We start from the raw sequence: 132,625 nt of genomic DNA, 5'->3' as shown, positions 1-132,625 counted from the left end.
ATCACAGTAGCTTTTATTCAAATTACTGCCAATCACCACAACACACGTGGCCCCGCCCCCTTTTAAATCTACTTTAACATCAGTTGATGTCTAAGCTGGATGGACTTTGCATCTGTTTCTGAACAGGCGTAGAGGAGGTGGAGTCAGAGCCTTTTTGATTCGCTTCCACAGCGATTTCTTTTTCTTGGGGTTCTCTTCTTTACATGCTACGTCTTCAGAAACTGTCCCAACGATTGTCTCAGCTGGTTCAGGAGCAATCTGGGGGATGTCAGGTAGTTTTTCTGGATCAGGATTTGTTGGATCACTGATTGGGACCAAGTGTTGATTTGAATCCATCAGGTTTACAACAGTTTCCAGTTCCGTTTTTTCTTCAGAGACCTGCTGATCTTTAGAGATTTCTGTTTCTATTGTCCGAATATCATTTTTAACCAAGACTGTTTGATCCCCAGTTGTTTCTACAGTAGAAACTTCTTTCTCTATGTTCGCTCCAGAAATGTTTTCCATATATATATATATATATAGATGCCTCTCTCGTTGCTCAGATGCCTTTCTCGTTGCTGCCTTTCTCTCGATCGTACGATTAGATTCCTCTGAACAGCTTTTCTCGTCCTGGTGGTCTCCATTCTGTTGTGCCATGGAGACCGTTTCTTCTTCGATCACCTGCAGAATTTCACCGATGGCTGATCCATTCATGTGAATTTTGTTTTCGATGCTCTCTGTTTGGTCTCCAACTATTTCCGGTACTGAAACTTCTCTTTCAGTATTTTCACCAGAAATGTTTTCATCAATGACAGCTTTCAGCTCAGATGCTTCTCTCCTTGCTGCCTTTCTGATCCTGCGTTTAGATTTCTTTGAAAGTTTTTTCTCATCCTGTTTTTCTCCATTTTGCTGTGTCATGGAGACCGTTTCTTCATCTATCACCTGCAGTACTTCACAGACGGCAGTTTCACTTGTGAGAATCTCGTTTTCGATGCTCTCTGCTTGGTCTCCAACTATTTCCGGAACTGAAATGTCTCTTTCAGTGTCACCAGAAATGTTATCATTGACAGCTTTCAGCTCAGATGCATCTCTCCTTGCTGCCTTTCTGATCCTGCGTTTAGATTTCTTTGAAAGTTTTTTCTCATCCTGTTTTTCTCCATTCTGTTGTGTCGTGGAGACCCTTTCTTCTTCTATCACCTGCAGTAGTTCACCAATGGCTGTTTCATTTGTGTAATTGTGTTTTCGGTGCTCTCTGTCTGATATCCAACTATTTCCGGAACTGAAACTTCTTTTTCTATGTTGTCACCAGAAACGTTGTCCTTACGGAGGCTCTCCAGTTCTCCCGTCACCGGCTCTGATGTAAAACTAACAAGTTCCTGTTTGCAAATCTCAGTCTTAAGGGAATCCTCCTGATCACCTTCTTCTTCAGCCGGAGAAGAGTCCTCATTGATAAAGTTTTCAGTAATGGACTTAGAGGACTCTTCCTTCTCTGGTGTCTCTGGTGTCTCTGGTGTGTTGGAGATAGATTCCTGTTCTGTAACTGTAGAGGAATCGTCTTCCGTTCCAATACTTTCACCTGCAGTCCTTAGTTCAGTGGCGGCCTGTTTCTCCAACCAGATGTGAAAGGGAATCATTTTCGTCTTGTTACGCTTAGTCTTTGACCGTTTTTCCGCTGTCTGGTCGACTTTCTTCGGTGGTTCTGCGACAGATTTCTTTTCGGTCACTGGTTCTGATGTAAAACTAACAAGTTCATCTTTGCAAATCTCAGTCTTAAGGGAATCCTCCTGATCACCTTCTTCAGCCGGAGAAGAGTCCTCATTGATAACGTTTTCAGTAATGGACTTGGAGGACTCTTCCTTCTCTGGTGTCTCTGGTGTCTCTGGTGTCTCGGAGATCGATTCCTGTTCGGTAACTGTAGAGGAATCGTCTTCCGTTCCAATACTTTCACCTGCAGTCCTTAGTTCAGTGGCGGCCTGTTTCTCCAACCAAATGTGAAAGGGAATCATTTTCGTCTTGTTACGCTTAGTCTTTGAACGTTTTTCCCCTTTCTGGTCGACTTTCTTCGGTGTTTCTGCGACAGATTTCTTTTCGGTGACCGACTCTGATGTAAAACTAACAAGTTCATCTTTGCAAATCTCAGTCTTAAGGGATTCCTCCTGATCACCTTCTTCAGCCGGAGAAGAGTCCTCATTGATAAAGTTTTCAGTAATGGACTTAGAGGACTCTTCCTTCTCTGGTGTCTCTGGTGTCTCTGGTGTGTTGGAGATCGATTCCTGTTCGGTAACTGTAGGGGAATCGTCTTCCGTTCCAATACTTTCACCTGCAGTCCTTAGTTCAGTGGCGGCCTGTTTCTCCAACCAGATGTGAAAGGGAATCATTTTCGTCTTGTTACGCTTAGTCTTTGACCGTTTTTCCGCTGTCTGGTCGACTTTCTTCGGTGTTTCTGCGACAGATTTCTTTTCGGTGACCGACTCTGATGTAAAACTAACAAGTTCATCTTTGCAAATCTCAGTCTTAAGGGAATCCTCCTGATCACCTTCTTCAGCCGGAGAAGAGTCCTCATTGATAAAGTTTTCAGTAATGGACTTAGAGGACTCTTCCTTCTCTGGTGTCTCTGGTGTCTCGGAGATCGATTCCTGTTCGGTAACTGTAGAGGAATCGTCTTCCGTTCCAATACTTTCACCTGAAGTTCTTAGTTCAGTGGCGGCCTGTTTCTCCAACCAGATGTGAAAGGGAATCATTTTCGTCTTGTTACGCTTAGTCTTTGACCGTTTTTCCGCTGTCTGGTCGACTTTCTTCGGTGTTTCTGCGAAGGATTTCTTTTCGGTGACCGACTCTGATGTAAAACTAACAAGTTCATCTTTGCAAATCTCAGTCTTAAGGGATTCCTCCTGATCACCTTCTTCAGCCGGAGAAGAGTCCTCATTGATAACGTTTTCAGTAATGGACTTAGAGGACTCTTCCTTCTCTGGTGTCTCTGGTGTCTCTGGTGTGTTGGAGATCGATTCCTGTTCGGTAACTGTAGAGGAATCGTCTTCCGTTCCAATACTTTCACCTGCAGTCCTTAGTTCAGTGGCGGCCTGTTTCTCCAACCAGATGTGAAAGGGAATCATTTTCGTCTTGTTACGCTTAGTCTTTGACCGTTTTTCCGCTGTCTGGTCGACTTTCTTCGGTGGTTCTGCGACAGATTTCTTTTCGGTCACTGGTTCTGATGTAAAACTAACAAGTTCATCTTTGCAAATCTCAGTCTTAAGGGAATCCTCCTGATCACCTTCTTCAGCCGGAGAAGAGTCCTCATTGATAACGTTTTCAGTAATGGACTTAGAGGACTCTTCCTTCTCTGGTGTCTCTGGTGTCTCGGAGATCGATTCCTGTTCGGTAACTGTAGAGGAATCGTCTTCCGTTCCAATACTTTCACCTGAAGTTCTTAGTTCAGTGGCGGCCTGTTTCTCCAACCAGATGTGAAAGGGAATCATTTTCGTCTTGTTACGCTTAGTCTTTGACCGTTTTTCCGCTGTCTGGTCGACTTTCTTTGGTGTTTCTGCGATGGATTTCTTTTCGGTCACTGGTTCTGATGTAAAACTAACAAGTTCCTCTTTGCTGACCGGCTCTGTTTCAGGAATCGCAGTGTTCTTAGTAGAACTTTCCTTTTCAATGGATGCTACCTCATCACGTTCTGCAGCCGGCATCGAAACATTTTGGATCTCAATAGTCTGAGCAAAAAAACTGACGTCTATACAAGGTTCAGACTTTGGGAGCATTTTCCACAAGGACCTTTTGTCGCTTCTGGGCAAACCTGCTTGTTGACATTGATTTTCAGACAGAAGACCGTTGGTGTCACTGTTTTCACAAAAAAATCCAAGATCTATGCAGGCATCGGTCTCGGGGAAAGTTTTCCACAATAGTGGTGTCTTCTTGTTGCGCCTAGTTTTTGACTGTTTTTCCCGTTTCTGGTCGACTTTCTTTTGTATTTCTGTGACGGATTTCTTTTCGGTCACCGGCTCTGTTGCAGGAATCGCAGTGTTCTTAGCAGAACTTTCCTTTTCCATGGATGCTACCTCATCACGTTGTTCAGCTGGCATTGAAACATTTTGGGTCTCAATAGTCTGAGCAAAAAAACTGACGTCTATACAAGGTTCAGACTTTGGGAGCATTTTCCACAAGGACTTTTTGTCGCTTCTGGGCAAACCTGCCTGTTGACATTGATTTTCAGACAGAAGACCGTTGGTGTCACTGTTTTCACAAAAAAATGCAAGATCTATGCAGGCATCGGTCTCGGGGAAAGTTTTCCACAATAGTGGTGTCTTCTTGTTGCGCCTAGTTTTTGACTGTTTTTCCGCTTTCTGGTCGACTTTCTTTTGTGTCTTTGCGACGGATTTCTTTTCGGTGTCCTGACTGATAACGTTTTCAGTGCTTGACTTCTCTGGTGTCTCTGGTGTCTCTGGTGTCTCGGAGATCGATTCCTGTTCGGTAACTGTAGAGGAATCGTCTTCCGTTCCAATACTTTCACCTGAAGTTCTTAGTTCAGCAGCGGCCTGTTTCTCCAACCAGATGTGAAAGGGAATCATTTTCTTCTTGTTACGCCTCGTCTTTGGTGGTTGTTCCTCAGACTTGGCGGGCTGTTCTTTCTCTGCTGTGTCGACTTTCTCCTGCTCTCCAGCGATGGCCAGTGAATCCTCCTGCTTTTTGATATTTTCAGCAGAAATCTCTTGCTCAGTGGAGATGCCTTCCTCCGAACAGGTTTTAAATACTACCTGGTTGCTCTCGTTGGATTCTCTCTGAGGTTCCTGTCCATCCCCTTTTTGATCCACCTTTTGCAGCGCGTTGGCGCTCGATCCATTATCAGTCACCAATGAGGAGTCCTGATGTTCCATGTTTTCAGTTGACATCTTCAGCTCCTCAGATCCATGCAGCGCCCACCAGACTGCAAATGGCATCTTCTTCTTGCGCTTGGGTGGTTTGGGTGGCTGTACTTTTCTCTCGACGATGTTGTCGGATGCAGCTTCTTCAATTGTACGCTGGTTGGACTCCATTTTAACTTTTACTTGTGGTTCTAAGATAGATGACTTCTCTAGAAACTCAGTAATTTCAAAGTTGAAAATCCTACTATGTTCTGCTCAGTAACTTCTCACGAAAGACTATCGACAACGGCTGCTAAGAGGTCGCGATGAAGGTAGATGGATGTGACGAGCTTATATAAACCCTGGTGATGTCAGAATTCTGCCTTTGGAGTTATATTGTGATGTCACATTGTGACGTCACAGTTGTGTTTGATATTCAGAGTGGGCTTATCTGGCAGAGTTTTTTCATTAACACGACGGATGCGTGCGCCACCTGACTGCAGAAAGAGTAGGCGGGCTATTAAACTGTCACTGGTTGCCATAGTTACCCACCGTTTTTATTTTCTTTTGAAATCTGGGATATAGCTTCATCTTTAAGGAGTTTCACTCTCAGCATGTATTTGAACTTCTGTCTTATTTACTTCAACATAGCTCACAGTTTTTAACAAGTTTCATAGCATTCTGTGTACTTCTTAATCTGCTCCTTAGATGCACCTTTTTGGGCCTGCTACTGCCTCTAGTGGCGTGGGAGTGGTAGCACAACTACTTTAATTACTTCACTAAATGAGAATACCACAAAGTACTTATTATTTTATTATTAATTCTGGCAATACCTTTTGTTCAGCGCCCTTATGCATTGCATACAGTGCATACCCACTTTTTGTGCCACTTTTTACTTGAGTGGCTCTCAGTTTTATTGGTATGGAGGACTAAAACTGACATAATAAATAAAAGAATCAATATTAAAATAAAAGAATAAATATATATCCAACATAATAATAAATAAAAGAATCAATATTAAAATAAAAGTAGAAATATATAAATAAAAGAATAAATATATACTTTGTTTTGATTTTATTGCTTCTCCCTTTTCCGTTTTATGTATTTATTTCTGTATTGTTTTCTGTATTTATTTCTGTATTGTTTTCTGTATTTATTTCTGTATTTTTTCTGTATTGTTTTCTGTATTTATTTCTGTATTGTTTTCTGTATTTATTTCTGTATTGTTTTCTGTATTTATTTCTGTATTGTTTTCTGTATTTATTTCTGTATTTATTTCTGTATTGTTTTCTGTATTTATTTCTGTATCGTTTTCTCGCTGCATCGTTATGCTAATGAGGTGGGCTGCCTTCTACGTCCAGCTCTCTATTGGTCAATAAACAGGAAAGAGAACGATCCGTGTGCAGATCGATTGTTAATGCCTGCGCTGTGGTCGGAGAGGCTTATAGACCCTTTTCAAAAGACGTCAAACATCCGTTTAACATCCTAACATCCACTATCTATACATAATCTAAACTGGACAAATTCCTCGCTGACTGATTCCAGTTTGACTACGAAGGTTCGTGTTGTTTTTTTCTAGCTGTTAGTTGACATGCTAGGCTAGCAATAGTAATTTGTTAGCTGGCTAACATTTCGTAACCTTTCTGTTTTGGAAATAAAACGTATTTAGGCTCTAATCTTAATCAGATGTTTATAGTATAGACTGGTGTTGCCACCCGTCATGTAAAATGCGCGATCATATTAAACCCTCCTCATCTATGCTAGTTTCACCACCCGCTAAGTAGCGACATTACCTGAAGCCACAAGTCCAAAACTTGACAGTTATGCCAAACACCCGCTGCTCCACCACGTCATGAGAAGTTAAACTCTTTCTACGATCAAGACATGAGGAGGAAGACGCTGTTTTAGATAGATAGAGATATTAATGTTTCATTGGAGAAATGTGATTATCTCTCTCTCTCTCTTTATCTCTATATACAGGTCCTTCTAAAAAAATTAGCATATTGTGATAAAGTTCATTATTTTTCATAATGTAATGGTAAAAACTAAACTGTCGTATATTTTAGATTCATTGCACACCAACAGAAATATTTCAGGTCTTTTATTGTTTTAATACTGATGATTTTGGCAAACAGCTCATGAAAACCCAAAATCCCTGTCTCAAAAAATTAGCATATTTCATCCGACCAATAAAAGAAAAGTGTTTTAATACCAAAAAAGTCAACCTTCAAATAATTATGTACAGTTATGCATCAATACTTGGTCAGGAATCCTTTTGCAGCCTTCAATGCGGCATGGAGGCCATCAGCCTGTGGCTCTGCTGAGGTGTCATGGAGCCCAGGATGCTTCGATGGCCTTAAGCTCATCCAGAGTTTTGGGTCTTGGTCTCTCAACTTTCTCTTCACAACATCCCACAGATTCTCTATGGGGTTCAGGTCAGGAGAGTTGGCAGGCCAACAGTAGCACCATGGTCAGTATACCAGTGGTTTTGGCTCTGTGAGCAGGTTGTGCTGAAAAATGAAATCTTCATCTCCATAAAGCTTTTCAGCAGATGGAAGCATGAAGTGCTCCAAAACCTCCTGATAGCTGCTGCATTGACCTGCCCTTGATAAAACACAGTGGACCAACACCAGCAGCTGACATGGCTCCCCAGACCATCACTGACTGTGGGTACTGGACACTGGACTTCTGGCCTTTTGGCATTTCCTTCTTCCCAGTCTTCCTCCAGACTCTGGCACCTTGATTTCCCAATGACATGAAAAATTTGCTTTCATCCGAAACAAGTACACTGCTCAAAAAAATAAAGGGAACACTTAAACAACACAATATAACTCCAAGTAAATCAAACTTCTGTGAAATCAAACTGTCCACTTAGGAAGCAACACTGATTGACAATCAATTTCCCTGCTGTTGTGCAAATGGAATAGACAACAGATGGAAATTATTGGCAATTAGCAAGACACACTCAGTAAAGGAGTGGTTCTGCAGGTGGGGACCACAGACCACTTCTCAGTACCTATGCTGTCTGGCTGATGTTTTGGTCAGTTTTGAATGTTGGTGGTGCTTTCACACTCGTGGCAGCATGAGACGGACTCTACAACCCACACAAGTGGCTGAGGTAGTGCAGCTCATCCAGGATGGCACATCAATGCAAACTGTGGCAAGAAGGTTTGCTGTGTCTGTCAGCGTAGTGTCCAGAGGCTGGAGGCGCTACCAGGAGACAGGCCAGTACACCAGGAGACGTGGAGGAGGCTGTAGGAGGGCAACAACCCAGCAGCAGGACCGCTACCTCTGCCTTTGTGCAAGAAGGAACAGAAGGAGCACTGCCAGAGCCCTGCAAAATGACCTCCAGCAGGCCACAAATGTGCATGTGTCTGCACAAACGGTTAGAAACCGACTCCATGAGGATGGTATGAGGGCCCGACGTCCACAGATGGAGGTTGTGCTCACAGCCCAACACCGTGCAGGACGCTTGGCATTTGCCAGAGAACACCAGGATTGGCAAATTCGCCACTGGCGCCTTGTGCTCTTCACAGATGAAAGCAGGTTCACACTGAGCACATGTGACAGACGTGACAGAGTCTGGAGACGCCGTGGAGAGCGGTCTGCTGCCTGCAACATCCTTCAGCATGACCGGTTTGGCAGTGGGTCAGTAATGGTGTGGGGTGGCATTTCTTTGGAGGTGCCGCTCAGCCCTCCATGTGCTCACCAGAGGTAGCCTGACTGCCATTAGGTACCGAGATGAGATCCTCAGACCCCTTGTGAGACCATATGCTGGTGCGGTTGGCCCTGGGTTCCTCCTAATGCAGGACAATGCTAGACCTCATGTGGCTGGAGTGTGTCAGCAGTTCCTGCAAGATGAAGGCATTGAAGCTATGGACCGGCCCGCCCGTTCCCCAGACCTGAATCCGATTGAGCACATCTGGGACATCATGTCTCGCTCCATCCACCAACGTCACGTTGCACCACAGACTGTCCAGGAGTTGGCGGATGCTTTAGTCCAGGTCTGGGAGGAGATCCCTCAGGAGACCATCCGCCACCTCATCAGGAGCATGCCCAGGCGTTGTAGGGAGGTCATACAGGCACGTGGAGGCCACACACAATACTGAGCCTCATTTTGACTTGTTTTAAGGACATTACATTAAAGCTGGATCAGCCTGTAGCGTGTTTTTTCACTTTAATTTTGTGTGTGGCTCCAAATCCAGGCCTCCATTGGTTAATAAATTTGATTTCCATTGATGATTTTTGTGTGATTTTGTTGTCAGCACATTCAACTTTGTACAGAACAAAGTATTCAATGAGAATATTTCATTCATTCAGATCTAGGATGTGTTATTTGAGTGTTCCCTTTATTTTTTGAGCAGTATATATATATATATATAAGCTCATTAACTTTACATTTCTCCAATGAATATTTATCAAATGTTATGATTAGAAGGTTAAGTGTCTTATACTGTAGACTTGGCAGTAGAAAATTGATAACATAGGAATAATAACTTTATATCCCTTTTAACAGGTTACACTTGATTCTGCTGTGGAAACAAAGTGCATGAAGTTTGTGCTCAGCTGGGAAAACCCAGTGGATCACATGGTGGGACGTCTGCTTCAAACTGCTCACTACAGTATAGCATCGTCTGTCATCCACCAGTTCACTGCAGACTGGCACCAGTTCACTGCAGACTGGCACCAGTTTACTGCAGACTGGCACCAGTTCACTGCAGACTGGCACCAGTTCACTGCAGACTGGCACCAGTTCACTGCAGACTGGCTCCAGTTCACTGCAGACTGGCACCAGTTCACTGCAGACTGGCACCAGTTCACTGCAGACTGGCACCAGTTCACTGCAGACTGGCACCAGTTCACTGCAGACTGGCACCAGTTTACTGCAGACTGGCACCAGTTCACTGCAGACTGGCTCCAGTTTACTGCAGACTGGCACCAGTTCACTGCAGACTGGCACCAGTTCACTGCAGACTGGCTCCAGTTTACTGCAGACTGGCACCAGTTCACTGCAGACTGGCACCAGTTCACTGCAGACTGGCACCAGTTCACTGCAGACTGGCACCAGTTCACTGCAGACTGGCTCCAGTTCACTGCAGACTGGCTCCAGTTCACTGCAGACTGGCTCACACCAAGGACCCAACATGTTTGTCTTCTTAAGTTGTAAACCCTGAGTACATACTGTTAAAATAAAATTTATGTCTTTTGTAAATACATTTTCTCTATCAATGACTTAAATTATTAACTGTGGTAATTATGTACATGTAAAGTGTTTAATGTAATTATTAAATAGATGTTTTAAAGAAACAGCCTCAAACCTCATGTCTTTTCCACTTTAATTTTAGCATTTCTTCTCCTCCACATACTTTGTTGCCAGATGTGTAAAATTTACAAAAAGAAGCAATTTAAATGTAAAAGTTGCACATATGTAGAATTACTCAAGAGAAGCTAACAATAGTTTTTTACAGAACTTAACACAACATCAATTAATTTATTAATAGATACATATAGATATTAATTACAGAATAGATACACAAAGATTTCATTTCTAACAGCTGCTAGCAGTAGTGAGTGTTCATCCAAGAAGTGTGACTTGCAGGAGCAGAGAGGCTCTGAACTGGTTTGTCCTTTTAAATCAAGAGGCCCATGATACTTTGACTAGGCAGCAGATGTCCCACAGCTGATTGACTGAACCTGCCATGGACAGAGGAACAGGATCATCCCAGATATGGTGGGTTGTTCGGTCGGCTACTGTTGAGAAAGATGGACAACAAAAGGAGAAATTATGAATCACATCAGAATATGGAAATTATTAGGCAGATGGCGCTTAAGTCAATATTTAAAATGCTTTTCTAAACAGCTGTGTTGGAAGATGTCAGTGATTTTGGTGAAACCTAACAATACAGCACTGACAGACAGCGGTGTTTACGTTTCCTAACTGTGGCTAAAGCTGCTGCTAGCTGGTTTACTCTCCAATCGGAGGCTGTTTATTACAGACACAGTTAAGAGAATGGTGGGTTGACAATGACTGATGACGGCTAACACTTAAATGCTGTTGTTATTAACCTCACCTTTTATTATATCCTTAAGATAATTAGTATCCGTGAATTTTTCAGTCAGGTTTCCCGAGGCAAAATCACACCGGAAGTAAAGATACACCTCTTTGAGTTACGGCGGCCATTGTCTGACGTCACTGTGAAAAGGGTCTTCGGAAAAACTTCCGGTTCAAAAGTAAAACAAGCTGTAGTCCAATCAGCGATTTCTTAGGTCTCCCACAGGGACCTACCTTTTCCGTTTTGTTAATGTTGTTGTGTTTTTGTTAATGTTGTTGTGTTTTGTTAATGTTGTTGTGTTTTTGTTAATGTTGTTGTTTTTGTTAATGTTGTTGTTTTTGTTAATGTTGTTGTTGTTTTTGTTAATGTTGTTGTGTTTTTGTTAATGTTGTTGTTGTTTTTGTTAATGTTGTTGTTTTTGTTAATGTTGTGTTTTTGTTAATGTTGTTGTTGTTTTCGTTAATGTTGTTGTGATTTTGTAATTTGTAATTGTGCTTCGTTAAAGTTGTAGTGCTTTGCACCTCAGGGCCACCGTAATACGTCATTCACTGGCAGTGTAATAACCCCAATTACCAATTACCAATTACCACCCCCTCGCCACTAGAGGCAGTAGCACTGCAGGCCCGAAAAGATGTGAAAAAGAAGCAGATTTAGAATACAGAAAGCTACGGAATTTGCTAAAAGCTGTGAGCTGCGCTGAAGTAAATAAAAAAGAGAAGTTGAAATATATGCTGAGAGTGAAACTCCTTCCTACAGATGAAGTTATATCACAGATTTCAAAAGAAAATTTAAACGGAAGAACGGGGATAATATAGGAAATAGCGCCCCCTTCACTTCCGGATTGCAATGATCCCATTTCCAAATAAGGTAAGAGACTGACAGTGGTCCGTCCCGCCCCTTCCTGTTTGCTGCAGCGAGGTGTACTTGAATCTGGGAGCTTCCCCGAAGCTTAAAATGAGTCTCAAAAATAGTTGTGCACTCGTAACCGGATTTGTGTGTAAATGCAGTTTTGTGTGTGTGTACCAGGTGATTTGTGTGTACTGTTTCAACATGTATAGGCAATAGGAGAAGGTTTATTTTATTTTTAAGTTTTACAAATCGAGTATTGCACACACATAGATATTTTTACACACGCACAAATCATCTTACACACACACACAAATCTTTTTACACACGCACAGATATTTTGAGACTATTTTCACTCCATAGTAAGCGGCAGATAGTCAGAAGCTCCTCCTCTCCTCTCCCCAGTCAGGCTCAGGTCAGCAGTTGATCTGAACACCAGTTTGTGTTAAACACCAGGCCTGAAAGTCTGCAGCTCCTCTGAAACATGATCCTGCAGTAAAATGAGGGGCCGCTGCAGGATTTCAGAGCGGAAACACCAGCAGCAGGTAGGAGAAGTTTCCTTTTTGGATGCATTCATGTCTCATAACCGCGGGCAGCGATCCTGACGCGTTCACACCTCCAGACATTCACTTCCGCTTCACCTGCGTCTTTCTCACCAGGAGGAAACATTTTGTTGTCGTGTTTTTCACAACACTTCTCCACCCGCTTCATTTGCATATTGACGTTAGAATGAAACAAAGAGCATGAACTGCAGAGCCGATGGTTTATCTAGTTTCATTTTCTGGTTTCTTCCGGGTTCATCGTTTTTGTTGTTTTATTTTAACTCTGAACATCAGAAAGAGAAAATAAATCAACATTTGAGCTTAATGTTGGGATTTATTGATAATGTTTTGCTTTATTTTATTGTTTTACTTTTGTTTAGTTTTATTTGTTTCCCATGATGCAACACCAGGAAGGAGAGAGATGGAGGCTTAAAACTCAAATCCTTCCATCCTTTGCTAAAAGAACCTTACATTCTCTCTTTACTGATATTTGAACATTTATTTGACCGTTTTCATCCCTCAGTTTTAAATTTTCTCCTGGTTTTTGGTCGTTTCCTCACCTGAGCAGGTGGAGTTGATGGCGTCCCTGGTGGAGCTGCTGCTGGTCACTCTGGGTGAGCTGAGTCCCAGGGAGCTGGTGACCTTCAGCGACCTCCTGCGGAGATGGTGCTGTCTGAGGGCTGGTGAGGAGCAGCAGGCGCTGCAGGCGGTTGTGTATTCGGTGGTTCTGATCGGCGGCAGGCGGTCCGTGGAACTGACCCAGCAGGTTCTAAAGTCCATGAACAGGACGGATCTGGTCGACGCCATGCAGGACGGCAGCTCCACGGCCAAAAGTAAGACGACTCAACATTTACAGGATAAAACGACGAGATGTCAACTTTAAAACGTGTCATAGATATTTTGTTTTTAAACTTTACTTTGGCCACATCAGATCTTTTCTTTCCTCTTTTCTCTCCAGAAAAGCGGTTTGATGATCTTCAGTCTGCAGAAATCCACAGGGTGAGTGACGTCGCATCTTTGTGATGCTGCAGATAAAACCCTCATAATCATCACAGTCAGGTGGCGACATAATTATTTTATCATGATATATTTATGATAGAGGTGTGCCGATCGATCGGCCACCGATCATAATCGGCCGATTTTCGTGAAAAAGTGTATGATCGGTGATCGGCGATCATTGGCTCTTGTTGCCGATACCGATCACCTGCATCTCATTTCGCAGCCTGCCTGTGCAGCTGGTCTCCTGTTTCCTTCACACTGCGCAAACGCGCAGCAACAAATCCTAAGTGATGTGGAACTATAACGCACTGAGTGACTGAGAACGTTTGCGTGTTGCGGCGGAAAATTGAAGCAGGTCAAAATGCATCAACACAACGAAGCTAATACGACATAAAAACAATGCCATACTTGACGGAGTTTGGCTACATCAAGGCTTCTGCTCCACCTGGTAGTGACTCTCACACCGAACCTCTGCTTAAAGCTGCAGCATCTAACCTAAAAAAAATTCATTTTACATGCATATTAAAACTTTCGCTGTCCTAACATGAAGCAGATAATCTCTAAAAAATAATCGATCTCCTCCCTGCTCTGCATAATTACTCTGCTCAGTCAGAAACAGCCAATCAGAACTAGCAGTAATCAGCTAGCCGCCATGCTAACAGGAAGTTTTCATTCAGTAACTCTGGATTATTTATTGTAATGGATCCTGTATTTGCCTTTGAATGTTTTATACTTGAATTTCTTTGGCAATGTTGAGAGGTTTTATTTTGGCTCTTTGCATTATTTAGCCTCTTCAGAGCCTCCATATGTTATCAGTCTGTTAAAGATAGTTTTATTGATAGCAGGACAATTTGCACAATGCCTGTTTTGTTGAGTTTTCTTCTTGGAAAAAGTTATTAAAAACAAGTTTTTGTCTAAATTAAGGTGAATTCATGGTTCCTTTTTCCACATAATGTAACCGGTAGTGTTTATGATAAAAAAAATAAAATAATAATTATGTGATCAGTATCGGTGATCGGTATCGGTGATCGGCCCTCATGGGTGATCGGTATCGGCAGCAAAAAACCTGATCAGCACATCTCTATGCAGTACTATTATTATAACAATAGAAATGATAAACTATTTCTTAGTTATTAGATAACTGTAAAGTGCCTCACACATAAATGGAAAAACCTTCCTGTTACCTTTTTCAGAACGCCTCTCACTGAAAGAAAATGATTAATATCACTAACTGCACCAAGAGAATTAATTTAATTATTTTTCACATTTATTGAGATTTATTGATCCTCTCATGGAAAAGAACAGGTAAAATAGTAAAATTCACATTTTAGTTATTTTTTTACATTGAAAAATGTAAATAAACGCTCATCCCTACATCACAATGCTTTTTTAGATTGGAAGTCCACAGGAAGTCAGGTTGATCAGAAACTAATGAAATGATCATTTATCTGATCTGAAGGTTTGTTTGACATTTTTCCAGAAAACTAGACGTATAAAGTTAGTTTAATCTCATCTGTAGTTTTTGATCTTTAATTTAACAGATTTTATTCTCAGAAAACATTTTATAACCATTTTTTAAGTTTTGATGTTTTGGGACGTTTCATGTGGCGTTTACTGGATCTTACATAATAATCTAGAGAAATGCTTTTCCAACTAACTTTTAGTTTGCTGCTTTAAAAATCACATGTGGGATTCTTATTAATATTACTGCTTTGGTTTGGTGATTGTTCATTAAAGGCTTAGTTGTTGGTTTATATATATATATATATATATATACTCACAAAATATATTTCATATATAAAATATTCTATTTTGGGCTGCACAGTGGCGCAGTTGGTAGAGCTGTTGCCTTGCAGCAAGAAGGTTCTGGGTTCGATTCCCGGTCTTTCTGCATGGAGTCTCCATGTTCTCCCTGTGCATGGTGGGTTTTCTCCGGGTACTCCGGTTTCCTCCCACAGTCCAAAATCATGACTGTCAGGTTAATTGGTCTGTCTAAATTGTCCCTAGGTGTGAGTGTGTGTGTGCATGGTTGTGTGTCTTTGTGTTGCCCTGCGACAGACTGGTGACCTGTCCAGGTGACCTGTCCAGGTGACCCCGCCTCTCATCCGGAACGTTAGCTGGAGAGGCAGCAGCACCTCCTGACCCCACTGAGGGACAAGGGTGTAAGAAAATGGATGGATGGAATATTCTATTTTATCATTTTAAAATGTATAAATATATTTTTATACGTCAAAATTATATCTAAAAGGAGAATGATTTTTGTTTTCAATCATTCGTGTTTTGAGGTTTGAAGGTTTGATTAAATTTGAGGATAAATAATCTTAGAAATAACCCAAACCTATAGCGTGTGATTTGTTTGTAAACTTAAATATTTGATTTCTCTAGTTATGTTTATGATCAGTTTGGATCCAGTCGATGTTCACACACACAGAATTGCTCAGGACAAAGAGTCAGTTTTATAAATAAGAGTATCGTCCTTCTAAGTCCAAATGAACTGACCAATAAACACAAACACCCAGAGGTCACGACCTTGACTAGTTGGAGCTGATGTGACATTTCAGGTGTCGGCTGTGGCCGTCATGAAGGACCTGCTGTTGGAAATCCTGACGGACCTGAAAGAAGTCGAGTTCTGGAAGTTCAAATGGTTCCTGCAGCTGACGCAGTTCCAGCAGGCTCTGCCTCAGGTCCCATGGAGCGCCCTGCAGTTTGCAAACCGCACACAGTTAGTCGGCATGATGTGGGCCTCCTGCGGTGAGCGGTGCCTGGCGCTGGCTGAGGAGGTTCTGATGGACCTGGACAGGTCGGACCTGGTAGAGAAGCTTCCTCTGGTCAGTTCCAGCGCTAAAGGTAACCAAAAATATTTATAAGTCATTTACAGAACAGCATTGGGGTTTTTATAAAGATATATTTTGAAAATGAATTATTATTATTATTTTTTAACCAAATAAAACAAAATAAGAGGGAAATTAAGCGGTTTTATTTTAACTGTCTTTGATTCTGGACTCCAGATCTGCTCAGTTGTTATATTTAAATATTTTCAGTAATTTTGTTCCAATATTCAAATGTACAGTTGGATGTTTTTATTTTTTTAACTAATTATTAGCCAAATAAATATTTAGCTTCTTTGCTAAATATTTACCTCCAAATTAAATATTTATTTTGCTAAATAAGTTAAATAAATATTTATATTCAGAACTAAGCATTTAATTTTCAAATGTTTATTTTACAAACTAAATATTTAGTTTTATTCTTAAATAGGTAGCTAAATAATAACATATTTAGCAAGTCAGCTAAATATTTAGTTGCCTAAATAACTATTTATTTTGGAGCAAAAATGTATTTAGTAAACTAAATAAATGTTAGTTTAATGATACTAAATCAGAACCTTTGACAGAATTCTTTATTTTTGCAACATTTTTAGTTTCAAAAGCTGAACTTTCACTCCAGCATGAATTTAAAAGGCAGATGTTGTTTCATTTCCTTTACAATCTAAATATAAACCTTTAGACCGTAAATGTTTAAATCTGAGGCCTAAATGACTGGATCTGACTTACAGGGAAACGTTGTTTGTCGGATTTGTGGCCTGACCTGAAGCAGAAAGTGAGTAACTGGTTACCTCCATCAGCCGGTTGTGGTTTCCATCATGCCGGCTGCTGCTTGAATTGTTTTATCAGGTTAAAGACGTGGAGTCTGTCATAAAGCTGCTGCTGGAGGAGTTGGAGGATGTGACCGTCCAGGATGTGACGGATATCAGGAACGCCCTCAGCTGGGATTCGTTTCACTGTCCTTATTTAAGCCTCTGCTGGAGGCTGCTGGGCATGAATGCAGACCTGCAGGAAACCGTGTTGCTGCTGGTGCAGACGTTCAGCCAGCGTCCTGTGGACAAGATGGAGGAGCTGCTGTCCAGAATGCAGAGGCCGGATCTGGTGTTCGCTCTGATCAGATCCACAGAAAGTGAGACAATAAAGTACAATAATAATATTCAAGCATGTTACAGTCAATATTTCATGACTTTAGTGTTTTTCTGCTTCATCCGTTAGAGAAACATGTTGTGGGAAAACGGAAATCCGCTCTGATGCAGAAGGTGAGAAATAATCCAGATCAGATCAGAGATCCACATTTATCATTTAATTCACAAGATAAAAGTTCATTTTCAAATATTTAATTTGAAAGTTGAATATTTAGCTTTAAATAAAACTAAATAGTTTACAAACTAAATATTTAACTGCCAGTTAAATATTTAGCAACACATTTAGGATTATTACATTGACTGCAACTGAGCGTGTCGTAACGTCATAAACTGAACTTATTATGAACGTCTGGGCTCAGCTCTTCCAGGGAGATATTAGTTATAAGGAGGATGTGGAAAGAAAGAACTGTCTGGACTTTCAAAATAAAGCTCAAGATACTTTTCAAATTAAGACCAACTTAGTCAGAGGTTAGATAAAAATGAAGCTAAAATTCAGTAACGCTGGTTCAGCTGCTGGCCTTAAAGGACGAAGAAGAGAAATGTTGTTGATTCTAAACGTATCTGGATGATTGTTAAAAATTCACATTAAAATCAACAATTTGATCAAATCTATGATGCAGATTCTCAAATAAATGGACTTAAAAGACCTCAGCTGCTTCAGAAGTTAACACATCCAGTCATTCCTTTTTTAAAAACAATCAGATTTTCTGTGAATAATGACTTCTTTGTTATTCCATAGGTGGATTCAGCTGCTGCAAACGTCTCATAATCCTCCTGAATGTTCCAGGTGGCTACAATGGCTGCTGTTAAGAGTCTTCTCCTGGAAACCTTCAACCGGCTGAACCGGAGCGAGTTCCAGCAGTTCAAACGGTTCCTTCAGCCGACGGTCAGCCCGGAGGAGTTCCCTCACACCAGAACCTGGAGTCCGGCAGAGATCCAGAACAGAACCGACCTGGTGACGGTCCTGGTGGAGGAGGAGGGAGCCGGGTCGGTGGAGAGAACCAGGAGGATCTTCAGGGTCATGAACAGAGCAGATCTGCTGCAGATGCTGCCAGGGAGCAGCACCTGGAGGAAAGGTGACCACCGCTGGGTTCTACTGGGTTCTGTTGGGTTCTACTAGGTTCTGCAGCTGCTGTGGCTCTTCATAACTTTGACCAAACGCTACTGCAGGCTGGAGGAGCATTTTAAAATGTAAATTGATTATTTGTCCTTGATCTAATCATACATGCAAAACTTTAATTACAGGAAAAGGCAGGAATACTGTCATAAATTCTCCATCCATCCATTTTCTTTCACCCTTGTCCCTCAGTGGGTCAGGAGGTGCTGCTGCCTCTCCAGCTAACGTTCTGGGCGAGAGGCGGGGTCACCTGGACAGGTGGCCAGTCTGTCAGGGCAACACAACCATGCACACACACACTCACACCTAGGGGCAATTTAGAGAGGCCAATTAACCTGACAGTCATGTTTCTGGACTGTGGGAGGAAACCGGAGTACCTGGAGAAAACCCACCATGCACAGGGAGAACATGGAGACTCCATGCAGAAAGACCGGGAATCGAACCCAGAACCTTCTTGCTGCAAGGCAACAGCTCTACCAACTGCACCACTGTGCAGCCCTAAGTATACTTTTATTTAATAAAATGTTTGGCCATAGTTTGCAGCCATTCCATAAAAAATTCAGCGTCCCATTGAAGGACATGTATTAAAAATGGTAAATATTCTAGTTAAAGCATCATAAAATCATCTGTTTTGTTTGGAACAGTCGTGTTGATCTGCTCAGATTTAGCTTTGCTGATCTGGAGAACAAACTGATCTGAGGCTGCAGAACTTCACAGCAGCCACTACGTTCACTGTTCTGGATGTTTGAGACTGTGGGTTCAAGATGATGGTGGTTTGAATGAAACCATTTCTCATACCTGGAGAAGGTCCAGGTATGAGACCAGAAACCAGATTAGTTGATCCTCCTTCCAGCCTGGATGATGGTTTCTGTTAACCTGCAGAGATTAGAAACCCAGATGCTGACAGATTACAGGGAGATAAACCAGAGATGTGATTTATCAGCAGATTAGGGGATTTTCTGGACAGTTCTGGATTAAACCTACATTCTGGGACTTGGTTCTGGTTCAGGATGTCTGAACTTTGATACCCAGCCGGACATCGAGCCATGTGGTACACCACAACAAGCATAAAGGATGGAAACTGATGATGAAGGTTATGTTTTGATGGGAAAACCCAAGAAGATGATATCCAACATTTAATAACTTTATAAAGTGAGAACTGTGAATGTTCTGGTCCGGTTCTGGATTTTAACTCTGCTGCTTCAACGTGTTTCCAGCAGCAACTTCAACAGAGGTGGATCCTTCAGGTTCTGGAAGTGTGGAGGTAACCCATGTATCTTATAGCCCTGACCTTTGACCCTGTGTTTAATCTACGTAACATGTGGGATGATGTTGTGCAGCAGGACTCCAGCAGCTGGACCAAAGTGGACCCTGAGCTGGACGGGACGTCTCCAGACCAAGATCCAACTTACAGGTAAAAGCTCAGAGCCTGGAGGTCAGCAGGTCAAACTGTGACATCAGCAGCTCAAACTTCCTCTTCCTGTCTGGTTCCAGCCTCCAGTCTGCAGCGGGCCACTTTGAGTGCAGCGTCTCTGGGCTGCGTTGGGTCTGCAGGGAGAAGGTGGGCTTCAGGTACCGGTTCTGCTCCTGGGACGGACACATGGAGAGGATGGAGAGCAGAGGCTTCCGGCCTGCTGGTCCTTTACTGGACATCTCTGTCCTTACTGGGAGGGTGATGGAGGTGCAGCTGCCACACTGGGTCTGCACCGGTAGGAGAACCTCATGGGAACATTAGTTATGTTTCCAGAACCGACCCAGAAGTTTCTCACCGAGTTTCTCTTCCTGCTGCGTTTCAGACGATGTTCCTGAGTTACTGAAGAACTTTGCTGTCCTCCATGTTAACGACTCTGGAGATGTTCTGGAGAAAGCGACCCGGGTCACAGAGACCCATGTCGGGTTAGCAGAACCGGTTTTTTCTCTGCTGGGGGATGTGATAAAATACTTCTTTAATCCAAGAATCTCCTGCAACACATTAATGTACTATCAGCCCAAAACGTCCTACCTGAAGATGCGAGTCTACCTGATTCCACCGGATCCTGCTCTGAAACAGGTGATCATTGATTCACTGATTTATTTTATAATATCCTTTATTTATCCACATTATGTCATTTTTAGATTAAAGTCTCTGTTTTAGACAAACAGCTTGACATGGAAGAGATTGAACCTGCTGATATGGAGCATAATAATTTAATGTCACTATTTTCTTGTAATAACATTTTATATCATTAGAGATGTTTAAACATGTTTTAATACAATAAATAAAAACAATCACAGATTAATCCAGTTACACGTCTTCCTGTTTAAATCCTGTTTTCCAAATGATTTTCTGTTTCTGCAGCTTAAACTTAAAGTTTTAAATAAAAACATTTTATAAGCAGGAAGTGTTATGAAAACTTTCCAGTCTGTAGTTTTTGTCCCAGAGATCAGAGATGCTTTAGACCAGGGGCCCCAAACCTTTTCCTCTGAGGGCCACATAACTTTTCCCTTCTCTGGTCGGGGGCCGGAGTCAGTTTGTAACAGAAAAAGTGTTGCACGTTTATCACCTGGGCTGCCAGAAAAGTGAAACGGTCACTGGGACTGACTAGTATATCTTCCACTGAGGGAAAGTAACTTTAACATTATTTCCTCATATGTCAACATAAAGGCTCGTTTTGAAGTATAAGCTGCAGGTATTGCTTCGAAAATGCGGCGTTCATAACAAACACTGTGTTCATCTGCTCTACCGCTAGCAAACAACCGAACTGATTACATAGCATAAAAGTCAAGCAGTTCCCTAAAAGTCCAACAGATGGCAGCAATGCGCCATGCAAAACAAAACACCCACAGTTTACAGGACACACTTCCTGCTACAGAGCCCCCTGGTGGTTGAAGAAAAATCCACATATAAACCGGAAAATACAATATATGAAAAAAAATCTGAATGCTCTCTGGTATTGTTCAGGGGGCCGGACCAAATGTGGAGGCGGGCCGGATCCAGCCCACGGGCCATAGTTTGGGGACCACTGCTTTAGAGTTTTAACTCCACTGTTCTTAACGATGAACTGATTTAACGTTTAGCAGCACCAACATCAGCTGAACGCTCAGTTTAGATATTATTAATGATATTTACTGTGCAGGAATGAAAGGGTGAAACTCCAGAATGAAATAAATGCAGACATCATTTCTTCATCCTTATTTTCAGGTGAACTTTTATTTCAGCGGCCCCATGATGCTGTGGGCCAGAACATTTCAATATTAATTATCTTTTTTACTTTAATTACCGTCGTCATTATGGAACTATATAAATATATTTTATTTACTTTAGATGCAACATGGCAGCAGGTTGATGGTTTCACTTCCTGGGAGAGAGGACTGTCTTCTGATTGGTCGTCGGTGTGAACCACTGACTGTAGTTTAAGCTCTTTGGGTTCCTCTGCATCAGATCAAGAGTTTTACAAACATTTTGTTGCCTCAGTGTTTCTGTCTTCAGTTAAACTCTTGGTCAAACATCTGGTCTGGTTTCTGTCCTGACAGTCGGTCCACAGCAGAGAATCCTCCAAGGGATACGAAGAAATCGTGAAGCCCCGACCAGACAAGCCTCTGAAGATGGGCTGTGGCTTCAGCCTCCAGGCCACCGTAGAGACGGCCAGAATCCAGCCACCGGTACCGTTTGGACTTGAAGCCCCACATACTCAGGCGCTCATCACTCTGTAGAGATTCACACGGATCGAAGCAGACACTGACCCGATAGTTGGCGCTAAGATCCGTTTCTGTGATCTTTCTGTGTGTCACAGTAAACGTCTCTGCAGGAAGCCGTGTTCACATCCAACTGGGTCGGATCCGACACCGAGCGGATCCGGTTGGCACAAACGGCCTCAGAGACGCTTAGCGTGACTCTGACTGATGGCTCAGCATCCAACCAGCATCAGATTTACTGGCATCCATTCAGATTGTAGGAAATCATGAGAAACGTGGGCGATGTGTACGATCAGCTAAATCTGAGCCGTTCACAGCCAGACTGGGTCACAGAACACCTGAGGATGTGGGAACCTTTAGCTCGAGAAACTCACTTTTCATTTGAGTCCACTTTGGTTCTGATGACGGTATTTAAAAGCAGAACCGCCCAGAGTGAATCTGGTGTTATGATCATTAAGCTGCAGGCTGTTTGCTTCACAGGAAATCACTCTGAGGCACGAGAGCCAGGACCCGAACTTCTACGAGGTTTTTATTGAGAATCCGGGAGAAAACTTCAACCTGGAGCTGCTGCAGACTCATTCAGAGAAAGTTTGGTTCTGTGAGATTAGGAAAGGTCAGTTTATGTTCTGTAAACCTTCAGTCTGAACTTCCCATCATTCAGCTCGTTAACTCGGCTTCATGTTTCACATTGAGATTGTTTCTGTTTATTTCTAGATGATCATCCTAAATCTGGTTCCACTGAAGGTGAGACGCTTCATTTATTTACAACAAACCTGCACTGAAGGATTTTTATGATTAAAATCACATTTTGTGAAGATATTATCATCTGAGCTAGTTGTAAACAGACAGAGTTCAGTTTGATGGGATGAGTTGAGCTGCTGGTTGTATCTTCATCAGAACTGATTTATCTTTAATATTTCTGTGTTTTTGTCTGTCAGCTGGATGTTCAACAGAAACTGTTACTGTGAAGAAAGAAGGTATGAAATCAGAAACCATCATTCTGCATGTGAATATTAGACACAACTGACAAATACAGTTTTCTATATTAATAAATTAATAACATGCTTTTACATTCAGGCCATGTAACGTAAAGAAATCAGTTTATTTTTTCTCTTTTTCATCAGAGGAACATTTTGTGGACAAACACAGAGAGACACTGATCCAGAGAGTGAGGAACATCGGACCCGTCTTAGATGGACTTTTACAGAAGAAGGTTCTGCTGGAGGAAACCTACAACCAGATCCGATCTCTGCCGACCTCCGAGTCTCAGCTGAGGGAGATCTTCTCCTGCCTGAGAGCTGCTGATGGCTGCAAAGACATTTTCCTCTCCATTCTTCAGGAAAAAGAGTCGTACCTGATCGCCGACCTGCAGAGCAAATGCTGAGCAGGAACCAGGGGCGGATCTACTGCGGGTTCTGGTTCCTGCTGGCATGATGTTGCTTTTTAATGAGTAAAACTGAAACATTTGACCTTTTTAAAGGTTTTCATCAGCTGCATGTGCAATTATCTTGTTTTTATTTCACATTAAATGAAGCATTTTAATGAAACTAAATATTGAAGATGATTGAATAAACTTGAACTCATTTGGGTTTCCTTTGGTAACAAATATAACAATAACATTATTATTGTTGTAATTTGTGAAATGTTTTCATCTAAACCAGGTTGTTGAAGTGGAACCGTGATGAAAGGTGTTGGCCGGGTCCAGACTGAAGTTCTGACCGACTTCCTGTCTCCAGGATTTGAACAAGTCATCAGCCAATCACGTTCCACCAACTAAGGAAATGTTTTTAGATCAGTTTGGTGATATTTTATCAAAATCTTAATTCTTAACGTAAAATGACAAAATCTCAAGACAGTTTCAGATTTTAAAGGTTAAAACTGGATCATTCCAAACACACAGAGTGAGATAAACGGAACACCGGTTACAGCACAGAGAGGCTAAAATAGATCTACCTGCGCGGAGGTAGATCTGTGCAGGTAGATCTGTGCAGGTAGATCTGTGCAGGTAGATCTCCCTGGAGTTTCATTTTCTGTGTCAGTTGACTCCAAACGGGACCGTGAAGGATTTACTGGATCTTTATTTAATAAGTGGATCATTTGAAACGAGCAACAGAAGGTAAAAGTTTTGTTATGAGATTTTAATTTGCCTTTAAGTTTATAATCAAGCAGACATGGCAGATATTACAGTTTATTTATTACAACATTTGTTCAGCTTTGATGACTGAACTTCGCCCTGGGAGGAGCGAAGCTCTGAGTTTACGGTAAATAAAAATAATAATAAAATGTTCTGCTTGTTTCCTAACAGCTCCGTCAGCATCCAGATATTCATGAGCTTTTTTAGGACATATTCCATTCAGATTTCTAAAGAAATATTGAAATATTAAAAAGGTAGATTATGTCGGATTTATAGGAGATCTGCTGAGTAAGCAGTATGTGACGTAGCATCGATGTGCGCATGCGCATTACCATAAAATATGCTGGTTTTACAGGTATGTCAGAACACCTGTTCAAAATCTGCAGGTGGTTCTGCTTCAGGCGTCAATGTCTGATAAAATGCTGCCTTCTTATCAGAACAGTTCGCTGTTATAAATCACTTTAGTATATTTCTAATATCACCCGTGAAGATTATGTTTCAGATCACTAATGTCTACAGAGCCGTGCGCTCCGGAACACGACCGTTGAAAAGAACAGATCAGTTAGAGACGCATCAGGTCACCAGGATGAATCCACTGAAACTCCCAGGTTGCATGAATACGAAATGTTAACTAAACAAGTCAGTTTGTGCTTTTAGTGACTACATGAACATAAATATTTGAACTGTTTTCACGGTGAACCAGTTTTTCTGCAGGGTCACTTTAAGGCAGGATGTTGTTATTTCAGCAGGACTTTATTTGACTGCAGGTCAGTTTTGTTTGTGTTCAGTTGCCTCCTGCTGAGTTTGGCTCAAATCTGTTATTGATTCTTTGACTTATTTTGCGTTGAATTTCGATGCTTTGTTAAATATTTGTGTAATTATTAAATTGAAGTTTTTGTCTCATTTTTGAAGGCCTTTGTCCTGGTTCAAGTCTGGTTCCTTACAGTAACCCTGAGGTTCCAATACAGTTGATTTGCTCCACACCTTCCCCTATAGCGCTTGGGAGTAACGATGACTTTGTGGCTTAACATTCTCTTGGTCTTGTCTACATTTACCTGCAGTTGTTTCTCTTTGCACCTCGTCACAAAATGATCCACCAGATTGCTGAACTCCTCCCGTGCCCCTCCATTCTCCATGTAGCCGTTTTATCTGAGAGTTTTTTGTCGATGACAGCCTGGAACTCAAACTGTCAGTCAACTCTGGCTATCAGTTTATGAATGATAATGAATTATGTGTCCACATCCATTTCGTCCAGCTTCTCCTTTGGTAATCTAGGCTGCCTGGTGTTAAAGGTATCAGGTCTGTCCAGTAGGAACAGGCCCTTCACATCATCCTCTCCTACATGGGGCTGGGATGCAAACTGCAGAGGGTCCTGGGCTACACACACCTGTGTCCTCAGGTACATCTGACCCCTGACCTTCATAATGTCAGAGCCGTCGGTCTGTTTTCATCCAGGACTGTAAGAAATACTTTGCTTGGCACTGAAACCATAGAAAGGATTTTCCATCCATCCATCCAGTTTCTTGACACCCTTGTCCCTCAGTGGGGTCAGGAGGGTTGCTGCTGCCTCTCCAGCTAACGTTCCGGGCGAGAGGCGGGGTCACCCTGTACAAGTCGCCAGTCTGTCGCAGGGCAACACAGAGACACATCCATGCACACTCACACCTAGGGACAATTTCGACAGACCAATTAACCTGACAGTCATTTTTTTGGACTGTGGGAGGAAACCGGAGTACCCGGAAAAAACCCACCATGCACAGGGAGAACATGCAAACTCCATGCAGAAAGACGAGGGCCGGGAATCGAACCCAGAACCTTCTTGCTGCAAGGCAACAGCTCTACCAACTGCGCCACTGTGCAGCCCAGAAAGGATTTTAACATAATTTATTAGTTAAAATGTAAAATAATTTATATTCTAAATGCTCCCACTTGTATATTAGAAGTGGTTGAATTTAAAATAACTTTTGATTCTGTGTCACAGAAACTGTTGTTGTCCAGGTTGGAACGATGGAGACGATGGAGCTTCTGGTTGAAACCCTGCAGCAGCTGAGCCTGGAAGACTTTGCAGAGTTCAGGACTTTGGCTGAAGCAGAGCCGAGCTTGGTGACCTCCAGCAGCCTGGAAGCAGCAAACGTTCAGGATGTTGTGGATCTGATGGTGAAGAGCAGCAGTGGAGAATGTGTGGAGGCCGTCAGAACCGTTCTGATGAAGATGGACCGCTTGGATCTGGTGCAGAGATTGTCAGCTGCTGACTCAGGAGCAAAAGGTGAAGCAGAGCAGAGAGAGAGATGTTTCAGGAAACCTTGTTAGGAAATGTAACTTATTCTGATCAGTGAAAGTTGCCTAGATAAATGAAAACATGTTGGAAAAGTTTTGTTGCTGTTGTGAAACTTTGTGGTTAAAATTTTACAGTCCAGATGATAAAACTTCATCTAATCAGAATGTTTCTATTTTTCTTATCAGATGAATTTTCTGCTGATGAAGAACCGTCTTTACTGGACCAGCGGGTAAGTTAGGCTGCAGGATGTGACTGCAGAGGTCAGCTGGTACTCAGATGATGTGAAATTATCCTAGACACAAATTTATTAAACATTCAAACAAATTATATGTAAAACTCCAGTTGCTTGGTTCAGGTTTGGTTGCATTAGATGTTGAGGGAAATTTTGTTTTCTCAGAAAAGTTCAAAGAAACCAAATAAAATCCAGATAAATGTTTCTTAGCAATATGCAACGTTAAATAGAAAACGGTCCCTTATATAATCAGGATTTACATCATGCACTTTTCATCCATGTTTGTCTAGAAACATATAGGTAAATATTGTTTATTTTTCTCTGACTCTCACAGATAGTGAGGCTGAGCAGTGATATTAACCTGATGTTGGAAACACTGAACGATCTGAATGACGAAGAGTTCAGGGACTTTAAAAGACACATGAGTCCCTTCAGCAACTTCAGGTCCACCTTCAGTCATCAGGAGATCCATCTGGACTCGGCAGACCGGCAGAATTCAGTGATTTTCATTGTTGAAAGTTCTGGAAAAGAGTCTTTAATGGTGACCAGAGATGTTTTAGAGAAAATCAGGAGGAAGGATTTGGTCCAGAAGCTAAGCAGCAGCTCAGCCTCCAGAGGTAAACTGATCAAACCTGGAGGTTTAGAAATCAGTCTCACACGGTTCTTAACATGTTCCATGTGTTTATTTTTTGCTTTAACAAAGTGAGATCAGCAGTGTGGTCACAGTTAGGAAGGTGAGCTAATGAATGAACCAGCATGTTGGGCTTCATCACGTCAGACAGCAGAGTAAGTGGCAGCTGCTGCAGCCAGGGGCGCTGCCAGCAATCTTGGGTCCCCTGACAAACAATTAAATTGGGCCCCCCTCACACAGCTGCTGTTACAATTTCTTGAGTCTATCTGTCTCATCAAAAGCATCACAATTTCAAAGGCTTGCATCTGCCTTGCTTTCTTTGGTCCAATACTGATAACTAGTACAATATTTACTGCTGATGGATTTAACATCCAACAGTCCACATCAGGTATGCAAGTAGGTTGCTTAAATTTTTCTATTAGTTTTAGATACTGAAATGTCTCTCCATGAGCAACAGTCACAGGCAACATGCAACAACACATAAAGCAATTCAGACTTCTCAAAAAATGCTCTGTAGCTGCATTTTATCCAAGCTGCAGAATATAACTTTTATAAAAAAATATGTTTTCTCCATATTTGTTAAAGCTGTCGTAGCAGTTTGTTATGAGACAGATAATCTGTGAAAACAATCAATCTCCTTCACCTCCAACCTGAATTGCTATTACTGGGTAAAGTCATGCAACGTTCTGACCAAAACAACCAATCAGAACTAGTAGGAGGGTCTTAGTGCTGTCAATCAACCTCATTTACTCACTGCTAAACATGCTAATGGGGGAGAAACAACTTATCATTACAAGAAACCATTTATCTGCCATCATTGGTAGCTATGCTAACTAAACTGAGGATTCACAACAGGCTATGCTAGCTACAGCATAGCACAGAGTGAGGGGAGGAAGGATGAGCAGCACCACATGAGATTGTGATTGACAGCACCAAACCTCTCCTGCCACAGACTGGTTGTTTCTAGCACTGTGAGAAGGCAGAGGAAATTGATTTTTCACAGATTACCTCTCATACCGTACTGTCACAACATGACAGTTTTAATAAATATGTGGAAAAAATATTTATATGAAAGTGTCATACTGCAGCTTTAATTTCACTCAGGAGGGACGTGGGTTAGAGCTGCTGCTGACTGACTCACCTGCTGTTAAGTGGTAAAAGGTACAAAGGACAAGGTAAATATATGAATATGTTGGTCACTTTTTTTCATTAATTCATTAAATGCTAGTGAAAGGGAGGCAAACAGTAGTTTGTAGCTAAGCTAACATAAAATTTTTACTGCTAAAAACAATCTTCTAAAATACAATATGATTAATTTTGTAATTGATAGGGCCCCGATTTTTTATTTTATTTCTATGAACAAAAAATAAATGAATAAATTGTGGAGGGCCCCCTGTTGGTCAGGGCCCCTATGTCATCACTTTTCCCCCCTATACCGTGCCCCTGGCTGCAGCTATGAGAGAAACAGAGTTAAACCAAAAAGACAGACAGATGGATCATCTATAGCAGTGGTCCCCAACCTTTTTATTACCGCGGACCGGTCAAGACTTGGAAATTTTTGCTGTGGCCTGGGGGGGTGGAGGGGAGATGAACCGTCAGATAAGGCTTCTGCATGTTGGTGTTCCCGCTAAAGCCTGAATATGTCAAAGTTTGTTGTCTTGGCCTTTTTATCGCAGCCTGTACGGTTTTCCCTGTCTGGGAACGAGAATAAAACCTGTTGAATGTGACAGGTAGCCAATCAGAAAGCACGGTGACGTCAGAACAGAGGGGAATCCCAAACAGCTGACATATAAGCAACTGAGAGTCAGGTGGATATCGGAGATATGTGGAAATCTTTATTATTATTTGTAAAGGTCATTATTATATATTATTGTCTTTATTCAGTTAAAAATGTTAACTAAGAAAAAACAGTCACAGAGGTTTGGAGAATCAGCCGACAATTCTTAAATCTTGCCATCTAAACCAGATTTCAGACTCACAAGCTCTACTCATCTCCTCTTGACCACTGCCCAAACGCTCTCCGACTCTGGTCGCTATGGTAAAGTTTACATATCTCTTCAAAATAAGATACAAATGCGCCACAAAAACGAACATTTTACTTTCATGAAAATTTTAACTTACTATAATGACTAACAGGAGCCCGGAGCTTGTTTCTCTGCAACAAGACGGTCCCATCTGGGAGTGATTGGAGACAATAACACCCGAAGTGTTGCTTATATCCACAGGCTGCTTGGTCTCTACGTGGCGAAGCAGCTTGAAGCTTCATTGCCTCATTAGCAGCCGGTCGCCGCATGTTACGCAGAGCGGCTTGTAATGTGGGACTCACCTACCGGTCCGGGATAAATCCATTCTCCTGTTTCTTCTCTGGGCCTTTTCCCCTTTGCAAAGAAACTTTCCAAAGACATCTGATCTTTTTCTTACTCATTTTGCTTGTGGACTCAGTGTTGGCGTGCAAGTAACCGAGAGAATCCGGTTAAAGGATTTTCAAAATAAAAGATCCTCCAGACTCAAATAATACATAAAACGGAAATATTTAATTATTTCTTGGCGGCCCGGTACCAATTGGACCGCGGACCAGTACCGGTCCGTGGACCGGGGATTGGGGGTCACTGATCTATAGCAAAGGTCACCAACTTTCCTGAACGTGATCTTGAATAAGAGCAAAATCTATCTGTTGATATTTAATGCTCATATTTTCATTTGTTTTTCTCAGAGATGCTGTTGGGGAAGCAATTTGACTGGATCCATAAAGTGAGTAAATCCAGATGTTCCAGATCAGTGGACAGCAGAGATAATTATTATGATTATTATTCTCGTCTCTCTGTGAAGAAACATCCCTTAAAATGTTCTTGAATCTCCAAGGTGGCGACCATGGCAGCTGTTAACGACGTTCTTCTGGAAACTCTGGAGGATTTAAATGAACCTGAATTCATTGAGTTAAAACTGTTACTGCAGTTCACAAAATTCCAGAGAAATCTTCCACTAATCCGATGGGATGAACTGGATGATACAAACAGAACCAGAGTGGTGGATCTTCTGGTCAGTGCATGTGGTAAACAATCTGTGGAGGTGATCAGGGAGGTTCTGTTGGACCTGAACAGAACTGATCTGGCGCTGAGGCTGCCTGAGACCAGCTCAGCATCTAAAGGTACCAGATGGTTGGATCTGTAACATCTGATGAAACTCAAACATCAATCAGAGCTTCAATCTGGATCAGTTAGTCTCTGTTTTCTAACTGATCCAGAATAAAATGATTTGAAACCAGAATCTGTGAAAACTGATCAATGTTTCATCTTTTCTCCTCAGAGAAACTTTCTATGAATCTGAGCTCTGCTTGGCTCCAGAAAGTGAGTTTTTATTACGTGATCTTTATCCTGAGGAGTTTGTTTCTTCTAGAGCTGAATCAGCTTCTGGTTGCTGCTCATGAAGAAGAAATTCCTGGTTTAATGAAACCTGATGTGTTTCAGAGAGATGATGAGTTTTTATTCACCAGGTGGAAAAGTTGGAGTTTGTGACGGAGCTGCTGCTGGAGACACTGGATGAGCTTGATGAGGGAGAGATTGAAAAGTTTCAGACAATTACTCAGAATAAAATTGACCATCAGAGCGAATATATACCGATTTGGGAAACCAGATTAATAAATGTGCGATACATTGTGGTGGTTTTTGTTCTGACTTTCTTCCACCAGTCAGTGGAGGCGACCATGGATGTCTTAAAGCAGATGAAGAAGGATGATCTGGTAGAGAAGCTGTCAGGCAGAAGCTCAGGACCTAAAGGTTCAACATCTCAGACTAAAACATCTCAAACCGGCTGATAACAGTGTTGTGATGTTTCTCTGCATGTTTTGATCACATCGTATTATGTTGCACAAAGAAGCGATGGTCAGATGTGAAACTTTTCTTCTCCTTCCTGTTTTCTCCTCAGAGAAACCTTCTGCAGGTCAGCATCGTTCTGCTCTGATCCACAAAGTGAGTAAAGAGACGTCAGGAGTTTATTTCATGTCCTTCAGCTGAAAGAGTTTAAAACAAAGATCATTATAACCTCTAGGATTTAATGTCAGTTTGGCTCTGAGGAAATAAGCTGCAGTTTACTAATGTGATGAATTTTAGCCTCCATGTTTGTGATTTTCCCCTGAATGAAGCAGCTTTTTATGTAATGAACTGAATGTTTCAGGTGGCGACGATGGCAGCTGTTAGACAGCAACTCCTGGAAACTCTGGGCAAATTAACCCAGGAGGAATATGTAAAGTTTAGAGGAAGTTCAAAGTTTTCAACAAGATTGGTGTTCATGACACATAGAGAAGGAGTTATTGATGAGATGATGGAGACGTTTGGCCAGCAGTCTGTGGAGATGATCAAAGATCTTCTGATTGAAATTAACAGAAAAGATTTGGCTGAGGATCTTCAAGAAACTGGTGAGAAACATTAAATCTGTCATAAGTCTAGTCATGTTTTTTTTTTTTTTAACGACGCTAGCATTGTATTTTGACCAAAATCTAATCTAATTTAATATACATACCTATGCACACACATGCACACACACACGTTTGCGTTGCCACAATTCACACCTTAGCTCTAAATCTAAGCCCTGATCCAAAAACAGCGTTTCCCCTTGTGGGGCCAGGTTTCGGGCCCACAAGGAGCAGTGGGTCCCCATAATGTTGTATGTGTCAGGAAAATGGTCCCTATACAGTATTAGAAACGGGCGCGCACATACACACGCGTGCGCGTTTGTGTCACTTTCTTTGTGGGGACTTTCCATTGATCAATCAATCAATCAAATTTTATTTGTATAGCACATTTCAGCAGCAAGGCATTTCAAAGTGCTTCACATAATTAAAATAAAAACAGCATGTGACAGTGCATAAACAGAAAGACAAAGAGATTTTAAAAAAGAGGTAAAAAAAGAGAAACATTAAAACCCGCATCCCTTGACATCAGTTAAACATCTCACACCTCAGAGTTTTAGTTAAAACGCCATTTAACAAGGATTCTCACACCTCAGAGTTTTAGTTAAAACGCCATTTAACAAGGATTCTCACACCTCAGAGTTTTAGTTAAAACGCCATTTAACAAGGATTCTCACACCTCAGAGTTTTAGTTAAAAAGCCATTTAACAAGGATTCTCACACCTCAGAGTTTTAGTTAAATCGCCATTTAACAAGGATTATCACACCTCAGAGTTTTAGTTAAAACGCCATTTAACAAGGATTATCACACCTCGGAGTTTTAGTTGAAACGCCATTTAACAAGGATTCTCACACCTCAGAGTTTTAGTTAAAATGCCATTTAACAAGGATTCTCACACCCCTAGAAATAGATTCATTTAACTGGGACGTTTTCCTTTACATAGACAGTGTTACATAGACAGTGTGAAAGAGAAATAAAAAGAAGTTAATAACTAGATGAAAAGTAAAGATTAAAAACATCAGAGATGTAAGAAAACTCTGAGGTGTAAGAATCCTTGTTGACTTCCATTCTTTTCTACATCCTAACCCTAACCAAACCTCAATTCACATCTTAGTCCTAAAGCTAACCCTTAACCCCAAAACAGCATTTCTCCTTGTGGGGAGCATCCTTTGGTCCCCACAAGGAGCTGTGAGTCCTCACAACATAATATGTGTCAAGACAACGGTCCCCCACTGTACAGCGCCTGCAGCTGTATGGCTATATGCCATACAGCTGCATACCCTGCATACCCTGCATACCCTGCGTACCCTGAGATTTTCCTTTGAGTAGAATATATATAATAATTGTACTTTTTTTGTTTTTCCCTTTGCTATTCACAAAATTGTGTAAAAAAATTAAGATTGTTTTTGTGTCTAAATATTCTGCATGTAGCCCACATCTGCGTGCATCTGTGGGGGTGGGTACATGTCCATCCTAATCCTAAATGTTACTTTACTTTTATTTGGCAGCTTGGCTCTCTTTCTGTAAGCTAAATGTGACTATGAAGTAAAGCTAGCTAAAAAAGAATAAACAGACTTTTCATCCTCCTCCTCCCATGGATCACATGGTTAGACTTTACTTTTCCATCTATTTTTTTGTGTAATTTGTCAAAAAACAAATAAAAATTGGGTCTGCAGGCATAAGTGTGTATCTGCATGTGTGTGGCATGGACCTTACCAAGCTCCACCCAGAAACACCCCTCGAAAGTCCCACGTGACTTCATGTCTCACATTAACAGCTTAGCTCCAATGTCTAAACATGGCATTTTTTAGTTCATTTTTGAGTATTTCTGAGTCAATTAGTTTAGCATTTCTGTCGGATTTTCACAAAATATCAGTCACGACAATGGACAAGGGAACCAACAAGTTCATGTCATCTTTTTTGGACGACATCAAGATGTTTTAGCCATGCGATGCCTCCAACATTGTGCGCGTCACAGCTAAATGCTACCGGTCGATGAGGAAAAACAGCAGATTCTCACAGCCTCAGCATAAATATAGCTGTGGACAAGATCACTGACGCCTATTGTTCTTGCAAGGCTGGGTAAGTCGGGCATTCATGGTTTTGAGGGTTCGAATGTGCCTAGGCCTGATACACGGTACTCGGTGCTAGCGTGGCTAACACGATTACAGTTTAGTAAAAGCTAGCGTGGCTAACACGATGACAGTTTAGTAAAAAGCCTTTTCAGGTGAAATAAAATCACAAAAATGTATGTCAGATATGGTACACATTGCATATTGATCTGTTCAGCTAACATAAGGCTGTAACAGACAGGCTTCAGGATGTAGAAGTTGTATCGGTACTGCCATTGTGCTGTACTTGGCTAAAATGTTTTCATAATGGATGTGTTTATTATTTACTTTAATTTTTTCATTCACTAAACACAAAGAAAGCAAAGCAATAATACACCAGCAGACACTCCTTTGTTCTTATTGATCCTACTACGGTTGAGCTGCAAATGCGGTCGTGTACAAGCTTTGATCCAAGCAAGGCTTTCCATTTCAGATTTTGGGAATTTGAATTTTAGTTCCACACACACGATCAGGATACCTGACATTGCCTGTACAGATACCCCCACTGACGGAGAACCAATTTTTTTCGAGTCCTGATGCAAAAACTTTGTCAGTCTGGTAGTCCACAATGTACATTAGCATGAGTTTATGAGACGGTAAGGCACGTGATAGCTGCGCTGTGATGTAAAATGGGCATTAGCCAATGAAATGCGGCCCCTGTGGTAAAGTCCATTGTGTGGGACACATTGGGATATGTGTGGATCAGATGTGATATTCATGCACATCTCGTTCCTGTATCATATTTGTGTCGATTAGGTTTGTGCAGTTGATAAGTGTTGGAGATGCGGCTGCGTTCGTATGGATTAGGTGCAATGATAGTTTTGTGGGTACCCTAAGATATTATCTTACCTTACCCATGAGGCATCCAATTCATGGGGCACACACACACACACGCATACTTGTTTTCTATACACTGTGAGGACTTTATTTAGCCAGTAATTAGGTGGACACACGTGGGGACACAATTTTCTAAATGAGCTAAAGGTTTGGTTTTAGATTTGGATTTTTTTTTTTTTGAGTGACCCTGAAACATGAAATACCATCTTTAATATAAAAATTAATGAAATTTAGAAAATTGAAAATCTGTCAAGTTTTTGGATGCACTTTTGTGTGTGTCCATCACCAACTACCACCAGGTGGCACTTTTTAAGTTTAGAGAACACTGAGATTCATATCAGGATGTCAAATATGAGTAATAATAGTCCTTTTAAGTCAATAAACTGCATTATATTAGATTTTTTTTTTGTTTAAAATTATTTAGTTTAAAGTACCTGGCAACCTGTTTACTGCCAATCATCAATACTGGACTTCACTTTCTGGATGTATCTGAAAAATTTTATTGCACCAAAAAAATCTACATACAAGATAACATATATGTGTACATAAATAAAATATTCATCAATACATATCCAATTGCATATACATGCAGTACGTAAATGTACTTGCACAACAAAACTTGACTGCAGCTGTCCCATTTCCATTTCATCAGTGCATAAAATGTCTTTGTCCAAGTTTCAATATATGTGTCTTGTTTAACAGTTGTCAGGTTTCAGCCTTCCTTTCCCTGGCCATGTCTCTGAGCACCGAATATCTTTTACTTCTGGACTCTCTAGGTAGGTTGCAGTTCTGCAATATGATGGTAATGGAAGATAACGAGTTCCTGGTAGCTTCACATTTGGTTTTTCTTCAATTTTTGGCAAATAATTTATGTCTTTATTTTTCAACACGTTTCTTGCGACCCTGTTGACTATTTGATTGTTCTGTGATCAAGCCCCAGTACCTTAGCAATTTCAAGAGTGACGTATCCTTCTGAAAAATTTTTTCTAATTTTGGACTTTTTTAGACTCACTTAATTTTTGGCCAATTTTGCCTGAGTTAAAGAAGCTACCCAATAATGATGGACACTCTTATATAGAGTGTGGATCTTCTTAGGCCCCACCCTCCTTCATTAAGTAAATACACATCAGCTGATATGTTTATTTTCAATAAGCATTCAGGTTTATACAGCTTGGAGTTGAAAAATATACATAAAAATTATGATATGGTCAAAACTAACACTTGCCTAATTGTGCACACAGTGAAGAACCAGACATTATAAATGACTTTAGTGCTGCTCAGCTGAAATATGTGGAATTTAGAGCCAAATGAATGGCAATGGCTTGTCACGCTGTGGTGGCATGGCAATGGTCTTGGATATGCCCCTTTAACATGCACAACTTGAGATTTTGAAAATTATTACTCTCCAATGCCTTAAATCATCCCAATGAGGAGTTCATTAAAGTTCGACATGTATGAAAAGTAAAAAATGCCTAGAAATTACCCTTTGATCTTGTATACCTCCAAGAGGCTATTTTTCTTGTTTCTGTTGGTTCTGTAGCAAATTTCAGCTCTCTACAATTTGCCAATTGGCCTATCTCATGTTAGGGAGCAATGTAGAGCCATTTGACCATGCTCACTTTTGATTCTATTAAAAGACAAAAACTTGACTTGGAGGATCATTTTTTGCAAAGTTTTTGAGTTTTCAAACATATTTATTCCTCCATCTTGGTACCTATTTGGAGGAGAATTACAATAATAAACCAGGAAATTTGAAGCACCTAAGCTTCACAGCACTTAGGTGGTTAGGCCTGATTGCAATGATTTTTAATAAAAATGAAAAAGTAAATACTGATAAATTTCAGCTTCATCCATCCATTTTATGTGCACCCTTGTCCCTTAGTGGGGTCGGGAGGGTTGCTGCCTCTCCAGCTAACGTTCCGGGCGAGAGGCGGGGTCACCCTGGACAGGTCGCCAGTCTGTCGCAGGGCAACACAGAGACACAGGACACACAACCATGCACACACACACTCACACCTAGGGGCAATTTGGAGAGGCCAATTAACCTAACAGTCATGTTTTTGGACTCTGGGAGGAAACCGGAGAACCGGGAGAAAACCCACCATGCACAGGGAGAACATGGAGACTCCATGCAGAAAGACCGGGGCCGGGAATCGAACAAGGCAAGGCAACAGCTCTACCAACTGTGCCATTGTGCAGCCCAATTTCAGCTTTAATTAAAATTAAATAAATTAAATTAAAAATTCTCTATTGATCCCACACTGCAAGAAATCTAATTAAAAAGCTAGATTAGTTAAAGTTAAATTGGGGATTAAATTGTAATTCTCCTTCTGACCAATACTGGATGCTAGAGTGAGCAGGCAGTGAGCAGGCAGACACTCTTCCAGAACAGTACACCTAAAGTGGACTGCAATACACACGTGCTGGTCTCCACCTTTTCAGAGGACAGGGCTATGGGGTCACTGAGAAGCTCCAGAGGGACATGGGCTGCAACCAGCACTTGGACACACTTTGTGAGTCCATGGAACTGTGGAACTGCAAGAGACAGGAGGACACAGGACTCTGTCTCTCTGTCTCATACAGATGCTTTCTGATTTCCCAGAAAGACCATGATTCATGCTTATGCTGTCTGTTGCTGCTGTTTTGGGGTTTAACCTGCACAATAAGGAAATACTGAGCAGATTCATAGCATAATTAATGGAGCAACTGAGAAAATATTGGGAATCTAATCAGCTTTCTTCTACTAGAGTAGGAAGGTGTAAAATCATAAAAATGATCAGCAGTCAGTCGTAATAAATTATTCTGGTACGGTTCAGGATTTTAACTCTGCTGCTTCAATGTTTTTCCAGCAGCAACTTCAACAAGTTTGGATTCTGTGGATTGTGGAAGTGTGGAGGTAACCCATGTATTTTATAGCCCTGACCTTTGACCCTGTGTTTAATCTACGTAACATGTGGGATGATGTTGTGCAGCAGGACTCCAGCAGCTGGACCAAAGTGGACCCTGAGCTGGACGGGACGTCTCCAGACCAAGATCCAACTTACAGGTAAAAGCTCAGAGCCTGGAGGTCAGCAGGTCAAACTGTGACATCAGCAGCTCAAACTTCCTCTTCCTGTCTGGGTCCAGCCTCCAGTCTGCAGCGGGCCACTTTGAGTGCAGCGTCTCTGGTCTGCGTTGGGTCTGCAGGGAGAAGGTGGGCTTCAGGTACCGGTTCTGCTCCTGGGACGGACACATGGAGAGGATGGAGAGCAGAGGATTCCGGCCTGCTGGTCCTTTACTGGACATCTCTGTCCTTACTGGGAGGGTGATGGAGGTGCAGCTGCCACACTGGGTCTGCACCGGTAGGAGAACCTCATGGAAACATTAGTTATGTTTCCAGAACCGACCCAGAAGTTTCTCACTGAGTTTCTCTTCCTGCTGCGTTTCAGACGATGTTCCTGAGTTACTGAAGAACTTTGCTGTCCTCCATGTTAACGACTCTGGAGATGTTCTGGAGAAAGCGACCCGGGTCACAAAGACCCATGTCGGGTTAGCAGAACCAGTTTTCTCTCTGCTGGGGGCTCTGATAGATTACTTATGTTCTACAAGAATCTCCTGCAACACATTAATGTACTATCAGCCCAAAACGTCCTACCTGAAGATGCGAGTCTACCTGATTCCACTGGATCCTGCTCTGAAACAGGTGATTATTGATTTATGTCATAATGTCTTTAACTTATCCACATTTGTCATTTTTAAATTAAAATCTCGCTTTTCAACAGACAGCTCAACAAGAAGGTAGAACCTGATGATATTGAGTATAAATTAAACTTAAATGATCACAGATGTTTAAGACTATTGTTTTCGTGCTCTAAAGTGGTGATTTAGAGCATTTAACATTTAAAAACTCTAAGTCGGCGTGTTTTTTGCAGTATTCATAGATTGTGTTGTAGCCATTTGCACGTGGTGCAGAATGTCCTCTTTGAATGAGGCGTTTGCTAATGCTAATGCATTTCATTTAAATAAATATGAGACCTGGTACAGCACAGTAAAAACACTTGAAGATAAACCAAAATACTTCAATACTTCCAACCTGCAGCTCAAAATCAGCAGTAGGATATTTTTATTTTACATTCTATTTTTATTTTATATTCATTTGTGTTAGTAGAGTGGTGAGGTGGACGCATTAGACCCAGTTTATGGAGAGGAAATGGAGATTTAATGATGGAAATGCAGAGATCCAGAGTGAGCAGAGCTAGTAGCTCATCTCTGGTAGCAACTGGTCAGAAATAATCAACTGACAAGACAGCTAGACTAGAACCCAACCAGGAACACAGGTGGGTTTAAATACACAAGGGAAACGAAGAGCAGGTGTAGCTAATCAAGGGGTAGATGGGACAAGGCGCAGAAACCCAAATCCCTACATATTCTTTAAATATTTGACAACCAGCGTCTTCCCTCGTCGTATCCATGCCTCCTTCTCAGCGCCTCTGATATTTTGCAGCTGCTTTTCAAATGTGCCAAAGTCTAAAACAACAATCTGGTGTCAGAACCAGAACCAGGTGGTGTCAGAACCAGAACCAGGTCCGGATGGTGTCAGCCTGACCCAACTGAAGGCTCCGCTGTTGTGGAAAACATCCTGCCTGGTTCTGGTACCAAACTAAACTCACATCGGTCATCAGTGACTATAGACCCGTTGCCATGACAACCAGACTCCTGTTGGCTCAGACCGTCTGCATTTTGCTCATCGCCGTGGAGACGGAGTTGAACATCATACACATCATTCATTCGTCCTCGTTCTGGTGTTAACTTTCACGTCTTCAATCCCATGATGCCGTGGGGCAGAGAAACATTTCAGTGTTTCCTTTTCTTCCTGATTCCCTCATTGAGGAATCCAACCACTGCATGTAAATATATTTTAAAACCCACCTGTTGCTTTTGAACCGTAATAAATTGGAATATTGACCAACATGTTTGATGTATTGATGATTTTAACGACGGTACTTGACAAAATGCAACATGTTCCTGGCTTTCACTACATGATGTGTTTATTAAACATTTTATGTTGTAACACATTTGAACTGCCTTGTTGCTGAAATTTGCTGTCTGAATAAACTTGAATGACTGATGATGGCAGGATTTTAGTTTCATTCTGTCAGACTCTTATGATCGGTTCTTTTATTCAGTGTTTGTGTTGGTGAACGTCTCAGTTGGTTTCTGTCCTGACAGTCGATCCACAGAGAAGAATCCTCCACTGGCTATGAGGTGATCAAGAAGCCCCGACCTGACAAGCCTCTGCAACTGGGCCAGGGATTCAGCCTCAAAGCTACTGAAGAGACCGCCAGAATTCAGCCGCTGGTTTGGACTTACTTTCTCAAATTGGGTTTTCAGTTTTTGGTCCACTTTGGTTCTGATGACGGTATTTAAAAGCAGAACCGCCCAGAGTGAATCTGGTGTTATGATCATTAAGCTGCAGGCTGTTTGCTTCACAGGAAATCACTCTGAGGCACGACAGCCAGGACCCGAACTTCTACGAGGTTTTTATTGAGAATCCGGGAGAAAACTTCAACCTGGAGCTGCTGCAGACTCATTCAGAGAAAGTTTGGTTCTGTGAGATTAGGAAAGGTCAGTTTATGTTCTGTAAACCTTCAGTCTGAACTTCCCATCACTCAGCTCGTTAACTCGGCTTCATGTTTCACATTGAGATTGTTTCTGTTTATTTCTAGATGATCATCCTAGATCTGGTTCCACTGAAGGTGAGACGCTTCATTTATTTACCATAAATCTACATATCTGGATTCTGATGATTAGAAATATATTTTATTACATATTTTATAAATATATTATTCAATGATCAGTTTTTATGTCATTTTCTAAACTGAGTGAGACGTTGATCATGTTCACATTAAGATGAGAAGCTTTTGGTTGGATCCAGCTGTTTACTTCAGTCATGATGAAGATGCATCAAACCGTTTCATGAATAATTTTTCTGTTTCACTTTGTGTCAGTCGGAGAGTCAACAGAAACTGATACCGTTGTGACAGAAGGTATGAAAACTACTGGAAACCATCATGTTAACAATAGACCAATTCAGCTTGTTGTATTAATAAATAAAGAACATGAATTTACATTCAAGAAATTACTGTGAGAAACAAAACATTTAAAATAAACGGAGCACTATAAAGTAATCTCCTGAAAGTTGCTGCTTCATCCTGAACTGAAGTCTGCAGCTGCCTGCACAGAGGAGACAAATACTTCCTGATGAAAAGTCTGACGGTCAGACAAGAGGAGTGCTGACCTGTTTATCCTCTGGGACAAGAGCCTCACCTTCCTGAAATGATGCTTTTAAATCCGTCTTTTTCACAAATAAATCATTCACGTCTGGTCTATTTAAAGTAAAACTGCAGCGCTTTGGTCTGAATTCCTCGTTGTATTTACATAGTTTGATAGCAGTGATACGAGTGGAGAAACGTTTTATTCCCAAGTTTAGTAAAGATGTCAGGATGGAAGGCTTGTCCCAGAGCAGGAGAACGAACACGACCAGAACCAGCATGTGAATGAATCACAATGGTTTTATCCATCCATCCATCCATAACATGGAGCATAGTTAAATATTAATGCTACCACAACGGTAAATGACAGGAGTTTGATGGAATTATTCATTATATTTTAACAAATAGTGAGACACTGTTTCATGATCAGATAAAGATTCATCTTCGAATATAAAGTATTTTTATTTGAATGCAGCCATTGTTTGAAGGCTCTGCCTCCAATGTGTGCAGTTCAGCCCAGCATAGACCTGAAATTAGCTCTTGGTTCTCATTCTGACATACATGCAAACCAAAGGAACGGCCTTCAACCAGGATAATCCTGTTTCTTCACATTTGGCCAATTTATTTTTAATGCCCCGTTTTCTCTTTCCACCGCCCCTCCAGATTGTGGATGGTAAGCAGAATGATTTTTTAATTTGAAACCAAACAGTTGGTTGATTTCTTGTAACCATGAAATATGTGCCATTGCCTCTAGAAACAACATCCAAAGTTTCATCAAGGAATTATTTAAGTGAACTTTGACAGCTGAACTACTATCTGCACGTTTCTGCCATCAGCAGATAACCAGCCCTGCTGGTCATCATATGTGCACTTGCCTGTTTCCAGATGTGGTTTTCTGTTACAAAAGATTGTGCTTTAATGGGTGTTATGTCACTAGGAGGCAGCACAGAAAGATGAGTCAGGGAAACAGGAAGGTCTCTTCAGGGCGCAGGAATCTGTAGAGGCGTTATGTTGGGAAACAGCGTCTGATGTGTGCTGCACATTTAACCACTGCTGTTGTTTTTGGCAGAAGTGTTGCATCTGTTTTGAATTTAAAATAGGTTTTCTGTCTGATTTTTAAAAGGAGCCATGTTTCCACAAAGCCCCAAAATCATCAACAACCAAAAATGCAAGTGAGAGACATAATCTGAAAAAAAAAAACAAGTCCAGAAATCACAATGCATGATTTATGTGATATAAAAAAAAAAATTAAAATAAATTCCCTTCTCACCCTCCGCGGGTGGTCTGTTTCATCCTCTGAGCTCGGGTCCTCTACCAGAGGCCTGGGAGCTTGAGGGTTCTGCGCAGAATCTTGGCTGTGCCTAGAACTGCACATTTCTGGACTGAGATGTCTGATGTTGTTCCTGGGATCTGTTTGAGCCACTGCTCCAGTTTGGGGGTGACTGTCTGCCCCGAGGGCCCCGATGACCACAGGCACCACTGTGGTCTTCACCTTCCAGGTCTTTTCCAGTTCCTCCCTGAGGCCCTGGTATTTCTCCAGTTTCTCCTTCTTCCTGATGTTGTAGTCACTTGGTATTGCTACATCCACCACAACGGCTTTCCTCTGTTCTTTATCCACCACCACAATGTCCGGTTGGTTCTCCATCACCATCTTGTCTGTCTGGATCTGGAAGTCCCACAGGATCTTAGCTCGGTCATTCTCCACCACTTTTGGGGGTGTTCCCCACTTTGATCTCGGGGCTTCCAGTCCATATTCTGCACAGATGTTCCTGTACACTATGCCCGCCACTTGGTTATGTCGTTCCATGTACGCTTTCCCTGCCAGCATCTTGCACCCTGCTATTATGTGCTGGACTGTCTCAGGGGCCTCCTTGCACAACCTACACCTTGGGTCTTGTCTGGTGTGGTAGATCTGAGCCTCTATTGCTCTGGTGTTTAGGGCCTGTTCCTGGGCGGCCAGGATGAGAGCCTCTGTGCTGTCCTTGAGTCCAGCTTTCTCCAGCCATTGGTAGGTTTTCCTGACATCAGCCACTTCAGTTATTTGTCGGTGGTACATCCCATGTAGGGGCTTGTCCTCCATGATGGTATATATACATATATATATACATACATACACACACACACACACACACTTATTACCCTGAATTAGAAGCACCAGCTTCAGGTCGTTATCTGCATAAAGGCTCCTGTCCACCAAACACAACCAATCAGAAGGGGAAGGAGGTTGTTCCTCTAAATCTCACAACATGGCCCTGGTCATCCTCTCCTGTCATGTGCAGAAAAACACCCCCAAAGCATGATGCTTCCACCCCCATGCTTCACAGTAGGGATGGTGTTTTTGGGATGGTTCTCATCAACCTTCGTCCTCCAAATACAACGAGTGGAATTAAGAACAAAACGTTTTATTTTGGTCTCATCTGACCACATTACTTTCTCCCATGACTCCTCTGGATCATCCAAATGGTCCTGGGCAAACTTGAGACGGGCCTGGACGTGCGCTGATTTAAGCAGGAGAACTGTCTTAATGTATTACTACCCACAGTAACCTTGGGAACGGTGGTGCCAGCTCTCTTCAGGTCATTGACCAGCTCCTCCCGTCTGGTTCTGGTTCAGCTGATTCCTCACCTCAGTTAGAGCGTTGAAGATGGGTCGTGGTTGGGTCTTCAATCATGACAATGAGCTCCGTAAGAAGCTTATCGAGGTTCTGGAGTGGCCTCACCAGTCTCCAGACCGAAACCCTGTAGAGAAACTTTGGAGGAGCTCTAACTCCGTTTCTCAGCGACAGCCCAGAAACCTGGCTGATCGAGAGAAGATCTGTGAGGAGGAATGGGCTGAAATCCCTGCTGCAGTGTTGGCAAACCTAGTGAAAACTGTACCAAATATTCATAAATATAATATCTGGTGTGCAACTTTTATCTGATCATCCAAATGAGTTGGAAACGTAGCAGAGTGTGATTTGCTGGATCTTCATCAAAGCTGAATTAAAACCATTTCATTCATGTTTTTGTGTTTGTTTTGATTTCAGTTGGAGAGTTTTCAACAGAAGCTGCTGTTCTGGAGGCAAAAGGTGTGAAAATGACTGAAAGTCATTGAAACCATCAATCTGCATGTAAACAGTAGAGATGCATAACTGGAAAATGCAGCCATAATATCTGTCAGATCTTTCTTTATTAGTTATTAATAGTGAATAACTAAATCCTGCATTCTAACTCTTCAATATCCGTCCTGGTTTCGGTTCGGGTTCGGTTCCAGCAGCTTCATCTTCCACAGAAATGCCTCGCAGCATTAAGCAGCTTCTGGCTGAAACCCTGGAGGATCTGAGCCAGAAGAACCTGGACAAGTTTGTCTTCCAGCTGCTGGACCGCAGCGGGGAGCCGCGGGTCAGACGCTGCAGGGTGGAGGGGAAGAGCCGCCTGGACATCGTGGATGTTCTGGTCTCCACCTTCACGGAGGACAAGGCTGTGGATGTCACCGTGGAGATCCTGGGGACCATCGGCTGCAACCATCAGGCGGAGACACTCGGTGAGTTCAGCCGGAGCTGAAGAGACGAGTTTGTCTCTGCGGCCGACGAGTTTCAGGGTTTAGAAATAAAACGAGTTGAAGCTCAGAGGAAACAAGGAAACTGCTCATTTATTAATTTTTAAAAAATGCAAATTTGTTCAATTTAATTTTAGTTCATTTGTTACCTGCAAATCTAAATTGAACTATTTTACCTGCAGAAGTTTTAGACAAAACTGCATTTTAGCCTTTATCATCAGAAACGCCCCCTTAGGTCCCAATTTAGTTACTGGATCATGAATTTAGTAATGACAAAATAAAGTATGCACTGATTAAATACTGGAGTTTTGCATATCAGGCCACAGTAAAGATGTTTTTATAATTATTTGAATCTGACTTCAAGTAAAACAAACAAAACACATCTACTCTTAGCCGTAGTGAACTTGTCATCAAGTTAGCTGATTTAAACATGGGGTTAAATAAACGATTTGGTTTTAATACATTTTGTCGTTGTGTTAATACAACAACAAAATGGACAAACATCAGCAACGAGTTCAGAGAAGCAACTGGTGCTGTGAAGCTCAGAGAAATGACCAGGAACCAAAGGGCTCCATCTCAGACGCTACAGCAGGTTCAAGGTTAAAGGTCATGAAGGGACAGTTAGAAAGAGACTGAATGTTTATGGGAAGCAGAAAGTCTTTTCTTCCTAAAACAAAATGTCAGCAGAACTTTAACTGTCTGCTTGATATTTGCTGGATTTCTTTTCACAAGGAACAAACTTTAAAACTTTGTAAAAATGTCACTGATTTGTGGCGACAGATTTTTGTTTCTGATCTGTTTAACAGTGAAGGAGAAGCATGGAGGATGACAGGCAGCTCGTCTTTACGGTGAGTAACTATGAAATGTTTCATTCACAACATAATGTCAGCATTTAAACATTTAGAGAGCAAAACGGTTCTACAGAAACGTGATGTTTGTGTTGCAGGAAACCTGAAGAGCAGCAGATGAAGGAGAGATGACCTCAAAGTCCAGCTGCAGAATGGAAACTACTCATATTATCAACTTAAATAATATTTTTGTATCATGTTCTTATCCTACAATCCACTGCAGATAAATAAATGTTTTTATATCTGGGATGATGTGTTTTTGTCGTACGTTTCAGTTTAAATGAAAATACATTCATAAAAATGTGTGTTCGTTTTTGAAAGTTATATTTTCACCATGTTATTCCAACAATGATAAATGTCTGAGTTCCAAACTAAATATTTAATTCAATGACTAAATATCTAAACTGTTTTAATTCCTACATTTAAAATAAACCAAAAACAAATGCAAAGAAAATTCAAAGTAATAAAATCAAAGAATAAATAGCTCTGACAAATTATTTTCTATTTTTCATTAAAGTGGTACCGATGGGTAAAAGCATGTGCTGATTATGCAAACAGGTTTTTACAAAATATGAGGAAGAATATCAAGTTCCACACCTAAAACTAGGAAAATGGAAAAAAATACCATCTAAAATAAACAGTATACAGTTAAAGAGGTTACACCAGAAAACTAGTTGCTCATAATACTTGTTTATTATCAAATTAGACTAGAAACTGTAAATTAATTTGCCTTTTTTTGAAATGCAAGTCACAGCGTTTCCATGTGTGGCTGTAATTCCCTGACCTGACGGCAGGGGGCGGTGGAAAGTCTCAGCGGCGGAGAGGCGCAGGAAGAGGAAGAAGCTACATAACAACACAGCGGACTCTCAGTGGAGATCCTGTGGCTCCCGGAGCCTGGATGCGGCTTCCCGCCCGGACTGAGAGCAGGTCTGGGCCGCAGCTTCCTGTCACATTTCTCGGTGTTTTTCTCTGTAAATCCGCCGTTAGTTTGACTCTTTTAGCCAAACACTGACGCTGTTATTGAACCGGCTGCTCAACGTGACATCAGAAGAATCTCCACAGAGTTGGTTTGACGTCTAGAGCTGCTTCAAGAAACTTCCGGAGACAGTTAGCGCTTTGAACGGGTGTCACGAAGAGAAATACCTGCAGGTGTTATTCAGGCTGAAGTTGGTGTCTGCTTGGAATTAAAGGGCTAGTACACTCTTTATTGTTCTGGACGTAATTAAATATGTGGTAATAAATCAGAAACGGTTGGACTTGTGTCACCCGGCGAGTTTATCACACATTAGTCATTAGCATCAATGTCAGATTATTTTGGGCTTTTTTTGTGGTTTACCTGAGATGATTTTGCATAAGTAGAAAACAGAACTAAGGATCATAAAAGAAAGTTTGGGGAAAAACGCGGATTTATTGATAGTGTCTTTTAAATCACATCAAATCAAATTAGGCTGAAGAATATCCATAAACACCCGGTAATATTTGGTTTGTCAAGAAGCTCCTGCCATCATTTTTGGCAGTTTGTAAAAACTAGTTTCTCAGCTCAGATCCAGCAGGTTTGCAAAGAAGCAATAATTAAACTTTTACTGCTTCAGATGCTCTGAAGGCATCAATGAGTCCAAATAAGGGCCTGAAAAGTTGCTAAATTTAGCAGAAGAGTTAAGTTGGCAACAATGATTTCCCTCGTTTTGACCTCCTCCGCTCACCCTGGTTTGGCCACGCCCCTCAGTGCCACTTGGCTCCGCCCAGGAAATATCAGAGAAATGTTTTTGATGCAGATTAATTTTCCTGATTCTGAACTTTTTCTTTAAGATCTGCAGACGGTCCCAGAGATGAACAGCCGTCTCCTGCTGTTGCCGTGGCGCCGGGGTTTCCGTCATGGCCGCCGCCTCCTCCTGTCCTCCCGGCGGTCCGGAGCGTCCAGGTGGTCCAGCTCGGACGGTCGGATCAGCCGCAGCCTCCAGGAGAGCTACAGGGTGCTGCAGCTGCCCGCCGAGGGCCGCAGCAGCCCCGCGGAGGTGAGGGCCGCCTACCTGCGCCTCGCCAAGCTCTACCACCCGGACTGCGGCGAGCCCACCGCCGACGCCGGGCTGTTCGCTCGGGTCGAGGAGGCGTACCGGGCCGTCCTGGCCCATCAGAGTAAAACCCGACAGCCGGACGGAGCGACGGAGGACGACGACGAGGACAAGACCCGAGGAGCCGCTCTGCAGCACCGACACTACCTGAGCTTCGAGGGCGTGGGCTCGGGCACCCCCAGCCAGCGGGAGCGGCAGTACCGGCAGGTCCGTGTGGACCGGGCCACCGAGCAGGTCCTCAGCTACCGCCAGAGGGAGCACGAGCGCGCGGCGGCGGCGGACGGGGCGCTGGCAGAGCGGGACGCCCGTCAGCGCAGCCACAAGATCAAGATCACGCAGGCGGTGGAGCGGCTGGTGGAGGACCTGATCCAGGAGTCCATGGCCCGCGGAGACTTCCGGAACCTGAGCGGCGCCGGGAAGCCGCTCAGCAAGTTCCAGCACAACCCGTACGCCGACCCCATGACCCACAACCTCAACCGCATCCTGATCGACAACGGCTACCAGCCGCCCTGGGTGGTGACGCAGCGCGACATCCGGGAGGGCGCCGCCCGGGTCCGGAGCCGGCTGCTGGAGGGCCGGGCGCGGCTCGGTGACCCCATGACCCCAGCGGAGCAGCGCCACTGGGAGCGGCTCTGCGGCGCCGCGGAGGAGGAGCTGGCGAAGCTCAACAAGATGGTGGACGACTACAACCTGATCGTCCCCATGCTGGGCATGCAGATGGTCCACTTCAGCCTGGCCCGGGAGGCGGCGCGGGCCCACAGGGTTGCCGAGCAACGGAGGGCGGAGCTTCTGCAGGTCCGGCAGGAAGAGAGGGAGCGGAGGAAGGAGGAGAAGAAGAGAGCCAACTCTGCAGGCAGGACTCCAGCTAAGAGGCGAGGGCTGGTGTCCTGGATGCAGAGTCTGCTCGGATACTAACCCTGCATAGCAACGGGCAAAAGACTCCGACCAGCCACTGCTTTACTCACCTTTAAAAGGAAAATTAAACTAAAACACAAGAGGGAAAACAAAGAATAATTTTTATCATCAACCCAGGGTGTTGGTATTGTTCCTGTATGGAAAGCTCTTATTGAATTTAATGTGACGATCATTAAAATGATCCGTTCTAATGATGGTTTGCACACAGACTGAAGGACTCTGGCACCGAGCGTTGGGTCGTCATCAGCTTTGTTTCCATCCAATGAATTTAGTGCAAACTTTTAAACGGTGGCAAAAAAGATCAAAGTGAATTAGCCTGTTTCCACCTACTGGTTTAGAGTGGATCAACCAGGGCACAAACACATAACTTTGTCACATGTTGACGTTACGCTTGGCTGTAGCAAACAGGAAGTAGATGTTGCTAACTCTGAATAACGTGGAGAAAACCTGGTCTGTGCCTTACCAGAGGCACGAAACCCAGGAGAAACTCTGCAGAAGCTCAGGAAGCGTCCAAATCTTCAGTGTGGGTTTCCTCTACGTCCTGTTCCTGTTCATCGCCTGGTTGATTCGCTCCAAACCAGTAGATGGAAACATGCAGAATTCACTTCTTTTTTTTTTCAACTTTTTAAAGGTTCACTCATAATTTGGGTGGCACTGTAAACGTAGCGAATGAGGTGAGAAGATGGAAAAAACAGACAAACACTAATGTTTGGTTACTGTGAGACATTAAAGATTATTTATTTAAAATCTTCTGGATATCTCACTTTGTGACATACAGTGCCACGCATGGTGGTGGCACCATCATGCTGAGGGGCTGTTTTACTGTAGCAGGGTGGCAGTGTTAGCAGATCATCCTCAGATGATCCTCCAGGTCTGGAGAATCGTCGTTTTACTGTGGCAGCGGCTGAAGAGCCACAGGGTTGCAGAGGACCACCGGGTCCTGGGCCCCCCGCTGCAGGGCCTCGGCTACGGCCCTGGGCGGCCCCGCCACGGCGCTCCAGTCGTGGGCGATGTACTGGTGGTACGGGTCCTGGGAGCCCTCCAGCTTCTTGGAGCGGATGTAGCTCAGCATGATGCCGAAGGTGAAGAAGCTGAAGAGGCCGACCACCAGCAGGATGAACATCAGCTCGTCAGGCTGAGGGCGACCTCTGGCGGAGGCCACCGCCTGCTGCAAAGCATCATGGGTAGTGTGGTTCCCGGGCCGCTGGAGGCCGCTGCTGTTGAGGCAGTGCTGCAGGACGGAGAGCAGGAGAGACTGCAGCTCGGTGCTGTTGAAGCGGAGCATCACTGCCCTCTGCTGGCCACTCGGTGCACTGCAACCAGAAAGGAAGAAACCTAGCATGCTTAGTTTTATTTTATATATAGTTCATATTTAAATTATGCATATAAAGGTTTATAAAAAAATTATAATAATATGCAGGAATTTCAAATATTTAAAGCATTTTAAACATTTCCAAAAGTATTTGGGTTGCACTGGAGGATAAATCTGATCATGTGAATTAAGAAAAGCCTCCATGAGAATAAACTAAACTCCTGAGTAATAATTAATCTTTAATGTGACTTTGACGATACATTTAGCTTTTATATCAGCAAAATCCGTCTTTTTATCTTTAAAAATCCTCATAATGACGAATATTTAACCCTAATCAAACCTCAGAGGACTTTTTTCTAGCCAACAAACTTCAGATTTTAATCCTGGACATCTTTATCTTTCCTGGCCGACCTTTTCAGAGCCAGTTTGTCTGGTCTGCAGGATGATAAGATCCAGTTTAAAGCCTCGTTTGGACCTACCTGGTGCAGCTGGGCTTCAGGAACATCTCCAGCTCTGCAGCAGGAAGCCGAACCCGTCCGCCCGTCGAGGTCACGCTCCACGTAGAGACCGCACGTCAACACGTCTAATGAAACGGGAGGTCGCAGGGAAAGGTTAACGGATCCCTGCAGAGGCTCCTCCAGCTGCTCAGGAGAAGAACCACGGGTCCGACCGGTCGGTTCTGTTGGATCTGTGTGAGTCTGGATCAGAAAGCTAAGGTTCTGTCACATGCGGTGGTTCTGTTTGGCTCTTACAGGGTCAGTGTGACGCTGACCTGCAGCCAGAGAACAAAGCTGCTTTCAGGCTGAAAACCTGCAGCGGAGCAGAGATTCAGTTACAGCAGATCCACCTCCAAACGTCCTCTGGCTGAAAATATTCTAGATTATTTTAATGTCATTTCCCACTGACGTAAACATGAATTTGTTCAGCAAGGCAGATGATTCTGGTAAAGTTCTGGTCCAGTTGTTCTTTCCAAGGAGACAAACTTAAAATTCTCCAGGTTTTCTGAACATTTCTTCTCCGAAGATGACCCTGGATTGACCTCCAGAAAGCCCAGAGAACCACTGGTGAAGGTCCATTTGAACACTACAGGAAGGTTCGGTTCTTGGAAAGGAAAGTTAAAAACTGCAGGTGATCAAATTCAGCAGAAATCAAACATGTTCAATAAAAACCCGATTAATGAGGTTCAGTTGTTCTGCTGAGGCACGGCGGTGGCAGCATCATGACTGAGGAGTGGGCCAAAATTATGAACTCAAAAAAATGATTTTTATTAAATCACTAAAAATGATGTGCATTTTCTTAGCTGATCAATAATAAACTAAACATGAACTATTTCATTTTTCTTTGTAGGAACAGGATGTTAAAACATAAATTCAAGAGTTTATCATGAATGCTTTAGTATGAAAGGTTAAATCATTTTAAATTGTCTATTCTCATCAATAAAAACTGGAACTACGTCAGACTTCATTTAAAAACACTTCCTGTTTTAGTAAAAACAGATGTAGCTGCACCATGGTGAACTTTAGAGAATAAATCAATGGACATGTGCTCATTTTCTATTACCATGAATTTAAAATTAACTGTTTGCAAATAACCTGGAGGAAAAATGATGAAAAGGAAAATTTAATGGAAGAAACAGAAAAAAACGAGCAAGAAGAAAACAGGAGGATCTGACAAAGTGACCGTGGGAAACATAAATCTATGGGATCATGAAGCAAAACAACTGAAAACAAAACAGATCAGGATCAATTAAATAAACACAAGATGGGAATCCAACAGAGAGGAGACAGGAAGACATGCAGTGATGAACAAACACCTGGAAATATATAATACTGATAAATATCGGTTATTAATATCGGCCCAAGTTTTCACATCCGTTCATCCCTACAAATAAGAAACCAGAGAAATGATCGACAGACAGACAAGAAGAAGAAAGGAAATATTTTTTCTGCTTGGCGAATCAGGCGGTTTCCCATGGCGACAGACAGGATGTGACATCAGAGTCCTTCATGTTGTCTCAGTTTAAGCTGAAGTGATAAAGCTGTCAGAACCACCTGAGAGGTTCTGGTGGTCCAGGTCAGATGTTTCCATCAGGGATAAACCTCATGATCATTCAAAGCCTTTCAGAGACGATGAACTGCTGAAGGATCCAGAATAAATCTGCAATCCGTCTGTCTGGGTGTTAATTCACTTCTTAAAACTGATATGAGTAACTTTTATGAACAATGTGGGTTTTTTAATATATTTATCAAACCTGTCACTATTAGTAAGAGAAACAGTCCGTGAAAAGATTGATCTGCTGCCTGAAGAAATGCTCCGAAAACAACCAATCAGAGCCAGGAGGCGGGGCTTAGCGCTGTCAATCACTCCGCCTGCACGCCGTCACAGGGATCCTTGGACTCCAGGAGTCTGGAAACATCAGAAGAGACGTGTGAGAATCAGCTGACCGGAAACACAGAAACAGGAAGTGGAGACTCACGATCCCTCCGCTTCCAGCGCTTTCTTCGCCTCTCGCGCTTCGTGTTCGTCCCAGATCTTCCTGTAGCAGTAGACCATGACCAGGATGAGCCACAGCTGCAGAACCACGATCAGGACGTACATCACGATCTCAGAGATCACCGCCGTCAGCTCCCGGTTGGCTGCAGGAAACCAGCCAATCACGTGTCAGAAAGCTGGACAGGTGTTATGCCCAGAAAAGCCCCCCTGCCCAAATTTGCATCCCCTGTCGCGGGAGCGCGCATCGCTCTAAGCTCTCGCATATTGACGAGGAAACGGATAAAAATATGACCGAAGAGGAAATTTTTAAGATATTTGTAACATTATCACGTTTCCTAACCATGTAATCCCTAATACGGTGGGTTTTATTTCGCAAATTATTTGAAATAAATACGGTTTTTACACTTTTATTGACACATATGAGTCGAACTTTTTTTCAGTCCGTGTCTGTTGTAAACGTTTCCGCAAATGGTTTGAAATTCTCTGCTTTGTCTTTTGATATCATAATAGCTCAAAAGCATTACAACAGAGAGCCATTATGTAGAACATTTTATATCATGCTTCACTTCTAGTCTGTTAATGTAGGAGGAAATGCAACTTAATTTATGAGCCTGAAAATATTGGCATCCGTCTTGTTGATATGAAACTTATAGCATTAGCTCAGAGAACAAGTGTAATTACGTAGAAGAGATTAAATCATTTCAACTCTTTATTTCCCCCAATTAGCACAGGGATGCATGTTTTGGCAATATAGATTTTGAGCCTGCCACAATATGCATCCCTTCTTTATTCCCCACAAATATTATCCTATCGATATAAAACATGTACCAGCAGTTCTTGGAACTACTCAGATTATGTAGAAAAAGTTATTTCACTATTAACTCTTGAATTCTTTAAATTAGCACAGGGATGCATTTTTGGACAATATGGATTTCCAGCCTGCCAAAATATGCATCCCATATCTATTCCCCTCAAATATTATCCAATTGATTTAAAACTTATACCAGCATTTCTTGGAGCTACTCTCATTATGTAGAAATAGTTATTTCATTCTTAACTCTTTATTTCTCAAAGTTAGCACAGGGATGCATTTTTGGGCAATATGGATTTCCAGCCTGCCAAAATATGCACCCCTCTCTATTCCCTTCAAATATTATCCTATTGATTTAAAACTTATACCAGCATTTCTTGGAGCTACTCTCATTATGTAGAAATAGTTATTTCATTCTTAACTCTTTAATTCTTCAAATTAGCACAGGGGTGCGTTTTTGGGCAATATCTCCAGCCTGCCAAAATATGCACCCCTCTCTATTCCCTTCAAATATTATCCTATTGATTTAAAACTTATACCAGCATTTCTTGGAGCTACTCTCATTATGTAGAAATAGTTATTTCATTCTTAACTCTTTAATTCTTCAAATTAGCACAGGGGTGCGTTTTTGGGCAAATTTCCAGCCTGCCAAAATATGCACCCCTCTCTATTCCCTTCAAATATTATCCTATTGATTTAAAACTTATACCAGCATTTCTTGGAGTACTCTCATTATGTAGAAATATTTATTTCATTCTTAACTCTTTAATTCTTCAAATTAGCACAGGGGTGCGTTTTTGGGCAATATCTCCAGCCTGCCAAAATATGCACCCCTCTCTATTCCCTTCAAATATTATCCTATTGATTTAAAACTTATACCAGCATTTCTTGGAGCTACTCTCATTATGTAGAAATAGTTATTTCATTCTTAACTCTTTAATTCTTCAAATTAGCACAGGGGTGCGTTTTTGGGCAAATTTCCAGCCTGCCAAAATATGCACCCCTCTCTATTCCCTTCAAATATTATCCTATTGATTTAAAACTTATACCAGCATTTCTTGGAGCTACTCTCATTATGTAGAAATATTTATTTCATTCTTAACTCTTTAATTCTTCAAATTAGCACAGGGATGCATTTTTGGGCAATATGGATTTCCAGCCTGCCAAAATATGCACCCCTCTCTATTCCCTTCAAATATTATCCTATTGATTTAAAACTTATACCAGCATTTCTTGGAGCTACCCTCTGCAGCACAGACGAAGAGCGCAGAGAGAAAAAAAAGCGACAGAGCGGCGAATCAGAGGGAAAAAAAAGAAATTACAAAAAAACGTCATATTTTGGCAGGCTGGAAATCCATATTGCCCAAAAATGCATACCTGTGCCAACTTTGAGAAATAAAGAGTTAAGAATGAAATAACTATTTCTACATAATGAGAGTAGCTCCAAGAACTGCTGTTATAAGTTTTAAATCAATTGGATAATATTTGAGGGGAATAGATAAGGGATGCATATTTTGGCAGGCTGGAAATCCATATTGCCCAAAAATGCATCCCTGTGCCAACTTTGAGAAATAAAGAGTTAAGAATGAAATAACTATTTCTACATAATGAGAGTAGCTCCAAGAACTGCTGTTATAAGTTTTAAATCAATAGGATAATATTTGAGGGGAATAGATAAGGGATGCATATTTTGGCAGGCTGGAAATTTGCCCAAAAACGCACCCCTGTGCTAATTTGAAGAATTAGAGAGTTAAGAGTGAAATAACTTTTTATATATAATGAGGGTAGCTCCAAGAACTGCTGTTATAAGTTTTAAATCAATAGGATAATATTTGAAGGGAATAGAGAGGGGTGCATATTTTGGCAGGCTGGAAATTTGCCCAAAAACGCACCCCTGTGCTAATTTGAAGAATTAAAGATTTAAGAATGAAATAAATATTTCTACATAATGAGAGTAGCTCCAAGAAATGCTGGTATAAGTTTTAAATCAATAGGATAATATTTGAAGGGAATAGAGAGGGGTGCATATTTTGGCAGGCTGGAAATCCATATTGCCCAAAAATGCATCCCTGTGCTAACTTTGAGAAATAAAGAGTTAAGAATGAAATAACTATTTCTACATAATGAGAGTAGCTCCAAGAAATGCTGGTATAAGTTTTAAATCAATTGGATAATATTTGAGGGGAATAGATATGGGATGCATATTTTGGCAGGCTGGAAATCCATATTGTCCAAAAATGCATCCCTGTGCTAATTTAAAGAATTCAAGAGTTAATAGTGAAATAACTTTTTCTACATAATCTGAGTAGTTCCAAGAACTGCTGGTACATGTTTTATATCGATAGGATAATATTTGTGGGGAATAAAGAAGGGATGCATATTGTGGCAGGCTCAAAATCTATATTGCCAAAACATGCATCCCTGTGCTAATTGGGGGAAATAAAGAGTTGAAATGATTTAATCTCTTCTACGTAATTACACTTGTTCTCTGAGCTAATGCTATAAGTTTCATATCAACAAGACGGATGCCAATATTTTCAGGCTCATAAATTAAGTTGCATTTCCTCCTACATTAACAGACTAGAAGTGAAGCATGATATAAAATGTTCTACATAATGGGTCTCTGTTGTAATGCTTTTGAGCTATTATGATATCAAAAGACAAAGCAGAGAATTTCAAACCATTTGCGGAGAACGTTTACAACAGACACGGACTGAAAAAAAGTTCGACTCATATGTGTCAATAAAAGTGTAAAAACCGTATTTATTTCAAATAATTTGCGAAATAAAACCCACCGTATTAGGGATTACATGGTTAGGAAACGTGATAATGTTACAAATATCTTAAAAATTTCCTCTTCGGTCATATTTTTATCCGTTTCCTCGTCAATATGCGAGAGCTTAGAGCGATGCGCGCTCCCGCGACAGGGGATGCAAATTTGGGCAGGGGGGCTTTTCTGGGCATAACACCGGTCTGGGCTGGCCCCGCCCCCCAGCGCCTCTCACCTGCGGCCACCACGGTGAGCTCCACCTCCTTCTCCACCACCACGTTCTCGGGCTGCCGCGGCAGGAAGAGGGTGCGGCGGAAGGTGCAGCGGTACGTCCCGCTGTCGTTGAAGGTGACGTTCTGGACGTAAACGGCGCCGATCTGGACGTCGTCGTTCAGCGTCCCCTGCCACTGCAGCCGGTCGCTGAAGTCTTCATGGAGGACGTTTGCGTTGGGGTGATCATAGTGGAAGATCTGGGGGGAGGACGACAGCGCAGGGATGATTCAGGTCAGCTAGCTGATCAATCAATCAAATTTTATTTGTATATTTCAGCAGCAAAGCATTTCAAAGTGCTTAACATCATTAAAAACAAAAACACAGTCATGTAACATTGAATAAACTTTTTTTTTTAAATCATTAAAACTCTTCTATTCCCCAGGACTTTAGTTAAAACGTTGTTTAACTGGGACTCTAACCCTAGTTTAGCCATAAGCAACTCTAACCAGGTGGGTTTTAAGTTGAGATTTAAAGGCTCTCAGTGTTTCAGCTGTTTTACAGTTTTCTGGAAGTTTGCTCCATATTTGTGGTGCATAGAAGCTGAATGCTGCGACAGACTGGCGACCTGTCCAGGGTGACCCTGCCTCTCGCCTGAAACGTTGGCTGGAGATGGGCACCAGCACCCCTCCCGACCCCACTGAGGGAAAAAGGGTGCAAGAAAATGGATGGATGGATAGAAGCTGAATGCTGCTTCTCCTCGTTTGGTTCTGGTTCTGGGGATGCAGAGCAGAACCTGAGGGGTCTAGACAGTTGGTACAGCAGCAACAGATCTTTATGTGGTGCTAAACCGTTCAGTGATTCAGAAGCTAACATCAGTATTTTATAGTTTTTCTCTGAGCTACAGGAAGCGACTGGCCACAGTGGCTTCCTGCAGCTGATCAGGACAGAAACCTCTGGACACGATGCGCAAAGACGGATTCCTCATAAAATGAAGAACAGTACAGAAAGTGCATTCAGTCAGAGGCTTCAATGCTGTCACTGTAGTACTGACTGCTACAGGAGTTCCTTCCTGACCACAGCCATCAGCAAGTACGACTCTATAATGAGTTAAAACAACATTTAATTTCCATTTGGGATTAATAAAGTAGTTTTGAATTGAACCCAATTAAATGTATTATTTATTGATATTAATTGAAAATATTTTGCTGATAAGCGAATCCCACATATTATCAGGAAACCCTCCCACTCACCAAACAAGCCATAAAAATTAGAAGAAGTATAAATTAAAGTAACTTGCATGTGATTTACCTCATTTTAAATTATATAATTGCTAAAATAAACGATATTTTATTTAGGTCTGAACAGTAGCACATTAATATCTAAAGTAATTTATTTTTAGATAAAAAATGAATTGTTATGACTTGTGAAATAATTAAATAATTTGCTAAAGTTTCAATTTGAAATGGCTGTTTTATCCGTTGAATGGATATGTTTTGAGAAACAGGATATTATGGCTAGAAAAAAGACAGAAATACATAATCATGTCATCTCTGCTCTGATTGGCTGATCAGGCCCTCCTGTCGCCTCCTCCCCCAGACACACAGGCTGCTAATTACCTTTTTTTTTTTTTTTTTAAAAGCAGTTTCTGATTGCGTGACCTTGTTTTTTTTTTGTTTGTTTGTTTTTTAAGCAGTTGCTTATTTCCCGATAGTTCTGACTCACATGTGTAAACTCGTGGTTCTCGGGCCGTTTGAAGTGCCAGTCCACCGTGGCTCGGGCCGACACTTCCTCTCTCTTCTTACAGGAAATGCAGCCGAGCAGGAATCCTTCTCCGGCCACGGCTTCGGTCATGGAGTCCACCTCCGCACAGCCTGCGTGGCACCAGGGCACTTCGCCGGAGAGCCGACCAGTTAGACAACAAACATTATCAGTCAGTCTGGAGATCAGATGATAAAGAAATGAAACTAGAAATGTGATCCTGTTAGTTTTGTGGTTTTTGTCTTTGAAGGGAGAAATATAGAAATCTCTTCCTCTGAGGAACTTTGTCTTCCATCAGTTCAATGATTTTTGTATTTTTTGTTGCCGTACATGAGTTCAGACCTGGAATCTGATCAGAGACCAAATCAGGATTTAAGTTTTAAAGTAACACTTTGAGCTGCAGATGTCTGAGCCGTTCTGATTTCTTCTTCTTCTGTTCTTTAGTTCATCTTTTCTCTGGACGCATCGTTTCCGTTTGGACAGTTTCTCCCTCTGGTTCTGGATGCTGGCCACCTGGCATGATTTCCAGTTGCTACATTGTGTAACCGTGGCAACAAGATATTGTTTTTCCAACAGAGCAGGTGATTAGCATCTCAGAACCTCAAATAACACCTGAACTTTGACCCCATGTCCCAGAGGCTTCATGGAAGCAGAGAGGAGATGGAAGGAGTTCAAAGGTCAACGTCTCTCCAACCAAACAGCCTGACAGATTTAAAGAGGAGCAAAAGCAAAGGAGGCGGATTAGCACAGCCAGCTAGCAATTGATGATGTCATCCAGGACTTGTTACTGTGTAATATCAGATATTGAGCTGTTAGCAACAGTCTTCAGTCAGAGGCCTCTTCAGACACGCTGCAAGACTGACTGCTACTGGACTCGACTGTTTGAAGGTGTTTGGAGGATCTGAGTCACAAAAACATTTAATTGATTCACCTGCAGGATGAATAAAGGAGTTTTGAACTGAGCTGAATGTAAACATCTATTTTTTAAACTGACTTGGTTTCAGTGATTTCTCATTTTGTGGTTCTTTAAGCTTCTTCAACCAGCATGAACCCGATTCGTGTCCCTTCTGGCTGGTTCCGGCTGAAAGCTCAGTGCATTTTCATGCTGGACTCACCAAGAAGGCTGAAGGCGACTAAAAACGTCCAGCAGCTCATCGTTCTGCAGGGGAAATATTCAAACAGCTGCTGCAGAACAGGCCCGACATTCCCAGATCCAGGAAAGTTCCTGCACACTGGAGTTACTCTGGACTCCGGACCGGCACCATGCTCTTCCTGCAGGTCCGCTCCACACTAATCCATCAGAACTTCAGATATGAATCATCAGACATTCAGAGCCTCTGAGGTTTTACGGTAAGCTGTCCCTCTGCTGTCTCATCTGACTTTAAGGCGGCTAAATTTAGAGTGAGAATCCGGCGCTGGGCGTGTTGGGAGGCAGCAGAAACCTGAGATGATGAGACGTTCTCCGTGGCAACGTGACCGTCCACGCTCAGCTACACTGGGACGCTTTGGAGGGTTTCCTTCAGGAAAAAGATCATTTGAGTTTAAAATCTGTTTCTTCTTCTTCTCTGATGTCCTTCGTGTAAAATCACCTCGCTGCGTTTTGTTAGACAAATATGTGAAGAGCAAGCAAACCCTGAGGTGAAAGTAAATATTGTCACGTGCAGCAGGAGGGTTTCATGTTGTCTGTAAATACAGATCATGTCCAGCAGGTCAGAGGTCACGGCTCAGGCTGGACGGGACTCAGTGTTAGGATCAGGGACGTCCCAGCAGGACAAACACTCTTCTGTCAGCAGTTTGATTTGTTGCTGCTATAAAAACGCTCCATTTATTTTGTATTTTCACAGATTTGAATCTGAATCTTTATTTGATTTTCGTTCTGAAATACAAACATTTTCTGTTTGATGGTCAGAAACAAATGATTTGCTTTTCATATTAAAAGTAATAAAAATAACATTTATAGTAAATAAAACTGAACTAGTTTTTGTCAACAGGCCTCTGATTCTGGTGACTGTTTTTAGTCTGTCGTTTCTCATGTTTTCACCACAAAAAATAACTTAACATATAAAATACAAACTTCTGAAGCATCCATGACTGAGGATGAAACGTCTGTGGAAAGTTTCCAGCTGTTTGCTTTGCCTGATAGAACCAGAACTCAACTCTTTGCTAAAAGACGTCATGATTTATGGCATCAGATGTTGCTGACTTGCTAACAAAAAGTGCAGCAAAGCAGGTTTTAACACCCAGACTGTCGCCTGCAGAGGGAGCAGCGACGTGCTGCATCTACAACTTCTGGAAGGAAATAAAACAATGTTTCTCTAAGCTTCACATTATGCTATTGGCATCAGATCTCCTCTATAGAACATGCTTCAATTTTTATTTTTTTTAGTTTTACCATAATTGAGACATAATCCACAGATTTGAGTGAATCTGTGTGAGCTGGTACCAGGCAGCGGCCCGGTCCATCTGGAGTCCAGGCTCATGAAGCAGATGCCGGCCCGGCCGCTGACGTGATGAATGACCTCTGACCCCGCCGGGTCAGACTGAACACCATGTGGTCATCTGGGTGTTTGTCTTGCTGCAGCGAAGCGTCCCTGCCCCTTCGACCTCAAACAAGAACAGAAATCAGACAGAGCAGCAGAATAAACAGCGAAGCAGCAGAGGGGGGGGGGGGGGGGGGGGGGCTTCAAGGAAATGTTGACATATGAAAACCCTGCATGCATCTGTAGTCTGACCAGAACAGGGAGAGCCTGCTCCTCTCTCTCTCTCTCTGCTGCTGCTGCTGGCGTTTCTTTTATTTTTAGCTCAGATCGAGTTTCCAGCCGTCGCTTCAGCTGCTGCAGGCTGAGCGTCTCCCAGCCAGCCGGACACAAGCTGTTCGCTGCACAGGCTGCAGCATGTGAGCTGACCACTGCAGGAGGCGACAAACCGGAGGCTGAGGGACGCAGCATGGGACGTCTGGAAACTGCAGAGTCACTGTGATGCTCCGAAGCGGGAAGGTAAAAACGCTCTTTTACTCTTTACGCTTAGAGCCGTGAACTGCTCCGATGGAGAGTCAGGTTGGAGCCGGAAAACGTTTCCTCTAGTCTGGGTTTTAACGCAGAACAATGAAACTCTGTGAATATCTTAGGAGTTCTGTGTTTGAAACAGTTGATACAGTCATAAAAGATATAAAAGACACATAAAATATTGTAATAAATACGATGAAATCTGCATATTTCTTCTGTTTCTGGGACTAAAAAAATCAGGTACAAGTGACAACAAATCTACTGCAGAGCTGTTTCATAAATTATCTAATAATTCACAAAGTGAGTTTTTCAATCTGTCAGGTTTATTTGTACAGTTCAGCAACAAGGCAGTTCAAAAAGATTTACACAATAAAAACACAAAAATAAAAGTCATAAAAACAGCAGGCTGTCACCAAACATCACATCGTGTCTACAGCCATAATCATCAATACACATCATGTATTTTCATATGCTTTGATCACATGCAATCAATAATGCAATCTTTATAACGTTGCTGGATGGAATAAATATTCATCTCAAATAATTATCAGCTGCACTTTTAACCTGGTGTAAACCGAAAGCTTTTTTTATTGGCTTCTATCTTTGAATTTTAATAAGTTCCTTTTTATTTTTCATCTTTGTGACTGTGAGAATATTTATTCTTTTCTGTATTTCAGTTCAGCGTGGTTCACCAAGTGACAAAACGCTTCAAAACTTTCTTTTTAAAGCTTGAAAGACGTTGAGTCAGATAAATATCCTGCAGATTTCTTTTGTTCGCATTATGACATTTACCAGAAGACTTTCATCATTGATATTGATGAAAGAAATTCCAACTTAAACTATTTAAAAATGTTTTGCTCTGGACCCAAACATGTATAAAAGTAAATTGTTTGTTTTTCCATAATGAGGGACGAAGCAAACAATGCAGCTCCTCCTGAATCCGAGGCTCAGATATCCGTCCGTCCAACAATATGATTTGTAAATATGGTGAAATGAGTTTGAGATAATCCAATAAATGAACCAAACTGCTCTTTCTGAAGCTACACAGAGATTTAAAATAACAAGACAAGCTGATGAAAAGTGAAAACCTCTTCACTCAGAGTGTCTGCATGTTTCCTTCTTTCCGTTGTTTTTATTTTCAGCTGCAGTCAAGGTGACCTCCTCCCATCCGCCCCTTTCTGTGGATGACATCTGATCTCCTTCTGGTGGGATCAGATGAAGTGATGCCGCTACAGGAAGCAGGTGGGACCTCACTGTGCTTCACACACCCACTCCTAAATATCGACCCCTTTATTACTAATCATTTCAGAGAGTTTGCTCTGAATATGTCTTCATTAAACACGTGAAACAGAGTTCAGGTTAAAAAATGGATGCACAGACTCTGATCGGACACCAGATGTCGCTTTGACACTGTGAATTCTTCCAGTTTGTATTTTTTCCTCCCTTTAAATGACCTTTAAAGTTCAGAAAGTTGTGGGATTTTTTCTGTATTTGCTGTTGTCCGTTTCGTATCTGAATCTGTCATTGTGGTTTTCTTGTGGACGTACAAAAAGGACCGTTATTTAGGCGAGGTGTGTTTTTATTAATAAAACTGCCTCAGCATCGGTCCAACTGAATGCTTCGTTATTTAAATCATAAAGTTGATGAATCGCTTATTTTAATCTGCTCGCTGTGCTTTGTGTGGTGTAAACACTCCTTCCTCTCGCCACATCTTTGGGTACAGTTATTTTTCCCGGAATGTACCAAAAAGTTTTCAGGCGGGGTGTGTTGGCGTGTTTAACTTCAAACTTATCGGCAGTTTAAGTAAGTATTTAGACTTTTTATCTATGACATGTGAAACGGCTCAATAGAAAATATAATTTTAGCTGTAATAATTTCTACAGTATGCCCGGTTATGTTTCTGTAGCTCCGGCGGGGTTCGGTGTCCTCCCCTGTCCTTTGACCCAGTCTGCCGGTTAACTCACTTCGTTCTTTTTCACTTTCCGACAAAAACCGCTTTTGTTCGGCTCTTTAACCCGAGACGGTTCGGCTCTCTTGCCAAGCGTACTTCAAAAATTAATCTGATAAAAGTGACTAACAGACTGGAGATGGACGGCGTTGTGTCTGCTGGAGGCTGAACCCTGCTGGTGATCGGTTTTCGGGCCTCTGGGGGTCCGCGGGGAGCAGCCGTTAGCCGGCTAGGAGCCGTTAGCTGCGGCCGGTAGATGCCTCCTCCTCCTCCTCCTCCACCACCCTCGCCTCCCGCTGCCGCTCCTCCTGCTCCGTTTCTCGTCTGAGAATGTTGATGTGTTCCTGTGAGAAAGTGGATTTCAGCATCGGCTCCCGAACCGTGGCCCGGCTCGTTTTCGAGGCCGAACAAGACGGCAGAACCGCAGGAAACTCTTCCAATGGGAGGTAGGAGCTCCAAGTTTGGGCGTAAAGTTTCTCAGATCCGGCGCTGAAGCGGATAAAGGGCTGTTTCACATATTTACATCACCTTTAGTTAAACATCTGAAACACTTAGTCCGGTCTGATCCGAACTGGGTCACGTTACGCTGCTCAGATGTTTCTGGAATGCAGTTTAAATGTTGTTCAGTGTGGAAACTGCAATGCTGTGACCTTTACATCTCCTTCAATGGAGCAAGTCCAACTTGGACTGGACAGATAAAATATGGGGATTTTAAGGCTCATTTCACCGTTCAGAGCAGTTTAAGGAGGTTAACCATGAAAACAAAAATACTGAAACAATTTTATGGCTAAATTATTCATGTAAATCGATCTTTTTGGCATATAGAACACCCTGAACAGGTTTGAAAACTTTACTCTGAAGTATTCAGTATAAAACAGGATGGCACAATATGAACATTCAGGCCGATAACTGATATTTACCATTACTACAATAAACCACCAGGTTTTCCTGAATTTAACCCCAAATTACTTGTTGAAAAATCGCTATTTTACTATTGTTTTTCTTCTGTAAAATGTTCGACAGAAAACCCAGCATGGGAAGCTGAAATACGTGTACCGGGATACTTGGCACCGATTGGCTGGCATTTGCAAAGCAGCCAATCCAGGAGCGCCATTTTTACCCCATTGGTGCTGATTGGCTGCCTGGATGTTAGCATCTGCTTTAGCGCCAAAACGACCTGGATACTTTAACATTTATGAAGGTATATCTGGTGTTTGACCTGATATTGTGGGTTTTGGAGGGAGTCTGAAGCTGATGTTTGTCTGCTTCAGTTTAACATCTCAGTCCTGCTGCTTCAATGTCTCTGTCACATGACCAAACAAATGCCACATGACCAACTTCCCCCATCAATATCTGTAATCATTGTGTTTTAAATATTAATGCCTTCATATTTCAGTTTGCGGTTGAACTCTCATCGGCTGCAGTTCTCCCGCTGGAGCCCATCTGCCGTGACCTTTGACCCTGAAATAAACATGTTGAATTTGTCCTTTTCGAGTGTTTTCACACCTGGACTAAAGGTGGCATAATTCAGCTGAGCTTTGACTGGTCCAGGTGTTTCAGATGTTGAACTGCAGCTGTCGGCCTGGATCGTTTGAAAGCAGTGGAATAGCCCTTTAATCAGTCCGACTCTAAAGCTCCTCTTTCCTCTCTCCGCTCGGCTCGGCTCGGCTCGGTTCTGGTCGGTCCAGGAAGTTGTCGGCTCATCGTGTTGTCTTTGATCGCTCAGATTGTTTGGAGGATCAGGCTGTGCGGCTGCTGAGATTACGGTGGATTACTGAGGACAAACAAGCCGCTGCCCAGATTGTTCCTGTTCAAACAGATCGCTGCGATAGCGCTGGACGGGATCCGGATCGTTTCCCTGGAAGTTTCTGCTTTGAGCACAAACAATGGAGCGGAGCAGCCGGCTGCAGGGCTGCTGCATGGTTGCCGCCGGCCTTGGTTTGGGCCGGATCCGGGTCTGCGGATGTTGGGTTCTGTCTTCTCTCTGTTCTGGTCGTTGGCTCACAGCGGATACAACTTTCTGCAACTTTTCAGTTCTTACTAAGGGAGTTTCCTCACAGTTTTTAAATATCTCCTCTCATACATTCACTAATGTCTTAAACGGTGCGTTGCTTGTTATATTATTCACCACTGGCTCATTTATGGAAGATGATTAGTGCCAGTGAAAAAAATGCCAATTCTAAATTTGTTTTACATAAATTAGAGGGAAATTTTCAAAATTCTCATTTTGTTTTACGGAAAATGGAGGAAAAAATGTAACAATTAAAAATATTATCACAGATATTTGAGGAAAAAAAATCTGAGAGCTGAGAAAAAAAAAGTAAATTCTTTATAATCTGTTACAATGTTGATTAAAAATGGCGACTTTTGAGAAAAAGTTGTTTTTATCAGTTGTCTTCTGTAAGCTCATCAAATCAGTCGGTTTCTTGACTCTGGGATTTTCCGTGATGGTTGAACTCGTCAGTCGCCATCATGAGGCAAAGTGCTTCCTGTCTGATGGCGCTGATGGCGCTGATGGCGCTGATGGCGCTGATGCCGCTGATGGCGCTGATGCCGCTGATGCCGCTGATGGCGCTGATGGCGCTGATGGCGCTGATGGCGCTGATGCCGCTGATGGCGCTGATGCCGCAGACCAGAACCAGAAAAACATTCACTTACATTGACAGTTTTTTCCTTAACATAATAACTTCCTGGTTTTCATGCTGGTCTTTAGATTAAAGTGGCAGAATCTAGTTTAATGCTGCAACCAAAACGATCAGAACTTCATCCAGAGATGAAGGTCTGTGTGTTGAGTGAAGCGTATTGATCAGATCTGTTCTGCAACACGAGCTAATAATCAACCGTGTGGTCACATGACCCAGAGCGGCGGCGGCGGCGTCCGGCTGAACATCAGCTCTCTGCTCTCTCCACTCCTCAGGCAGACTCAGGTCAGGGTGGCGAGCCGCCGCCGCACCGCGCCTACGCTCGCCTGACACTCTGATGCTGGCGCCGTCTGGCGGGAAGTTTTGGGCCAGAGGTCCAGAGGCTGCAGCTGGTTCTGGTTCTGGTCGGCTGTTGGAGTGAAGGAACGTCTGCGAAGCCGTTCTGAAACTGTTCTGTCTTCCACCAAACTTTCCTCAGCGTCACAGGGGTCGTGACCTGAGCCCCTCTGTCCGGCGCCAGCAGCATCATGGCGGAGACCGGGTCGGACCCGGCCGTGGCCGTGCAGCAGTGACCCGATGATGAGCTCGTCGTCCCCACTCAGAGTGGAGCCCGTCTCCGTCCCCACCCTCACCGTCCTGCCGCCGTCCTCAGACACAGAGTCCTGGTCCCGCCCCCCCAGCCCCAGACCGCCGGGCCGGTCCCACCGCAGCAGGACCAGAACCAAGCGGCGCTGCGAGGGCCCGGCGGGCCTGCATGGCGGTGCCGCGCGGCCGGGATGGGGCGAGACGCCGCAGATTGTGGTGGAGGATGGCGAGCGGCGCCGCAGCCCGTCTCCCTCGGCGGAGCGGCGGCACGAGGACGGCCCGTCACATGACCTGCTGCTGCCGCCGCCCCGGTCCTGGTCCAGAAGCCCCTCCCCCGGCCGGCGCTCCCGCTGGTCCCTCAGGAGCCTGCTGAGCAGAGACTCAGACGTGGACGGCTGTAGGTTAGTGAGCAGTCAGTCGGCACTGGACCGGACCGGACCGGTCTGCAGTTCTCCTTCAGCTCATCCACATTCAGGTCCAGAGAGGCGGTACCAGATTACCAGGCCTCAGTAATCAGATTAGGGACGTTTTTGTCAGAATTTCAGAACCGCGGAACGGATCAGAACCTTCAGATGATTCATGGTTCTGTCTGATGTGAGCTGGCCTGTTTCTGACCCGGTCAGAACAATCTGGCTCCATAACCTGCATGGAACCTGCAGGTTACCCGGGTTCTAATCCCAGCAGGAATGATGTAAACAAACAGGGAGAAGCTGCTGAGGAGGCGGGATCACCTCACCGTGATGACATCATCTCCAGCCAATGGGAGCAGGCTCTGGCTCTGATGATGTCATGTGAATCCAATCAGATCAGACGTGCATCACTGCAGTGGGCGCATGAGCAGCTGCTGCATGTTGACCATGCTGAATCATCTGCTGCATGTTGGGTAGAAATAAACACATTCTGCTTCAAGTTTAGTTCAAATAATTCATGTATTTAATTTAATCCAGACCTTCAGATTTTCTTTGATACATTTATTATTCTCTCCAAACGTTTGTCATAATTTGCCCAGGTCGTGGATTATTCTGAGTATTCATGTCGGTGTGTGATGGGTATTTTCTTAAACCTGAGAGAACCACAGACGACGTACGTGAGTTTTCCACCAAACCTCTGCAGAAGGAGACGCAGTGAACTGCTCCTCCAAGCCGCTCACCGTGTGCTCTGAAAACCTTCAGTCTGTTTGTCTCATTTATTAGCAGGGGAGAAAAAGGTGTGAACAGGAATGGAGGGGGTGAAACCCACATCCTATCTTCACAGCAGGATGTGGATTCAGACGGAGGGGAGACAGAAACTGAATTAACACACAGACGGGTTTTACAGCTCAGGACTAAACCAGGAGGATCCAAGTCACCATCTGTACAAACAGGCTTGAAGATTTAATTCTGTCTCCCCAGTTTTAACAAATTTGAACACTAAACCTCTAAATAAAAACTAGTAACATAAAATTACAAATGTAAGAATAACAAACATAATAATTCTAACAGTGTGTTGCCGTTGGAAACCAGTTTTCCTTATCAGCACTCAGACATGAAGCAACAGGAAGAGGAAAGAGAGCACATTTAATTTTTAATCAGATAAAAATCATGACACTAGCTAGATGTTTAATCCTCCATTAACATGCCAGAGCCAAACCACAAACCAGATGAGATTATCTGCTGCAATAATCTGTGAAACTAACACCAGTCAGTCTCCGCTGTGAGAACTTGTTCATCACAGCATCACAACCTGTCAGCTCTTCCATAGAAGTCACTTTTCCTACACCAGCTTCCTCTGTGTCACTTCCTTTGGGGAAAGTGGATGGAGGCAGCTAGAAATCCCACGTTTCTACATGTTCATATTATAACGAACCTCCGGTATTCTCAGGGTCAGAGTTCACAGCTAAAGTCCATTGTTTGTAAGATCTTCTCTAAAATTCACTTCAAATTCAGAAATACTTTATTAATCCCCAGAGAAAAATGTAAGATTGTTTAACTCGTATTTGAAGTTTCTTCAGAATGTAATGTAAATGTATGTTAGTGGTGGGACTCCATTAAAATATTACATGGAGTTGATTTCACAATCTCCAATTACCTGCAGACCCTGAATGCAACATTTTTAATTCTTCATATTTTAATCTACCACATGCATCAATACACACGGAGATTAGGCTGGAGGAGACTAGGCTGGAGGAGACTAGGCTGGAGGAGACTAGGCTGGAGGAGACTAGGCTGAAGGAGGAGACTAGGCTGGAGGAGACTAGGCTGTAGGAGGAGACTAGGCTGTAGGAGGAGACTAGGCTGTAGGAGGAGACTAGGCTGTAGGAGGAGACTAGGCTGGAGGAGACTAGGCTGAAGGAGGAGACTAGGCTGGAGGAGACTAGGCTGGAGGAGACTAGGCTGTAGGAGGAGACTAGGGTGGAGGAGACTAGGCTGGAGGAGACAAGGCTGTAGGAGGAGACTAGGGTGGAGGAGACTCCAGCTGTGTCAGCAGGATGTTCTCCTGCTGGACCCTGGGATCCTGCCAGACGTTACAGCTGGAGCTGAGCTGGGTTCACAGTCTCGGTTTCACTCTGCAGGTATAAAACTGTTGACTGTAAACATTGACGGTGAGGAGCAACATGGCTGCTGGTTCTGGATGGTTCTTGACCTCCAGCTCGTCCTGGTTCCGTTGGGTTTGCTGTTTGATCATTGGAGCCGTTTTCTTCCTGTCATCTCTGACTCTTGAGTTTTTAACCTGATGTGAACGCAAACAGGAAGCTGATGTTACATCCTGAACCTCCATCTTCAGACCTCTGCTTTCACCCACTTCCTCTCCACGCTGTCGGCTCGTTTCATCTCTGTTCTCTTTGGCTCGGGTTCGGACCGCTCCTCATCGTCTGCAGATTACACTGAGGGACGGCCATGCATGCGGGCCTGGCTCAGGCCAGCCTGGATTATCATCTGGACTCTAATCCGAGAGATGGACGCAGGTGGGGGTTAAGGGATTGGGTGGGCTCTGCTCCAGTCAGGCCAGATATTCTGCTCAGATGAAGCCAGATTAAATAATCTGTGTTTTACATGTAGAACGGTCTGGTGGTGAACGTGAGGCTGCAGTTTGTCCTTCAGCTCAAACCTTCAGTTTTCCTCTGCCTGGTCATCCTTATCTGAGCAGCAAGGCCTGCTCTTCCTCCTCCTCCTCCTCTTCCTCTGCCTCCTCCTCTTACTCCTCCTCCTCGGCTGCAGAGGGATTAGGGGTCGGCTGACAGACGGCAGCCCGTTACCGGCTCTTGTGTTCGGGCTAGTGGGTTGGCTCGGTCCGGTACCGGGGAGCTCCGCCCGCGGGACGCCGCCGCTTTCCGATCCGAGGCAGAGCGACTGAAAGGCGGCCGAGCGGCGGTCGGTGATCCGGCCCCCTATCCGGATCCCCGGGCTTTCTGAGTGAGCTCACCGGGGGAACAGGCAGCCAGCGGCCGGCCGGTCGGTCGGCGGTTCTGGTCGGGTTTCATCTGGACCTCTGCCGCCTCATGACATGTTTGAGTAAGTGTTGCTTAGCGGGGCCGCGCTGCGCTGCCAGCCGGCTCTCTGCGCTCCTAGCCCGGCTTATCTCCGGGGAAATGAACCGTATCCTGCAGATTAGAGCGCAGCGCCGGTAAACAGAGATCTGACTGAACGGCTCGCTGCTGCGGGGCTCCTCCATCCCGCACGGAGCGCGAACAGCGCGGCCCCGCATGGCGCTGCTGCTGCTGCTCGGCCTCCGGACCGATGCTGTGCTGATGCTGCTGCTGCAGGCTGCAGGGCTGCTGCTGCAGTCTGAGCAGCAGCCCTGCAGCCTCTACGGATGATTTACTGACGGGTTTAATGTGATGAAGGCAGAAGAAGTGAAGCCGGTTTACCGTCCTGACCTGTTGATCTGATCCTGGTTAGCCTCCATCTTTAACCAGCATGGACTGGTTTCCAGTATGAGGGAGAACTGAGGTTTTAGCAGTTGTGGTTTTGCCTGCTGAACATCATGAATTAAAATCATTTCCGTTCTGATGTTCTTTACAGAAACATCATAATCCATTTTATTTTTGGTTTTAGTTGTTTTGTTTTGGATATTTAAAATGTCTTCCAGCTACAAGTTCTTTACAAAATGAAACTTTATTGGTCTTTGCATGATGACGTTATCAATAAATTACTTGAAAATTGTCTCACTACATCATGATTATTGTTTATCGTCTGATAATGTGTGACGGGAAGAGTTGTGGTTTCAAACTGCTCAAAATTCCCCTCAAAGTTTTAGTATAGAAATGATCTTTATCGTCCCACAGAGAGGAAATGACACGTCTAGTTTTAACGCAGCGCTATGCTGTGCATTGCTGCTCAGCTGGCTGAATGCAGGAGAAATGTAGATTCTGCATAATGAGGAAGATCTCTGGAGTAACTAACGTGTTTATTTCTGGAATAGTTGGAATATTTGTTGCTTTTTGTTAGACTTTGACCATGTTTTATATTTTTTGGTGGTATTTTCCTCAGGTTTGCTGTCAGACTGGTGAACCATTTGCTCTGTACATTATCGGCTTCCTCTGCTTGTTGGAGCTTTCAGGCACATTAACGGTTTCCTATCGGGGGAATCAAAATGTTTGAGGGATTTTTCATGATCAATCCATTAAAGACGTCAGTTTGTTTAGCTGGCGGCTCAGTTGGACATCAGACCATCTGATGCCTCTTAAACCGTCATAAAACTACCAATCATTGCTAAAGATGTGAAACAAAAGCACCATGATTCTGTTCTGAGCAACATGCAGAGGAAACTGGATGTTGCTCATAGTTCCTGTATCAACTTTACAAGCAAAGGTCACATTAGTGGTGAAATCTAAAAGATAAATGGAGTTGGTTTGACCCTGATGTTCCTCCTGCTGGTGAACCGGAGCAGACGGTCAGTTCAGACCCACTGCTGGGGACAGCAGAGGACGTGTGATGCTCTGGGCCTGTTTCTGGTTGCGGATAAATGAATCGGCTTCGTTTGCGTGGATCCAGCAGCAGAGCGAAGCGTTTCAGAGCCTGTGAAGTCCCGCAGCTTCCTGCTTCGGTTGAAGTGTTTCCTCTGGACGGTTTGACTGTCCTGCTGAGCAGGAAGCTGAAGCATCGCTGTGATGATTGTAGGGAAGCTGTTACACATAAAGAGTGGAGACTGAATCCATCAGTAATAATCAGAGTTCATAAGACTGAAGTCCATCTGCAGTTTACTGATGAATAATTACAGGATTTCAGTTTGTTGGTTTTACTCAGTGTGTGTGTGTGTGTGTGTGTGTGTGTGTGTGTGTGTGTGTGTCTCTGCAGCACGGCCAGTAACTCTCCACGCAGCACGCCTGGCAGCTCCCCCTCCCTGCGGCGGAGGGTTCTGGGGGGGGGCAAGGCCAGCGAGGGTGAGGCAGGGGGGGGCGGCGCCGACAGCCCTCTGCCCTCCGTGCCCTCCGCCTCCTCCCTGTCCTCCGCCTACCCCCTGGCCTCCCGCCACTTCAGCCGTAACGCCAAGGTAAGGACGGCTCTGAAGGCCCGACTAGCTGGACCCTGAAGGGAAGCTAAATGTTGCCGTAGCTCTGATCATCCATGTGACTCCAGTAGCAGTCAGTGTTACAACCAATCTGGAAACGCCTCTGACTGAAGACAGTTAGCATGTGATGATAAAGTGAGAACTAGAACTGTCCGCTGAGCGCCGATGTCCAACAAAATAAAAATAAGTCTGTACAGACGTTTAGGACAGCAGACGCAGATTCAAAGAATCGGAGTGAGATTATTGCTTATGTCAGGATTTAAAAATGAATAAAATGTCTTTAAATATTTGTGCAACAACATACTGTTAATAGTGTTTAAACTAATACCAGCGGGGTGTGAATACTTAGTGTGACAGCAGCGTCCATCAGGGGCGTGATTTTACCCAGAATCCCTCTGGCTCGGTGCTCCGGGGACAGAGCAGCTCTTTCTCATGACTTTATCTCCCTGCTTCCTCTCAGCTGCTGCCGCTTCTGAATCTTCAGTCAGTTTTAGGTGTTTTGTCTCTGCAGCTTTAAAACAGGGAAGCTGAAGGGTTGCAGCAACCTGCTGTGGAAACTCTGCAGGTTGCAGCAACCTGCTGTGGAAACTCTGCAGGTTGCTAAAGCCCAGCGACTCTCTGCTGGTGTGAAATCAGTTTCTGTGGCGACCTTATCTGGCTGCAGAGCTTAGTGACTGTGTTGTTTCTCTTTGCAGAAAATGCAGAGCTGGTACAACGTGAGTACTCATTAACGCTGTCGCTGAACTTTGGCTTCATCTGGAGCCTCTGGCGTCTGAAGCCATGTCTGCCTTCCTCTCCCAGGTCCTCAGTCCCACGTACAAACAGCGCAACGAGGACTTCCGAAAAATCTTCAAGAAGCTCCCCGACTCCGAGCGGCTCATAGTGGGTGAGTTCAGGATGCTTACGGGTCGTTCTGGGATCAGAGTTCAGACAGGCGCCCGGTTCTTCAGCCCGGCGGGAATGAAATGAGGAAGAGGAGTTTGGGTGATTTAGTTAGAAGAGCATCGGCTGAAAGGAGAAGTGAAGTAAGAATGAATCGCTGCTGTTTGTCAGCCACACGCTTTGCCCTGGAGGAACATCTAACGACCATCACACAGTTTCACTCTCTCTCACACACACACACACTTAGATCAGCCTCAGAACAAAGCAGAACTGGTCAGAACTGGTCAGAACTAGAGCTGCGGTTACCATGACGCTAAAAACCCACACCGCACCAGGATGGGATGTTAAAAATGTGCATTCTCTCTGCATGCGCTGCCTGAGCAGCAGGTTGGCGTTTCGTCTCCGTGCAGAGCTCAGGAGGGCGGAGCGTTGGGAACGCCGCAGTCAGAGAGAAGGAATGAGTTTGGAAAATGTGGAACAATCAGAGCTGATATCGGTGCTGCGCTCTGTTCACACACAGCGTCTTAAAGGGGCGGAAGTATGTGTTTTCTAGGCACGCAGTGATGTTTTATAGCACAATCAACTGTTACCTTCAGTTGGTATAAAAATAACTTTAAAGTAATTTGATTTCACATCAAAGCATCACAACACCTGATGCCTTGAAATTGGAGTCTGTCTCTTTAAGAAGCTCCCACTGTTTCCAATGCGCCGCTTTCAGCACGTCATCACAACAGTGCTCCTCCATGATGCCGTTCACAGCCATTCTACGATGAGCTATGGGTCCAGCAGCTGTTTGCTAATTGCTGCTGCCGCTAGTCTGGAGGAGTGTGAGGTTCTCTGAGGCGGAGTCTTAACTCTCTGGGCGGTTTGTGGTTCTGGCTTCTAGTTGTTGAGTTTTGCTAACTCTGTGGCTAATTTAGCCTGATTGACGGCAGTGGGGCTTCAGTCGGAACGCAGCAGGACGTCAGCAGACTTTAAACTGTTTACTGTAGAAAAAATGAGCTTATAGGAAGCTCAGTGCATTGAAGGTGTTTAAGGTTAGTAAAATTGTTGCGCTAAAAGTAGCTTCACTGCTACATTATCAGGTGTGTGCACTACTGGATATAAGCCACATGAAAACAAGATGCATGCTTCAGAGAAAGATTAATGTTGTGCATGACCTGAGGAAGAACCTCTGGGTTATTTTACTGTTGTAGACAAAAAACGTAGCAAAGCTTCGTTTTCCAGGCAGAGACGCCACAAAGCAGTGGTGTTGTCTGATATCATGGAGGATAACGCTGATCTGATGGTCTCTGCAGACTGAATCCGTTTAGATCCGTCTGAACCACAGCGCTGATCCCAGCGGCTGAAAGAAACAGAGTTGGTTTCACAACAAGCTGCAGATCCTGGAAAGTCAGAAAGTTTCAGAGGAAATCCTCAGGATCCACACGGTTCACCAATCAGAACCTGACCTGACCTGAACCTGCGCTGAGGTTTGCTTTAAAGGTCAGACCAATATCTGCCTGGAGACCAAACACAAGAGTGTCTGATTGGCTGATGTGTCTAAAGGGCAGAAAACACTGAAACAAGTTGGATTTGTACAGTTATTCTTTCACCAGTCCTGATTATTCTAGTTATGAAGCTCTTCAGCTCTTCTCTGGATCATCAGTGAGACTTGGTTTAATCCCTCCGGAGGATGGAGGAGCGTTTAAACGGTTTAATCGCCACTTTCAGCCCGGCGTCTGGAGAGTGTGTGTGTGTGTGTGTGTGTGTGTGTGTGTGTGTGTGTTTGTCAGCTGACCTGCTCTCTGCTCTGTTTTCACCAGACTACTCCTGCGCTCTGCAGAAGGACATCCTGCTTCAGGGACGCCTCTATCTGTCAGAGAACTGGCTCTGCTTCTACAGCAACATCTTCCGCTGGGAAACCACTGTACGTCTCACACACACACACACACAGAGACACACATGTTTGCGTGGCTGTGTTTGTGGGGACTTTCCATTGACTTCCATTCATAACCAAAACTCAATTCACACCTTAGTCCTAAATCTGACCCCTGACCCAAAAACAGTGTTTCCCCTTGTGGGGCCCAGGCTTCGGTCCCCACAAGGTATTACAAACACGCACACACACCTCACTGCAGACGTCTACTTCCTGGTCAAACTCTGCTGTTTGGAGGTTAAATGATTTCATTTCACCATCTGAGGTTTTACTTATTATTAAGGTTTAAATGCTGATGTCTTTATTTCCACCACAGTAAGTTATAAACGGCTATAAACAGTTAAAACTGGTTTAGTGTAATCAGGGTGTCTGCATCCTTAAAAAGCCTGAAAATATCTGGACCTCACTTTAAAAACCAAGTTGACCTTTAATACGTTAAACAAGCTAACATTTCGTCTGGACAGGATTATTTCATATAAAGGTTTTAATTTCCTTTCAGAAGTGTCTTAAAAAGGTTTTAAATGTGAGTTGTTTAAATCTGCAGAGAGCCTGCTGCAGCAGTAAATCATCTCCGTCTTCATCACCAAGAGCTGCAGCTGTAATAAACTGCTGATACTGTAAAACCTCTTGTCATGAAATTAACCTCAGTTTGTCACAAATCATGAGTTAAAGTTTAAGCTGCTGGTTGAGTTTTTAGGATGTTCAGTTTTTTCCTGGATGAAATCAGATCTGTGGTTTAGTGAACTGAGCAGGTGGTCATAATGTTCTGCTGGGTTTCTAACCGGTCCCGGACCTTCAGCAGCTGTAAACACAGAGGGGTTGTGAAGCGGACCGGTACCGTCGCTCCTCTCGGTTCCAGTTGAAACGGTTCAGTGTTGCTCTGGAGGTTCTGGTAGAACCCGGTCCGGTCCGGTCCGGTCCGGTTCTTCCCTCTGACTCATGTTGTTAGAACCTCAGACTGGTCCGATCAGAACGGTGGTGGGTCCCACTGACTGGGCCTTTGACCCAGAAGAACCAGGAGGAATATCAGGGCAGCAGCCAGCGATTATTTTAGTCAAATATTTAATTAGCTTAAAAGCAACTGGCAGATTTTATACAGGATTAAAAACAAACTAAAAGGTGAAAATACATAAATAATTACATTTTTATATCAGAATATAAACATTTTGCGATATGCGCGGCGTTCCCGCGGCAGCGTTCCCGCAGCGGCGTTCCCGCAGCGGCGTTCCCGCAGCGGCGATAGGCGCGGCGTTCCCGCAGCGGCGATAGGCGCGGCGTTCCCGCAGTGGCGATAGGCGCGGCGTTCCCGCAGCGGCGATACGAACCAGATTAATTTTCAGATTTATCCATTAATAACTGCATGTAAAATATTCTTTAATAGGAAATTTATTGTTTTGTCCTAAATGGAAAGTGTTTATATTTGTTGTTCAGTTTTGGCTTAATTACATCTGACTGTTGTAAAAATGGCCTTTTTACACTCCAGTTATTGATTTATTGATTCTGAACTGGTTGATTATTTCATCTCTGCTCTCAGCTGATCTGTTTTCACTCTTTGTGGGACCAGAAGCGCCGTCTGTCTGGACCTCTGGTCGGTTCAGTCGCTGGAAGGGAGGGAATCTTTACGCCGTCTCTTATTTTACCTTTCAGATTTTTACTTGTCATTAATTTGTAGAATCAGTTTCACTTTGACATTAGAAGGATTTTCGTTGTTGATCAAGATAAATTTATAAAAGGATAAAACAACCAAGGGAGCAAATACTTTTCATCCTGTTGATGACTAAATATAGTGTAACCTGCAGGCTTTGTGTGTTTTTATTTCTTTATCGATGAATGAAGCTGATGTCGTTTCTCAGATCACCATCCAGCTGAAAGACGTGACGTCAATGACGAAGGAGAAGACGGCCAAGCTGATCCCCAACGCCATCCAGATCAGCACCGACAGCGAGAAGGTACGCCGCCCGCCGCGCTTCCTGCTGCTGCTGCAGCAGGACGGAACCGGCTGACTCGGCTGGATCTCCTCACGCCGACGAAGCGAACGCAGGAAGTCCGTCCTGCTGTCTCTCTGTTCTCACGCCTTTTGTCTCTGCTTCCTGTTTCCTGCCTCAGCATTTCTTCACGTCGTTCGGCGCCAGGGAGCGCAGCTTCATGATGATCTTCCGCCTGTGGCAGAACGCGCTGTTGGACAAGGTACGGCCTCCCGCCCACGTCGCCACGGTTACCGTCTCCGAGTGGATGACAGTCGGGAAGGAGCTGTGAAAACCGAACCACAGGCCCGAGGGAGCGGATCCAACTACTGTTCTCTAGAAACAGAACCGCCTGCTGCTGATTGGACTCTGAACCTCAGAACAGTTTTTATTTGTCAGTAACATCAGACCCAGATTAAACCTTTCCAGGCTGCATAAATCCTGAATCTGGAAAAACCTGGAAAACCTTAGAATTTAAAGCGGCAGTATCAGGTTAGATCAACGTCTTTGAGCTCTAAGTCATGTTTGTATGTTATTCCCTCATCCTTTAGTCTCCATGGCAACCATTCAGCTGTGAAAGACAGCTGAATGTCTTTCACAGCTGAAAGACATTTGTCCTTGAAGGCGCTAGCCCCGCCTTCAAGGACAAAGCTCCTCCCCAGAGCTTCCAAGCTTTTTCCTCCACAGAGCAGCCGTCACACTCTCGGCTCCTTCAGACTAGCCAGCAGCAATTAGCAAACACCTGCTGAGCTCATTATAGGAGCTGCATCTCAGAGCAGTGCTGGTAAAAACTCTGAAGGTTGACACAGGAGCCATGTTGGGATGAGTTCCTGAAGGCGCAGCTTCAGAACGAGGTTTTAGAGACGGGGGCCCAATTTAAACCACTAAAATTTATTTATAAATAATTATAAATCCTTTTTAATACAACTGAAGGCAACATATTTTCCATTTTAGAGCAAAATCAAGTATCCTAGAAACGCATGATGCTGCTCCTTTAAGATCTGGATTAAACCTCTGAAAAGCTTCGTCTTTAGAGACCAGGAGCCATTTCTCCTGCTGACCTCACATGATTGGTTTGGTGCATTTACCCAGAATGCCCTGCGCCGTCGGCCACTTCCTGGTTTTGAGTAGAAAACTGAAGTCATGTCATTCTTGGATTTTTGTCTTAAACCAGTCGTTACCAATCATTAGGGTTAAAATGGCTGCAGAGGTTAAACCTGATGCAGGATTTAATTTTATCGTGTGATTTATTTTGGTTTTAGCCAAAATGAAACCTGTTCTATCAGCGCAGCCTTTTGGCAGTAATCCATGCTGGATTATTTTAGGTTTTTGATTCATCTGCAGGTTGTACAAACTGCTGCAGCGTGTGTTTTAACTGGCACAGAAAGTCTTTAATGAGTTCTGTTTGGATCAGAAACGAAGCCCTGACCAGAGCTTTTAAAACATCCTGATGGGATTATAATCTGGAATTACCTCCTCCAGTGTTGGCTCAGGGCATTTTTCCCTTCAGTACCAATAAAAACGGATAAACTGGATTAAAACCTGAAGGCTGAGTCCCTGAAACGTTAATCATTGAATGAATTGTGAAAAACTGATTAAAGTTGCATGTTAATCACCTGATCAGAATTATTTTAGTAACGAGTCGCTGTTTGTTTCGGACGGTCCGGTCTGAACATGGTGAGCTGGACTCTGAGTCTCGGTTCTGTTTGCTTTCAGTCTCTGTCCCCCAAAGAGCTGTGGCACATCGTGCACCAGTGCTACGGCACCGAGCTGGGCCTGACCAGCGAGGACGACGACTACGTCTCTCCCACCAGCGAACACATCAACGGCCTGCTGTGAGTGTTTCCATGGAAACCAACCTTTCTTTCCGCTGGACTTTATAAAACTGAAGTTCCTCTGTTGCGTCTGTTCCTCAAAAGCACAGCCAGTGAACATGCAAATGCTTTCGTTTGCATACTCTAACCAACATTTCTATTGTCTGACTGCTTTACATTAACCGCCTGCCTCCTCAGGCCGGGAGAGGAGTCGGTGTCGGTGACGGACCTGTTGGACCTGAGCACGGTGTCGGCGCCGTCCGCCGGCAGCTCCCCGCCTCCCGTCCCGGTCCACTGCGGTCTGACCAGCCCGGCGTCCGCCCCCGTCCTCAGCGGCGCCTTCCCGCCCCCCTCCGCCGCCGCCTGCCTGCCCATTGAGGTGCCGTCCTCTTCAGGAAGTAGACCCGGCCCAGAACCCATGGAGCCCAGCCCGCCCAGCTGCCACGGCTCGCTGCTGGCCCTCGCCCCCCCCATCACCGCCTCAGTCTCTGCAGCCGCTTCGTTCGTAAGTGATCGCAGCATCAACGCTCACAAACGGCTCTTATCTCTGCAGCCCGGCTGAGAAACTGCAACTGAAACATAAACTGCAGCAAATAGAGAAACTTACAAAACAGATTAACTCTTTAACCTCTAAAGTTGCTTTTTTAACACATCCAGGATTTAAAATTTAAAAAATTTGATGCTTTTTGTTCCGTTCTCTGAAATGAATGTTCACCTCCAGATTCTGCTGCTTTTTCTGCACATTTTCTAATTTTCAAAATCAATTTAAGGATTAACAGAAAATATGTTGTAATATGTCAAGTTGTTAATTTATAGCTGACGGCATAAACGACTCTATTTTGCACAAATACGTCGCTAGAATAGCGACGTTTAAAAAGATGTGCTAACGGTGTGAAATGAGATCAAATAGGTTTAGCTCATGTAACTAACCTAAACTAAAATAAGCTCAAGGATTTTTAAAAATAAAAAAAATGGAGCCGCAGCCCGTTTCTCACCCGACACATGACGCTGGGCCGTGTGCCCCCCTCACCCCCCTCTGCTCCAGACCCTGGAGGAAGGAGGCGACAGTCAGCCCGAGTCGACCAATCACCTGCCGCCCCCACCGGCCGCCAGCCTGGGAAACCTCTCCTCACTGGACATCACCAACGACGAGGAGCTGCCCACCGACCCCAGCAACTCGTCCGACACGCAGGAGGAGAGTAAGTCTGACCCGTTTCCTAACTGGTTAAAAGTGGCTGAACTCTGGAAAACGTTTCTGCTGAAGCAGTCAGAGGGAAGTTCAAACCTCCAAGACTCTTAATTAATGTCCGCCTGGAAGCACCACGAGGCCGGTGAAGTTCAAAATTAAAGTAATTAAAGTGACTGTGTGTGTGTGTGTGTGTGTGTGTGTGTGTGTGTGTGTGTGTGTGTGTGTGTGTGTGTGTGTGTGTGTGTGTGTGTGTGTGTGTGTGTGTGTGTTGCAGCCTGATCTGCACACTCGCTCTAAAGCAAACGGGTATCGTCTCCAAGCTCATATTAATGATAAATATCTCGATTATTTGATTCAGACAAGCTGTGCTTAGTTCAAGTTCATCATGCAAAAACCAGCGTCCTTAGGAAGACGGTTGATGCAGAACCAGAACCAGACTGTAACTGGACCTCAGGTTGCTGACCTGTTGGACTCTGAGTTCAGCCGGGTTGAAGGTTTCTGTCTTCAGCTCATCTTTCCTTCCAGTTCAAACTTTAAATTGTTTCTTTCTGGGTCACTGTGGGTTTTTTAACCCAGCAGTGTCTGCAGAACCTGTTTGGTTCTGCCTGGGTGAATCCGGCCTGAAGGAGAACCTGCAGGTCTCTCTGAACTGACCCTTGACCTCACCTGGCCTCCAGCTTACAGGGACGGTTTGTCTGTAAATACCCAGGAAACGGTTTTCAGCTGCTGTTAAGCGGTTCTGGGTCTGTGTGGAGGTTCTGCTGCAGAGCCGTCTGGGTCGGCTCTGCAGCAGAACCGTCTGGGTCGGCTCTGCAGCAGAACCTCAGACGGGTTTCAGTGGAGATCTGTGACCCCACAGAGGTTGAAGGAGCTTCACCTTTAAATCACTTTATACCAAAACAGGATTTATTTACAGCTGCAAACTTTCCTCAGATATGGAAAAAACGTTAAATCGGCCGAACCAGATTCATGTTCTAGTTTTCAGAAAGATTCATTTTATTTGCATTAAAACATTTGTTTTAAAATGAAGCAATAATTTTCTCAAACGTTCCTGTGGATCATGGAAAGTTTCTCCAGGTGTAGAGCCAGAGCAACCAGATCAGCTCCAACCTTCAGGTTCGGGATGTTTCCACCTGGAGGAGGAATAGCAGACGGTTTACTTTAACTATTCACTTACTGCCTCCATTCGGACCGTTTCTGATCATCTGGATTTATAAATAAAATCTGCTTAGCATTTTATTTCCCTTTGGGTGGAACTAAGTATTTTTAATTTAATTAGTAAAGTTTCAAACTAAATATTAAGTTATATTTAACTTGAATTTAAATATTTAGTTTAGTTTTTGTTGTCTTGGAGCTAAACATTTAGTCTGATGCTAAACATTTAGCATTGAACTAAATGCATATCTTGTAGTTAGATATTTAGTTCAACTACATTTTTTGCATAATAATCTTAATATTTAATTTAGAACCTGAATATTAAGTTGGCAACAATTTATGTAGTTTAACTAAATATTTAACTTCAAGATATGCATTTAGGCCATTAACTAAATGTATAGTTTGAAGCTAAACGTTTGGCTTTATTCTAAGTACTTGGTTTACAAGCTAATACATGTAAATACAGAAACATGTAAATGGACGGGAATTGTTGTGAAATCAGTTGGGAATGACAGGATGTTGTTGGTTTCATCTGTTTTCTGGCTCCTTGTTTCTCTGAGGCTGAAGCAGCTTTAGCTCCCGGTTCTCAGCTGCTGCAGCAGCAGTCGGATGTTTCTGTGAGTGTTTGCTGGGACGTCAGCTTCCCGCCTCTGTGTGTTGCAGCGTCGGGCGAGGTGGAGGCGTTCTGCTCGGACCTCGGCGGCCGCCTCAACATCAACACGGCGGTCCGGATGAGCGTGGACAAGCTGCACGACCTGCTGTTCTCCGCAGACACGCACTTCCTCCAGCACCTGTTCTCCCAGAGGCACTTCACCGGTACGTCAGCCCCTCCCCGGGCCCTGGTTCCGGGTCCGGTCCCGGCCCACTGCCCCGTCTCTGCCTCCGCCTCCCCGGCGGTTCAGTCGTTCAGTCGGCTGGTTCTGCAGAACGGGTCTGAACTTGTCGCTGTGGAGCATGAATGCCAGTTTTTCCTGTCGAGGTGGCGACCGTTGGAGCGTTTTGTTTTCCTGCTGCTCTCATTGAGCTCCTCAGACTGCTGACACACACACACACACACACACACGCCTCTAACCGTGTGTGTGTGTGTGTGTGTGTGTGTGTGTGTGTGTGTGTGTGTGTGTGTGTGTGTGTGTGTGTGTGTGTGTGTGTGTGTGTGTGTGTGTGTGTGTCCATGAGGAAACTTGCTGCTCATCAGATCATCTGAACCCGGTTCAGTCAGTTTGAGCTTCCAACACCAGGGTGGAAAGACATCAGCAATGACATGGGGAGGGTCAAAGGTCATTTCCAAATGACTGGACGGTGACTCTCCCCTGCTGGTTTAATGGGAGTCCAGCTGCTGAATGTGGGTCAGCCGCTGCTGGTTCTGGTTCTGATGGAGACGCTCAGTTTTTCTCCAGGTTCAGAAACGATGAACCGAATTAAACTTAAATCACATAAAGATCCTAAAACCACCACAGCCCACATCAACTGTTTACCTTCTGGACTCTTTCATGTTTTCATGTCCGCCATTTTCTCTCTCTCTCAGACCTGTCGGTGGGCGAGTGGCAGCAGGACGGCGCCGGCGGCACCAGCAGCCGGGTTCTGAGCTACACCATCGCCCTCAACAACCCGCTGGGCCCCAAAACCGCCCCGGTGGTCGAGACGCAGGTTGGTTCCTGCGGCTGTGAGCGTCCAGGTCCAGCTGACCTTTGACCCTGCAGTACTAACCCTGCTCCCCCTGCAGACGCTGCATAAGAGCTGCTCCAGAGGCGAGTGCTACGTGGTGGACTCAGAGGTCATCACCTCCGGGATCCCCTACCAGGACTACTTCTACACCGTCCACAGATACTGCCTGACCTCCATCAGCAAACACAAGAGCCGCCTCAGGTGGGCGGCGCGGCGCGCGGGTCACCTGACCGCAGGGGGCCTTTAGGGTCACCTGACCGCAGGGGGCCTTTAGGGTCACCTGACCGCAGCTTTAGGGTCACCTCACTGCAGGGGGGCCAGCTGGGGTCTTGGTTTAACATTCAGTTGTCTTTGGTCACAGTAAGAAGAAACAAACGTTTAACAAAATGATGAAATAACATCAGTGATGTCACGTTATGATGATGATGTCATCAACCTGCACTGCAGCTTTCATTCCTTCATAATCTCAAATTAAGCCACAACATGATAAACGAGCTAATAAAACTTTATTCGGCCAATAAATAAATATAAAACCACAGGATGTGCTGCTGCTGCTTCATGCTGCTGCTGCTTCATGCTGCTGCTGCTTCATGCTGCTGCTGCTTCATGCTGCTGCTGCTTCATGCTGCTGCTGCTGCTTCATGCTGCTGCTGCTTCATGCTGCTGCTTCATGCTGCTGCTGCTGCTTCATGCTGCTGCTGCTGCTTCATGCTGCTGCTGCTTCATGCTGCTGCTGCTGCTTCATGCTGCTGCTGCTTCATGCTGCTGCTGCTGCTTCATGCTGCTGCTGCTTCATGCTGCTGCTGCTTCATGCTGCTGCTGCTTCATGCTGCTGCTGCTGCTTCATGCTGCTGCAGCATGAAGCAGCAGCATGAAGCTGCTGCTGCTTCATGCTGCTGCAGCTGCTGCTTCGCTTCTTTGGAAAGAAAAACTTTCTGAAAAGTCACTAAATATTTGGACCAAGTTTCTGGTCCAAACAAGCTTCCAGTCATGATGTCGGAGCTTCACGACCGTCTGACCCAGATTTAAATCTGTGGATTTTAATATTAATAACTTGTTTTGCGTCTGAGCTGCTCTGACCGCCGTTGGCCTGCTGACCGGGCCGAGCCGCTTTGCTCACTCTATCACTGTTTGCTCTGCGATAACAAACCAATCCACGATTAGATAAGGGAGCAGAGGCTGCGCTGGTCGGGTCAGAACCGCTGCTCCAGACCAGCCTGTCTGGGTTTAACCGTCAAACATCCACAAGAAGAAAAGGCTGAAAGGTTCTGACCCGTTTGGGTCCATCTGAGGACGTAACGGATGATGTTCAACCTGTTGAACTGTTTTACTGTCGTCTTCCTCGTGCCAACGTCTAGAAGTTGTTATTGGCCAATGTAGCGTAAGCTAAGCTAACTGAGCTAGCCCAAAATAAACCCAAAGATGCTAAAGTTACTAAGCTAAGCTAGAACAGGCTATGCTAAAGTAAGCTAGGGTAACTAAGACGGCCTGGCTACTTACTCAAGCTCAGTTAATGCAAAATGAGGTGAGCTAACATAATGAAAGCTAAGCTAACTGATACTGAGCTAATACCGAAGCTAAGGTGAACTATGCTAAATGGGTTAGCTCCAGTCCAGAAGTGAATAAAAGCCGTTTTGTCCTCATTTTCCCTCCAGAGTTTCCTCAGACATCTGCTACCGGAAGCAGCCGTGGAGTCTAGTCAAAGCACTGATAGAGAAGAACACCTGGAGCGGCATAGAGGAGTACTACAGGAACATGGGTGAGGCGCCGCGCCGCCTTCGTTTGTCCTCATGATGATGATGATGAAGAGACTGGCTGCAGGTTTTCCTGCTTCTTTAAAACTCATAAAAACCAGATAATGTTTTAAAACGTCAATATAATAACCAATGCAGGTTCACTGACCTTTCACTATAAAACAATGCTAAAGGTACTTTATTTGGATTTAACCAGAAGTAAAATATATTTTTTAGTTTTTAAGTGATTTTCCTAACACATCATCTCTTCGTCCTTTTGAAAAACTTTTATGTTTTTCTTTATTTTGAATCTTAAAATGTGATTCTGATTAAGACTCGCAGCTCTGAGCCATTTATTTTACTGACTGACAGCAAAAATGGCTTTTGATTAAAAATGTTGCCGACTTCTCGGTATATCAAAGCAGATTTATGGGTTAGAATGGCCTAGTCAAAGTCCAAACCCAAATCTAGTGAAGATCTCAGGCTGTTGATATTTTCCTCCTCTCTCTTCCTCCTCCTGCTTCCCTCATGCAGAGAGCGAAGTGTGCAAGCTGGAGACGCTGCTGCAGACCGAGGTTTCCGTGGTAACCACAGGCGAAGCCGCGGGCGCCGACGCCGCCAAGACGCCGCCGTCCCTGCGACGGCGAAAGCGCACCTGCTCCCGGCGGCAGAGCGAGAGGGAGGGAGGCGGTGCGGAGGCGGGCGATCGAGGGGAGCGAGGCGTCGGGGACGAGCGGAACCGCAGGGAGGCCAGTAAGTCCAGGCCGGCCCTCTGCTGCCCCCCGGTGGCCGGAGGGAGACGTCCGGGCGCCGCTCGGCGTTTCCTGCTGCTGAATCGCTGCTTGGTGTCTGCAGGCGCTCCGTTCCTGAAGCTGGGCGAACGCGGGCGCGCCGGCGGACACGGCGGCATCTCCACCGTCCTCCTCATCGTCAGCTTCATGTAAGCGCCCCCTCTGGTCGCCGTCGGTCCTGCATGTTTGCAGCTCTGCTGATTCTGTCTGAATGTTCAGCTGCGTCTCAGTAAGTCAGTGAGGAACTTGAAATAAGTATTTATTTCTCCATTTTAATGATTGTGGTTAAAAACACAATCTGAGGCTCCGTCCACATGGACCGTCTCTGTCCTTCCACTCAACTTTCCCCCGATATTTTTATTAAAGTTGTTTTATATAATCTTTATCTTACAGATTGTTTGGTTTCTATCTGTAAATGATCCGCTTCGTTTTTAAACCAAATTATTGATTTAAATCAACTTTTCAATGATTTTTTTAACTTACTGAGACGAGTTGACCTTGCCGCTGACCCCTGACCCCTGCTGTTGACTCTGTGGGTCGGACTAACGGCCTTCCTGTTTCTCCCCCCCATGCGTAGGATCTGTATCAGGTTCGTATGACAGCTTCTGCTTCTCTGCTGCATAAATGAGACGATGTGAATGACAAACGTCCCAAAGTGGGAAAAATCCACCATTTAATGAAAAAGGCGCCTGCAGACGGAGAACTGGGCTGCAGAACCGCTCGGCTTCACGACCGGAACCAGAACTCTGAAATATTCAGACCGATAACCAGAATCACAGTCGGTTTATTATTATGTGGCTCTAATGAAACGAGGCGAAGAATAAAATAATTAAACACTTGGAGAAAGTGATGAAACTGATTATAGATGGTTTATGGATTCACTGAACTTCCTGATATCAGGTTTTTATTGGCTGAGAGATAAAAGTTACTAATATTAGTAAACGTTTAAATAAATGACTTTTTGGACAGTCCAGAAACATGACTGTCAGGTTAATTGGCCTCTCCAAATTGCCCCTAGGTGTGAGTGTGTGTGTGCATGGTTGTGTGTCTCTGTGTTGCCCTGCGACAGACTGGCGACCTGTCCAGGTGACCCCGCCTCTCGCCCGAAACGTTGGCTGGAGATGGGCACCAGCACCTCCTGACCCCACTGAGGGAAAAAGGGTGCAAGAAAATGGATGGATGGATGGATGGATGGATGGCTCCAGTTTGATTCAGTTTCAGTTCAGATGTGAAAACTGAAGTTTGGCCTCAAAGCTCAAGGCCGCCCCCTAGCAGCAGAAGGAGGTACTGCGCTGCCGCAGGTTGAACAAACTGCTTCCTGTTGGTTTTAAATTCAGAGCCTGAAATCATGGAGTCCATATGATCCTCCACAGAGCTGCTGATTCCTCTGATGACGTGACGAGCAGCTGCAGTTACCAGTTTACGTCAACAGGAGGCAGAGTTGTAGCATTTCTTCACCTTTCAATGGGAAACAAATCAAAGTGTTAAAGATCATCTGATGGATTCTGAAATGTTTTCACTCCTAGACATGAACAAATGATCTCTGGTTAATTTTGAATCGTAACTGAAATCCTGTTTTGATGATTCTGAAATGTTTTTGGTGGATTGTTCCCACAGTTTCATGAGTGTGTTGCGTTTTGTAGACGAGTCTGAACCGTTTCCTCTCCATCCCGTTTGCTCTGGTCTCCATCTTGTTTTGTTTTCTGGCTCCGGTCCGGTTCGGTCCGGTCCGGTCCGGGTGTGTCTGACCTCTCCGTCTCTCTGACCCCCAGTCTGGTGGTGCTGGTGGCTCTCAACATGCTGCTGTTCTACAAGCTGTACGCTCTGGAAAGAGCAGCTCACACACTGGAGAGGTGGCACTCCTTCTCTGTGGCCGACAGGTAAACGCGCCGCAGGTGTTTCACACAGAACACGAGCCGCTGGGATGGAGGAGGAGAATCCCAGCAGGGTTCTGGTCTCCAGCCGTTTGCAGCTCATTAGCCGAACACTTTCTGTTGAATATTCTACGATTCATTCACTCTGGAGCCCAGAGTTTTGATTTTCATAGATTCTAAAACTGGAACAGAGTAAAACTATTTTAGCTCCATCATGTTTGACATGTTTACAGTTACTAGCTAAAGAATGTCTTTCATTTCAAGAGCATGAAAAAAATCAGTTATGTTGCTTTTAATGTGACTAAATTTTTTTTTTTTTAAATTAAACAGAACTTACTTAGTAATTAGTTTCATAATTAATTAGCCCTGATTTAACTAATCTTAGTTTTTCTTTGTGTTCTTGTTTTTATCAGATTAGCATAGTTTATCTTAGCTTTTCTTGTGCTAGCGTAACTATTAGCTTAGTGTCAGTTAGCTTACTTTAGCTGGATTGATTTGAGCTTATATTATTTTATAGTATCTTACCTAGCTTGGCTCAACATGGGTTAGCTTAGCATGAGTAGCTTAGCTCCACTGGCTTTGATCATGTTAACTTCGGCTATGTTGCATTAAAATAGCTTATTTAGCTTAGTGTCACTTAGCTTAGCTAAACCTTAATTACTTTAGCTTAGCTTTGTTGGCTTTTGGTTAGCTTAACTTATTTTGCTTGGTGTGAGTTAGCTTAGCATCGTGGGCTTCAATCAGCTCATTTTTGTTAATTTTGGTTATTTATCTTAGTGTCCGTTGGTGTGGCTTTGATTATGTTACATTATTTTAAATGAAGTTAGCTAAGCTTATTTTTTGTTTTTGTGTCTTACCCTAGCATAATCGTCCATAGCTGTGTACTTTAGCTTAGCCTTTTCTAGTCAACTCGGCAAATTGAACGTTTTCAGCTTAATTGGTTTACACTCATTTATTTAACTTATAATGCATAAAGTGGTTTCTTTATATCTTTAATAGTTTGATTTATAGTAGCTTAGTTAGCCTAGCTTAGCTTGCCTTAGCTCCAGCTTTAAGAGGTCAGCAGGGCCTGTTGTGGCCTTGTGGAGGTGAATGTTTGGACTGGATCAGAACCTCTGAACCGTTGTGACTTGTTGCTGCTGTGCCGTCAGTCCTCTGCCCCAGACGGCGGGCGAGTGGGCCCAGGTTCTGCACCTCCAGCGGCAGTTCCACCAGGCGCAGCTCAGTAAGTGGCAGCAGATCCTGCAGTCCTCCGTCTCCCTGCTGGACCAGGTCAGAACCCGCCGGCTCCACACAGAACCAGAACCTCCCGCTTTCAGCCGCCGCAGCTGACCGGTTCTGTTTGCTCCGCAGATGAAGCATTCCCTGGAGAAACTCCACAGGAACATCGTGGTTCCGGACGGGGCGCCGGATCCGTCTGCTGACACAGAGTCCCTGTCTGAGACCTGACCTCCGACCCGACCCGCATCCTACCCACTCCGGTCTCAGGACTCCAACACTTCCAATCAGAACCCGGTCCTGGGTGGGACAGACAGATAGACGAACTACACTACCCACAACCCCCCTCTCCTGACTGACTTGAAGTCGCATCAGACGCCTTTAGCTTCGACCAATGAGAAGCTTCCAGAACCACAGCAATAAGCCCCTCCCCCCGCCGCTCCGTGAACCTGAACAGAACCGGGCCACAGGCGGGCCGCCGGGTTCCAGACTGCTTCCTGACCTGCTGCGTGGCGCCGGGACCGGACCGGTTCCGGCCGGAGACGGACCTCCTCAGTATTTATTATTACCTCCCAAGTCTCGTCCTGCTTGAACAAGTCATGTGATGGCTGTTCTGCGCTCTGATTCGCTGATGGTTGGACCAATCGGAGAACGAGGTTCAGCAATAATGAAAACCTTTCGCTCTTTACGAATGTTTCTCTGAAAACTAGTTTATTATAATAATTATAATGATAATAATAGTGATGATGATGATGATGTGTGCGTGAAGAACGAGGAGAGAGCGCGTCGCCATGGTTACGTCATCACATGCTACTTTTCCTCTCCAGTGTTTTTGGTTCTTTTTGCAAACTTTTCTTTGTGTCCAAACCTTCAGCCGAGTCGGAATGAAACGGACCAAGCAGAACTTTTCAGGCCCGGAAGAACAAAAAGGGAAACAGTGTTTTGTTTTGTTTTTGTTGTGAAATTAATCTGAATTTACTCGTCACCATTTTTTTTTTTTACTTTTTCACTTCCTGTTCCGACTCTGACTCAGGATCGGTTTCTCATCTCTGCTTTCTGGGATTTTCTCCCGACTTCAGCGGCTGCAGAAGCTGGTTGGCCCTGCTGTGCACGGTCGTCATGGAAACGAGAGGCTGGCGTATTTATTGTGGAAGGATGAGGAGGAGAGAATGTACTGTAAAAATTTGTGATTGTACAAAACAAGATGGAGAAATGAAAATGAGTCTGAGGTTTTTCTTCACGTTTTCTTGACAAATGTCAATTAAATTGTTAGAAATTATAAATAAAATGTTTAATTAATAAATGTTAATGTTTTTATTTGACCGTGGAACGCTAAAAATGCAAATATACATGTCCAGTGAGATATTTTAAGATTTGCATTCATGTATATGAAATGAAAGGATCTGAATGTGTTATATATTTTAAGGATATAATACATTTATATCCTTAAAAACTATTTAAGAATGTTTGTCTATTAAATCCTAAAATTTCACAAAGGCATTAAAAACAATATTTAATTTCTTGATAGTTTAGTTTTTCCTGAATTTGCTAAAAATTTAAATAGTAAAAATTAAAAAATAGTAAAAACGTATTTGAATTTTGTCATTTATAAAAAATACATTATTTTATTTTGTGTCCTAAAAATAACCAAATGTACAAATTTTTCATAAAATACAACTAAAATGTTTAATTTTATCTGCGTTCATGTGGAGCCTCTGCACTGAAAACTAAATATATAAAGTAAAAATGTGTTTTTCCTGATCAGCTCCACGGGGAAATATTTTACATTTTCTAAGTTAATATTCAGAATAATATTAAGATCCGTAACTTTTTTCCGTTTTTCCTTCCGGTTCAACATGGCGGACTCCTCGGAACATTCCTCCGGTTTTCTGTTGGTTCTGTTCGGTCCTCGGATGTTTTCGGAACCGAACCAGCTGATGGTTTGTTTTCGTCTCCTTCACAAACACATTCAGACCCAAAGAACGACTCAGAACCCGACCGAGAAACATTTACGTTTTTATTGTTGGTACTGACGTTTCCATGGCGACGCATGCAGCCAGCCTGCGGTTTCTCGTTTCCATGCAGCAGAACCGGAAGCGGAGCAGCTTTGCCTGGTTCTGTCCAGCTTTGTGTTCCGTTACCGGGACCCAGAGAGGAGCAGCGCTCTGCTGCCCCCTAGTGTTCACCGGAGGCAGGAAGAAAAGCTGCTGGAGCGTCTAAAGCTAGCAGAGCCGGCCCAAGGCACAAGCTAAGCTAGCAGAGCCGGCCCAAGGCACAAGCTAAGCTAGCAGAGCCGGCCCAAGGCACAAGCTAAGCTAGCAGAGCCGGCCCAAGGCACAAGCTAAGCTAGCAGAGCCGGCCCAAGGCACAAGCTAAGCTAGCAGAGCCGGCCCAAGGCACAAGCTAAGCTAGCAGAGCCGGCCCAAGGCACAAGCTAAGCTAGCAGAGCCGGCCCAAGGCACAAGCTAAGCTAGCAGAGCCGGCCCAAGGCATAAGCTAAGCTAGCAGAGCCGGCCCAAGGCACAAGCTAAGCTAGCAGAGCCGGCCCAAGGCAAAGCTAAGCTAGCAGAGCCGGCCCAAGGCCCAAGCTAAGCTAGCAGAGCCGGCCCAAGGCACAAGCTAAGCTAGCAGAGCCGGCCCAAGGCACAAGCTAAGCTAGCAGAGCCGGCCCAAGGCACAAGCTAAGCTAGCAGAGCCGGCCCAAGGCATAAGCTGGCCACACATCACAAAACTCTACATTTAAAATGTTTATTAAAAATAAAACTTTCAACACAAGTACATGAAGAGGTTTTAATTTAAATTTCAGATTTGAAATTGGCAAGTTTTACTTAGCAAAAGTGCAAATAATCTGGATTATTCGATTGCGGTGTAACCATAGTAACAGTCTCATGCATAACAATACATCATCACTGATTGCTTCTAAAATCACCCAATTAAACTCCACCACCTTCTCCAGATTTCACCTAATCCGGATTAAAACGCTGCTGGTGGAGAAAGTTCTAACAGGAAGACCAAGTCAATTCTACGGAAGCCTTTAAGTGCCAGAACTTTATCCAGCCTGACAACAAGGCTTCACCTCTGACCTTCTCTGAGGGTTGGTGTCGTGGACCATTTGCTGCACGGCAGTGAGACTGCAGGTTCTGCTGCCATGATCCGGTGAAACGCAGGAAGTCTCACTTTGAGCTGCAGCTTCCTTCTCGGCTCGGCGCCTAAACTTCCTGTTTTCTGCGATTCTGGGTCTGATTGTCGCTCTGTGAGCTCCCAGGAAGAACGTGACCGGTTCTGGGCTCTGACTCCTGACCGGTTCTGGGCTCTGACTCCTGACCGGTTCTGGGCTCTGACTCCTGACCGGTTCTGGGCTCTGACTCCTGACCGGTTCTGGGCTCTGACTCCTGACCGGTTCTGGGCTCTGACTCCTGACCGGTTCTGGGCTCTGACTCCTGACCGGTTCTGGGCTCTGACTCCTGACCGGTTCTGGGCTCTGACTCCTGACCGGTTCTGGGCTCTGACTCCTGGGCTCTGACTCCTGACCGGTTCTGGGCTCTGACTCCTGACCGGTTCTGGGCTCTGACTCCTGACCGGTTCCGGGCTCTGACTCCTGACCGGTTCTGGGCTCTGAGGGCTCTGACTCCTGACCGGTTCTGGGCTCTGACTCCTGGGCTCTGACTCCTGACCGGTTCCGGGCTCTGACTCCTGACCGGTTCCGGGCTCTGACTCCTGACCGGTTCTGGGCTCTGACTCCTGGGCTCTGACTCCTGACCGGTTCCGGGCTCTGACTCCTGGGCTCTGACTCCTGACCGGTTCTGGGCTCTGACTCCTGACCGGTTCCGGGCTCTGACTCCTGACCGGTTCTGGGCTCTGACTCCTGACCGGTTCTGGGCTCTGACTCCTGACCGGTTCTGGGCTCTGACTCCTGGGCTCTGACTCCTGACCGGTTCTGGGCTCTGACTCCTGGGCTCTGACTCCTGACCGGTTCTGGGCTCTGACTCCTGACCGGTTCTGGGCTCTGACTCCTGACCGGTTCTGGGCTCTGACTCCTGACCGGTTCTGGGCTCTGACTCCTGACCGGTTCTGGGCTCTGACTCCTGGGCTCTGACTCCTGACCGGTTCTGGGCTCTGACTCCTGACCGGTTCTGGGCTCTGAGGCTCTGACTCCTGACCGGTTCTGGGCTCTGACTCCTGACCGGTTCTGGGCTCTGACTCCTGACCGGTTCTGGGCTCTGACTCCTGGGCTCTGACTCCTGACCGGTTCCGGGCTTTAAATATGATGATCAGACGTGTTTAAAAAAAGTGAAATTTGAGATTCAAATGTGAAAAATTCAGATTTTCTGTCTTTTCAGACAGATTCCGTTTGATTTGCTTCAGTTAAAAACAGATCAACAATAAATAAAACGCAACCAATGTGAGTTTTTCCATCGTTAAGCTGAAACATTTGGACCGAACGTAAATGTTCTGCAGGGTTCTGGTTCTGCTCAGAAAGACATTCGGACACGTTTACAGGAAACTTCATTAATGTAAACGCTCTGAGCTGCAGCAGCTGGAGCTCTGAGTTATTTTATGGTTACAGCAGGTTATAATCGGTGGAGGCCAGAAATCGGCTTCCAGTGGAAAAAAACTGCCCAAATATGCCGACAGCGACGGATATTTTAATATTTACCGGCTTTTTACTGGGCGAAGCTCCTGTTAAGGCACCACGTTGAGCCTGATCCAGATCCAGAGCCTGATTTGGTCCAGAGGAAGTTAAACTCTTCCTGGCTTCGTCTCCTCGGTGCCGGAGCAGCAGATCCCACATCGGCCCGTTTCCTGCAGGTCCAGGTTGGTAAACATGCACAGTTAAAATGTTTCCGCTGTAAAAACGCAGGTTACTGACAGAATGTCCACAGTTTGATACTCTGCAGCTGTGAGACGTGGAAACTGAGGCCTGGAGTCTCATTTATTGATTTATTTGATTTAAATAAACCCTCTGAACGGCGCGGAGCTTCCGGGTGGAACGTGTCGTTTCTCTTTTGGTCCACTGGGCGGCGCTGCTGCAGCACCTGAAGTCCAACATGCAGAGGCGTGAAACGTGACGCCAGTTTGGTTTTGCTGCATAATAACTGATGAATAATGTTCGTTTTTCCCTTTTTCTGCAGGTTTTAGAAGAGAAACAGGGAAAAACTTGAGCTGCGTTAACAGTTGGCAGTGAGCAGCCGGAGGTTCCTAAAGGATTTTTTAAAAACTTATTTGTTTTCCTTTTCAAAATGTCCCCTTTAAAAGCAAACAGTGAGTAAAACGTGAGGAGGAGGGAAGGACTGTGTGCTGGTCAGCATGCAGAGGGAGGCGGACTGGAGCTGAAGCGTATTTACAGCGGCTCCTGCTGCTCCGCTCTCCTCTCCTCTGACTCCGCCTGCGCTCAGGGCTTCCATCACGAGGAGAGAGGGAGGCGGAGTTCCTCAGGGCCGTCGCCTGGGACGCTCCATCGACCTGGAGGTTAAAGCAGACAGAAGAAAAGTCGCAGCTCTGACGTTTCACTGCTTTTTGTTCCTGCTGGTATGGAACTACATTGGTGCAAAAACCTGGAAGAAAAGCGAAACATGGAGCCGGTTAGACGTACCGGGTCATTCCGCCTCCTGGACGGCGCCGCAGTTCTCTTTACTCTCTGAAGCGACGGCTAAATACTCGGCCCTGCAGGGACAGAGAGACGGACTGAAACAGATCTGGATCTGGATCAGGATCTGGATCTGGACCAGGATCTGGACCAGGATCTGGATCTGGATCTGGATCAGGATCAGGATCAGGATCTGGATCTGAATCAGATCTGAACCAGGATCTGGATCTGAACCAGGATCTGGATCTGGATCTGGACCAGGATCTGGACCAGGATCTGGACCAGGATCTGGACCAGGATCTGGATCTGGACCAGGATCAGGACCAGGATCAGGACCAGGATCTGGACCAGGATCAGGACCAGGATCAGGACCAGGATCTGGACCAGGATCTGGACCAGGACCCTGGTCCTGACCCGGCTCTGGGTCACTCACTCGGCCTCCCTCAGCGCCTCCTCTCCGGCCGCTGAGATCTTCCTGTAGCAGTAGATCATCTCCACCACCAGCCAGAGCTGCAGCCCGATGATGGACACGTACATCATGACCTCGGACAGGATGGACGCCATGCCTCTGGTTACTACGGCGACACACAGGGAACACGCAGGTAACAGCCAGTGGTTGCTATGGTGACCCGGTGAGAACAGCTGCAGGCCAGCAGGGGGCAGTGTTCTCTGCTCTTTCCCATTTTGAGGAGAACCTGAGAGGAAATCGCTTCTCTGGTTTCTGACTGAAATCCAGAATAAATTCGACTAAAAGCTTCTTTTCGTGAACGTCTGCAGCTCCATGTCGTTATGAATGGATGATTTATTTTAGGCTCATTTCTAACGCAAACATTGAATAAAAGTAGAAATAAACGTGATGAAAGCAAACAGGGAGACTGGAGACGTTGTGAGGCTTCGTTTGAAAAGCAAACAAACCGACGGCTGCAGTTTGCTGAGCTGCAGCTCCATGTTTGACTAACAAACGAAGCCTCACACACACACACACACACACACACGCACACACACACACACACACACACACACACACACACACAGCTGCTGCTGCCGCGACGTTCAGCTGGATCAGATTACAGCAACAATCAGAAACCTGAGAAGCAGATTTTAACGTCTCTGATGATAAAATAGAAAAAGTTTTTAAAAAATAAAAGCATCTTGACTCAGTTTTACTTTTTATTTTTCCTTAAATGTCGTCAGGAAAACTGCAGTTTTTCAAAGCGTCACAAATTAACATGAAAACCTGAGTTATTCATCCTGTCATAGGAGAAAACATGAATAAATTCATGTTATTCATTTATAAACGTCAGTTTCAAAATAAATCTTACGTTTTTAGTTTGCCAACTAAATATTTAGATAATATTAAAATTCGTTTGCTGATGAGCAGAAGTAGACTTTCAAAATAAAAGCCGGGGATCACAAACATAATATATTAATCTGTAAACTGAACTGTTAGCTTGCTAGCTAAACTGTGATATTAACGAATGAATGAATGGATGAATGAATGGATGAATGAATGAATGAATGAATGAATGAATGAATGAATGAACGGACGAACGAACGGATGAATGAATGAATGAATGAATGAATGAATGAATGAATGAATGAATGAATGGATGAACAGATGAATGAATGAATGAACGGACGGACGGACGGACGAATGAACAGATGGATGAATGAATGAATGAATGGATGAACAGATGAATGAATGAATGAATGAATGAATGAATGAACGAATGGATGAATGAATGAATGAACGAATGGATGAATGAATGGATGAATGAATGAATGAATGGATGGATGAATGAATGAATGGATGAATGAATGGATGAATGAATGAATGGATGAACAGATGAATGAATGAATGAATGAATGAATGAATGGATGAATGGATGAATGAATGGATGGATGAATGAATGGATGAATGGATGAATGAATGAATGTACAGATGAATGAATGAATGGATGAATGAATGGATGAATGAATGAATGAATGTACAGATGAATGGATGAATGAATGAATGGATGTACAGATGAATGAAGCCGTATTTTCGTTCAACAGGATAAAAACCAGGTTTTTCTTGTTACTTCTGGCTGTAGCTCTGCAGCAGGTTGAACATCCCGGTTCTTACGTTTCGGAACCACGCGGAGGCGGATCTGCTTGGTGGTGCTGTTCTCAAAGTTGTAGTTGGTGTAAATGAGGGTTCTCCTGAAGGTGCACTCGTAGGTTCCCGTGTCGTTGAAGGTCACGTTCAGGATGTAGATGGAGCCGTCCTGCAGGTCCTCCGTGTTTTTGCTGCCGTTCCAGTCCAGACGCTCCTCGAAGCGCGGGTCCAAAACGCTGCCCCTTTTCTCCTCATACTCATACAGCTGGAACAGGAAGCAGAGGAGAGACAGGAGCCGTGAGGAGACAGAGACCCAACCCTGAGGAACACCGAGCCGCTGCGGACCGCAGGCTTCCTGTCCGCTGAGCGGATGACCGTCAGCCAGAGGACAGGAGGACGTCAGACTGGTGAAGGCGTCTGATTCCCACAGGCAGGAAAACCGAACAGCAGACGGTGAGGGAACCAGTGAAGCTGCTTCCAGCTGCAGCAGGCGGGTCGTTTCTGCAGGATTTATATCGAAACCTGCAGAGGAAAAACGGTGGAGCTGCAAACAGTCTGACCTGAGCAGCAGTGATGAAGGCTTACCGGAGAGAACTCTTGGTCGTCGGCGCCTCTGAAGCCCCAGGTCACCACGGCTTTGGCCGGCACCTCGGCTCTCATCTTGCAGGAGATGCAGCCCAGTTTGAAGCCCTCGTTGGCCACGGCCTCCGTGTCCGAGTCCACCTCCACGCAGGCGCCGCGGCACAGGCCGGCTGCAGAGTGAGGAGGAGTCTGTCAGTTCCTGCTGGTCGCAGGTCAGAGGTCAGAGGGCCGTCGGGCTGCAGCGTTTTCTCTCAGTACTCGCAGGCAAACAGTCGGTACTTCAGAAAACAGCAGGAGCTTCTGTAGCTCTGGGTTTGCGTGCTTGTTAAACGCTCAACACATGCGTGACTTTTTAGTTTTCTGGTTCTTTTTGTTCTTGCATTGTTTTTATTTCCGCTCATCGCTTCACTTTGATATTTAATACATTTGGATTTCGGCTCTGCTGAGATTTTTTTCTCTTCAAAATGTGAAACTGAGAGGAAATAAAGATTCTGCAGTGAGACGTCAGTTCCAAGCGGAGCCAACATCATATATAGAGGCGAGAGTCTATATATGCCGATCATCATCATCATCATCATCATCATCATCATCATCATCATCATCATCACGACACAAACTCGTCATCGGCCAAAGTAACACACCTGGAGCTCCAAAGGTTTCTGTCTCAAACTGCATCTCGCAGTTTCCACTGAGGCCTCAGCACCGATCTGAACCAAAGATGAGCTACCCTGAACTTTCACCTCAGGGGGCGGGGCATGGGGGGAATGGGGGGCGGGGCATGGGGGCGGGGCATGGCAGGGGCTTTCATTTTAATAATAAGATGGAGGGAGTTGGGGAGGTGAAGGGAGAAGACAGGAAACATCCATCCATCCATTTTCTAACACCCTTGTCCCTCAGTGGGGTCAGGAGGTGCTGCTGCCTCTCCAGCCAACGTACCGGGCGAGAGGCGGGGTCACCTGGACAGATCACCTGGACAGGTCACCAGTCTGTCGCAGGGCAACACAGGACACACAACCATGCACACACACACTCACACACTCACACCTAGGGGCAATTTGGAGAGACCAATTAACCTGACAGTCATGTTTTTGGACTGTGGGAGGAAACCGGAGTACCTGGAGAAAACCCACCATGCACAGGGAGAACATGGAGACTCCATGCAGAAAGACCGGGGCTGGGAATCGAACCCAGAACCTTCTTGCTGCAAGGCAACAGCTCTACCCACTGCACCACTGTGCAGCCCCAGACAGGAAACAAACAATTGCAAATCAGATCAACGCTGATAAAAGCTTTAAAATGTGTTTGTTTAAATCTGAGGCTGTTGAAAGGCAGCGGAGCATGAAGGGGAAGAACGATGGAGGACAGAGATGGAGATGAGGGGAGAGAACAAGAGGTCAAAGGTTAGCTGCAGAGGAAAAGGAGGAAAAGAGAAAATTAGGAGCAAAATTATATAGAAAACTGTTTATTCATCATTTCATATCAACTGATCACTTATTGGTTGTTTTTCTGATTTATTCATTAGTTCATTTGACCAGCAGCATCAGTCAGGAGTACAAATGTGACGTTTATAGTTTATAGACCTGACAGGAAGCACCGATCAATCAGCTGACCGATCAGCTGACTGATCAGCTGACCGATCAGCTGACCGATCAGCTGACCGATCAGCTGACCAATCAGCTGACCGATCAGCTGACTGATCAGCTGACCGATCAGCCGACCGATCAGCCGACCGATCAGCCGACCGATCAGCTGACCGATCAGCCGACCGATCAGCTGACCAATCAGCTGACCGATCAGCTGATCGATCGATCGCTCCAGGTGAGTTTTGCTGCTCTGCAGAATCTCCAAAGGAAACTCAAACTGTTCAGACCTTCAGATCTTATGAAAACCAAACAGGATCACAGTGAAGGTTTTGGTCCAACCGATCAGCCAAGTCCTTCCTGAACCGGACCCAGACTTGATGAACAAGACTTTGGATAGACCGTCTGTGTTTCCTTCCAGACGATCCGAGCTCCCTGGATGGTGGATCCACATTCTGGCTGGTTTTCATGTCTGGTCCAGTAGAAATCATCTCCTGAACATCAGCTGATCAACAGCAAACACTTTTATCCCACATGAACGTAGAAATGCAACAATTTAGCTAATAAAACACAAAATCTCAGCTAAATTATTTAACACGATGTTCTGCCGACGTATCAGAGAAGAGAATCACTGAAACCGGCTCCACAGAGAAACCAGACTTTCCTTCAAACCCCTGAGTCCAGCGCCGCCCGGCTGCGTCGCAGGTTTAACCCGAAGCGACGGCCGATCTGAGGTTCTCCGTTATCTGCCTGGCAGATCCGCAGCGCCGAACAGACCCGAGGCAAAAGGTGCATCTATAAATACTTCCTGCTTCGACAGGAAGCAGCTACTTCTGGTGCTTCAGCTTCGTCTCTGCTGCGGTTCGCCTGTCTGAGGCCGCAGTGAGCAGCTCCAGCTGCCGGAGGGACACAAAGACTCTGATCGCTTCACGGCAGAGACACGGACAGCAGCAGGCCTCCGGTCACCAAAACACAGATTATTCACGCCGCTCTGCAGCACCAGGCAGGAGGGGAAGGTTTGTCTGGAGAAAACCTGGAATGCAAGCAGAGGAGAAACTCCGACTCTGCAGAAAACACGGGAAAAAACTGGAGTTCGGCTGCAGGATTCATGAGCCTCAACGCAAAACAGGAAGCAAAGCAAAAAGGGTCAAATCTGAAGGTCAGAGATGTAAAAACTCACGACTCCAGATCCTCAGAGATAAAAGCAGCAGATGCTTTAGGAAATAAATCATTAAATGACTCATTTAAAGGATTTAGGAAGCAATAAGAGCATCAGAGCAGAAACTGAAGGTCAGAATCGTCTGCTGGAGTTTATCAGGGGTCTGCTGGTGTGTGTGTGTGTGTGTGTGTGTGTGTGTGTGTGTGTGTGTGTGTGTGTGTGTGTGTGTGTGTGTGTGTGTGCCTGAGGCAGAGCTGCTGCTTCACATGAAGCTCCACCATTCTGAGATTGGTTCTTTGCTGTTCCTTTCAGAAACTGCAGAAATCAGGAGCTGCATCATTCTGGTTCATCCTGATTTTCCGGGAGGCGCCACGTTTATCCGTTCAAACATTTTCATGATGTAATAAAGAGGATGGGACAGTCCAACCGTCAAACTGCTCGGGACGGAGACGAGCTCCAGTCCAAAGGCTGCAGATTAACTCCAGAACAAAAGCCAAAGGGTCGATGCTGCGGTGCTGGCAGCATCATGCTGTAGTGTTGGCAGCATCATGCTGTAGTGTTGGCAGCATCATGCTGTAGTGTTGGCAGCATCATGCTGTGGTGTTGGCAGCATCATGCTGTAGTGTTGGCAGCATCATGCTGTGGTGTTGGCAGCATCATGCTGTAGTGTTGGCAGCATCATGCTGTGGTGTTGGCAGCATCATGCTGCAGTGTTGGCAGCATCATGCTGTGGTGTTGGCAGCATCATGCTGTGGTGTTGGCAGCATCATGCTGTGGTGTTGGCAGCATCATGCTGTGGTGTTGGCAGCATCATGCTGCAGTGTTGGCAGCATCATGCTGTGGTGTTGGCAGCATCATGCTGCGGTGTTGGCAGCATCATGCTGCAGTGTTGGCAGCATCATGCTGCAGTGTTGGCAGCATCATGCTGTGGTGTTGGCAGCATCATGCTGCGGTGTTGGCAGCATCATGCTGTGGTGCTGGCAGCATTATGCTGTGGTGTTGGCAGCATCATGCTGTGGTGTTGGCAGCATCATGCTGCGGTGCTGGCAGCATCATGCTGTGGTGTTGGCAGCATCATGCTGCGGTGCTGCAGGAGGAGCTTCATAGAAGAAATGCAGCATCTAATGTCAGATCGTTGAAGCTGCAGGTGGACGATGTTTGTCTGCCACAAAGTCTTAAAGACTGTTGTCCCGATTCTGAGGAAAAGATATTAATCAATCAATAACAGATTATCTGTCATTGTTGAGGCTTTTGGCACATAGATGGTGATTCTTGCTGACCTGGAACAACAGAAGTTTTCTCTGATTTACCTCCAGACAGCAAAAGATGGACGATTCTTTTCCCTGGGTGTATGTAAACTTTTGGTCTCCACTGCAGTGAAATGAAGCCGGATAATAAACTTCAAACACGTTTTTAAAACGCTGCAGTGAAGGAGCTGGGAGTTCGGTTCGGATTCTCCCACTCAATCCAAGATGGCCGCCGCTGTGGACAGAGAACTTGAACCGTTTCTGGTGTTTTTTGTTCCAGCGATTCGTTTGTTTGGTTCCATCTGCAACTCTGAGCGACTGAAACCGACCAGAGCAGCAGGAGAAAAGACGAAGATGCAGAGAGACAGGAAGGAAGAGCCGAGTCAGCACATCCAGGAAGGACGGTGATCCGGTCCAACAGCAGCAACAGAGGCAACGCTGCAGCAGCGACAGAGGCAACGCAGCAGCAGCGACAGAGGCAATGCAGCAGCAGCGACAGAGGCAACGCTGCAGCAGCAACAGAGGCAACGCTGCAGCAGCAACAGAGGCAACGCTGCAGCAGCAACAGAGGCAACGCTGCAGCAGCAACAGAGGCAACGCTGCAGCAGCAACAGAGGCAACGCTGCAGCAGCAACAGAGGCAACGCTGCAGCAGCAACAGAGGCAACGCTGCAGCAGCAACAGAGGCAACGCTGCAGCAGCAACAGAGGCAACGCTGCAGCAGCAACAGAGGCAACGCTGCAGCAACAGAGGCAACGCAGCAGCAGCAACAGAGGCAACGCTGCAGCAACAGAGGCAACGCTGCAGCAGCAACAGAGGCAACGCTGCAGCAGAGGCAACGCAGCAACAGAGGCAACGCAGCAACAGAGGCAACGCAGCAACAGAGGCAACGCAGCAACAGAGGCAACGCTGCAGCAGCAGCAGAGGCAACGCTGCAGCAGCAACAGAGGCAACGCTGCAGGCTAATCCAACCTGCCAGCTGCTCTCTCAGGTCTGGGATTATCCAGCAGCAGCAGATTAGGATTTTTTGCTGCTGGTTTTAATCCGTCACATCAGCAGCTGTTTGTCTCTGAGGACTGAAATGTCCTCCAGCTGGAGAAAAGGACGACTCAGGGGACAAAACAGGCTCGGTTCTGGTTCTGTGTGTCCACACTGGATCCTTCGAATCCAAGGGTAAAAACACTCAGCAGAAGAGGAACGATGGTGACCTCTGTCCTCAGACGGGGTCAGTCCATCCATCAGGTGTTTCCAGTCCACTAACTGGTTTCTCCTGGTCCCAGTTTGGACAGCCGTCTCCGTCCTCCTGCAGGTTGGACTCATGTTGGGACAAAACTGAAGACGTTTCCGGTTGAAGAGCAGCTCTGATGTCATTCACAGAAACTTCCAGACGTTTCTCACGAATGAGGAGAAACACACACACACACACACACACACAGAGACAGACACACACACACACACACACACACACCCACACACACTCACTCACTCACACACACACTCACACACACACACACACACTGCAGCCGTGCATCACCAGCGCTGACGAAGCTGCTGCAGTCCTTCCTGTCCTCCTCTGTCCATCTGTCTGCAGGACGTCATCTTCCTCTGCTGCTTCGTCTTCATCGTTAATGTTTAACTGAAAAGTTTCACTTTTTGAAATGAAAAACTGGATTTTAGTTTCAGTTTTTATGAAGATATTTACTTTGTTTTTGTTCCAAGAATTATTTTTGTTTTCTTGAGAAAAATGGCTTTTAGTGAGAAATGGAGAAAAAAATGTAGGTTTTATGGTAATTCTTTGTTTAAAATGCAAAAGTATGCAAATAAAACTCAGGAGGAGGTTCTAGAACAGGGGGTCCAAAGTGGGTTCTGGAGGCCCGGCATCCTGCACGATTCCATTCTGCCCCGGTGGCAGAAACAACCTGAGCAGGTCGATGTTCTGCTCAGGGGTCCAGGACCCACTGGGCTGGTGTGTGTGTGTGTGTGTGTGTGTGTGTGTGTGTGTGTGTGTGTGTGTGTGTGTGTGTGTGTGTGTGTGTGTGTGTAATCAGATCAGAGAATTATCTCGCTCCAGATTCTTCTCCCATGGAGGAAACGCGGAGCTTCTAACAGAATCGGAACCGAACTCCGTCCCGTCTGGACTCGGCTGCCAGTCGGAGCCGAGCGGCGGAATCACATCCGGCCCGTTTAGCCGAGTCAACAGCTTCCTGTTTGAGAGGAACCGTAACCAAGACCAGCTGCAAACCTGCAGCGACTCATTCTGAAGGAACCGGTTCCGACCAGCTTTTGGGTCCGTTTGCTGTCAGACCGCCGATTTAGAAAGATTCTGCGGGTCAGAACCTGGAGGCGGTGTCACGGTGGACGGAGGACAGACTTCAGAGCCTTAACCTCCAGTAAGTGGCGGTGATGCTGCTGAACGTTTGTTTCCAACCGCCAATAAAAACCAAGAAGAAGAAGTTAGCGCCTTAAAGAGACCGTGTTTCACAAAGATCTGTGCTGCTAACCCTACAGCGCTAATGCTAACATGCTAAACCAAGGCGAAGTTTAGCAGAAGCTAATGCTAAAATAAACAGCGGGACTGTTCCCGCCCTGACAGAGGAGACGGTCCGAAGGCCCGACTGGGCAGACCCGGTACCGGTTCTGTTGGATAACATAAGGAGTTCCGTATATCTGCTGTGAGCTGATTCGGGGGTTTGTTGCTGTTTCCGGTCTTTCCGTCGCATCCAGAGCGGCAGGTTGCTGCTGCTGGTCACCGTCTCGTTAAAAGCGACCTGCTGACCAGAACCGCCTCCGGATCCATTTGCAGACTAATGGCTCCGTAACACAAAGAGCCCGGCGCCGCCGCATTAGCCGCAGCAGCTCCCAGGAGCAGAGCTGCCAGTAACTATCTGGATTCTGCCACCATTTTAATGAATAACTAGATGGAAGCTGATGGATAATTCATGAGTGATCAGATAAATCGCAGCATTTTGCTTCCCTCCTTTGCGTCCAGCTGAACTTCATTCACTGCTGGAGTTTCATGAGCCGCAGTGATTCAGCTGCGGCTCTTCAACACCTGCGTCCCGCTAAAGACGCACTTTGACGCTTTAGAAGGTGAATAAAGCGGAAGTGAATCGGCCGTGATGGAGAACGTTCTTCTCCTGGTTTCAGGGATTTATCTCATTTCCAGACCAGCAGATGCTTTTGGGCCTTAAATGAAAATTATTTAAAAAAAAATAAAATAAAAAAAGTCTCACACTAAATCATCTAATCACTAAATATGATAAATGTATATATTTAACCCAAACTGTCAGATCGAGTCTTTACCTTTTCATCACAATAATCTTCCTCTTTCTTCTTCACGTCTGTTTCCCACTCATCATCATCATCATCATCATCATCATCATCATCATCATCATCCATTTTTATGGGAATGATGGGAAGTTGGTCCCATGTGGACCAACTTCCATAAGAGAGGTACTTTAGCTTATTCTTAGAGGCAATTGATGGCTGCCTGGAAACCACCGAGATGACTTCAGATGACTGTAAAACATGCAACTGCTTCTTTAGAAGCAGTTGCATGAGACTGAGAAAAACATCTCAGTTTTTCTCACTCATTCTCCTCCTTTTCACTAATAATCTTCTTTACAAACCTCATCATCCTTCTCATCTCTCCCTTTCATCTCTCCTTGTCCTTCTTTTCCTCTCCCACTCATCACCCTCTCATTCCTCTCATCTCTTCATTTATCCCACTAATCTTCCCCTTTGCCACCTGAATCATCCATCTGATTCATCTTTCCATAATCTTCCACTTTCTCCTTCACAACATCTGTTTTTCTCACTCATCCTTCTCATCCCTCCTTCTCATCCCTCCTTCTCATCTCTCCTTCTCATCCCTCCTTCTCATCTCTCCTTCTCATCCCTCCTTCTCATCTCTCCTTCTCATCCCTCTCATCTCTCCTTCTCATCCCTCCTTCTCATCTCTCCTTCTCATCCCTCCTTCTCATCTCTCCTTCTCATCTCTCCTTCTCATCCCTCCTTCTCATCTCTCCTTCTCATCCCTCCTTCTCATCTCTCCTTCTCATCCCTCTCATCTCTCCTTCTCATCCCTCCTTCTCATCTCTCCTTCTCATCTCTCCTTCTCATCCCTCTCATCTCTCCTTCTCATCCCTCCTTCTCATCTCTCCTTCTCATCTCTCCTTCTCATCCCTCCTTCTCATCTCTCCTTCTCATCCCTCTCATCTCTCCTTCTCATCTCTCCTTCTCATCTCTCCTTCTCATCTCTCCTTCTCATCCCTCCTTCTCATCTCTCCTTCTCATCTCTCCTTCTCATCTCTCCTTCTCATCTCTCCTTCTCATCCCTCTCATCTCTCCTTCTCATCCCTCCTTCTCATCTCTCCTTCTCATCCCTCCTTCTCATCCCTCCTTCTCATCTCTCTCATCCCTCCTTCTCATCTCTCCTTCTCATCCCTCCTTCTCATCTCTCCTTCTCATCCCTCCTTCTCATCCCTCCTTCTCATCCCTCCTTCTCATCCCTCCTTCTCATCTCTCCTTCTCATCCCTCCTTCTCATCCCTCTCATCCCTCCTTCTCATCCCTCCTTCTCATCTCTCCTTCTCATCCCTCCTTCTCATCTCTCCTTCTCATCCCTCCTTCTCATCTCTCCTTCTCATCCCTCCCTCTCATCCCTCCTTCTCATCTCTCCTTCTCATCCCTCCTTCTCATCTCTCCTTCTCATCTCTCCTTCTCATCTCTCCTTCTCATCTCTCCTTCTCATCCCTCCTTCTCATCTCTCCTTCTCATCCCTCCTTCTCATCTCTCCTTCTCATCCCTCTCATCTCTCCTTCTCATCTCTCCTTCTCATCCCTCCTTCTCATCTCTCCTTCTCATCCCTCCTTCTCATCTCTCCTTCTCATCCCTCTCATCTCTCCTTCTCATCTCTCCTTCTCATCCCTCCTTCTCATCCCTCTCATCCCTCCTTCTCATCCCTCCTTCTCATCTCTCCTTCTCATCCCTCCTTCTCATCTCTCCTTCTCATCCCTCCTTCTCATCTCTCCTTCTCATCTCTCCTTCTCATCTCTCCTTCTCATCCCTCCTTCTCATCTCTCCTTCTCATCCCTCCTTCTCATCTCTCCTTCTCATCCCTCCTTCTCATCTCTCCTTCTCATCCCTCCTTCTCATCTCTCCTTCTCATCCCTCCTTCTCATCCCTCCTTCTCATCTCTCCTTCTCATCCCTCCTTCTCATCTCTCCTTCTCATCTCTCCTTCTCATCCCTCCTTCTCATCTCTCCTTCTCATCCCTCTCATCTCTCCTTCTCATCCCTCCTTCTCATCCCTCCTTCTCATCTCTCCTTCTCATCCCTCCTTCTCATCTCTCCTTCTCATCTCTCCTTCTCATCCCTCCTTCTCATCTCTCCTTCTCATCCCTCTCATCTCTCCTTCTCATCCCTCCTTCTCATCTCTCCTTCTCATCCCTCCTTCTCATCTCTCCTTCTCATCCCTCCTTCTCATCTCTCCTTCTCATCTCTCCTTCTCATCTCTCCTTCTCATCTCTCCTTCTCATCCCTCCTTCTCATCTCTCCTTCTCATCCCTCCTTCTCATCTCTCCTTCTCATCTCTCCTTCTCATCTCTCCTTCTCATCTCTCCTTCTCATCCCTCCTTCTCATCTCTCCTTCTCATCCCTCCTTCTCATCTCTCCTTCTCATCCCTCTCATCTCTCCTTCTCATCTCTCCTCCTCATCCCTCCTTCTCATCTCTCCTTCTCATCCCTCCTCATCTCTCCTTCTCATCCCTCCTTCTCATCTCTCCTCCTCATCCCTCCTTCTCATCTCTCCTTCTCATCCCTCTCATCTCTCCTTCTCATCTCTCCTCCTCATCCCTCCTCCTCATCTCTCCTTCTCATCCCTCCTCATCTCTCCTTCTCATCTCTCCTCCTCATCCCTCCTTCTCATCTCTCCTTCTCATCCCTCTCATCTCTCCTTCTCATCTCTCCTCCTCATCCCTCCTTCTCATCTCTCCTTCTCATCCCTCCTCATCTCTCCTTCTCATCCCTCCTTCTCATCTCTCCTTCTCATCCCTCTCATCCATCTTCTCATCCCTCTCATCCCTCATTATTTTAATGAACTTTTACACTCATCCTTCCTGCTGATGTTAAATAAAAATCTACATATTTATCAGTTAAATATGATGTTTCCCAGCATTTTAATGTAAATTAAGGTTTTAAAGAACAGAAGGAAGTTTTGCCTCTGCAGAGGAAATGAAAAGCATCTCATTAAGCTGCAACACTTAACGAGTTGAGTTTCGCAACTTTCTGTATTTTTTCTGCATTCAAATGAATAAAATGAATAAAAACAGCTGTAAACACAGCTAAAGTTCAGGATAATAAAATAATGATATTATATAGCAGTTCCTTGTAGCATCAGACTCCCAACATCTCCACTGTTTAATAAAAGAAGAACTAATCTCTGTTTGGTGACATTTTCAGCCTCTGTATTCATGATTTGTCCCGTTCAGCAGTTTTAAAACTCAACCTTTAATCGCTGCTAATCGTTTCCTTTCTGTCCATCTTTACTTCTGACTGCAGCCTGATCTGAATATTTCATGACTGATGGAGGCGTCCAGAAGTTCACAGCTCGTCTCTAAGCTTCTCTTCTTTGGCTCTTTATTTGTTCCATGTTCTCATATTTTGGTTTCCAAGCAGCTGGGAGTTCTTATAATCCCAAACGCTGATATTTCTGCAGCATCTCTGAAGGTCATGCATGAGGAAAAGTCCCAGAAAGCCTGAGGAAGTGTTGTTAAAATATCAAAGTTTGCATGCTGACCTAGTTTCTGAGGCTAAGTCCAGGAAACAAACAGGTGAAGCCAGAGATCAGCAAACAGCCACTCACCTTGAAGAGCCAGCAGGGTCAGAGGCAGCAGCAGCATCCCGGCTCCGTTCAGGCACCAAACACACACCGACACACACTCTGCGCCCTGCAGCTGGCAGCGCCGACACGTCTGGACCCTCTGCAGCCCGGAAGAGGAGGACGGAGCTGCTGGGACTCTGGGTGTGGTCTGCCCTCCTCTTCCTCTCCTCCTGATGAAGAGGGGAGCCGCTGAGGGAGGGGCTGAGGACCTGATGGAGGACGGCCGGTCCAAACGAATAAAGAGCTCAGAGTCCAGAGCAGGAGCAGGAAATGGAAGCAGAGTCTGGAGACGTTTCAGCTGCTTTTACTCTCACATTTCTCTGCTGCCTCCACAGAAAAACCTGGTATTCTCCTCCAAAACCCCCGATGGGTCAAAGGTGAGCGGATTCCATCCCGCCGTCCAGCAGGAGGACGGGCTGCAGACAGGCTGATCCGGAGCGCTCAGACTGGCCGAGGAATCGGCTCTGGAGCGATTATTCCCTGACGGAGGGATGCTGCGCTCCGGGACGGGGGAGGGAGGAGGAGCCATAGAAGTGTTGCTATGGTAACGGATTTCCCTGTGATGTTTCCGTATCCTCAGAAGGTCCCACATGCTGCAGAGGAGAAGATGCAAAAACAGAAACAGGCGCAGGAGGCAGAAGAAAAGGTTCTGCTGATGAGCTAAAGCGTCATAATTAACGGCGCCAAGTTCAACAGATATGACACGATTTTAAGAAACAAACACATAAAACACAGAGAAGATCTCTGAGTTCATATCTGTTCACCAGGACTTTTAAATCTTCCTGACCTCTAGGGGGGGCTACACAGTTAGCTGCACAAACCCTAAAACACTAATCATAAATATTAGCACCACTCAAGCTAAAAGGCTATTCCAGCACTGTAATTAGCATAAGCTAATACTAAAGCAAATACCAACATAATATTAGTGGAAGCTAATGCTAAAGCGCTATAACAACATTGTATTTAAGCTATTGCTAAAGTGAAATAGCATGATGTTAATGAAGCTAATGCTAAAGCGCTATACCAACATGGTATTTAGCAGAAAGTATGTAAAACGCTATAAAAACACATTTGGTGAATGAGCTACGGTAACCAACATGGTATTTAATGTGAGCCACTGATAAAGCACTACACTAACACGGCGCTAATTATAAGCTAAAGTTAAAAAGGTTTTTTAACTTTTTTAACTTGCTTCAGTTACTAGCAGTTGCTTGGAACTGAAGCAACTGCTAGTAACTGATATGGTATCAGCAGAAGCTAATGCATGAAGCTAACGGTGTGCTTCACCAACACCCTCATAACGCTTCTGTGCTGAACTGTTTTATAAAACAATAACGTAAACACAAGCAAAAAAAAAAAAGAATAAACAGAAATAATACGAGCAGGAAGGAAACGGAGAACATTTTCACAGTTTGAAGCGTCACAAACTGGGACCAATCAGAACCAACTGGATGAAAACCAGCTTCTTCTTCTGATTCTTCTTCTCTGCCTCCCAGGCATCAACTCATCAAACTAAGACAGAAAATCCGTCTGATGAGAAGAAAATAAACGTAGAAGACTCATCTTTCATTTCTTCATGTTTCCATTTTTATCCCAGTGAGGTGTAGGACATGCTGCCACCTAGAGGCCAAATGGCAGGACAGGAGCTGCTTTTGGTGATTCAGCAAGAACCTTGCAGCTTTAGAGGTTCTTCAGAGAACAGGCAGCATCACGGAGACCAAAGTTGATGCATCTCATATTTTAACTTGTGAAAGAATAGATTTTAGACACGTCTTTAAATGAAGGTGTGAAGCGATCAGAGGAACAGGAGCATCTGTCTGCTGGTACTGATCGAAAAGTAAGACGCATCATGCCAACATGCATGACACCAACTTTCAGAAACAGCAGGGCTGTTATGTATATAAACATATTCTGCTGTGAGCATTTTACTGGCGGGGCTGAATTATTCCTGAAAAAAACATGGGTTTATAATTTTCATGGTTTTTATAGTTGATGCATTGAACAGGAAGCGCACGCTGTCCTGGCTTGATCTCTGAAGTTGACCTCGGCACGGATCGTTCAGATATTCTGACCTATAAGGACATTTCTATCAACCCCCTGTGAGGGCGATGCATGTAGGAGTCAAGTTTAAATCCACCGCGTTTGCTCTGCTTGTGCAGCTCAATATGAACCGTTCAGACTGAGCTGCTCTCAGTGTTCACAGCGCACATTTAGCGGTGCGCATTGAGCATTAAGGTGACAAAAGACATATGTCTTTGTGAACAAAGCATTATGAACCTGTGCGTTTACGTCTCAACATGCTTTGAGTCCCCGGTTAGCCGGTCCGTTACGGTGGTTCAGCCCGGGGAGGAGCTTTCATGCTCGCCTCATGACTAGCACAGCACGCTGTTTGTTTTTTTTTTTTGTTTTTTGTTTTTGCGGCGACACAATGCATATCAAATGCTTTGTCTACTTAAAGTCAGGTAAAGTTGCTGCGCGGAGATCAGAACGACTCATTCCATGAATCTCCAGCAACCAAAACAGTCTGTGTGGCGCCTAAACTCAATAGACACGAAATGAAAGAGCTACTATAAATTAAATCTGTTTGTCCCTCTACATCAGCGGTTCTTAACCTTTTTGAGGTACCGAACCCACCAGTTTCATATGCACATTCACTGAACCCTTCTGTAGTGATAAATAAATATGATCCCCCCCAAATTCAAGACATAGGAGTGACCCAACTAGACTAGTTGGGTCACCACATGGTCACTAAGTCTTCTTAAAAGGTAGAGTCTCTGAGTTCTTCAAAATGTACTCAGTGTTTTCAGCACAGTTGATTTGACTGTCCAGGAACAACTCAAGGTATTGAAAATGTGCCACAGTTTCAACAGGTTGGTCATCGAGAGAAACTGGAACCACTTTAAGGTTTTTAGATCATTTAATTAGCTCTACATTCTTAAGAGAATGAAAAATTAATAATAAATAATAAAGACTTTGCCATATTCTGATTTAGTAATGTAATTATATTAGCTGTGTTACCACCCCCACGCCACTAGAGGCAGTAGCAGGTCCGAAAAGATGAGACTAAGGAGCAGATTTAGAAGTTCACCGAAAGCTACAGAATTTGGTAAAAACTGAGTTTTGCTGAAGTAAATAAAGACACAAGTTCAAATCCATGCTGAGAGTGGAGCTCCTTCAATCAGGGCTCCTCTGCAGCTCTGATTGGCTAAGCATTGTAACGTGATCCTCTGATTGGCTAAGCAATGTAACGTGATCCTCTGATTGGCTCAGCAATGTAACGTGATCCTCTGATTGGCTAAGCAATGTAACGTGATCCTCTGATTGGCTCAGCAATGTAACGTGATCCTCTGATTGGCTAAGCAATGTAACGTGATCCTCTGATTGGCTAAGCAATGTAACGTGATCCTCTGATTGGCTAAGCAATGTAACGTGATCCTCTGATTGGCTAAGCAATGTAACGTGATCCTCTGATTGGCTAAGCAATGTAACGTGATCCTCTGATTGGCTAAGCAATGTAACGTGATCCTCTGATTGGCTAAGCAATGTAACGTGATCCTCTGCAGCAAGTGATGGCAAAGCGGGGCGTCATCACGACTTTACACAGGTGTGTCTTTACCTCCGCGGCAGAGGCTCCGCCGAACCCATGAGACCGACTCACTGAACCCCTGGGGTTCGACTGAACCCAGGTTAAGAACCACTGGTCTACATGCAGCTGCAGAGATGCTCTGTGCAGCGGATTTACCTCATCATGCAGGGCCGGTCCAGTGTTGAATGAGGCCTTGAGCAGAATTTGATTTAGGAACCCTTCTTGTTGTTAAGAGCAACACGACTAACAGCATTTCAACATGAATTTAATTACATTTAGTGGATTTAGTGAAGAGCAGAGCAAAGGTGTGTCATCAACTTCAGCAGAACAAACTTCAGGAGATCGGTGTTAAATAATCCAACATTTACAGAAGAAACATTGAAAAAGCAGGTAAATAATCCTGAGCTGCAGTTTTAAAAGTCTAGTTTTTATTTTAAAAAAGAAAAACCAATGAGAGAAAATGTTCACCTTTAGCCAACAGAAGCTTTATGAGAAGCAATTTCCGTTCCTCATGGTTGCCTGAGACACTCTCACTGAAAACATCTTCATGATGCTCACATGCAGAGAACTGCAGATCAGGACCTGGTGGTCTGGTCGACCCGGTTCTACTGGAACCAGAACATCTGCTCCACCTCCAGCTGCTCTGAGTCAAACAAACCTGTTCCCCTCCTGTCCTGTGGGGGCGCTGCACCAAGAACCACTGAAGGAAACGACACAAAAACCTCTGAAGACGCTGAGAGCAACTTCCTTCTTCACCAGATGGAAACAAGATGGAGGATTTTAGCGGTTGGAGGATTTCTCTTTAGGCTGAAGACCAGGAGCCATTTCTGCTCCTAGCGCTAGGCTAGCACGCTAGCTTTGGTTGTTTTTACCCAGAATGCCCTGCGCTGTAGTCCACGTCTTGCTTCTGGAACAGTTTCTGTTCACATATTTGAACCACATCGGAGTTCACTTTAACCGAACCCAAAGCGAGGTTTGGAGACTGGTAAGATTCACAACTTTTATCAATTCATATTTTATCAACCTTTTTTTTTCAGTTTAATTTGGAATAGGACCTCTTTAGGTGAGTTTAGCTAGTTGGGAACTGAAAGCAGGACCAGTTTTATCTCATTAAAACTTAACGGTTTATCTTTTTAACGAAACATTCGTTCCTCTGACAGATTAAAATGATTCTCCTTCTGACGTCCTGCCAGTTGTTGCCGTTTAATTGTTATGACTTTCTGGTTTAAACGAGAAAATAGTTTTAATAACAGACAAAACTCTTTATTACATTTATTACAATTAACGTTCTTGTTTTAACGAGTTACTGTGTTTATTTCCCAGCGCAGGCAGTTAAACGCCTCCTGTGATTTTTACTGGAATAGCAGACTTAAATAAAAATAAAAAATAATAATAAAAAGGAAAATTGGGCGACATTCTGTTCTTGATCCTGAAAATTTAAAAAAATGTAACAAAATTTTGATAAAGATGATCAATGTGAAATTTTATGTTGTTTTTATTTAATCAGTAAAACCTGAAAAGAACAGTTTATGTTTCATATCTATAAAAAAAACCAATAAAAATAGAGAATGGACCAAAGAAACGGTTTAAACAAAAACACAGTTTCTGGTGCAGCTGCCATTCATTTAAAATCCCCGAGAAAAAATCTGTTTGTCCCGTAGTTTCACATTTTATCTGAAGAAGCTGCAAACATTTATGGTAAAACATGCAGATGACATTTAAGATGAACTTTTACATTTCTGCAGCCTGAACAGCTGTGCAACGTTTCCTGTTTTTTAAACGATCCCCTATTCATTTTTGACTAAATAATAGTCTTAAAGCCTATCCATCCATCCATCCATCCATCCATTTTCTTGCACCCTTTTTCCCTCAGTGGGGTCGGGAGGGGTGCTGGTGCCCATCTCCAGCCAACGTTTCGGGCGAGAGGCGGGGTCACCCTGGACAGGTCGCCAGTCTGTCGCAGGGCAACACAGAGACACACAGGACACACAACCATGCACACACACACTCACACCTAGGGGCAATTTGGAGAGGCCAATTAACCTGACAGTCATGTTTTTGGACTGTGGGAGGAAACCGGAGTACCTGGAGAAAACCCACGCATACACAGGGAGAACATGCAAACTCCATGCAGAAAGACCCCAGGCCGGGAATCGAACCCAGAACCTTCTTGCTGCAAGGCAACAGCTCTACCAACTGTGCAGCCCGTCTTAAAGCCTATTATAAATAATAATTTTCCCTCCAAGAAGCCAGATTTTCAACATCCAGACTTTCTGAATACATTTCTTTGGACGTTGATCTCAGTCTTAGTTCCATCCTCGACTAGTTTTAAACAAAATCCTCCAAACTTGAGGAAGGACCAACATTTTTGGTCCACAACAGGTTCAGTGATGGACGGGCACGCAGCGGCTGCAAGACGCCACTGGAAAACGTCCCATTCAGACCCGGACCCAACTGTTTCATAAAGCCAAATAAACTCATAAAGTTACACAGTTTACCTTCATTTATCATCAAATCCAGAAGCTTACGCTGCATAAAAACACACAAACTGGTTTTCTCACCGTCTGACTTCAAGTCAGGTTTTCCTGTTTCAGTCTGGATTAACAAAATGAGTTTTGTCTAAAAACGAGACTTTTTACAGAATATCTTAATTTTCGTCATATCCAGAGGTTTCAACTTTTTCCAGAATATCTGGTAGAACCACCGCTAAACCGGAGCTTTAGCGCCAGTGTTGTGGTCAAGACCACCTAACCCGAGACCAAGACAAGACCAAGACTTTTAGGGTCCAAGACCGAGTCAAGACCAACACCTGCGCTAAATGACACGATAAAATGTGAAATATGATCAAACTTGCTTCTCAAATTGATCTGAAAGATCCATATTCCCATAAAACACCTAGATATTAAATACTTAATAAATTTTACCAATATTAAAATGAAGTGCTTCCATCTTTGTGCTACAATCCGCGATGGTCTCGTGCCATCCCTAAAAACATAACGCCCTGGGCGTTTGACGATATTGCTCATGTCAGAAACTACCATTCTTTGCAATATTAAACATAGCAACTGAGGCAATGCCCTGACGGTAAATAACGCTCAACTATGAACACTGACCAAGGAGCAACAAAGAAGTAACCAAGCACAAGGCGCTCACCGTGACTGTTTTCACCGTCTCTCCTGCTACATGAAGCCAGGTAGTCTGACACCATGGCAGACATTACAGCTGCCACTTTGAACGAAAACAATCATAGAGCAATGTGCATGCTCTGCGTGCTATTTCATTCTTGTGTTTTATTTATTTGTTAATTAAAAAAATATCAATGTATATGATTAAATAAAGTAATGATAGCTACTGCAGTGTATGCAGAACATTACAGGAATAAAGAACGGCTCTCAGTGACACTCCAGTCCTATTTTCTAAGTAAAGAGCCGTTCAGAAGAATCAGACTGTTCCTGAATGTCACATCACTATATTGCAGACTTTTGGACACAGCATTGTCCCATACATGCGACAAGTCAGTGAACACCTCCGCACAATAATTCAGGCAGTGAGTGACTTTTTTTTCATCACAAATGCTTATGTGTCTCTGTACAGCTAGCTTTGTTAGCATCATGTCAACGGAGCTGACCTTCTTTGAGATACTTTTCTAAGTGACGAAAAAAGTTAGACGTTGTCCCCACCGTCTGTGAAAACAAAGCGCTGCTGAGTTAGCTGTAGCCATCAGATTTCTTATGATTTATGCAGCGCTATTCTATTACTGACGATTAGACAGATCTTCTGACGCTCAGAGAAAACCACTGCGCATGTCTCAGAGCGCCACGTGTGAGTGAAAGGTGGGGAGGCGGGTGAGGGAGGTGGGAGTAACAGAAACACGTAATTGCTTGGATTTTAATCGGTGCGTTTTGCACCCACCGAAAACAAAGATGTTAACAAATAAACTGGACAGTATGCTGTACGATTAGTGATATTTTTACATATGCGGTCTTGACCGGTCTTGAAATAAAACGCCGAACGCCCAAGACCGAGACCAAATGCGGTCGATTCCGAGACGAGACCATCAAAAAATGGTCTTGAGACCAAGACCGGTCTCGAGTACTACAGCACTGTTTAGCGCTCAGTTATTTCCAAACATTTTAAATCAAAATCTGCCTGTTTACAGCCACTGTTGGTTCATTGTTCCTCTTGTTTGTACGATGCGCCTGGTTACATGTGTGTGAGCGCATGCCAGAGGGGTCAGAGGTCAGGGCCAGAGGTCGGGGGCCGGGGATGTGGGTCGGGGAGCGTCTGGCAGCCGTGAACCGCCGCAGAGTCTCAGGGTGACTCATCTGCTGTTTCGTTTCCAGGAAAGCAGGAAGTTTCTGAGCTCTGAGTTTCTGCAGAATTTAAGCAGCAGAAAAATAAACATTAAATGTTTGGAGGCCAAAACTGAGAGAAAAGAGATTCAGGTCAAAAGTAAAACTGTAAAAAATTAACCACAATAATTTGGTTTATTTAAGAAAATAATGTTTTCAAAGTCATATTTATAATTGTCTGCATTGTGAAGAAAATATTTAATTCACAAACTAAAAATTTAGTATGAAAACTATATTTAGTTTTCAATTTAAATGTTTAGTTAGGAAGCTAAACATTTAGCTTCCAAATAAATATTCATTTTTCTAGCTAAATATGTATCTCCAAAAAAATAACATTTGAGTTAAATTTTGCATTGGATCTCAGTATTTAGTTGTGAGGTAAATATGTAGCTAACAATCTAAATATTTAGCTTTCAAATTAAATATTTAGGCCTGAGCTAAATATTTAGTTTAGAAATTAAATGTTACATTTGGAAAATAAATATTTGCTTAACTAAACTTAACTAAATATTTAATTTGAAACCTGTTAAGTAAATGTGTATTTTTTAACGCTGATATTTATAAATGTATTGATAAAGTGATTAAAGTATGACTTTGAAAAATGAACACCCTGCCTGTCACATAAACAATTAATCGCACGATAAATGAACAATATTGACGTTATTTTATCGTTTCTTCCTGCCATTTTCTCTTTCTGTTGATGGAAAACGGCTGAACTCCACTGACCCCTAGAGTCAGGAGGAGTGAACTGCAGCGTCAGGGAGTCGGATATTCCCACCTTCTCTATCTAAATCTAATTGATTGATTGATTATTGAAGGATAAATATAGTAATAATCTGCACTCTTTTGGTTGAATGTAGTTTTTATTTCCACTTTGGTTTTTATATTGTTTAGTTTTTATTTAAGTGCATTTATTCATAACGGAGACTGAGAATCCATTTTATTTTTGTTTTTATTTTGCTCCAGTTTTAAATTTTCTTTTGAAAGTTAAGTGCATTTATTTTTGTCAGGATGTTCTTGCATTATTATGTCATTACATCAGTTTAAAACTGTCTTCAAACAATGTTTTTGTTTATCATAATAATTTTGAGATAATTTATTGCTCAGCAAAATGTATAATAGTGACAGGCTTATGAACACCCACATTTTCTCTTTATCACATAAACCAAAATATTGGTTTATGTGAACCGAGAGAGAAATGGGGCTGATTCACCACAACAACAGAAAAACTTATGAAAGAACGAAAGTGGGACTCATGGAGGTGGCAGTATCATGCTGTGGGGCTGGAAAACTGAAGACTGAAGCTCCAGTAGCTAAAACTTTGACTGTGCAGCACAATTCAAGAAAAAATCACAAAGATATTCAATAAACGAAGATAACAAATACACAAAATTTAAAAATATAAAAATGATTTTTGCTTAAAACAAAAATTAATTCAATAAAAAAATGAACATCACCGTGAAACCAACCAGAACGTTTGAAACGTTTGAAGTTCATAATGTCAGTTTTAATCTAACAGTTTCGCAGAAACCAGAAGTGAGTTCAGAAGAACAGGAACCGAGACGAGTGGGCCGGGGTTCACATCCAGAACGGTTCTGATCCTGCGGTCCCGGTTGCCATGGAAACGAGGGGATGTGGATCCCACCTGAAGAGCTGCGTGGCGTCCAGTAGAACCGGCCCACCTGGAGGACCGGAGAGCTCATCTGCACAGCAACATGGCCGCCACCACGGCCAGCAGGACCAGGGCCGGTACCAGCAGGAGGCCCGCGTAGAGGAACCACGGCTCCGAGTACCGGCGCCGCTCATCTGCTCACAGAAACACACAGCTGGAACTACGGCATGCTGGGAATTTAACTACAGCTCACAGAAACACACAGCTGGAACTACGGCATGCTGGGAATTTAACTACAGCTCACAGAAACAGCTGGAACTACGGCATGCTGGGAATTTAACTACAGCTCACAGAAACACACAGCTGTAACTACGGCATGCTGGGAATTTAACTACAGCTCACAGAAACACAGCTGGAACTACGGCATGCTGGGAATTTAACTACAGCTCACAGAAACAGCTGGAACTACGGCATGCTGGGAATTTAACTACAGCTCACAGAAACACAGCTGGAACTACGGCATGCTGGGAAGCTGGAACTACGGCTCACAGAAACAGCTGGAACTACGGCATGCTGGGAATTTAACTACAGCTCACAGAAACACAGCTGGAACTACGGCATGCTGGGAATTTAACTACAGCTCACAGAAACACAGCTGGAACTACGGCATGCTGGAAATTTAACTACAGCTCACAGAAACACAGCTGGAACTACGGCATGCTGGGAATTTAACTACAGCTCACAGAAACACAGCTGGAACTACGGCATGCTGGAAATTTAACTACAGCTCACAGAAACACAGCTGAAACTACGGCATGCTGGGAATTTAACTACAGCTCACAGAAACACAGCTGGAACTACGGCATGCTGGGAATTTAACTACAGCTCACAGAAACACAGCTGGAACTACGGCATGCTGGGAATTTAACTACAGCTCACAGAAACACAGCTGGAACTACGGCATGCTGGGAATTTAACTACGGCTCACAGAAACAGCTGGAACTACGGCATGCTGGGAATTTAACTACAGCTCACAGAAACACAGCTGGAACTACGGCATGCTGGGAAGCTGGAACTACGGCTCACAGAAACAGCTGGAACTACGGCATGCTGGGAATTTAACTACAGCTCACAGAAACACAGCTGGAACTACGGCATGCTGGGAATTTAACTACAGCTCACAGAAACAGCTGGAACTGCGGCATGCTGGGAATTTAACTACAGCTCACAGAAACACAGCTGGAACTACGGCATGCTGGGAATTTAACTACAGCTCACAGAAACAGCTGGAACTACGGCATGCTGGGAATTTAACTACAGCTCACAGAAACACAGCTGGAACTACGGCATGCTGGGAATTTAACTACAGCTCACAGAAACAGCTGTCACTACGGCATGCTGGGAATTTAACTACAGCTCACAGAAACAGCTGGAACTACGGCATGCTGGGAATTTAACTACAGCTCACAGAAACACAGCTGGAACTACGGCATGCTGGGAATTTAACTACAGCTCACAGAAACAGCTGGAACTACGGCATGCTGGGAATTTAACTACAGCTCACAGAAACACAGCTGGAACTACGGCATGCTGGGAATTTAACTACAGCTCACAGAAACACACAGCTGGAACTGCGGCATGCTGGGAATTTAACTACAGCTCACAGAAACAGCTGGAACTACGGCATGCTGGGAATTTAACTACAGCTCACAGAAACACAGCTGGAACTACGGCATGCTGGGAATTTAACTACAGCTCACAGAAACAGCTGGAACTACGGCATGCTGGGAATTTAACTACAGCTCACAGAAACAGCTGGAACTACGGCATGCTGGGAATTTAACTACGGCTCTCAGAAACAGCTGGAATTACGGCATGCTGGGAATTTAACTACGGCTCTCAGAAACAGCTGGAACTACGGCATGCTGGGAATTTAACTACGGCTCACAGAAACAGCTGGAACTACGGCATGCTGGGAATTTAACTACGGCTCTCAGAAACAGCTGGAACTACGGCATGCTGGGAATTTAACTACAGCTCACAGAAAGAAACAGCTGGAACTGCGGCATGCTGGGAATTTAACTACAGCTCACAGAAAGAAACAGCTGGAACTACGGCATGCTGGGAATTTAACTACGGCTCACAGAAACAAACAGCTGTAACTACGGCATGCTGGGAATTTAACTACAGCTCACAGAAACAAACAGCTGTAACTACAGCATGCTGGGAATTTAACTACAGCTCACAGAAAGAAACAGCTGGAACTGCGGCATGCTGGGAATTTAACTACAGCTCACAGAAAGAAACAGCTGGAACTGGGGCATGCTGGGAATTTAACTACGGCTCACAGAAACAGCTGTAACTACGGCATGCTGGGAATTTAACTACGGCTCACAGAAACAGCTGTAACTACGGCATGCTGGGAATTTAACTACGGCTCACAGAAACAGCTGTAACTACGGCATGCTGGGAATTTAACTACAGCTCACAGAAACAACTGGAACTGCGGCATGCTGGGAATTTAACTACAGCTCACAGAAACAAACAGCTGTAACTACGGCATGCTGGGAATTTAACTACAGCTCACAGAAACAGCTGGAACTACGGCATGCTGGGAATTTAACTACGGCTCACAGAAACAAACAGCTGTAACTACGGCATGCTGGGAATTTAACTACAGCTCACAGAAACAAACAGCTGTAACTACGGCATGCTGGGAATTTAACTACAGCTCACAGAAAGAAACAGCTGGAACTGCGGCATGCTGGGAATTTAACTACAGCTCACAGAAAGAAACAGCTGGAACTGGGGCATGCTGGGAATTTAACTACGGCTCACAGAAACAGCTGTAACTACGGCATGCTGGGAATTTAACTACGGCTCACAGAAACAGCTGTAACTACGGCATGCTGGGAATTTAACTACGGCTCACAGAAACAGCTGGAACTACGGCATGCTGGGAATTTAACTACGGCTCACAGAAACAGCTGTAACTACGGCATGCTGGGAATTTAACTACAGCTCACAGAAACAACTGGAACTGCGGCATGCTGGGAATTTAACTACAGCTCACAGAAACAAACAGCTGTAACTACGGCATGCTGGGAATTTAACTACAGCTCACAGAAACAGCTGGAACTACGGCATGCTGGGAATTTAACTACGGCTCACAGAAACAGCTGTAACTACGGCATGCTGGGAATTTAACTACGGCTCACAGAAACAGCTGGAACTACGGCATGCTGGGAATTTAACTACGGCTCACAGAAACAGCTGTAACTACGGCATGCTGGGAATTTAACTACAGCTCACAGAAACAACTGGAACTGCGGCATGCTGGGAATTTAACTACAGCTCACAGAAACAAACAGCTGTAACTACGGCATGCTGGGAATTTAACTACAGCTCACAGAAACAGCTGGAACTACGGCATGCTGGGAATTTAACTACAGCTCACAGAAACAACTGGAACTGCGGCATGCTGGGAATTTAACTACAGCTCACAGAAACAAACAGCTGTAACTACGGCATGCTGGGAATTTAACTACAGCTCACAGAAACAGCTGGAACTACGGCATGCTGGGAATTTAACTACAGCTCACAGAAACAACTGGAACTGCGGCATGCTGGGAATTTAACTACGGCTCACAGAAATTGTAAAAATGTCCATTTCAGCAGGAATAAAAAAATGCTGACGCTGCATCTTTTCCAGCTGCTGGTTGAAAAGTGAAAATGATCCTGGTTACTGCGGCGACGTTGGGTTTTCATTTAAAACAGAAACGTATGACCTGCATGTAGCTTTAATGAATTTATTCTTCTGCTTTTGACGCATTGCAGCTGATATCTACCCGCCTGCTGCGTGTGGAAGCTGCTGCTGGTCATCAGGACGTCCTGCAGCCTCAGCTGGCAGCCATATTGGCCGCTGCCGCTCAGAGCGACGGTGGCAGACAGAGTGATGGTGCCGTTGGCGGCGCGGCGCTCTGAGGGGGCGGAGCTCTGCACGACGCAGCCGTCTCTGCTCAGCGTCAGAGCCAAACCCGGATCCTGCGACACGGTGACCTCACAGCGCAGCAGGGAGTCGTTCTGGCTGGAGAGGTTAAAGGTCATGGCGTCTGAAATGACACATGACGCTTTTAAGACGAACTTCATTTGATTCCTTCTGTTTTCTCTGTGATTCAGGTAAAAAGATGTAAAGGATTTTTTTTAAAAATGTGCTTTAAATCTTAATTCAGGGTGTACAAACTTTTTATCCAAAATGGTTGAGTCAAAATCCCCCAAATTAAAATTGAGCAAATAAAGTCGTCAGATTTAATTTCTTTTTGTAGAAAAGTAATTTTATTCATTCTAGATTCAAAGGGTCGAATTTATTCTGTGTTATTAAAACAGGATTTGATTCATTTTATTTCAAAATGTTTGCTATATTCAGCCGAGTTTAATAAATTAAACAAGTTGATCTGGATAAATATGATTCTACTTATAAGACGCCAACAGTCATTATTATCTGCAACAACTCTTTGAAGAATCTGAATTAATTTAACATTTAACTTCCCTCCTTTGACAAACACATTATTTTTCAAATAAAATTTTTAATTGAATTTGAAAAGCTTGTGTTGTACTTAATGTTTTCCATTGTAAGAAAATCATGTTTGTATTAATTTTACCATGATTAGAAATAAAAAGTTTAAAGACAGTCTTGAGCTGCAGATTGAGTCCCTCAAATATAAGTCCAAGGACCACGTATGGCCCCCGGGCCGCACGTTGTGCACCCCTGCTTCAATTCATTAGCAGATGGTTGAGTTTGGTTTTCTGAGTCTTAAATTCAGGACACCATGAATCTATTTTCTACATTCTCATGTTTCTGTCTGTAATTCGCCCGGCTGCTCGGTCAGCTTCGTTTAAACTCATCATTTCTATAAAATCCTGCTGGAAGCAAACAGGCAGCAGAGGTTGGGACTCTACCGTGGACGATGAGCCTGGTTTTGTTCCCCTTCAGCCTGAAGCTTCCTCTCTTGTTGGTTCTGATGGACAGTTTGCACTCGTACGTCCCGCCGTCGGACCACCGCACCTCCTTCAGCTCGATGGATTTGTTGGAACTGGAGGAGGTTTTGTTCTCGTTAAACGGGAGCTGTTTCCCGTCGACCTCCCAGTACAGGACGGGCTGGTTGAGGAGCTTCTCATGCTGGGAGTCCAGCAGCTGGCAGGGCAGCAGGACGTCCTGGCCCAGCGGGCCGGCGACCACCGCAGGCTGCTGCAGGGAGAACTCGGCCGTGGCAGCTGGAAAACCACCACAGAAAGCTGAGAGACAAGGACGGAGACAGAGCAGCGGTGGTTACAAACCTGTAAAAGACACATCTTTACTCAACTGAAGGCTAACAAAACAGCCACGGATATTAGAGCTCCGGAAATTGTCTGGGAAAGCTAATTTCGGAAAAGCTACCTGTGTTATTTCAAAGTTAGCTAAAATGGTAAGCTAAACATTAGCTCTGCTATTAGCGGTGACCGCAGCTAGAGCTGCTAACTTCCTGTTCAGCTGAAGCAGAAGAGCTCTACTAGGAAACGAGGGCGTAAACATGGTGAGAAATAAACCAGCAGTGGAAATAAACAGGTTTCATCTGTTTCTGGGTCGGTTTGGTTTGAACTGACGTGGATCAAGCATCCTGTGGTGAGCAACACTCATCCTGGGAGCCAGTTTCTAAAGGTCAGAGTTCAGCAGGACCTGACTTTCCCCCAGCAGGCTGGAGAAAACAGAGCAGAAAATGTTTGGAAATAAAACCTGATTGAAGAAAATCAGCAGTGAAGAAGTCTAGAGATTAAATCTTCAGCATAATTTCTGATATTTATGCAGATTATAGTGAATAAAACATTTTCTATGTCTGACCCATTATTTTTAAGTAATATGCAAGTACCCTTTCGGGGTACTTTACACATCTAAATCCAGTTATCCCATCATTTTAAATCCTCTGAGGTTTTTAAAATTGTCAAGATTATGGTTAAATTTAAACTGTTTACAGTTGAATCTCTGAAAATATTCCTGAAATCAGAAAGATTTCAGTTATATAATGTTAGTTTCATTCTAATCTTAGAAAGTTTCGCATCTCTTGGTCTTTATTCCAGGTAATTAGCTCAAATCTGTTTAAATCTTTTAAAAGCTGTAGCTAAACTGTGTGAACTGGAAGCCATTTTGCATGTTTTTCTCTTAGGTGGATTATATTAACGACCTTGTTAACTATTTTTTGATAAATCTGCAGTGCATCGCATTCAAACTGCAGAAAGCTGCAGCTCGACTCTTTCCAAGATGGAGAGTTCACATTACTCCAGTCTTCACTTCTCCTCAGGCTGCCAGCTAATGTTAGCCCACGTTAGCCCACGTTAGCCCACGTTAGCCCACGTTAGCCCACGTTAGCCAACGTTAGCCAACGTTAACTCACGTTAGCCAACGTTAACTCACGTTAGCCAACGTTAACTCACGTTAGCTAACGTTAACTCACGTTAGCTAACGTTAACTCACGTTAGCTAACGTTAACTCACGTTAGCTAACGTTAACTCACGTTAGCTAACGTTAACTCACGTTAGCTAATGTTAACTCACGTTAGCTCACATTAGCTAATGTTAGCTGTTCTCTCCCATTATTCTTATGTTGTTTTGATTCCACTGATTATTTTAAAACACATAAAGAATCTAAAACAAACCCAAAGACCAAAGAAACTCATTCAGAAAGTCTGGGCAAGTGGTGAGATGACTTTAACGCGGACATTTTGACTCCTTGGAGGGAAAATATGAACAAACGAGGTCTGCATCAGACTATTGGAGTCAAAAATGAATCCAGGAAGAAAAACTGTGAAAAACAGGAAAGGAAACACAAAGTGGGACGGAGATTTTTTCTGTGGCATTTTTCAATTAACCACAGCTGCATTGTTTAATGGCCGCCTGCCTCAGCTGAGGACTAAATGAAACTCTGGATACATCTGTAGGATTAAAAGACTTAAAAATCACCAATAAAATGCTTTTTCTGCTGTATTTATTTAGTTAGGAGGCATTTTTTGTTGTTTTTTTAATAGTTTTTGAAATTCAAACTTATCGGTAGAATGTAAATAAGTTATTTATGACTGTTATATCTTCCCATAGAGAATAACATGGACAGACAATCCCACTGCATCATCATTCATACATCATCACTTTAATAAGTTTGCTGCTGCTGGAGTTGGACTGCGGTTCAGAGCAGGTCAGACTGGGACTGGCCCGGCGGGCTGGTGGTGCGTTTGGGGCCCGGTGGTTAACGAGCTTTCCGTTCGCCTCGGCGTCACACGACACCTCCTGCATTTTGTGGCACCACTAAAGCCTCAAACTATTCCAAACGTCTTCTCTCCCATAAACACCGTAAACACACGAACAAGCAGAAATCAGACAAACCGTAAAGCTCAGGCTGCCAAGCCCAACTGTGATAATGTTGTTGGTTTCAGACCATTTTCAGTAATAACGTATTTTTAAAGACATTTTAAATGTTCAAAAATAAGCAAAACAACAGAAACTACAAGTAAAATGAATGTTGAAGTCTCTGAGAGAAACTCCTGCTGCGGTTTTCTCTCTGAAACTCTTAAGTTAAAAACACAAACTTCCTTCTTTTGGTTTAAAACATATTTTAAGTTGTGAAAACTTGAAACAATTTAATGAATCCAGAAAAGCGATGTAGTTTTTTACATTTTTATTGAGTTCTCAGTATTTCAATGTCTAAGGTTTTTCTTGTTTTGTTTTTTTTTACTTTTGTTGTGAAAAGCAGGAAAACCAACTTTTGGAGTTGGTGTCTGAATTTGTTAGGAAAGTTTTGCATTTATTGAATTAGATTTAAAGGGTTTAGGAATCTCTTAGCATTAACTGTTGGATAAATGAACTGAAAACTAAACACTAGAATAATTTCAGGAATTATTCTGAAATTATTCAGAATAATAATTCTGAATAATTATTATTAAAAAATTAATTAATATTTAATTAATTTTTAAATATTAATTTAAAAATTAATATTTAATTAATTTAAATTAATTAAATATTAATTTAATTAATTATATTTAATATTTTATTAAATATTAATTTAATATTTAATAAATATTAAATTAATATTTATTAAATATTAATTTAATAAATAAATTAATATTAATTTATTAATAAATTAATATTATTCTACATAATATTACTTTATGTAAAATTAATTAATATTAATTTTACATAATTAATATCTTCTCCAAAGATGAAATTGTTGAGTTAAAGTCCAAAACTTGGACATTTCCTGAAGTTTTCTCTTTTTACAGTGCATCAGACAAACAAATGACATTACTCTGCTGACAAACAAGGACGCCTCTTTATTTAAATCTGCTGAAGTGCAGGACGTATGAATTGCTGCTGAGCTGAGGTTTGTTTCTACCTGAGACCATGAAGCAGACATGCAGCAACATCTTCTCTCGGCGGCTGAAACCCTGCATGCTTCCTGCTGCTCCGTCTTCCTGGCAGACCGCTCACTCAGCCGGCTTTTACTTCCAAACCTGTGCAGAGACACGGAGGATTTCAGACGGAGTTTATCAGATGAAACTGAAAATACCTGAAAAAGACCCAAACAGGATGTGGTAACCTTTGCATTCAGCAAAGCCCCTTTCCTCTGTCCAAATTAAGCGTTTGTGGGCTTCTTCTGTCTGATTTGCACCAAAAGTCTTTTGTAAACAAACAAAAAAAAAACAGGAAGAAAAATAAAGGAAAGTTTCTGCTCCCTGTTTTTTAAAGTCTGAACTTTTAAAAATGCATGTGGTGATTATTCACCTGCTGAGCTGGTCAGTCGTCCTTCTGTCTGTCAGGATTTCAGCGACGGTCTCCTGAAGTGAGCTCTGCTGAAACCAGAGCTCTCACACATTTACTCTTCCTCTGGACGCCGTTTTCCGTCGCTCCGCCTCAAGGTGACATGTTTCCATGACAACTGACTTATTGCTGATAGTCTGGTAGTTGCTGAGCGCTGCAGAGGTGTAGACCACCACTCGCTCTTCAACAGGATGTTGTTTAACACGTTAACGCCTACCTTCAAAAAATAACATCTAATGACTAAAAACTGGAAAATCCTCACATTAACAAGTTTAGTCATGAAGAGCAACAGTCGTGTTAAATTATGTTTAGTCGGAAATGACTCAAAATATGATATTTAGGTTTTGCTCTGTCAATAAAACATGCTGTTGTACAAACATACAGCATGTTTTATATGTTTACATGTAGCTACATGTGCTGCAGCCCACATCATAATACAACCTCCACCATGTTTTACTGAAGTTGTTAACTTAGTTTGGAGAAACAGAAACTCTCTACAGACTTCGATCAAACTTTGTGTATAGATTTCTAAAATAAAAACCCAAAAAACCTCCAACTTTTATTTTATTGTAGTCAAGATGAAATCAAGATATTTCTGATTATTTTTGGATTTATTAGCTTCGTATTTTCTGTATAATCTTCATCTGTCCTGCATTTTAGGCAGAAAAAGTTATTTCTGCAAACTACCTTCGTGTTGTCTCCAGTCACATAGCTTTTCCACGCAACGAATAGTTTTTTTAGTGTCTCTTTATTTCTCCAAATACATTTTCCCTTCAGTATTGTTATTAATTAACCAAAGATGAGACTAAAATGGACTCAATAGTTTGTAAATGCTCGGTTTTGCCTTGAGATGGCTCTTCTTCTGGACATAGACAAGTGAATCATAAAAAGTCATTTAAAATAACATAATGCAAGTTAATCGAATTAATTTACATTATGTTTATATTTTATATTTATATTGATATTTTATATTTGAACATATATTAAATATGTTTATATTTTTATTTTGTTAATATTTAATACATCTATTCTAGTTTAAAATGCTCCTCAAACGTCCAGGTGCTTATTTTCCACCAGTTAGTGACGCTAGTTGCCCGGAAATACTCAGAGCGGAGGGAAAGAACTCCATTACCCATAAACCCTGATGATGACGCATTACGTCAACGCGTCAAACTAGAGAATTTTAACATGGAGGACTGCGTTGTTGTAGAAAAGAGCCCGGTAAGATCTGTTTTTGGCCTTTGTTATATTGTTTACTTTTAATAACATATTTTATTGAAGCAACTTGTTTTGGAGTTTCTTCTTCAGATTCAGTTTAAGGTCCATTTTTTTTGTTTTTTAGCTCTTTAAAGAAGCTTAATCGGAAAACCTGCCAATTCATTCTCCGCTCGGTGCGGCAGCTGTTAGCCTTAGCATCCCGCCTGGAGAGAACTAAAAGTCATTTATCTTACGGTTGTGACGAACTTTTATCTAAAACAGGATTACGTATTTGTGTTAATATTTTACGGATGTTCGTTGTTGTATTTCTGCTCGGAAGCCCTGCTGTTTGGGTGCTACGGCTTATCATGTTGAGCTGCTAAAGCTAGCTGACTGCTAACCACGTAAATGATGAAAATCTGTCTGGAAATTATAAGTAAGCCGTAAAATTTGTCTATGAAATAATTGTGTAGCCTTTTTTTATTGACTAACAGGAGCATCATAAATAAATGTTAAAAATAAGAACATTTTATTCAGAAGTAAACAAAAATGAAACAGCATTTTGATAAGTTCATCTTAAAATGTCTTATTTCTGTCATTGCATCATTTAATAGTTTTACCAAAGGATGATTTTTGCAATCTCTTTACTTCTGTACATAAATTAGATCATTTTTTATGAACCGTTTTAATATAACGGTTGATTGTTTTTAGACTAAAAACGTCTCGCTACTTTTTCTTTTACAAAAAAAAAATATTTACATAAAAATGCTTAGTCATCAGCTTTTCATTATTTCACTCTGTATTTCCTAATACTTCTTATTAAACTACTAAATGTTTCTAGACGTGTTTGTAGAACATATTCATATTTAAACTATATGAAACGTTTCAAGTTAATTAAATAAAACTTTAGTCTGACTCGTTGTTTTGCATAAATCTGCAGCAACATTAAGGAGCCAGTTTAATTAACGATGATTTGATGAATTTACAGATTAGATAACCGACATTTGATGAGATTCTGACTCTACAAATATATAAAACCCAAAGAAGAAAGTTGGATCTCAACATTTAGAATTATACTTTAATCAATTTCTTACTGTTTAACAAAATGTCAGCAATAAAACTAAAAATATTTAAAATGAGGTCAAATTAGACAAATCTACATTATATTAAATCATTTAAATTGAGTTTTTACTTATTAGTGTGTGTGTGTGTGTGTGTGTGTGTGTGTGTGTGTGTGTGTGTGTGTGTGTGTGTGTGTGTGTGTGTGTGTGTGTGGACCCTGACAGGAGGAGCTTCCCTCCGTCCTGAGCTCCAGGCCCCACACCGGTTTGTCCTTCCTGGCTCCAGAGCCGGAGGACCTGGAGGATCTCTACACCAGATATAAGGTCTCCTGCTTCTCTGTCTGTCCTCTCACATCTGCTGAGCGATGAATAAATCGTCTCTGAGACAAATATTAGTTATAAAAAGATGTTTGCAATAAAGCAAAGGTTTAAAAATCAGCCTGACGGGTAATGATGGTGACCCCACTGCTGCCAACTCAGCGACTTTCAGCGACTAGAATCAGCGGTGCACCGCTCTTTTTTTCCTTTTTTTTTGACCTGGACCCCAGGAAGAGTAGCCAAATAAACAAATGGTGTGTGTGTGTGTGTGTGTGTGCAGAAGCTGCAGCAGGAGCTGGAGTTCCTGGAGGTGCAGGAGGAGTACATTAAGGATGAGCAGAAGAACCTGAAGAAGGAGTTCCTGCACGCCCAGGAGGAGGTGAAGAGGATCCAGAGCATCCCTCTGGTCATCGGCCAGTTCCTGGAGGCCGTGGACCAGAACACGGCCATCGTTGGCTCCACCACAGGTAGCCGGGTCCGGACCGCACCGCTGTGATGTTCCTCCAGCTTAGCATGAGATCAGCCGGCTGCATACGGCCGAGCGACACGAGACGCGTCTCTTGGCCCCACATCGCTGTTCAACAGTAACTTTTCTGCTTTTCGGTCATTTCTTGCTAAATGCAGTTGTTGTTTTCAAAGACTCAAATCCTGAGATAAAACAAAATCTTTTTTTTTTTCAATCAAACCCAAAAGAATCTGGCTGTGAAATTGTCCAAAACCCTTTGAAAGTTTTGGCTCTATTATGACACACACTTCCCTGTTTCTGCAATAAATCATCTTATTAGTTTAACTAAAATGTTAAATTTTTAAATTGTATGCTGCAAACTTTCAGAATTTGTAGTAAAGAAAAAAAGTTGCACTTTCTACTGGCCAAAGATTTTGAGAAAGTTTAGAAAATCCTGTTTCAAATTAAACACATTTTTTATTTATTTTTACTTACAATTTTTTTTCTTTACTTTTCTGTTTGTTTTTACATTTTTCTTGAAAAATCCTGGTTTATTTTTCTTATCAAAATAATTTTATTAGTTTATTTAAAGATGTTCTCTTATTCATTCATTTAAAAAAGTCATTTTTTTAAATTAAAAAAATTATTTAAAAAAAATTGTTTTAAAAATCATTCTTCAGTGCAGCCCCTGGCCTGCAGGGGGCGCCAAAGTCGTCTTGTTACTTAACTGCATCAGAGAATCAGAACGTTGTTGACATTCAGTTCCTGTTTTTCCCCTTCAAGCTCAAATGTTCTTCAGTTTATGTTTCTAGAAATGTTGAATCTGCTGAATTGGAAACTTTAAACTCTTTATGACTGAAGTCAAAAACAACATTTTATCTGAACTGGATTCAGCTGCTTTTAGTTTTCCTGAAATAAAACTGAGTGGCTGAATATTAAGCTGTGGGTGGTTTATATGTGTTGAATTTGTGTTTTAAAGGTTTTATGTAAGAGTTTATATTTTAATTATTAAGCGTTCGGCTCTGTGCTGCCTTCAGGGTCCAACTATTATGTCCGCATCCTGAGCACCATCGACCGAGAGCTGCTGAAGCCCAACGCCTCGGTGGCTCTGCACAAGCACAGCAACGCGCTGGTGGACGTTCTTCCTCCAGAGGCCGACAGCAGCATCATGATGCTGACGTCAGGTACGCTGCAGACCGGACCGGTTCGGACCGGGCCGGGCCGGACCTTAGACTAGGTGTGCTTTGCGCCCACAGACCAGAAGCCAGACGTGATGTACGCAGACATCGGGGGCATGGACATCCAGAAGCAGGAGGTCCGGGAGGCCGTGGAGCTGCCGCTGACTCACTTTGAGCTCTACAAGCAGGTCAGCGTCCGGTTCCCACTAAACCAGGGTGTCAAATTTAAGCCTCTTATAAACTTTACGGCGGTTTGCTGCTGCTTGTTTCTACTGTTTGGTCGTGAATCTGCTGTTTTTGTCAGTTTCTTTATTATTTGTTTCCCACTGTCTGTTAATTGCTCTGACTGAACAGATTGAATGTTTTTCCACGTTTGACCTGCTTGTGAAGCTGCTGCTCTATTTAATTGACTTCAATACCTTTACGTCTGTTTAAGAAAAGGACTTTAAAATCAGTTCAGCCGCTTTTCTGTGTCAGATCGGTCCATTTTAAACCGGTACTGGGAGTGAAAACGGCACTCAGAGGGTGATGTTTGTCAGCTTCATGCTCCTTCATCTTCTGACTGATGATCTGTGGAAACGCTTCAGATTATGTGACGGATTCGATGCTCCTGCTGCTGGTCGGCTCGACTCTGCGGCTGAAGTTTATCAGATCTTAAATACTCGAACCACTTCCACACACCAAATGAATCTCTCCTCTCATCAGCGTCTGCTTTCCCTTCGCTTGTGGAAGTTTGTTCAGTAACATTTGTGTTATGGCCATCATGAGGACTCTCTTTGTAGCTAAAACTGACACCTGGCTTAGCTTAGCCTAGCTTAGCCTAGCTTAGCCTTGCCTAGCCTAGCTTAGCCTTGCCTTGCCTTGCCTTGCCTTGCCTTGCCTAGCCTTGCCTTGCCTTGCCTTGCCTAGCCTTGCCTTGCCTTGCCTTGCTTTGCCTTGCCTAGCTTAGCCTTGCCTAGCTTAGCCTTGCCTTGCCTAGCTTAGCCTTGCCTAGCTTAGCCTTGCCTTGCCTAGCTTAGCTTAGCCTTGCATAGCTTAGCCTAGCCTAGCCTAGCCTAGCCTAGCCTAGCCAGTTTCCAGTATTAAAATGTTCATTAGAATTTGAAGTTTATTGATCTTTGAGATCAATAAACTTTTAGTTTCCAGTAAAATTTGTCAAAATAACCCATTTTCTTCTGGGACATAAATTGTCCCAGAGTTAATGCGATAAACAATAATAATGTTGTTTTGAGAACATTTTCAACTAATGGTGGAATAATAACAATAATAATGCAAGAACACAGTTTTAAATTGAAATAAACTGATTTGAAATAAACTGGCCTCATGCTATTGCAATGATTTATATTTTGGTCAGTCTGATGATGTCATTTTTATTGATTGATAATTTGATTAGTTGAGTCGACTTTTTACCAAATGTTTAATTTTACTTGAATAAAATATGTTGAAGTACTGCTATTCTTACTTAGGTCAATGTTTGGGTACTCTGCCCACTCAGCTCCTTCAGACTAGCCAGCAGCAATTAGCAAACGCCTGCTGAGCTCATTATAGGAGCTGCTGCAAACATTAAAGGGTTAATCGAGGAGCCATGTTGGATGACTGAATGGAGGCGGAGCTTCTTAAAGAGACAATTTTAAGGCATTAAATCAGGAAGTCAAATTTATTAAGTCATATTTTTATACCAAATGAAGGTAACAGTTAACTTTGCTATAAAATGACACTATGTGTCTGGAAAATGTAATACTGGCCCTTTAAATTCTCATAAACACAGAAAGCAGCAGTTTGGATTTTTACTTCAACCAGGAAATGTTGAACTAGATCAAAGTTTCTTTATCTGCTCAGATCGGCATCGACCCCCCCAGAGGCGTCCTGATGTACGGCCCCCCCGGCTGCGGGAAGACCATGCTGGCCAAGGCCGTGGCCCACCACACCACAGGTCAGGCCGCCACCGCCGTGCTTCCGCCGGAGGCCGGCTGGCCGCATGTCTGACGTCACTTCCTGTTCTCCTGCAGCGGCGTTCATCCGCGTGGTGGGGTCGGAGTTCGTCCAGAAGTACCTGGGCGAGGGGCCGCGGATGGTGCGGGACGTCTTCCGGCTGGCCAAGGAGAACGCGCCGGCCATCATCTTCATCGACGAGATCGACGCCATCGCCACGAAGCGCTTCGACGCTCAGACCGGAGGTGAGGCCCTTTCTGTCCGGGTTGGCGGCTGAAAGCGGCCGGCGGCGGCGGCTGACTCTCTGTCTCCCTGCAGCTGACAGGGAGGTGCAGCGGATCCTGCTGGAGCTGCTCAACCAGATGGACGGCTTCGACCAGAACGTCAACGTCAAGGTGAGTCCGGCTGCGGCTCACCTGCAGCGGCGCCGCCGTCCGTCCGTCAGCTGACCAGGGGAGGCATCGTCCGGCCAGCCCAGACTCTGGACTCTAAATTAGGAACTAAAATCAAATTAGAACTTTAATGTTCAAAATTAGGATTTAAAAATCAAAACTGTGACGTTTACATGTGAATTTATGACTGAAAATCAAAAAGGCAAAATAATGATAAAAAAACTTTAAAGCTTTAAATTCTAATGTCAAATTATAACTTTAAAATATTAAATTATGACTAAAATGTGAAATTAACTTGAAATTGACTTTCAAAACTCGTATTTATGACTTAAACATCTAAACTGACTTTAAAATTAGAAATGATTACTAAAATTTGTGGTTGAAATTGTGACTAGAACTTAAGCTTGACTTTAAAACGTGTAATTATGACTTCCTGTTGGACCTTCTGGGCTTCCGTAGAAACCAGGGAACATGGAGGATCTGCTGAAGCAGCAGCTCAAAACGCCAAATCCAGCTGTTAATTTACGAAGGAAAACCGAGAACGAAAAGTTTTAAACTTATTTCTGTTGTTTTCTGTTGGATTAAAAGCTTCTAAGAATCTGCAAACTCACTGCGTCGAAACAAAATCAGCCTCTAAACGTCCGTCTTCTCATCTAGTTATGAAGCATTAAAAGCTTCATGTTTTATCTCTTTGTTGCTCAAACCGAACCTTTCATCTCAGTGAATGATCGCTGGCGTCATCGCAGCTCATCTCGCCTGAAAAGACCTGCAGCGTCTCGCAGCAGGACGACGGCCGATTCTCTCGCAGTCGGAGTGAAAAGATCAGGAAATGATGTCATTAAGCTGCAGAGACGCCTGAATTTAAAACAAGTCGCTGCTGTGAGTTAAAGCCGTTTCTTTAGAGGGGAAAGCTGCCCGCCTCTGTTCACAGCTCAGAGAACCAGGGAGCTGGGGCCTGATCAGCAGTAGAAGAAGAAAGTCCTGCCTTCTTAAAGGGGCAGTGTCACGTAAAATCAGGGGACTCCATCAGTTCTTAAAGAAACAGGGCCCAATTTCAAGGCGTTAAATTTT

The 132,625-nt window shown here is 43.9% G+C and overlaps 8 protein-coding genes across 34 annotated transcripts in view; 4 read left to right on the top strand and 4 right to left on the bottom strand.

Annotated features, from left to right (window-relative positions):
- Positions 1–11,588: 11,588 nt before the first annotated feature.
- Positions 11,589–45,537, top strand: LOC103477511 (uncharacterized). Of its 13 annotated transcripts, none has more exons than XM_081616777.1 (20): positions 23,409–26,422; positions 26,620–26,663; positions 27,001–27,283; positions 30,011–30,048; positions 30,160–30,445; positions 30,604–30,644; positions 30,791–31,073; positions 31,222–31,265; positions 31,471–31,711; positions 37,504–37,550; positions 37,627–37,700; positions 37,781–37,995; positions 38,083–38,336; positions 39,863–39,991; positions 40,126–40,258; positions 40,360–40,389; positions 43,931–43,972; positions 44,161–44,427; positions 45,249–45,290; positions 45,389–45,537. In XM_081616777.1, exons 1-19 carry the CDS (start codon positions 26,164–26,166, stop codon positions 45,269–45,271), a joined length of 2,733 nt encoding a protein of 910 aa, XP_081472903.1. In that variant the 5' UTR covers positions 23,409–26,163; the 3' UTR covers positions 45,272–45,290; positions 45,389–45,537. The 13 variants fall into 13 exon arrangements, with proteins under 13 accessions (XP_081472913.1, XP_008428886.2, XP_081472908.1 ...); XM_081616776.1 differs by having other exon boundaries at positions 44,158–44,427; XM_081616782.1 differs by lacking the exons at positions 23,409–26,422; positions 26,620–26,663; positions 27,001–27,283; ... (8 more) ...; positions 37,781–37,995; positions 38,083–38,336 and adding exons at positions 11,597–12,264; positions 12,830–13,094; positions 13,220–13,260; ... (7 more) ...; positions 19,842–20,056; positions 20,144–20,397 and having other exon boundaries at positions 44,158–44,427.
- Positions 45,538–46,108: 571 nt separating this feature from the next.
- Positions 46,109–49,024, top strand: dnajc28 (DnaJ (Hsp40) homolog, subfamily C, member 28). Of its 2 annotated transcripts, none has more exons than XM_008430669.3 (2): positions 46,109–46,217; positions 47,100–49,024. In XM_008430669.3, exon 2 carries the CDS (start codon positions 47,120–47,122, stop codon positions 48,275–48,277), a length of 1,158 nt encoding a protein of 385 aa, XP_008428891.1. In that variant the 5' UTR covers positions 46,109–46,217; positions 47,100–47,119; the 3' UTR covers positions 48,278–49,024. The 2 variants fall into 2 exon arrangements, with proteins under 2 accessions (XP_008428891.1, XP_008428893.1); XM_008430671.2 differs by having other exon boundaries at positions 46,120–46,217; positions 47,108–49,024.
- Positions 48,986–51,078, bottom strand: LOC103477513 (potassium voltage-gated channel subfamily E member 1). The gene is made up of 2 exons (XM_008430668.3): positions 50,069–51,078; positions 48,986–49,590 (listed from the first exon to the last, which is right to left on the bottom strand). The coding sequence occupies exons 1-2, from the start codon at positions 50,092–50,094 to the stop codon at positions 49,167–49,169; spliced, it is 450 nt and encodes a 149-aa protein (XP_008428890.1). The 5' UTR covers positions 50,095–51,078; the 3' UTR covers positions 48,986–49,166.
- Positions 51,079–51,193: 115 nt separating this feature from the next.
- LOC103477517 (sodium channel regulatory subunit beta-1) lies at positions 51,194–60,228 on the bottom strand. 3 transcript variants are annotated; one of them, XM_081616791.1, is made up of 5 exons: positions 60,027–60,228; positions 57,599–57,765; positions 55,899–56,133; positions 52,066–52,225; positions 51,194–51,995 (listed from the first exon to the last, which is right to left on the bottom strand). In XM_081616791.1, exons 1-5 carry the CDS (start codon positions 60,112–60,114, stop codon positions 51,950–51,952), a joined length of 696 nt encoding a protein of 231 aa, XP_081472917.1. In that variant the 5' UTR covers positions 60,115–60,228; the 3' UTR covers positions 51,194–51,949. The 3 variants fall into 3 exon arrangements, with proteins under 3 accessions (XP_081472917.1, XP_081472918.1, XP_008428895.1); XM_081616792.1 differs by lacking the exon at positions 60,027–60,228 and adding an exon at positions 58,750–59,032 and having other exon boundaries at positions 57,599–57,812; XM_008430673.3 differs by lacking the exon at positions 60,027–60,228 and adding an exon at positions 58,750–59,032.
- A 196-nt stretch (positions 60,229–60,424) lies between these two features.
- Positions 60,425–88,810, top strand: gramd1a (GRAM domain containing 1A). 7 transcript variants are annotated; one of them, XM_081616770.1, is made up of 22 exons: positions 60,425–60,630; positions 61,782–61,881; positions 65,708–66,215; positions 71,091–71,286; positions 72,000–72,020; positions 72,106–72,190; positions 73,992–74,095; positions 75,958–76,053; positions 76,211–76,291; positions 77,785–77,903; positions 78,081–78,387; positions 78,928–79,081; positions 80,890–81,042; positions 81,752–81,873; positions 81,950–82,092; positions 83,547–83,650; positions 84,159–84,377; positions 84,480–84,564; positions 84,993–85,004; positions 86,188–86,295; positions 87,441–87,561; positions 87,643–88,810. In XM_081616770.1, exons 3-22 carry the CDS (start codon positions 65,806–65,808, stop codon positions 87,736–87,738), a joined length of 2,736 nt encoding a protein of 911 aa, XP_081472896.1. In that variant the 5' UTR covers positions 60,425–60,630; positions 61,782–61,881; positions 65,708–65,805; the 3' UTR covers positions 87,739–88,810. The 7 variants fall into 7 exon arrangements, with proteins under 7 accessions (XP_081472896.1, XP_081472895.1, XP_081472899.1 ...); XM_081616769.1 differs by having other exon boundaries at positions 65,505–66,215; XM_081616773.1 differs by lacking the exon at positions 84,993–85,004 and having other exon boundaries at positions 60,426–60,630; positions 65,505–66,215.
- Positions 88,811–90,340: 1,530 nt separating this feature from the next.
- scn1ba (sodium channel, voltage-gated, type I, beta a) lies at positions 90,341–107,427 on the bottom strand. Of its 4 annotated transcripts, none has more exons than XM_081616794.1 (7): positions 106,623–107,427; positions 96,416–99,709; positions 95,778–95,944; positions 95,220–95,457; positions 93,528–93,669; positions 93,101–93,171; positions 90,341–92,970 (listed from the first exon to the last, which is right to left on the bottom strand). In XM_081616794.1, exons 2-6 carry the CDS (start codon positions 96,447–96,449, stop codon positions 93,105–93,107), a joined length of 648 nt encoding a protein of 215 aa, XP_081472920.1. In that variant the 5' UTR covers positions 96,450–99,709; positions 106,623–107,427; the 3' UTR covers positions 90,341–92,970; positions 93,101–93,104. The 4 variants fall into 4 exon arrangements, with proteins under 4 accessions (XP_081472920.1, XP_081472921.1, XP_081472922.1 ...); XM_081616795.1 differs by having other exon boundaries at positions 96,416–97,179; XM_081616796.1 differs by having other exon boundaries at positions 96,416–97,092.
- Positions 107,428–114,100: 6,673 nt separating this feature from the next.
- Positions 114,101–125,262, bottom strand: LOC103477519 (hemicentin-2-like). Of its 3 annotated transcripts, XM_081616789.1 has the most exons (6): positions 124,996–125,262; positions 124,811–124,889; positions 124,607–124,724; positions 121,150–121,485; positions 120,039–120,302; positions 114,101–116,384 (listed from the first exon to the last, which is right to left on the bottom strand). In XM_081616789.1, the coding sequence occupies exons 3-6, from the start codon at positions 124,662–124,664 to the stop codon at positions 116,278–116,280; spliced, it is 765 nt and encodes a 254-aa protein (XP_081472915.1). In that variant the 5' UTR covers positions 124,665–124,724; positions 124,811–124,889; positions 124,996–125,262; the 3' UTR covers positions 114,101–116,277. The 3 variants fall into 3 exon arrangements, with proteins under 3 accessions (XP_081472915.1, XP_008428900.2, XP_081472916.1); XM_008430678.3 differs by lacking the exon at positions 124,811–124,889 and having other exon boundaries at positions 124,996–125,260; XM_081616790.1 differs by lacking the exons at positions 114,101–116,384; positions 124,811–124,889 and having other exon boundaries at positions 119,774–120,302; positions 124,996–125,260.
- Positions 125,263–126,098: 836 nt separating this feature from the next.
- The window catches only part of psmc4 (proteasome 26S subunit, ATPase 4), a 9,600-nt gene continuing 3,073 nt past the window's right edge, over positions 126,099–132,625 (top strand). Inside the window, exons 1-8 of the mRNA XM_008430679.2 lie at positions 126,099–126,252; positions 127,515–127,613; positions 127,888–128,074; positions 129,090–129,236; positions 129,309–129,418; positions 131,070–131,163; positions 131,240–131,407; positions 131,481–131,557. Of these exons, the coding sequence (XP_008428901.1) occupies positions 126,220–126,252; positions 127,515–127,613; positions 127,888–128,074; positions 129,090–129,236; positions 129,309–129,418; positions 131,070–131,163; positions 131,240–131,407; positions 131,481–131,557 (915 nt within the window). The 5' untranslated portion in view covers positions 126,099–126,219. The remainder of the gene's footprint in view (positions 126,253–127,514; positions 127,614–127,887; positions 128,075–129,089; positions 129,237–129,308; positions 129,419–131,069; positions 131,164–131,239; positions 131,408–131,480; positions 131,558–132,625) is intronic.

This window comes from Poecilia reticulata, chromosome 16 (genome assembly GCF_904066995.2).
Source record: "Poecilia reticulata chromosome 16, P_reticulata-male-v2, whole genome shotgun sequence".
In the NCBI taxonomy this organism is placed as follows: domain Eukaryota; kingdom Metazoa; phylum Chordata; class Actinopteri; order Cyprinodontiformes; family Poeciliidae; genus Poecilia; species Poecilia reticulata.
This window is presented reverse-complemented; position numbering and strand designations above follow the sequence as displayed.

Bases quoted from the DNA above. Each gene is read 5' to 3' on its own strand.
- LOC103477517 (XM_081616791.1), bottom strand. From the start codon at position 60,114: ATGAGCCTGGACTCCAGATGGACCGGGCCGCTGCCTGGTACCAGCTCA. The intron at 57,766-60,026 runs GTAAAACTAAAA...TCTCCGGCGAAG, and splicing joins TGGATTATGTCTCAATTATG to TGCCCTGGTGCCACGCAGGC. The intron at 52,226-55,898 runs GTGAGAGGCGCT...GGTTTCCTGCAG, and splicing joins GCTCACCGTGGTGGCCGCAG to CCAACCGGGAGCTGACGGCG.
- scn1ba (XM_081616793.1), bottom strand. From the start codon at position 106,659: ATGCTGCTGCTGCCTCTGACCCTGCTGGCTCTTCAAG. The intron at 95,458-95,777 runs GTAAGCCTTCAT...TTCCTGTTCCAG, and splicing joins ACGACCAAGAGTTCTCTCCG to CTGTATGAGTATGAGGAGAA. The intron at 93,670-95,219 runs GTAAGAACCGGG...GTGTCGCCGTAG, and splicing joins CCTCCGCGTGGTTCCGAAAC to TAACCAGAGGCATGGCGTCC.
- LOC103477511 (XM_081616776.1), top strand. From the start codon at position 26,164: ATGGAGACGATGGAGCTTCTGGTTGAAACCCTGCAGCAGCTGAGCCTG. The intron at 31,074-31,221 runs GTTCAACATCTC...TTTTCTCCTCAG, and splicing joins CAGAAGCTCAGGACCTAAAG to AGAAACCTTCTGCAGGTCAG. The intron at 39,992-40,125 runs GTTTGGACTTAC...TTTGCTTCACAG, and splicing joins CCGCCAGAATTCAGCCGCTG to GAAATCACTCTGAGGCACGA.
- LOC103477513 (XM_008430668.3), bottom strand. From the start codon at position 50,094: ATGTTCCTGAAGCCCAGCTGCACCAG. The intron at 49,591-50,068 runs GTAGGTCCAAAC...TTCTGGTTGCAG, and splicing joins CTGAAGCCCAGCTGCACCAG to TGCACCGAGTGGCCAGCAGA.
- LOC103477519 (XM_081616789.1), bottom strand. From the start codon at position 124,664: ATGCAGGGTTTCAGCCGCCGAGAGAAGATGTTGCTGCATGTCTGCTTC. The intron at 121,486-124,606 runs GTAGAAACAAAC...CTTGTCTCTCAG, and splicing joins TGTCTGCTTCATGGTCTCAG to CTTTCTGTGGTGGTTTTCCA. The intron at 120,303-121,149 runs GTAGAGTCCCAA...GTGTCATTTCAG, and splicing joins AACCAGGCTCATCGTCCACG to ACGCCATGACCTTTAACCTC.
- gramd1a (XM_081616770.1), top strand. From the start codon at position 65,806: ATGATGAGCTCGTCGTCCCCACTCAGAGTGGAGCCCGTCTCCGTCCCC. The intron at 76,054-76,210 runs GTACGCCGCCCG...TTCCTGCCTCAG, and splicing joins TCAGCACCGACAGCGAGAAG to CATTTCTTCACGTCGTTCGG. The intron at 86,296-87,440 runs GTAAACGCGCCG...CTGTGCCGTCAG, and splicing joins TCCTTCTCTGTGGCCGACAG to TCCTCTGCCCCAGACGGCGG.
- dnajc28 (XM_008430669.3), top strand. From the start codon at position 47,120: ATGAACAGCCGTCTCCTGCTGTTGCCGTGGCGCCGGGGTTTCCGTCAT.